General features: G+C 35.4%; 3 protein-coding genes and 1 pseudogene across 4 annotated transcripts in view; 3 read left to right on the top strand and 1 right to left on the bottom strand.

Moving 5' to 3' along the window:
- Nucleotides 1-431, top strand: part of PDE3A (phosphodiesterase 3A) — a 324368-nt gene extending 323937 nt beyond the window's left edge. Inside the window, 1 exon segment of the mRNA XM_049627129.1 lies at nucleotides 1-431. This exon segment is cut by the window's left edge and continues 222 nt beyond it. The gene's annotated coding sequence lies outside the window, so the exon portion shown is untranslated.
- A 4848-nt stretch (nucleotides 432-5279) lies between these two features.
- On the top strand, nucleotides 5280-77704 carry SLCO1C1 (solute carrier organic anion transporter family member 1C1). Its single transcript, XM_049627159.1, has 15 exons — nucleotides 5280-10274; nucleotides 14709-14878; nucleotides 16297-16438; nucleotides 27483-27615; nucleotides 45433-45554; nucleotides 49125-49271; nucleotides 50982-51080; nucleotides 53071-53316; nucleotides 54361-54525; nucleotides 62454-62649; nucleotides 66664-66829; nucleotides 69680-69864; nucleotides 71634-71698; nucleotides 75156-75273; nucleotides 76818-77704. Exons 2-15 carry the CDS (start codon nucleotides 14750-14752, stop codon nucleotides 77038-77040), a joined length of 2136 nt encoding a protein of 711 aa, XP_049483116.1. The 5' UTR covers nucleotides 5280-10274; nucleotides 14709-14749; the 3' UTR covers nucleotides 77041-77704.
- Nucleotides 77705-99492: 21788 nt separating this feature from the next.
- Nucleotides 99493-144179, top strand: part of SLCO1B3 (solute carrier organic anion transporter family member 1B3) — a 74154-nt gene continuing 29467 nt past the window's right edge. The window contains exons 1-10 of one of the 2 annotated variants that reach the window (XM_049627130.1): nucleotides 99493-99545; nucleotides 100311-100385; nucleotides 105258-105388; nucleotides 132656-132797; nucleotides 136344-136476; nucleotides 139669-139790; nucleotides 141142-141288; nucleotides 141450-141548; nucleotides 141816-142058; nucleotides 143105-143269. In XM_049627130.1, the coding sequence (XP_049483087.1) occupies nucleotides 105302-105388; nucleotides 132656-132797; nucleotides 136344-136476; nucleotides 139669-139790; nucleotides 141142-141288; nucleotides 141450-141548; nucleotides 141816-142058; nucleotides 143105-143269 (1138 nt within the window). In that variant the 5' untranslated portion in view covers nucleotides 99493-99545; nucleotides 100311-100385; nucleotides 105258-105301. Of the gene's footprint in view, nucleotides 99546-100216; nucleotides 100386-105257; nucleotides 105389-132655; nucleotides 132798-136343; nucleotides 136477-139668; nucleotides 139791-141141; nucleotides 141289-141449; nucleotides 141549-141815; nucleotides 142059-143104; nucleotides 143270-144179 lie in introns of those variants that run through there. The other variant, XM_049627131.1, reaches the window with a different exon arrangement.
- Nucleotides 133503-136253, bottom strand: LOC125918256 (prefoldin subunit 4-like; annotated as a pseudogene).

A 144179-nucleotide genomic window follows, 5' to 3' on the forward strand; every position in this document is an offset into this window, starting at 1 on the left:
ATTTGATATAGTTTTTGAAACAAAGCTGTTTAAATTTTTTTTTTGTTATTTAATTACAACGAAACTCACAAAATGACCTTTCATGGTAGAGAGACGCTAAATATATTGATAGAATTACAACTACTATTGTGTCATAAAAAACTGGAAAGAATATTTAATTATTTTTCTAATATCTCTCATGCCTCAGGGAGGAAATTGTTTCATAGCAGGTTCAAGAAGTACATGAAATAGATAAAAATAAACTTAGTACCAATAATTTAAGTAGATGAAACGCACAAATTATAGCCTGAGTTTTTCAGACTTGTCCAGAAAAAAAGGAATGTATTATCCAGCAATTTTTCATGGATTAGATTGTTTTAAAGTAAATGGTCTGTTCATGTAGATTATATTTTAGTAAATTGTAACACTGTTAAAACGCCAAATATGTTATCTTCATTACTAAAAATAATTAAATCTTATTAATCTTGACTTTCACAGATGAAGCACTGACCAGGCAATAAACTACACCCACTACTTCATCTACCAAGACTGATCAAATGGTAGGTCTGAATTTGAAATTCATTAACAGAAACATAAATTTTTAAAAATCATGTTAAAGCTTTACTGCTTTAACTAAAATTTCAGTGTCAGTAAAAGTACCTATTTCAAATGAAACAAATTCTAGCAGGGAATTCTTCCTTTCTTCTTAAAAAAAAAAAAAGTCAAACTCATAGGAGAAAAGTGTGACTTCTCTTCAGTTTTACTTCTCTAACTCAAAATAGTCAAGGAAAAGTGATCAGAAATTCTCCGCCATAATAAGGAATAAGAATGCCCTTCACCTAAGTTACAACTCTCCACACCCAGTTTCATTGTGCAGTCCATGGTACCAGAAAGCAGAAAAAAAAAAAAAAACAACCAAAAACTATGGATCAGGAGTGAACACAACATAAAATGTGAAGGATCATGCCAGCACACCCCTCCATCTTTGTGATAAACCAATTTAGTTATCAGTTACTCTTGAGTAAAGACACTTAATGGATCCATATTTCAGCCCTGACTTCCGTTATACAGTCAGCACGTACACATGCTTTGGAATGTGAATTAGCCCTTAGAACTTAGAAACTGCTGCTTGAGTACCTTTCGATGGGAAGGACTTTTTTTTTCTTTTAATTCTAGTAATTTTACTCCCTATATAATAGCAAAATATTTAGATGATTTAATGTAAAATTAAAAGTAGTTGTTTAAAGATGTTTTGTGTATATAACTTGTTGGTTAGAATTTTCCATCAACTTTCTTTCGAAAATTAACTGGTTATTTTTATGGCTCAAAAACTCCTATCACATATTATGTTTTAGCTAGTTATAAGCATAAACCAGTATGATAGTGTTGCTATCTTTAAATAATAATCCTAATCACCTATATATTACCTGTTAGTGGGGTTTATTGGCTTGACATTTAGTGTATATTTATTCATTAGTTTTTTTTATATAATCACTATTTTTTAATATTCTGTCAAATATCTGCATGGGATTTTTACCATACCGTGTTTGCTTAACTGGTGGTTTGCTTTTGTTTTTGTTTTCCATTTGAGTGTCAATTCATTTCTTGATATATTCTCACAGAAGTATGCATACCATTTTTTGCTCCAACAAGGACAGTTTGTTAGTTGATGAGCACTGGAAATAAATATCACTGAACCCACCCACCCCTTGATACTTCTTCCTAAAGATTTTGGTCATGCAAATCACAAAATGAAAAATCGGTGCTTTTAAAAATATTCAAAACTTTCAGTGCAAAATAATGAGTAAGAATTCTTCCTGGCTTTCTATCATGATATTTGTATATGCAACTGAAAGAACTTTAATTTGAATGTAGAATATTTTTGGTTCGGGCTGATTTGGTTAATTTGATTTGGTTTTTGGTATTGAAATGGATTTCTGATTCCCGATGGAATAGTTGTTCTGATCAGTCATTATTTCTTCCTTTTCCTAAGGAGAAAAAAACAAAAAAACAAACAAACAAAAACTGCCATTAGAAAGTTTATATTAGTAAGTCCCAAATATTTGACTTTGTAGGGTATTTGCAAACCAGAGAGTATTACATTAACTTAATTTAGTATTCCTGAAAAGCAATATTTTCAAATAAGTAGCAACCAAAGTAACAGTATAGGGAATGTTTTTTGCACATGACAATTTTTAACAAGGTAGTTCTTACCACTCTCAACTGAACGTGTTTATTAACAACTCTCCAAATTTATCAACTTTTAGAAACCCAAGAGTGAAGCATTGGACTTAAGGGATCATTTTGCAATTGAAGTAAATCTTGTCCTTACACCTGTATCTCACACTTAATACATGTAGCAATACTTCGTATCTTCCTATCAAAATTATTTGTTAAGTGATTTAGTTAATGGCTGATAAATATTTTGTAAAACATAAAATTGTACAGAAAAAAATATTAATTTGTATTTTTATTTTTTTTTTAGCATAGACACTATATTGATGCTCCTTTTTTGTTTGTTTTTTTCAGAGTTATTGGAACTGTCTTTTTTTTATATATATATATATATATATATATATATATATATATATATAAATATTACAGTAAACATATACTCAAAATTATTAGAATTGTGTCACAGATGATCAATGTGGATGTTACAATGTGAAAATAATGTATAATATAAATATAATTCTGTGGTATTATGTTTGATGTAGTTATTTGTACAATCCAAGCCCTCCATCCAGTTTTGAAGGCATCCTTCCCTCTCATATCCAAATGCAGTGGTTTGTGCCCAGCTATACATGCTATAGTGAGACATCTGCTGGACTCCTACAATTCCTAAGGACTCCTGGGGGCTTTTTCCCCCATGATCACATTTCCTTGCCTATTGCTGATGAATTCTTAGTTTCATCTCTCTGTAACTAAGCTGTGTTCTTTGTCTAATCAAATAGTTAACACCATAATCAACATACCTAGATTTCTGGCATTCAGCTGCAGAGTTCTATAAAATAGCTCTGCCATTGATCCTATAAATACTACAATTTGTCCTATACGGATTGTCTGTTGATGCCTAATACATGGGATATTTGGTTGTACAGACTCAGAATAATTCTTGTTCTGCATCTTTGAAAGCTTTTAAGAAAACTGAACGATTCAAAACATTCAGAGTGTTTTAACTAACTCAAACATACAGTCTTCAGACAAAAAAAAAAGCAAATGTGATTTTTATCCACAGTTTTCAAGGAATTAATTCTTTAAGCTACACATACAGATTTCCCTCATTCCCTGTTAGGCAAAATCCCTGCTCCTAAACTTGGTATATTTGTAGCTTTCTTCACTTTGGCCCCAAACTATCCCTCACCAAAGGAACTAACCATCTATCATTTGTATTTCTGTGTCTTAGGCAAGTTATTATCAGTGGAGTATTTACACACACTGTATACGTATATTTTCTTTCTTTTGTATACACATACATACTTCCAATCACAGACAGCACAAAAGGGCAGAAGATTGACAGTATCTTCTTGAGTTGTAAACTTTATCCCTCTCCCAAGGCTTTCCTTTTACAGTGATGTCCTCAGTGGGAAGGAAGCAATATCTGGAAATTCCAGTCCCAACCTTTATCTCCTTCCTGCAACTAGGTGCTATCAAAACTGTTTGTAGGTAAGCAAATGTTCATTTACATGGTTGGGTAAGAGAAGTGATGATAGGTATCTTCTAATGGCTCCTGAGATTCAGCCCAGGGCAAAGGGATGACCATAGCCACTGCCTTGGAGATCAGTTTAGTGTGTCCTGGGTCAGCTCTACAGATCACCCCTATGCCTGCTGAGCCACGTGAGGTGGAGCTCGGGATATGGGTACACCCCAACCAATGAAAAGAAAAATGAAATAAAATCAGTTCTTAAATAATTAGAAACTCTTCTGCTTATTAGGATTGATTTAAGCTTATTTAATCCTGAAGCTACTTCAGGTCCTGATCATTCTTTCTGACACCATTGCTGGCTTTATAAAGGAGCCCAAGGTCCACTTCTGGTGAAATTTGTCAGATTTGAAGAATTATCAGGCTGCCCATGCTGGCTGAGATCTTTTGGGCTATTGGGGCCAGTTAGAGCTGGATAGGCATGGGGAGAACATATTGGTTCATACTTTGTGCTTACTCTACTGTCAATTTGACTGCCTTTTCCTTATAAGATGCCAAAGGTGAATTCAGAGAAGTCCTGGTCTTCAGAGAGTGCAAAGTAGTTAACGATTATGTAATCATTTTCTATTTGTGCTATAATCAATTGCCACAAACTTGGTGACTTCAAACCAACAATCAATTACCACAACAATGGTGACTTATTGGGTCAGAGCTTGGCCAGTCAGAAGTCTAAAGGGACTTGGCAGGACTCTCTTTCTGGTCTCTCACAAGACTGAAATCAAGTGTTTGCAAAGTGTTTGCCAGCCCGGACTCCTCTCTGAAGTCTCTAGAATCCACTTCTAAACTCATTTAGGTGGTTGGCAGAATGCAGTTCCTTGTGGTATAGGACTGAGGTCCCCCATTCCTTGCCAGCTGATGTCTGAGAGCCTTTCTCAGGGTCTTCAGGCAACTTCCTTCCTGTAGGCATTGCTTCTCTCACCGCTCGTCATCTTCAAACTGGTGATGTCACCTGATTCCTTCTTACACTTTGAGACTTTCTGACTTCTGCTGCATCCTTCTGTCTCCAGCTAGGAAAGTTCTCTCCTTTTAAGGGCTCATGTTATGATATTGGGCCCAGATAATCCAAGATGATCTCCCTACTTTAAGATCTTTAATTACATTTGAAAAATCTCTTGCCATGTAACTTAGCATATTTATAATTTTCTGGGGATGATGGGGTGGACTTCTTTGGGGGCTATAATTATGTCTTCTACAAATCATGAATAGGATGAGGAACACAGTGAAAATAAAGAAGGCATATGAACCACATGGTTATTCCACATGATGGAAGCTCATGCCCACAGTGAAACTTCGGGGAAGGTACAGAGATTTCCCATATACCCCTGCCCCCTGTACACTCAGCCTTCCCCATTACCAGTCTCACTATCAGAGTGGCACAGTTGTTACCATTAATGAACTTACCATTTATGGACCATTTATGAACACATCATAAATCACCCAAAGTCCATTATTTACCTTAGGATTCACTTGGTGTTGTACATTATAAGGGCTTGGACAAATGTATAATTACATGTATCTGTCCTTATGGTATCATACAGAGTATTTTCACTGCCTTAAAAATCCTCTGTGTTCTGCCTGTTCATCGCCGCCAGCCCTAACCTCTGCCCATCACTGGTCTTTCACTATCTTCATACTTTTATCTTTTCCAGAATGTCATATAGTTGGAATCATACAGTATGTAGCCTTTTCAGGTTGGTTTCTCTCACTTAGAAATAAGCATTTAAAGTTCCTCCATGTCTTTTCATGGCTGGATAGCTCATTTCTTTTTAGTACTGAATTCTATTCCACTGTCTGGATGGACCACAGTTTGTTTATTTACTTACCTGCTGAAGGACAAAATGATTACTTGCAAGTTTTAGCCTTTATGAATAAAGCTGTTAAAAATATCTGTGTTGCAGGTTTTTGAGTGGATGTAAGTTTTCAACTCTTTGAGTAAATACCAATAAGTGTGGTTGCTGGATCTTATGGGAAGAATATGTTTAGTTTTGTAAGATTCCACTAAACTGTTTTCCAAAGTGTGTGTACCATCTTATATTCCCACCAGCAATGAGTGAGAGTCCCTGTTGCTTTAAGTCCTTACCAGCATTTGGTGTTGTCAGTGTTCTGGAATCTGGCCGTTCTAAATGGCGTGTATTGGTGTCCTACTGCCACTTTAACTTGCATTTCCCTGATGACTAATGATGTGGAACATCTTTTCATATACTAATTTACCATCTTTATATCCTCTTTGATGAGGTGTCTTTTAAGGTCTATGGTCCATTTATTAATTGGACCCATTGCCTTTCTTTCTTGCACTTTTGGTTGGGAAAAAAAAAATAGTTGTTTGTCTTAATGAGAGTCTCCATTTTGGGTTTTGCTGATTGCACCTTTATAGTTTCATTTAGCATGTTCTTCTCTTCCTTGCATTTCTTCTTTTTTTCCCCACACATTTATTGATTTTTGAGAGAGCGCAAGCAGGGGAGGGGTAGAGAGAGTGTGGGACAGAAGATCTGAAGTGAGCTGTGTGCTGACAGCAGAAAGCCGGATGCACGGCCCAAACTCATGAACCATGAGATCATGACTTGAGCCAAAGTCGGAGGCTTAACCAACTGAGCCACCCAGGCATTCACTCCTCTCTTCCCTGCATTTCTTAAGAACTGATATTTAGATCTAAACTGAGGTTTGGTAAGATTTTTTTTGGACTAGGGAAGAGTGCTGTTTCAGAGGTGATATTTCAAGTTTCTAGAGTCCATTGAGATATTTAAAATAGCTCCATCTTTTTTGTATTGTTATTGATCGTTGGTGACCATTACCTAGATGCATTAATTCATTAGGGGTTTGAAAATTATGGTATTCTAGTTCTTTCATCCTTTTTTTGTTCATTATTTGGAATATTTCTATAGAGAAAAAAATGTCTTCACATTTTAATGATTCTAATGACTAGGAAAGACAGGATAAATGTAATTTTTCTCCTAAGTACCAGTTTTAGATGTATTGAAGTGGTTCCTTAGAAGCATCCAGAGTTTAACATGTTCTTTTTTTGGAGTGCTATGAATTCATGAATTTAAACATTCTATATATTTCAACCATTACAGTTACTTTTCTTAATGATGAAAATTTCCTAAAGTTGGTTAGTGGGAGCTTGTTCAAATTCGCCCATGAGTTACTGGGGCACAATCTAGTCTTCAAGGCCTCCCTGCTTTTTTGTATGACAGATATTCTGGGCTCATCTTATATTCTCAGACCTGGTAGTAATCACATATTGAGAAGCCATAATTCCTTTTTTATAGCATTTATAGACCCAATTCAGTGCTGGTTGCACTTATTGCTACTGGTTGATCATTGGTTTTAGACCTTTTCAGTGCAGAGAGCTAAGATATATATCACTCAGACTGAAAACTCCTGGTTCAAATATAGGACTACCAAGTTTTTCTTAACCTGGTTCATCTTAAATTATAAATGACATTTTAAGCCATGAGCCTGGATGAGGTGATTTGGGAGTATATGTAGATAGGGCAAAGAAGATATTCTAAGGACTGAACTGTGGAGTGCTGTGGCAATGAATATTAACAGGAAATGACCACTTAGCCAGGAGGAAAACAAAGAGAGTGTGGAGTTATAAAAACCGGGTGAAGAGAATGGATTAAAGAGAAGGACACAATCAATGGTATGCAATTCTGCTAATAGCTCAATGAAGATGAAGCCCAGAAACTGCTGAATTTATTAATATGAAGGCCTTTGATGTTATTTATGAAAGTAGTTGTGGTAGAGTTGTGGAGGCAAAAAAAAAAAAAAAAACAGAGTTGGTGGGACAAGAATTGGAGAAGAGGAATTTTAGGTAAGGAGTACAGATGAAAGCTTGGTCTTAGAAACATGGACCATACAACCATAGGAATAGAAGAGGAAACAAATCAGATGAATACAAATGCAGATGGAGAGTGAAGGTGGTGGGGGAAGAGTACAATATTTCTCTCCTGATTTCATCAGTGAGTTCCCTAAGCAAGGTCATCAGCTGATAATGAAAGTTGGGAAAGAAATGTTGAGGGTTTGAGAGAAGTCATTTGGAAGAAAGGGAAAGGGATTAGGTTATTAAAAGTTATGCTTAACAATGCCTCTAAGACCCAGTGAGGTCAGTGGTCATAAATTTAAGATAAGCCCTTATGTCATGTTAATGAGTTTTTCTTCAACTATTTAAAACAGTGTGGGTGTAAATACAGAGTAGAGAGAAATTTGAATTTAACCCAACTGTGGTTTGTCAAGGAAGAACAAATTGACCAATGGACAAAGGAAGTGATGTGCTGTGCAAGTGAGTGATTAAAACAGTTATATGAAACAACTCAGGTAAGGAGGGAAATGACAATATGAATGATATGGGTTAAGTTGTGTCCTCCCCACTAAAAACATATGTTGAAATCCTAATGTCCTGTATCAGTGAATGTGACCTTATTTGGAAATAGGGTCTTTGCAGATGTGATCAAGTTAAGATGGGCACTGGAATGGGTCCTCATTCACTATGACTGTCCTTTTCAGAATAGGAGAAGACAGAGACACATAAGAGACAATGGTCATGAGACAACAGAGGCAGAGATTAAAGTAATGAATCTACGATTCCAACAATTGTCAACAAACATTGACGGTAGAAGAGAAGGAAGAATCCCTTCTTTAGGTTTCAGAGGGAGCATGGCTCTGCTGACACCTTAGTTTTGGACTTTTAGCTTCCAAAACTGAGATAATAAAGTTCTGCAGTTGTAAGCTCCCCAGTTTGTGGGGGCTTTGTTAATGCAGCCCTAGAAAACTCATTCATTTATGGTTAATTTCACACCACAGCAGCAGAGGTGAGTGGTTATGGTAAAGTTTATATGGCCTGCAAAACCTAAAACACTTACTATTTGACCCTTTGCAGGAAAAGTTTGCTGATCTAAAATATGGAAGTAGGATATAGTCCAATGAAAGACTACATATGAGAAGTGCTGAATATTGTGTAAAGTAAGTAGTATGTACATTCAAAACTGTAACTTTAACTGTGGACTGAAGAGGTCAGAAAAGGAATCATGTTAGAGAGTGAACTTGAGTAAGCTGAGGATAGACCAAATTACACTCTCGGGAAAATTCCATTTGTTGGTGAGGAAACGTAGGCTCTTTGCACTTTGGGATAGTAAACACTGCTTCCCTTTGAATGCACTAATGGCCACACTGTTAAACACATTGAAAATACAAGACCTATTGCAATGCTTGCTCACTAGCAAAAGCTAGTTTGATTGCTAAAATAAAATATTTGGTCTTTCAGAATCTGAATGTACCATTGCCTCATTGTAAGATTTATCACTTTATTTGTATCCTTTTTTTTTTTTTCATTTGTAGTGAAATGTGCTTATAACCTTTGATTTTTGGTTAATGATCCTTACCATTGTGTGAACTGAAATTGTATATGTAATGATGATACTTTCTAGTCATTTATAACATTTTGTTATTTGGAATATACTTCTGAATAGCTCATATAATTTAATCTTTAAGAGACCCCCATGAATCTATTTTATTTTGAATAAAAATTCTGCTTCACAGAGGAAGAAGCTGAAATTCAGTAAAGTTTAGTGACCAGGTCAGAGTCACAGCCATTTAAGAATATGATGGATCTTGGATGATACCCGATAGCAAATTCTATTTATTACCATAACCAAATGCAAGCTGATATGGCTCAGAATCCTCCTAAAATGGTACTCTTGGAAAAAGAATTTATTGTAATTTGAGAATTTTTCAGTGCAAGGAGTTCTCTCTCCTTAGAATTTAGATAGCATAAACAAGTGGATGCTGAAAAATCCAATGTTGTTTTGTTTTTTTCTTTTTCTATTGGGTCCTTATAAATTGTGGATGTGAGCAACTGATCCTGTGTCTGAGAATTAACTCTTTCTAGAAAGAACTCTGCAGAGCCTTGATCCTGACCTGGTATGTGTTCCCTAAGATTCTAGAATCCCAGTGGGAAAAGAAACCACACAGAGATTTAGCCTATGAGCCTTTTTTTTTTTTTTTTTAAACAGAAGTATCCCAATGATGTCTCAAGGAGCAGCTGGCTTAAAAACTTCTTGGAAGGAGAAGGAGGGATCTTTGTTACAGACTTCCGCCCCTCCTCCTGCTTCTGTTCCCTTCCCCTCTGCCCCCTGCAGAGTTTTGTTTCTGGGAATCAGCAAGTAAGATCACAAGTGGTCTTTTCTCTTTTCACTCTCTCCCATACAGAAAGCTTTATCACGTGTGGCCTTAAACTTGCAGCAAATTGCAAAGAAATGGCTCAAAAGCTTCAGCTCTCTCTGTGCCCTGGGAGCTGAGATGCACGTCAGTGGCTTTGCCAGCGTGGCCTGTTCTCTGCAGACTGCCAGAGAAAAGAGGCCAGGAGGAAAGAGGAAACAGTCGAAATTGCCCAGGGGTGAGACCATGCCCTTCATCTTTTCTTTCCCCTAATTTGCTCTGTCTGTGTCCATCCAGGCTCTCCCCACCTGGCAGAACTGCTCAGAGCTGCTGTAGAATTCACCCCAGTTTCCTCTTTCAGTCTGTGGAGTGGGGTCCAGCCTCTTGCTGAGCAAGTTGAGAGGAATTGGCTGTCTTTGATCTCCACCTCCAGGTAAGATTTAGTTCTCTGCTTTTGTATTTTGTGACTATCACACCAGATTCTCATAGGAGAGCAGCTAATAAACCCTTCAGTTCTGCACTACAAGTATCTTATCCATACACACCATTAAAATTGGGCCCTTGTCAGGTTAATAGAAATAGGAAAGGACACAGGTTAAAGTCAGATCAACTCAGATCTGGGTTCAAATTTTGACTCTGATGCTTATTGGTTGGGTAGTTCTTGACAAGTCACTTAACAGCTCTGAGTTGTATAATTTTCTATAAAATGGGAATTCTAATGCTAACCTTGCTGAGTTGTTTTAAGGATCAGCCAAAAGTATATAATTCACCTGGCATATAAATAGTACTTGTTAAATCTGAATCTGACACAAACAATTACTTGCATTAGGGGGCTTAGCTTTCTTAACAACTCACAGTTCGTATTAGCAAGTACCATGAGATTATTTGGTGTCCAGAAGACAAGCTAGTCCAGAGGGTTTCCTCATGAGAGTAAAAGAAGAGGGTGTTGGGGGTTGCTCTCTGACTTTCTCTCTGGCAGTCTTTGGAGTTTGACTGTGGATGGAATCTATGTCACAGGATTAGGGCACAGAGCTTCAGGGCTTCTATGTGATCCAATTACACCTTTTCAGGCCATCTATGCTCTTTCAAGACCAGAAGATTCATTTTCAAACTCATGAACAGAGAATTCTGTCGTGTTTTTTTTTTTTTAAGTGAAAAAAATGAAAAGCGATTGGCTTCTTTTTCTTTGGCCTCCAGAGTAAGATCTACTCCAACCCAGGATGTTGGATGAAAACTTTGCCATAACTCTTTTCCTGGAGGAATCTGTTCAAGTGGTGGAAGAACAATTAAGGATTTGCCAAATGCAAATCCTTCTAAATAGTTGTGTGCCTTTGCTCTACTGCTGCAACTGCAAATGAATAGAGAGAGGGAGAAAATCTGGAGGATCTTTCCATTCATGTCCTTGAGCTTTCCTTCTTCTTCTCACACAGGAATGAAGAGCTCAATACTCATAAACATGGTGTCCTTGAAACAGACTATTCTTGAGGTGATATGCAAATTAGCCATCAAGATGAAATGACATTTTCAGTGAAAATGTCCAGTGCCAGTGTTTTAAGCTGAATCCTATTTTGCCCTAACACAACATCAACTAAGATGACTATAGTTTTCTTATTTTTGTCATTACTTCTAGATTAGAGTGATTTTTGTGTCAACACTCCCAAATATAAGAAGACAGTGTGTTTTGGTGTCTCAAGATTTTAATATTGTTTGCAACATGATTGTTTTTCTCTTTAACATTAGTATTCTAGATGTAACCTTTAAATCTTTTAAAGATAGATTTATTATAAGTGATAGTATATTTAATTATTAAAGAATTTGTTCTGGTCCATTGGCTTTATTATAACTAGCCAGAAATAATATATTGAAGCTCTGAAACAGTAGGCCAATTTGAATTAAATTTAAATTTTTTCTGGTATATATTTCTTGCTTGGTGATATTTTTACATCTTTAATGTTTAAAATATTTTTGTATGTTCATTATAGAAACATTAGGAAATATGAAACACAAAACATTTTTAAAACATTGCCTACAGTGTCACCAACCAGAAATAATGTGTTAACTTTTTCTTTATATCTAGACTTCCTGAAACTTCGTTTCTATGCATATACACATGTGAAAATGTATGCTTCTGTTGTAAAATAGCGTATTATGTATATTGTTTTATACCATGAAGTTTTAAAATCAGCTCTATAATAAAAATATTCTATATAGCTGTATTTTCTTCTTTACACTAATTTCTAAAGGCTTCAAAAGATTTCCTTGCATAAATAGACCATAATTTGTTAGACATTTAGGTCATTTAGATGTTTTGACTTATTATTATTATTATTATTATTATTATTATTATTGGCAGTGTGTCTCCAGCAATTTAATGAAGGTACAGGTACTCAGTAGTCTTTTAGCAGAGAAACCTATGCAACATTGGATAACCCAATGTTTCTCAGACTCCTTTTTCATTGTTCTGACAAAACATTGTTCTGGAAACCTAGTTTCAGTGACTCAGTGGACATAAGAAGTTGGCCTTGGGTATCAGAACATGGTAAAGAAGAATCTCTATGTCCTTAGTTTCTTAGAAGTTGTGGTTTTTTTTTAAATCAGAAATGGATGTTAAATTTTATCACCTGGTGTTTGGCATCTACTGAAACTTTATTATTTTTTTATTTTTATTTTTTTCAGCTTTCTTGAGATGTGACTGACAAAAATTGTCTAAATTTATGATGTACAATGTGATGTTTTGATATTCATTATAACACGTAACATTATAAATGTATACATTCATTAATGTAATGATTTGGTAAATAAAATTCCTAATATGAATTGTTACATTTGTAAACTAGATCCTAATTACAGAATATAAATTAATTTGGATTTACTAGTGTTTTATTTAAAATTTTAGCATCTCTAAGTTTCACCTGAAGTGTTTTTTTTTTCCTTGTGCTATCTAAATGAGATTTTGCTCAATATAACTCTGACATTTTTAAATGAATAGAGATTTTTATCATCTGTTTTAATTACCTAATATTTTCTCTTTGAAGGGTATCCCTTACTAAAGTACTCCTTAATATTTTTGTTTAAGGGATCTGTCCTTAGTATTTTTGCTTAGAGGATAGTTTCAGGGTATTTTTGTTAATGGTTCCCTTGGCTATTTTTCTTTTCTCGGCTGTATCAGTACAGGTAATTAATATTTGCCAGAAAGGTATCTATTTGGTCAAGACTTTGAAGTTATTTCTATATATTGTGCATAATTTCTATGTTTTATACTTATAAACATCTATGTATAGAGCTCACTGATATTGTATTCTTGGGTCTTTGTCTTTTTTTTTTTTTAATCTTTATTTATTTTTGAGAGAGAGAGCATGAGCAGGGGAGGGGCAGAGAGACAGGGAGACACAGAATCTGAAGCAGGCTCCAGGCTCTGAGCTGTCAACACAGAGCCCAACATGGGGCTCGAATTCAAGAACTGCCATATCATGACCTGAGCTGAAGTGGGATGCTTAGCTTAACCACTGAGCCACCCAGGCACCCCAATGGGTCTTTGTCTTTTGATCTTGCTTAGTATTATCTGCTCTTTGTTTAGTTCTTTGGTTTTTAACTTTTTTCTGTTTCAATTTTCCTTGCCCATTTCTTAAAAGTTAAATTTACATATCAAATAATCTAAAAATCAAATAATCTAAAAATCTAATACTAAAAAAAAAAAAAGAAAGAAAGAAACAGGCCCTTGCTTTACCCTTCTCAACTCATATCTCACTCCCTAGAGGAATCCCCTCCAGTTTTAATTGTTCAGGTCTTACTTTTGATATTTAATTCCATATTTCAAAATAAATTCTTGATTTTTCAGTTTTGAGAAATTATCTATGAATTCAAACTGTGAAGGATGAGGTTTAGGAAACACAGAATAAGTATTACATAAAGTCAAGGTAATATATTCATAGGCAGAATAAGCCTAAATTTCTAAGTACATTAAATTTCACTCCTAATGTTATTCCTTTAATTAGTTTTATGAGAATATGCAAGATTTCTATTAACATACAAATGCATCATTAGGGTGATCCAGAAGTTATTTTGTTTTTTCAATCTCTTCACTTAATTTATTTTTTCAGGCAGGTATTAAGCCATGCAGAATCCTAAAAAAGTAAATACGGATATGAATAGGAGAAAATAGGTTCAGAGCATGTGAAACTGTCCAGGGCTTGGTAAGGACAGGAGGATGGAAAATTAAACATAGGAAGGGAGGCCATCTTTTTTTAAGGCACTAAAGTAACTTTTGCCTGAATTAAATGTAAGCCTGAGGCACAAATCATGCTGCTTCCTTGTGTGTCAAACTAAAATGATACATAAATTGGTCCTCTTCTCTTTTTTGCCATATTTTAAACCTTACTTTGGATGCTGCAGACCTATAGGAATAACAGTGTGCTATAGGGACCTATAAGGGGCATCAATCTTTTCTACCCGTTCTGTTAAGATAGATTAAAAGGCTTTAATGACTTAATTTTAATGAATCAATATTCAAATGGTTGAATTCCTCTTCCTTTCCTGCTTGCTTCTAGTTTAAGCTGCCAAGACCACAAAGTTTGCAAAATTCTGCCTCGTTATTTATTCCAAAGACAACATTTAAATTTATTCTTTGCCATAATGAGGCTTAAGCTGGAGGGATTGAGAAAGAATGTTGGCTACAGAGCCCTGATAGCTGGATTAGTTAATCAAATATACTGGTCAATTTTAATTGAAAAATTTTGCCAACTTACTGTGGTAAAATAAGGTAGCTTATATCAAACTATGTCTCCAGAATTGTGATCTGTGAAATAAAAACATTATTTAATAAACAGTGGATTTGAATTTTTGTTTTGTTTTGTTTTTTTACTGTCAGAAGCAACCTTGACAGGATCAGAGTCAAGGAATATTTTCATAATGGACACTTCATCCAAAGAAAATATCCAGTTATTCTGCAAAAGTTCAATGCAACCTGTCGGGCGACCTTCCTTAACAACAGAATATTCTTCCTCAAAGGAGAAACAACAGTGCTGTGGTGAACTGAAGGTAACAAGCAGTTCAACAGTAAACAACAAATAACCCTATGTAGTGAACTAAAGAGTAACAAAGAATTAGGCGGGGGGGGGGGGGGGTTGGGGGGAATTATTTGGTGGAGTCCATGTTTTTGACTCTCCATCCAGATGTTTGCTACACAATTTTATAATTCATGTTTCTAGCAATTACATATTTTCCATATGTAGTTAGAAGCAAGAATTTTTTTTTCCTTTTTAAAAAGCGATCTTAGATGCAACTTATTGAAACCACACTTTATCAGGCAGTGAAAGCAGTCTCTCTCTACCATGTACGTTGTTACTGCATATTACTTTCAGGCCCCATTTGAATGCCCCTCCTAAACTGAAATGAGAGAGAAGAAACTAATGTTTATTCAATTTCTACCATGTACCAGATATTATGCTAAGTACAGTGATAGCATTTAATCTATGAAATGTCCATCTATTCCTATTTTGTAAATGAAAATTTTGAACTTTCCTTGCTGCACAGTAAGGGGTAGCATTGCTTTTTTTTTTTTTTTTTTTTTAACGTTTTATTTATTTTTGAGACAGGGAGAGACAGAGCATGAACAGGGGAGGGTCAGAGAGAGGGAGACACAGAATCTGAAACAGGCTCCAGGCTCTGAGCTGTCAGCACAGAGCCCGACGTGGGGCTCGAACTCATGGACTGAGAGATCATGACCTGAGCTGAAGTCAGCCGCTTAACCGACTGAGCCACCCAGGCACCCCTAGCGTTGCTTTTTAAATGGTGCTCAGTGTGACTCCCAAGTTCCTGTTCTTTCTTTGTACCAAACATTCGCTTAGCAAATATATGTGTGTGTTTTCATACAAATGCTCATCTATTCTATGGATATTCCATCACAGACTCAGGTCTGGCAAAATACATAAGCCAGCTATTAAAAAAACATTCATTTGAGAATGAATTTAACTTGAATATGAACTCAAGCACAAGGATAGTAGTTGTACTTTTTTTGGTCTTCTATGTTCCTGCTATGACTGTGAAACAGTCATGAGTACTAGACTTGATAAGATGTTAAGTGTTTGATTTATATCCTTGTTTTATTTTCTTACCTATGTATGGTTCCTTCCACTCTTTGCTTCACCATACGGTGGATCTTTTTTCCAAAGCCAAGACTCCTTCAAGTATTCCTGAGGGGAAGGGGTGGAAAGAAGGGAAAAAGCAGAATTCAATATAAATTCTGAATGAAATATATTTCAGAATTTGTATTTTTAGGAATCTGCATGAGCTTGAGGCTGAAGAAAGCCTGTACCCATCCTTGAGAGAAATCTTCAGTGATAACAAGCTTGTTAGATTGTTCTTGGTTTGCATTCTTGTTTGTCTGTTTGTTTAGTAAGTTTCCACATGTATGTCAAGCTAGAGTCAGACTAAGTGTGACTTGTCATATTTTCCAGGTATTTTTGGGTGCCTTGTCTTTCGTTTACTTTGCCAAAGCATTGGCAGAAGGCTATCTGAAGAGCACCATCACTCAGATAGAGAGAAGGTTTGATATCCCCTCTTCACTGGTGGGAGTTATTGATGGTAGTTTTGAAATTGGTAGGTATTGCAGATACATGGCTTTACTTTTAAGTACAAGGTCTTCTAGGCGTTACTAAATGACATCCTCACTGCATTCTGTTGTTGCTAGGATCAGACTCTCTCTGTAAATTCATGTTTAGACAGAATTTACTAGGACCTGTTACAGTGGAGGCCAGGTGTTCACTATTATATGACACACAATTCAGTTTCCAATCAGAGTGAGAGACTTTCCTAGAGGAGAGGGTGAGATGCTATTGGGATTTTGAGTTAAAAATATTCAGGAACTGTCTTTACAGAAGAGTTCTATATCCTGAAAGCCCTGTGATTCAAAATTTGGAAGAATTCACATGGGTTGTACAAATCTTTATTGTAATGATTTAAGAAGTGAAACCATAAAAGAAGTTTTCTGCCCAGTGACCTAGAAAAAAATCCTATTAACGAGAACAGTAGAGCAAAGCAGGCAAGAAAACTTCTACTCTCATGTGTCTTTGGGTAGCATTTGACTATCGACTTCCTCTTGGCACTTGAAAAGACCAAATGATTTTAGTCACTGTGTTGGAAGTACTTTAAAGAGTATAATTCCACCTAGAGCTTCCTGAATTGATAAGGTACAAGGCTGTAATTCTTTGTTAAAATAAAGAATTAGGGTCCTTACTACCTTGGGACTCAGATATATACTTTATGTAGTAAAAGCTCTAATGGCTCCAGTTTCAGCTCATGTGAACGTATAGAAATGTGAGGAAATATTTTTCAACTCTTCAACAATGACTTTTTTAGTTCATCCTGTATATTTCTGTTCTTACTCTGAATATCACAAAACTAATTAAAAGAATGAAAAGGTAACCTTTTACCTTCAGGGTTTTCTTCCCAAATCCTTCTTTCATCATCCTACCAAAAAAATGGGAATGCTTAGGTCAGTACTAATCAAATGTTAACGTACATCCGAATAACTGGGCAACCTGGTGAAAATGCTGATGCTGAGTCTGTAGAAATTGGAATAAGACTCTGCCTTTCTAACAGGCTCCCATATCACATGAAGCTGTTATTCAATGGGCCATACTTTCTGTAGCCAGTGTTTGAAACATCTGATCATATCACTCCCTTGAGTAAATTCTGTAGATAGACCTAGATAGTTGATGTAGTACTTGATGCCTGTCCTGTCTATAGCCCTAAACTGAATGAAGGGCCATGGAGAGTCAAGATAAGGATGACACACATAATCACAGGAAGAAATGAGTATAAAGAGGCAACTAGTTCTAATTGAAAGAACAAATCACACAAAAAGAAGAAGGAATGAACAGATAGAAAATTATATATCAAGTGGTGCTTCTTGCTCACTCTAGATTATAGTATAAAAACATTTTAGAGCTGAAGAGACTTAGAATATGGTCCAAACTTTTTCTTAAGTCCCCAGGTCCTAATGCAACTTGAGAGAGCCTATATTTGATACAGACTACTAACGTTTCACAGGAAGTGACAAAGGACCCTGAGAATAAATTGATATTAATTCTTTCAGACTATTCTAAGGATAGAAGCTGTTTATTGAATTAGATACAGTAAAATGCTTTGAAATCCTCTCACTTCCATTGCAAACCTTTATTCCAAAACATCACTAGGTTTTCTCCAGTTGTTTGCAATCCACAGTTTTTCAGAAAAGTGGGTTTCCTGACCATAATCCTAATTTATTCCTCTTGCCTCTCTCCACATTCCTTCCTTCCAGGATTCTGGATGCACTATCACCGTTGTCTCTAGCTCCCATTTCTTCTTTTTTCCAGAACAATCTCATTTATCCTTTGACATCAGTTGGCATTATTATCTAATGTCCACACACCAGGCACTCAGTTTTTCCCAAGTAAAGTATTTTTTCAAACCAAAGTCTTTCTCCAGCAGTAGCAGAGTTGCCAAGAAAATAAAATGTTTTCTATATTATCACTTCCTAATATTTCCAGATACTCTTTCTTTCAAAAGTTTTCCCATATATTCTTATAAATATTTAAAAGTTTTGCTTTTCATATTTTAGTATTTAATCAACTTCATGTAGACATTATAAAAACTTTGTTTTTTAGAGTAGTTTTGGATTCACAGCAAAATTAAGTGGCAGGTACAGAGATTTCTCATATATACCCTACTCCTACCTATACAAAGCCTCCTCCATGAAGACATCCCCCACCAGAGTGGTATATATGTTACAACTGATGGACCTACCATAACATTATCGTTCAGAGACCATAGTTCATATTAAGGTTCACTCTTTGTGTTGTATATTCTAAGGGATTGAAAAAAAATATATATATATATATGTATAATGCTAGATATAGCATTATATATCTATCTATATCTATCTATCTATCTATATATATATATCTATATGTGTGTGTGTATATATGTATATGTATGTGTATATATATATATGTGTATATATGTGTGTGTGTGTGTGTGTATATATATGTATATATATAAAATGCTAGATATCCATGCAAACTACTTTCCCTGCCCTAAAGATCCCTGTGCTCTACCTGTTCTTTCATCATGTTCCCCTACCCTCTGGCAACCACTGATCATTTTACTGTCTCCATAGTTTTGCCTTTTCCAGATTGTCATATAGTTGGAGTCATATAGTATGTAGCCTTTTCAAATTGGCTTCTTTCACTTAGTAATATGCATTTGGGGTTCCACCAAGTATTTTCATAGCTGGATAGCTCATTTCTTTTTAGTGCTGGATAATAATCCATTTTCTGGATAGGCTTTAGTTTATTTATCCATTCATCCACTGAAGGACATCTTGATTGTTTCAAAGCATTGGCAACTATGAATAATGCTGCTATAAACATCCCTGGGCAGGTTTTTGTGTGCACATGTTTTCACCTTCTTTGGGTAAATACCAAAGAGCATAATTGCTGGATCATATGGGGAAAAATATGTTTAGTATTGTAAGAAACTGTCAATTGTTTTCCAAAGCTTCTGTGCCATTTTGCATTCTCACCAGCAATGAACAAGAGCTCCTTTTGCTCCATGCCCTCACCAGCATTTTATACTTTGGATTTTGGCCATTCTAATAAGTGCATAGTGTTATATCATTGGCACCTCAATTTGCAGTTCTCTTATATGACGTTCAAGTTCTTTTCATGTGTTTATTTGCTATCTGTAAATCTTTTTTGGTGACCTGTTATTTGGCCCATTTTTTAATCTCACTGTTTGTGCTTTATTATTGAGTTTTAAGTGTTCTTTGAATATTTTTGATAACAGTCCTTTATCTGATATGACTTTTGCAAATGTCTTCTGTCAGTCTGTGGCTTGTCCTTTTATCCTCTTTTCATTATCTGTCACAGAGCAGAAACTTTTAATTTTGATGAAGGCCAGCTTATCCATTTTTTTTGTCACAGATTATGCTTTTGATGTTGTATCTAAAAAGTCATCACTAAACCTAAGGTCATCTAGCTTTTCTCCTAAGTTATCTTCTAGAAGTTTTATAGTTTTGCATTTTACATTTAGGTCTGTCATATATTTAGACTTTATTTTTATGAAGAGTATAAGATTTGTGTCTAAATTCATTTTATTGCATGTGGATGTCCAGTTGTTCCAGCACCATTTGTTGGAAGGATTATTCTTGCTCTCTCATACTACATTTGCTCCTTTGTTAAGGATCAGTTAACTACATTTATGTAGGTCTGTTTCTGGTCTATGTATTCTGTTCCACCATCTATTTGTCTATCCGTTCACCACTGTTACACTGTCTTGTTTAATGTGGCTCTATACTATATATTGAAGTTTGGTAGTGTCAATCCTTTAACTTTGTTCTTTTTCAATATTGTGTTGGCTATTCTGGGTCTTTTGCCTCTCCAGGTTGTCAGTTTAGAAGTCAGTTTGTCAGTATCCACAAAATAATTTCCTGGGATTTTGACTGAGATTGAATCAATAGATCAAGTTGAGTAGAACTGGCATCTTGATAATACCAAGTCTTCCTATCCATGAACGTGGAATGCCTCTCTGTTTTCTTAGTTCTTTGATTTCTTTCATCAGAGTTTTTTAGTTTTTCTCACATATATCTCGTACATGTTTTAAGATTTATACCTAAACATTTCATTTTGGGGATGATAAGGTAAATGGTTTTTCAAGTTCATTTGTTCATTGCTGGCATGTAGAAAAGCAGTTGACTTTTGTGTATTAACCTTGTAGCTTGCAATCCTGCTATAATCATTTGTTACTTTCAGAAGTTCCTTTGTCAGTTCTTTTGGATTTTGTACATAGATGATCATATCTTCTGGGAATGAAAACACTTTTATTTTTTCCTTCCAAGTCTGTGTACCCTTGCTTCTTTTCCTTGTCCTGTTGTATTAAGTAGGACTCCAATACAGTAATGAAAAGTAATAGTGAGATGGGACATTCTTGCTTTGTACCTGATCTTAGTGGGAAGCTTTGAGTTTTTCATCATTAAGTATGATGTTAGCTATATATTTTTGTAGATATTCTTTGTCAAATTGAGGAAGTTTGTGTCTCTTCCATGTTTATTGAATTTTTATCACGAATGGTTGTTGGATTTTGGTCAAGTGCTTTTCTGCATCTACTGATACGAGCATGTGATTTTTCTTCTTTAGCCTTTTGATGTGATAGATTATATTAATATAATTTCTAATGTTTAACTAGTCTTACTTACCTGCGAAAAATCCCACTTGGTCATGGTATATAATTCTGTATATTGTTGGATGTGATTTGCTAATATTTGCTAATATTTTGTTGAGGAATTTTCTACCTGTGTTCATGAGAAATATTAGTATTAGGGCATTGCTGGCCTCCTGGAAATGACTTAGGAAATTTCCCCTCTGCTTATATCTTTTGAAAGAGATTATAGAAAATTGGTATACTTTCTTCATTACGTGCTGGGTAAAATCCACTAGTGAATCTTTTGGAGTCTGTGCTTTCTGTTTTAGAGGGTCATTAATTATTGGTTCAATTTCTTTAATAGATACGGGCCTGTTTATATTATCTATTTCTTCTTAGGGAAATTTGGCAGATTGTGTCCTTCAAGAAATAGGTCTATTTTATTTAGGTTATCAAATTTGTAGGCATAGAAATGTTCATAATACTCTTTTACTATCTTTAAAAAAAATTTTTTTAAGTTCATTATTTTTTGAAAGAGACAGAGTGTGAACAGTAGAGGGACAGAGAGAGAGGGAGACACAGAATCCAAAGCAGGTTTCAGGCTCCAAACTGTCACCACAGACCCCTTTGTGGGCCTCAAACTTACAAACCTGAGATCATGACCTGAGCTGAAGTCGGAAGCTAACCCACTGAGCCACCCAGGCGCCCCTCCTTTATTATTTAATGTCCATGAAGTTTGTAGTAGTGTCTTCCTTTTCATTTCTGGTATTAGTAATTAGAATCTACTCTCTTTTCTTCTTGGTGAGCATGGCTATAGGTTTATATTTTTATTTAAAAATACATTTTATTAAAAATTTTTTAATGTTTATTATTTTTTTTTTGAGAGAGAGAGAGAGAGAGAGCGAGCGCGAGCATGAGTGAGCACAAGTGGGGAGGGGCAGAGAGAGAGAGGGAGACACAAAATCCCAAGCAGGCTCTGAGCTGTCAGCACAGAGCCCAACATGGGGTTCAAACTCACAAACTGCAAGATCATGGCCCAAACTGAAGTTGGACACCCAAACAACTGAGCCACCCAGGAGCCCCATGAGGCTTATTGATTTCATTGATCTTTTCAAAGAATCATCTTTTGGTTTTGTTGATTTTTTCTTCTGAGTTTCTGTGCTCAATTTCATTTATTTCTGCTATAATTTTTATTATGTCTTTTCTTCTGCCTCATTTGGATTTAATTGGCTCTTTTTCTAATTTTCTAGGTGGAAACTTAGATTACTGGTTTTAAATTTTTCTTCTTTTCTAATATATGCATTCAGTGTTCTAAAGTTCCCTCTAATCATTGCTTTTACAACAATAGTCTTCTGTTACATTTTCTATTTAGCAATTCCTGGAATATTAGAACAATGTTAACATCTAATATAATATTTATGCAGAAACCTTGTTGAATTTATGTTAATTTTTTTAAAAAAAATTTATAGTTGACACACAATAGTACCTTAATTTCAGGTGTACAACTTAGTGATTTGGCATGTTTATACTTTATGTTGTGTTCACCACAAGTCTGGCTACCATCTCTTCCATTATATCACTACTGCAGTATTATTGACTGTATTCCTTGGGCTGTGCCTTTTATTCCCATGACTTACTCATTGCATAACAAGAAGACTGTGTCTCCCTCTTCCCTTCATCCATGTTGCCCAACCATCCTTCCCCTCTGGCAACCATCAGTTTGTATTTAAAGGTCTGATTCTGCTTTTTGTTCATTTTTTTAAGATTTCACTTATGAGTAGAATCATATGGTATTTTTCTTTCTCAGTCTGACTTATTTCACTTACCATTATACCTACTAGGTCCCTCCATATTGTCCTAAATGGCACAGTCTTGTCCTTTATATGACTGCATAATATTCCTGTGTGTGTGTGTGTGTGTGTGTGTGTACGTACGTGCACACCTCCTTTATCCATTCATTTATGAATGGACATCTGGTTGCTTCCATATCTGGGATATTGTAAATACTGCTACAATAAACATAAGGGTGCATACATCTTTTTTAATCAGGGTTTTCATTTTCTTTGGATAAATACACAACAGTAAAATTATTCTTGTGATATTTTTGTTTTTAATTTTTTGAGGAACCCCCATACTATTTTCCACCATGGCTGTACCAATTTTCCTTCCCACCAACAGTGCATGAGGTTTTCTTTTTCTCCACATCCTTGCCAACACTTGTTATTTTTTGTCATTTTGATAGTTACCATTCTAACTGGTCTAAGGGGATATCTCATTGTGGTTTTGATTTACATTTCCCTGATGATTACTGATGTTGAGTATCTTTTCATGTGTCTGTTGGCCATCTGTGTGTCTTCTTTGGAAAAATGTCTATTCAGGTCCTCTGCCCATATTTTAATCAGATTTTTTTTGGTGTTGAGTTATATAAATTCTTTATTTTGGATATTAACCCTTGTCAGATATATCATTTGCAAATATTTTCTCCCCTTCAGCAGGTTATCTTTTGTTTTGTTGATGGTTCCCTTTCCTGTGTAAATACTTTTTATTTTTATATAGTTCCAATAGTTTATTTTAGTTTTTGTTTCCTTTACATGAGGAGACAGATCTAGAAAAATCTTGCTACAGCCAATGTCAGAGAAATTACTACCTGTGTTCTCTTCTAGGACTTTTATTGTTTCAGATCTCAAATTTAGGTCTTTAATCCATTTTGAGTTTATTTGGATGTATGGTATTAAAAAGTGGTTCACTTCCATTCTTTTACATATGGCTGTCCAGTTTTTCCAACACCATTTATAGAAGAGACTGTCTTCCCCATTATATATTTCTGCTACCTTTGTTGTGAATTAATTGACCATTTAATTGTGTTTATTTCTGGGGTGTCTATTCTGTTCTTTTGATCTCTGTGTCTATTTTTTGTGCCAATACCATGCTGTTTTGATTGCTACAGTTTTGTAGTTATCTTGAAATCTACTTTGTGATACATCCAGTTTTGTACTTCTTTCTCAAGATCACTAGTCTTCTGTGGCTCCATACAAATTTTAGTATTATTTTCTCTTGTTTTGTGAAAAATGGTGCTGGTATTTTGACAAGGATTGCATTGAGTCTGTAGATTGCTTTGGGTAATATGAATATTTTAATGATATTAATTCTTCCCATCTATGAGCATGGAATATCTTTCCATTTGTTTTTGTCATCTTCAATTTGTTTTTTTTAAAGCAGTTTTAAATGTTTGTTTATTTTGAGAGAGAGCGTGCCCACAAGTGGGGGAGAGACAGAGAGAGAGGGAGACACACAATCCCAAGCAGGCTCTGCAATTGTCAGCACAGAGCCCGGCTTGGGGCTTGAACTCATGAACCATCAGATCATGACCTGAGCCAAAACTAAGGTCAGATACTTAATCTATTGAGCCACCCAGGTATCCTTGTCATCTTCAGTTTCTTTCATCAGTGTTTTATGGTTTTTGAAGTATACTTCTTTCACCTCTTTGGTTAAGTTTATTCTTACATATTTTATTCTTTTTAGTCCAGTTGTAAATGGTGTTGTTTTTAAAATTTCTCTTTTCTTCTCTTTTGTCATTATTGTATAGAAATGCTACCAATTTCTGGTTATTTATTTTGTTTCCTGTTACTTTACTGCATTTATTTATTATTTCTAGTAGTTGTTTTATGCAGTCTTTAGGATTTTCTTTTTTTTCCTTTTTTTAAAGTTTATTTATTTATTTTGAAAGAGAGCAACCAGTGAAAGGGGAGAGAGAGAGAGGGAGAGAGAGAACCCCAAGCAGGTTCTATGCTTAGCAGCACCGACTCACCAACTATGAGATCATAACCTGAGCTGAAACCAAGAGTCAGACACTTTAACCAACTTAACCACCCAGGTGCCCCAGGATTCTTTATAGTATAAATGTGTGTCATTTTAATTGTCTATAGATGTCTATAGTAGAGTTTTCTGAATGGACAATCATATTGTCTGAGACAGAAGTCAGTTTTATATTATTCTTTCCAATTCTTATATCTGTTGTTTGTTTTTGCCTTATTTCCTTGGCTTCAGTACTATCTTAAATAGAAGCAGTGACAATGGGCATTCTTTTCTCATATGTGACCTTAATGAAAATGCTTTTATAAATTCACCATTAAGTAATATGTGTGCAGTGTAATATGGTAGATACACTTTATTTAAAAAAAATGTTTAATCAATTAGCATGAGTGAAGGAGGGACAAAGAGAGAGAATTCCAAGCAGACTCCACGCTGTCAGTGCAGAGCCCTACATGGGGCTTGATCTCGCAAACCATGAGATCATGACCTGAGCTAAAATCAAGAGGTGAACACTTAAGCGACTTAGCTACCCAGGTGTGCCTGGTAGATATACTTTAAAAGTTAATATGCTCAAATATTTTTCTTATCATAAATGAGTGGTTAACTATATTGGATGCATTTACTACATCTGTTAGGATAACCATGGAATTTTTCTCCTTCTTTAATACAATGATTAAATTAACATATATATTTTTTTATCTTATTTGGTGGTACCCTTGCACTTCTGGAACAAATTGCATTTGGTCTTTTCTTTCATTGTCCTTGTCTAGTTTTGGTTTCAAGGGTATATAAGTCTTATGAGTTGGATGGCTTTCTTTTCTGTTATCTAAGTACTTTGTGTGTGTGTGTGTGTGTGTGTGTGTGTGTGTGTGTGTGTGTGTTGAGAGAAAGGAAGAAAGAGAAGGTGGGGAGAATCTGTTCCTTAAAAGCTTGGTAAAACCATTTTAAAACACTCTGGATCTGTTGTCTTTTTCAGAAGCTAGTGATAGTAAATGTGAAAGAATTTTGATATCCAATTTAGTTTTTTAGAGATTACTTATTGCCATTTATTTTCTATGTGTATCTTCTGAGAACTCAGAGGGACACAAAGTAAAGAAAGCAAAAACACTATAGATATCATAGATGCTAAAATGGTATTATGTAGTCTTTGGCATACTCACTAATGTAACACAGAAACAGTCTGTAAACATGGGTTCTTTATTGTGAAGTGTTGGTGGTGTGGGAGTTGGGGAGAATAGGTAATGTTGGTTGCAGGGATACATTACGTATAACTGAAGGTCAGCTTTTACTTTACTTTGGCTTATTCACTGTGACACATTAACAAAAGTATAGACATAATTATCAATGTAATATGATACAAAGTTTCTTCTACTAAATTCTTAAATACCGAATGAGAAATCTCATACTCAATATTTTTTCCCCTGTGAAAATTAAAACAAGTTTAATTCTTTTTGAAGCCATAAAACCTAGAGCCACTGTGCAAGCTAATTTTCTCACTGTCATTATTGTCCTCAAGTCTATAAAAATTGCTACTCTTTTTGCACTTGACTAAAGCTGGCAATGTGAACAAACAGTAGTAAATTAGATGATTGCTTACAGATGTAAGCAAACACAATCTTGCTCGAAAATTGGAAACATCCAAGAAAGCTTCAAAGCAGCACTATCCATCAGCCATCACAATCAATTGCTGGGGAATTGCTAAGTTCTTATTCTGTCTAGCACTGAAGATTTTAAAGACTATTCCAAATGCAAAGAACTGAAACTTTAAGCCTTTTGAAATCTAAGATTCTAAACAATGTTTATCAAACCGTATTTCAGGAACCATCTCCATCAGCACATATGAGCTAGTTTTAAAAATGCAGATTTCTTGACCTACCCCTAGATCCATAGAATCAGAATCTGTTGGGAGCTTCCAAGATACTGCATTTTTAAGGTTTCTGTTACTGTCACCACCACCTTTCAGCGTTTTTGTGTACAGCAAAATATGAGGATGTTTTCCCTAAAGCATATTTAATCACTCATCACCATCATCAACTAAAAGTAATTTATCATATGCTTCTCTAGAGACATTTTCAAAAAGCATGACTTCTACTTGCAGAAAAATTCTTTTTTGTACTAATATGAATTTCATAATTTGATTTCATAAAGTGAGGTACAGTTGTGTTTATCATACTTTTTTTAGAAGGAATATCTGCTGAAGCAAGAATTTGTAATGTATGTTTTAAGAGCAAATGGGAAACTGACAAGTTTTAATAAAAAATATTGATGAATGAAAAAACAGTAATAAGGTTCACTTCAAAATCATTGAGGAAAACTTAAGAGGACACCTAAAGGAACTCTTCTACAATTTGATTTACTGTTAAAACACTTTTAAAAGGACAAATAATCAGGGTAGATGACAATGAGGTAGTTGTGTTGATAATTAAAGTATTTTGATAAATGGATGAAATAATTGAAGTAATGAGCATGGAGACAATTTCAACAGTCATCTCAGATTAAAGAGAAGAGAAAAAGGATGGGAAGGATGGTGGGGAGACAGTTTAGTCAAAACAAAGAATTGCCAGAACCGCTATAGACATTCATGCATTTAATATGCTGATGACTTTTTCTAATTTATCTAACTGATGCACATTTTATTCTTTATCTGAAGGGAATCTCTTAGTTATAACATTTGTTAGCTACTTTGGAGCCAAACTTCACAGGCCAAAAATAATCGGAACAGGGTGCCTAATCATGGGAGTTGGAACACTGCTCATTGCAATGCCTCAGTTCTTCATGCAGCAGTAAGTCTAAAGCAATTATTTTTTTCTTGATTTAACCAACTGTATTGCTCACTTTTTATAATTACAATTGTTTAAGAAAATCACACATGGCTTAAAGCATGATGATTTATACCTTATTTTTGTTATATCCTCTGGGAAAAAATTCAGAATACTTACAAGTTTGCTTAAAATTTAATAATCTGTAAAAAAAATTGATATACAGCTATGTATCGATGTCAGCAAAAACTAAAAGGAAATTTCACTATATGTCTTCATTCAAATAATTTATCTGGGGAGACAAAATAAGTAAAAAATTAGTGTATTGTGGTAGATGTCAAATGGGTAATGAATGAATGCTTCTGACAATATGCTGGGTCACTTGACTGGCAGATCATTGACTAAGGGTATTTTATCAATTCAAATAGCTATTCAGTGTCCAAATACTATCTCATAGAACTTTTTCAGTAGGTATAGGTTGTCGGTATCCTTTAACCCTGAAGGCTGCTTTTGGTACTTTTGCTACTAAGTTTGTTAGTACTTGCATACAACTTTAGTAGTTCCAAAGATTTTCCACCATCTTTATATCATTTCACCTTTACCTGTGAAGTAGAAGAGCATAGTTTGTCTTTTTAGCTTAGGACTAATGATCATGACTTAGTCAACTTTTTCAAGGTTAGGTGTCCTGTAATTATAGAACTGGAATCCTAAAACAAGTATTCTGACTTCATGCATATCTATGTTGCCTTCCTTATCCATGGTTACCTATTGCCAACTGAGAGAAGTGACTACCTAGAGGTTTTGAAGCAAGATAATAGTTTTTTAAAATTATATATCAAATAATACTTTGATACTGTTCACTCTAGATCATTGTATTATGACATTTTAGAGCTATACAGACTTAGGTATGATATAGTACAAACGTTTTCTTGGATTCCCAAGTTACTATATAAATATAGTCAGATTTTTACCTCTGTGGTCAATCTATAAAGATAGTGCACAGAATCCTCTGAGTGGGATCTCTTGTACTTATTTGGATAGTTTCCCTGGCCCCTTCATTTTTACTTGGAGAGAGATTGGTGTTTTCAGAACTTCTGCCTACTCTTTGAACACCTATCCAGCCTCCTTTTCATGAGGCAGAAGTTTTCCTTGGATCACTGAGGTTCTACAAAGGTGCCATTTGGAGTCAATGGAAAAACAGCAAGCAAAGGAAAAGGCTGAGGAAATGGATCTTCACTCTGCCTAATCCCTGCTTGATCAATAGCTGTGACACTACTATCTGTTCTAGTCACTGAACCCCCATGCAACAGTTTGCCAGGTGGTGGGGGTGGGGGGAAGAATTCCATTACTTAAAAACATAAAATTAGAAAGTAGTTCCAGAGGATAAATAAATCTATGACTCTTGACATAACTCATTCTGCAGTGGGTCTTTTCTATATGACCTTGGACATGTTACTTAAGCTTTCCAGGCCTCAGTTTATGCATATTAAAAATAGGTATTATAAGTATTAAAAATAATAACTAGCTTATAATATTGCAAATATTAAATGAGATGACACAGGTAAAATGCTTGCTAAGTTTCCTCATATATCTAGTAACTGTGTCATTATTGTTATGCATTGTTATGAGACCTTCTTAGATCATTAAGCCACCTGGTTTTAACCAGAGGCAAGTAATGGGTTGTCTTCAGATTAATAATTTTGTCACTTCAAGTTAGTGACAAATATAAAACATTCTGTTTCCACTTAATCAAAAGCCAAAACCTCAAGATCACAAAAGTGGTAAAAAGCAACAAAGCATTTCCACAGGGATCTTAGTAATTTGAGTACAATCGTTTAGCAGTCAAGCAAAAGAGGGAGTTCACACATGACTGTCTAGGTTCTTACATAATTGAAAATTTTAGATGCCAAGTGAATGTTGACTTTACTAGTATTTGAAGTTTTCCAGTTAAAGAAGTAAAATTTTCTAGTAAAAGATTTTTCTTTTTTCTAGTAAAAGAAAATCAGAAAAAGACCAGCCAGGCAGCCAGGCTAGGGTTATCAAAGGTTGCCAAAGGGTCAAAGACAAATTATTAGGCACTACTTTTTTGTATGTTTGAAGTTATATTTGTTTATTTATTATTTAGTGTCTGCATTGGCCTGGTACTGTGCCATGTAATGGGGCTACTTCAGTGAGAAAAAAACAAAATGAAATTAAACAAAAATATATGTGCACAATTTTTACCCATGAAGTTTACTATTTACTAAGGCTTATTATAATAACTTCTTTTTAACTTTTCACAGTATTATTTGGACAATTGTCCAAATGTCATTTTTGATCTCCAAGAGACCACTATACTCTTCTGCCTAGCAGAGTACTTTTGATTTCCAGCAAAACATAACACTGATAATGGATATCAATTATTGAGGGGCTACCATGAACAGACTGTGTTTAGCTTTATGTGTGTGAGCTCACCTGAATCATGAATTTAAAAAATATATATTGGTGGTTTTTCTAGGTAATGCAGATAGAGTAGAGACAAAAAAATCTCTGTTCTCTTGGATCTTATGAGGAGGAGACAGATAATAAAGAAATAAATAATGATACAGTATTCCAGATAATGTTAAGTGCTATATAGGAAAATAACCTGCTGAAGACACATAAGGAGTATGTTGTGGGGAGGAAGGGTTGCAGTTTAAAGTAGGGTTATGAGGGGATGGCTCACCCATATGATGACCCTTGGGAAAGACTGAGAGATGAAGAAGACACCCATGCAGACACCTGGGGAAGAAAGATTCTGTGCTGATTGAATAATGAATATAAAGTTCCTGCAGCAGGAGGGAATCTGGCATGTGGGTAAACAGCAGGGAGGCCTGTGTGTCTGAAGTAGGACAAGCAAGGGGAAAATGTAAGGGGGAATAGCAGAGGCTGTCAGGGTTGTTTCTCAAACTTTGGTGGACATTTGTGTCACCTGAAGCTCTTGGTAGAATAAAGATTCTGATTTAGTAGTTCTTCGATAGGGTTTGAGATTCAGCTGATGCTGTTGGTCTGCAGACTTCACCTTGAATAGTAAGGTTGCACACAATTGCAACTTCAGCTTCTTCTTGGTATGAGATGGGAAGCTGGTGGAGAGCTTTGAGCAGAATGGCATGATCTCACTTACATTTTTTAAGGGCCATGCAGACTGCTGCTTGGAAAAATAACTCTGGTGAGGGAAATGTGGGAGTAGGAAGACTATTTAGATGGCTACTGTAGAACTTCATGTCTCTGAATCAAGATTGTTTCAGAGTCTGAATCCAGGTCAGGAACTAAAATCCGTGGTTTAAAAGCATTTAAACCACTGGTCACCTGTGAAATTACTTCTCTGCCTCCTTATCCAACAGAACCTAAATTGTACAGACTACATGGATACCCCTACTTTACCACCAAAAATATTGAAATTGGAAAAGGTTAATTGATTTTTCTAGAGTGTCATATCTAGTAATTAGTGGCAAAGGAGACACTTGCATAAATTACATTTATTCAAAATCTAAATAATTGTTATGCTAAACAGTTTCATTTTGATAGAATGAATTAGGAAAGCTCAAATAATTTAAATTTTTTTTATTTTTTTTAATATATGAAATTTATTGTCAAATTGGTTTCCATACAACACCCAGTGCTCATCCCAAAAGGTGCCCTCCTCAGTACCCATCACCCACCCTCCCCTCCCTCCCACCCCCCATCAACCCTCAGTTTGTTCTCAGTTTTTAAGTCTCTTATGCTTTGGCTCTCTCCCACTCTAACCTCTTTTTTTTTTTTTTCCTTCCCCTCCCCCATGTGTTTCTGTTAAGTTTCTCAGGATCCACATAAGAGTGAAACCATATGGTATCTGTCTTTCTCTGTATGGCTTATTTCACTTAGCATCACACTCTCCAGTTCCATCCACGTTGCTACAAATGGCCATATTTCATTCTTTCTCATTGCCACGTAGTATTCCATTGTGTATATAAACCACAATTTCTTTATCCATCCATCAGTTGATGGACATTTAGGCTCTTTCCATAATTTGGCTATTGTTGAGAGTGCTGCTATAAACATTGGGGTACAAGTGCCCCTATGCATCAGTACTCCTGTATCCCTTGGATAAATTCCTAGCAGTGCTATTGCTGGGTCATAGGGTAGGTCTATTTTTAATTTTCTGAGGAACCTCTACACTGCTTTCCAGAGCGGCTGCACCAATTTGCATTCCCACCAACAGTGCAAGAGGGTTCCCGTTTCTCCACATCCTCGCCAGCATCTATAGTCTCCTGATTTGTTCATTTTGGCCACTCCGACTGGCGTGAGGTAAAATCTGAGTGTGGTTTTGATTTGTATTTCCCTGATAAGGAGCGACGTTGAACATCTTTTCATGTGCCTGTTGGCCATCCGGATGTCTTCTTTAGAGAAGTGTCTATTCATGTGTTCTGCCCATTTCTTCACTGGGTTATTTGTTTTTTGGGTGTGGAGTTTGGTGAGCTCTTTATAGATTTTGGATACTAGCCCTTTGTCCAATATGTCATTTGCAAATATCTTTTCCCATTCCATTGGTTGCCTTTCAGTTTTGTTGGTTGTTTCCTTTGCTGTGCAGAAGCTTTTTATCTTCATAAGGTCCCAGTAATTCACTTTTGCTTTTAATTCCCTTGCCTTTGGGAATGTGTCGAGTAAGAGATTGCTATGGCTGAGGTCAGAGAGGTCTTTTCCTGCTTTCTCCTCTAAGCTTTTGATGGTTTCCTGTCTCACATTCAGGTCCTTTATCCATTTTGAGTTTATTTTTGTGAATGGTGTGAGAAAGTGGTCTAGTTTCAACCTTCTGCATGTTGCTGTCCATTTCTCCCAGCACCATTTGTTAAAGAGACTGTCTTTTTTCCATTGGATGTTCTTTCCTGCTTTGTCAAAGATGAGTTGGCCATACGTTTGTGGGTCTAGTTCTGGGGTTTCTATTCTATTCCATTGGTCTATGTGTCTGTTTTTGTGCCAATACCATGCTGTCTTGATGATGACAGCTTTGTAGTAGAGGCTAAAGTCTGGGATTGTGATGCCTCCTGCTTTGGTCTTCTCCTTCAAAATTACTTTGGCTATTCGGGGCCTTTTGTGGTTCCATATGAATTTTAGGATTGCTTGTTCTAGTTTCAAGAAGAATGCTGGTGCAATTTCGATTGGGATTGCATTGAATGTGTAGATAGCTTTGGGTAGTATTGACATTTTGACAATATTTATTCTTCCAATCCATGAGCAGGGAATGTCTTTCCATTTCTTTAAATCTTCTTCAATTACCTGCATAAGCTTTCTAAAGTTTTCAGCATACAGATCTTGTACATCTTTGGTTAGATTTATTCCTAGGTATTTTATGCTTCTTGGTTTAATTGTGAATGGGATCAGTTTCTTTATTTGTCTTTCTGTTGCTTCATTGTTAGTGTATAAGAATGCAACTGATTTCTGTACATTGATTTTGTATCCTGCAACTTTGCTGAATTCATGTATCAGTTCTAGCAGACTTTTGGTGGAGTCTGTCGGATTTTCCATGTATAATATCATGTCATCTGCAAAAAGCGAAAGCTTGACTTCATCTTTGCCAATTTTGTTGCCTTTGATTTCCTTTTGTTGTCTGATTGCTGATGCTAGAACTTCCAGCACTATGTTAAACAACAGCAGTGAGAGTGGGCATCCCTGTCGTGTTCCTGATCTCAGGGAAAAAGCTCTCAGTTTTTCCCCATTGAGGATGATGTTAGCTGTGGGCTTTTCATAAATGGCTTTTATGATGTTTAAGTATGTTCCTTCTATCCCGACTTTCTCAAGGGTTTTTATTAAGAAAGGGTGCTGGATTTTGTCAAAGGCCTTTTCTGCATCGATTGACAGGATCATATGGTTCTTCTCTTTTTTTTTTGTTAATGTGATGTATCACGTTGATCGATTTGCGAATGTTGAACCAGCCCTGCATCCCAGGAATGAATCCCACTTGATCATGGTGAATAATTCTTTTTATATGCCGTTGAATTCGATTTGCTAGTATCTTATTGAGAATTTTTGCATCCATATTCATCAGGGATATTGGCCTGTAGTTCTCTTTTTTTACTGGGTCTCTGTCTGGTTTAGGAATCAAAGTAATACTGGCTTCATAGAATGAGTCTGGAAGTTTTCCTTCCCTTTCTATTTCTTGGAATAGCTGGAGAAGTATAAGTATTATCTCTGCTTTAAACGTCTGGTAGAACTCCCCTGGGAAGCCATCTGGTCCTGGACTCTTATTTGTTGGGAGATTTTTGATAACCAATTCAATTTCTTCACTGGTTATGGGTCTGTTCAAGCTTTCTATTTCCTCCTGATTGAGTTTTGGAAGGTGTGGGTGTTTAGGAATTTGTCCATTTCTTCCAGGTTGTCCAATTTGTTGGCATATAATTTTTCATAGTATTCCCTGATAATTGCTTGTATCTCTGAGGGATTGGTTGTAATAATTCCATTTTCATTCATGATTTTATCTGTTTGGGTCATCTCCCTTTTCTTTTTGAGAAGCCTGGCTAGAGGTTTGTCAATTTTGTTTATTTTTTCAAAAAACCAACTCTTGGTTTCGTTGATCTGCTCTACAGTTTTTTTTAGATTCTATATTGTTTATTTCTGCTCTGATCTTTATTATTTCTCTACTTCTGCTGGGTTTAGGCTGCCTTTGCTGTTCTGCTTCTATTTCCTTTAGGTGTGCTATTAGATTTTGTATTTGGGATTTTTCTTGTTTCTTGAGATAGGCCTGGATTGCAATGTATTTTCCTCTCAGGACTGCCTTCGCTGTGTCCCAAAGCGTTTGGATTGTTGTATTTTCATTTTCGTTTGTTTCCATATATTTTTTAATTTCTTCTCTAATTGCCTGGTTGACCCACTCATTCGTTAGTAGGGTGTTCTTTAACCTCCATGCTTTTGGAGGTTTTCCAGACTTTTTCCTGTGGTTGATTTCAAGCTTCATAGCATTGTGGTCTGAAAGTATGCATGGTATAATGTCAATTCTTGTAAACTTATGAAGGGCTGTTTTGTGACCCAGTATATGATCCATCTTGGAGAATGTTCCATGTGCACTCGAGAAGAAAGTATATTCTGTTGCTTTGGGATGCAGAGTTCTAAATATATCTGTCAAGTCCATCTGATCCAATGTATCATTCAGGGCCCTTGTTTCTTTATTGACCGTGTGTCTAGATGATCTATCCATTTCTGTAAGTGGGGTGTTAAAGTCCCCTGCAATTACCACATTCTTATCAGTAAGATCGCTTATGTTTATGAGTAATTGTTTTATATATTTGGGGGCTCCGGTATTCGGCACATAGACATTTATAATTGTTAGCTCTTCCTGATGGATAGACCCTGTAATTATTATATAATGCCCTTGTTCATCTCTTGTTACAGCCTTTAACTTAAAGTCTAGTTTGTCTGATATAAGTATGGCTACTCCAGCTTTCTTTTGGCTTCCAGTAGCATGATAAATAGTTCTCCATCCCCTCACTCTCAATCTAAAGGTGTCCTCAGGTCTAAAATGAGTCTCTTGTAGACAGCAAATAGATGGGTCTTGTTTTTTATCCATTCTGATACCCTATGTCTTTTGGTTGGCGCATTTAATCCATTTACATTCAGTGTTATTATAGAAATATACAGGTTTAGAGTCATTGTGATGTCTGTATGTTTTATGCTTGTAGTGATGTTTCTGGTACTTTGTCTCACAGGATCCCCCTTAGGATCTCTTGTAGGGCTGGTTTCGTGGTGACAAATTCCTTCAGTTTTTGTTTGTTTGGGAAGACCTTTATCTCTCCTTCTATTCTAAATGACAGACTTGCTGGATAAAGGATTCTCGGCTGCATATTTTTTCTGTTTAGCACACTGAAGATCTCGTGCCAATCCTTTCTGGCCTGCCAAGTTTCAAAAGAGAGATCAGTCACGAGTCTTATAGGTCTCCCTTTATATGTGAGGGCACGTTTATCCCTTGCTGCTTTCAGAATTTTCTCTTTATCCTTGTATTTTGCCAGTTTCACTATGATATGTCGTGCAGAAGATCGATTCAAGTTACGTCTGAAGGGAGTTCTCTGTGCCTCTTGGATTTCAGTGCCTTTTTCCTTCCCCAGTTCAGGGAAGTTCTCAGCTATAATTTCTTCAAGTACCCCTTCAGCACCTTTCCCTCTCTCTTCCTCCTCTGGGATACCAATTATGTGTATATTATTTCTTTTTCGTGTATCACTTAGTTCTCTAATTTTCCCCTCATACTCCTGGATTTTTTTTATCTCTCTTTCTCTCAGCTTCTTCTTTTCCATAACTTTATCTTCTAGTTCACCTATTCTCTCCTCTGCCTCTTCAATCCGAGCTGTCGTCGTTTCCATTTTGTTTTGCATTTTGTTTAAAGCACTTTTCATCTCCTCGTGACTGTTCCTTAGTCCCTTGATCTCTGTGGCAAGAGATTCTCTGCTGTCCTGTATACTGTTTTCAAGCCCAGCGATTAATTTTATGACTATTATTCTAAATTCACTTTCTGTTATATTATTTAAATCCTTTTTGATCAGTTCATTAGCTGTTGTTATTTCCTGGAGATTCTTCTGAGGGGAATTCTTCCGTTTGGTCATTTTGGATAGTCCCTGGAGTGGTGAGGTCCTGCAGGGCACTTCTCCTGTGCTGTGGTGTATAACTGGAGTTGGTGGGCGGGGCCGCAGTCCGACCTGATGTCTGTCCCCAGCCCACTGCTGGGGCCACAGTCAGACTGGTGTGTGCCTTCTCTTCCCCTCTCCTAGGGGCGGGATTCACTGTGGCGTGGCGTGGCCCGTCTGGGCTACTTGCACACTGCCAGGCTTGTGGTGCTGGGGATCTGGCGTATTAGCTGGGGTGGGTAGGCAAGGTGCACGGGGGCAGGAGGGGCAGGCTTAGCTCGCTTCTCCTTAGGTGATCCACTTCAGGAGGGGCCCTGTGGCAGCGGGAGGGAGTCAGATCCGCTGCATGAGGTTTGGCTCCGCAGAAGCACAGAGTTGGGTGTTTGCGCGGAGCGAGCAAATTCCCTGGCAGGAACTGGTTCCCTTTGGGATTTTGGCTGGGGGATGGGCGGGGGAGATGGCGCTGGGGAGCGCCTTTGTTCCCCACCAAACTGAGCTCTGCCGTCCGGGGGCTCAGCAGCTCTCCCTCCCTTTGTCCTCCAGCCTTCCCGCTTTCGGAGCAGAGCTGTTAACTTATGACCTCCCAGACGCTAAGTCGCGCTTGCTGTCGGAACACAGTCTGTCCCGCCCCTCCGCTTTTGCCAGCCCGACTCGGGGGCTCTGCTTGGCCAGCGAGCCGCCCCTCCGCCCCGTCTCCCTCCCACCAGTCCGTGGAGCGCGCACTGCCTGGCCGCCCCTTCTACCCTCTTCCGTGGGCCTCTCATCTGCGCTTGGCTCCGGAGGCTCTGTTCTGCTAATCCTCTGGCGGTTTTCTGGGTTATTTAGGCAGGTGTAGGTGGAATCTAAGTGATCAGCAGGACGCGCGGTGAGCCCAGCGTCCTCCTATGCCACCATCTTCCCTCTCTCTCTAATTTAAAATTTTAAAAATTCTACATAATCATGATTGACATTAATTTTAAGAGCTCTAAGGCACTATAACAGCCCATGGTACCTCTGCAATTATTAAAGAAAGAAAATTATATTTATCATTATTTTAATGCTGAATGTTCTCTTGGGTAGCTGAGAATCGACAAATAGTTATCCTCATTAAGTGGTTTTTAAACTATTTTGCCCAGAGAACCATATGATAAAAGTAACAACTCTGAACTTCTTTCCTTAAATACTAACATACATACAAAAATGTTGTTACTTTTTCTGTAAGGTTCATGGACCTAGCGAGGTATAGATTATGCAAAACTGATATAAGGTGACCCATCTATCAGTCTATATATTTTAATACCTCAATACATGTTTTACTTACATGGCTGAGTAGGTTGTTATTACTAATATTATAAATACATTACTCTGATTCCTAGTCTTTAGTCATATGGTACCTGAACAAAAAGAGAACCATGATGATGTTGAGAAAAAGATAATGTTGTGATGTCCTTTTATCAGGTACCTCTTTTTGGAGAGTGCAGTGGACAGAGAAATTGTCTCATGAAGGATAATTTGAGAGGGAGCATGGCTGGGGAACTGAAGATAGAATTATCACAGTGTTTCCATTCAGCCTTGGCTCTTCAATCCAGCTGCCATTGTAACCATACATCAGAGGAAAGAATGGCATTAGAAATAACTTTGAGCCCTAACAATAAACTCTAGAGAAAAGTGATACCATCCAGATAAACAGTTCAAAATCCCCTTATATCAGGGGAGAGGAATATGGCAGCAAAATAGGCAGACCCTAGGCTCACCTCATCCCATGAACACAGCTACTATCAAATCCTCCTAAATACCCCAGAAACCAACTTGAAGACTGACAGAACAAACTCCACAGCTAACGGGAGAGAAGAGGCCACATCGAAGAAGGTAGGAAATGCAGATTTGGTATAGGGGAGAAATAGGTCACAGGTGCTGCAGAAGGGAGGGTGCTGTGGTCACAGAGAAGGGCACGAGAGAGAAGAGCACACAGGGGAATGCACAAGGAGAAAGTTTCTCTAAAGTTACTGACTTGGAAAACAAGAGAGGTTGAATTTCATGTGTTCTTGCAACCAGCGGGGCATAAAGTTTAGAGTTTAAAGGTCAGCAGACCTGGTGGATAGAGCCCAGAGGGCACTGTGCTGGTCCTAGAGATAAGGCAGACAAACAAGCCAGGGGCATACAGCATGGAGACAGCAATCTGAAGAGTACCTGAAGCACACAGGGGTGAGATTATTTGCTCTTCTTGGTCATCTTGAAGCATATTCCAACGAGACCGCATTCACAGAGATGCCTCTTGGAACAAAGGAGCTGGTACCATTCCCCTTCCCCACTGTTCCTCAGCATAAGCACAGAGCCATCTGCTGGAAGCAGCACAGCACCAACACTAACTTCCTAACTTGCTTATACCAAGCCCCACACCCCTGTGCTCTGGCAGGACTGCTCTTCTCTGTCAAGCTTCCATCAGTTCCAGTGCAGCAGGCTCCATCCTCTGAAGATGAACATAAACCTCTGCCCATACCATGTCTCCCAACCAGAGTTCTCCAGGGCCTTGGCTCTGGTGGAAGTGGTATCATGTCTCATTTCATGACCAAACCAAGCACATCTAATTAAAACTCACCACATTCAGGCCAGGGAGCAAACACTGCCCGCAGCAGACAACAAAAGCCTCTGAGGACAACCGGCCTGAAGGATAGATCAGCTAAAACAAAACAGCAAAGCGCATGCAGCACATACCTGAGACACCCCCTGAAGCACCAGGCCCTGGACACTTCATGACCTCTTCATAAAGTCATTACTTTCAGGCATAGGAGACATAGTTGGCTTTTCTAACACAGAGAAGAAGGCAGAGACTTAGGCAAAATGCAAAGATGGAGGAATTTATCCCAAATGAGAGCACAAGATAAGGCCATAGCCAGAGATCTAGGTGAAACAGTTTTAAGTAACACACCTGATAGAGAATGACAGTAGAAGAAATCAGTGAGACCCTTACTACAGAGATAACAGAGTTGAAAAAGAATCAAAAATGAAGAGTGCGATAAACAAGATTGGAAACAGGCTTGATGAAATAATCAGCATTCTGGAAGAAGCCGAGGAATGAATTAGTGACCTAGAAAGCAAAATAATGGAAAATAATGAGACTAAACAAAAGAGAGAAAGAATTATGGAACACGAGAATAGATATAGAAAACTCAGTATCTCTATCAAATGTAAAAACATTCATATTGTAGGAGTCCTAGAAGAAGAGAGAGAAAAGGGTGCAGAAAATTTGAGGAAAATAATAGCTGAAATCTAGGGAAAGAAACAGACATCCAGATCCAGGAGGCACAGAGAACTCCCAACAAAATCAACAAAAGCAGGCCAACAATCAGACATATTGTAATTAAATTTGCAAAATATAGTGATAAAGAAACTAAAAGCAGAAAGTCAAAATAAGTCCTTAACTTATACAGGAAGACCCTGTAAGGCTAGTTGCAAATTTCTCAACAGAAACTTGGCAAGCTAGAAGGGAGCAGCATGATATATTCAAAGTGCTGGAATGGGGAAGACTGCAAAAAAGAATACTCTGTTCAGCAAGGTTATCATTCAGAATAGAAGGAGAGATAAAGAGTTTCCCACACAAACGAAAACTAAAGGAGTTTGTGACCACTAAACCAGCCCTGCAAGAAATATTAAAGGGTACTCCTTGAATGCAAAGGAGAGACCAAATGTGACAAAGACAAGATCAGAAAAATCTGCAGAAACAATGACAAAACAAATAATAAAATGGCAGTAAATACATATCTATCAATAATTACTCTGAATATAAATGGACTAACCAATAAAAGACATAGGGTGTCAGAATGTATGTTAAAAAAAAAAAAAACAAAAAAAAACACAAGACCTATCTGTGTGCTGCCTACAAGAGACTCATTTTAGACCTAAAGACACCTGCAGATTGAAAGTGAGGGGATGGAGAAACATTTAACATGCAAATGGATTTGACATACAAGTCAAAAGCCAGAGTAGCAATACTTATATCCGACAAACTGGACTTTAAAACAAAGACTGTAACAAGACACAAAGAAGGGCACTGTCTCATAATAAAGGTGACAATCCAACAAGATCTAACAATTGTTAAGTATTTATGCAACCAACATTGGAGCACCCAAATATATAAAATAAATAATAACAAAAATAAAGGAACTAATTGATAATAATACAATAAGAGTAAGGAACTTTAACACCCCACTTACATCAATGGGCAGATCATCTAAGCAGAAAATCAACAAGGAAAAAATGGCTTTGAATGACACGCTGAACCAGATGGACTTAGATATATTCAGAACATCTCATCCTAAAAGAGCAGAATAGACATTATTTTCAAGTGCACTTGGTACATTCTCCAGAATAGATCTCATATTAGGTCACAAGTCAGATCTCAACAAGTACAAAGGATTAAAATCATACCATGCACCTTTTCTGACCATAACACTATGAAAGTAAAAGCCAACCACTAGAGAAAATTTGAAAAGACCACAAATAGATGAAGGTTAAATGGCATGCTAGTAAACAATGAATGAGTCAACCAGGAAACTAAAAAAGAAATAAAAATACATGGAAAAAAATGAAAATGAAAACATGACGGTCCAAAACGTTTGGATGCAGCAAAACATTTTTTTTTAATTTTTTAATGTTTGTTTATATTTGAGAGAGAAACAGAGTGCAAGTGGGGAAGGAGCAGAGAGTGAGGGAGACACAGAATCTGAAGCAGGCTCTAGGCTCTGAGCTGTCTGCACAGAACCCGAAGCTGGACTCAAACTCATGAACTGTGAGATCATGACATGTGAAATCATGCCATGAGCCAAAGTCAGATGCTTAACCGACTAAGCCACCCAGGCACCCCACAGCAAAAGCTATTCTAAGAGGGAAGTATATAGTGATACAGACCTACTTCAAGAAGCAAGAAAAATCTTGACAACCTAACCTTATACCTAAAGCTAGAAAAAAGAACAACAAATGAAATCTAAAGCCATCAGAAGGAGGGAAATAAATATTAGAGCAGAAATAAATGATACAGAAACTAAAGAAAAAAAAAAAGCAAAAAAAACAAAAAACAAAAAACAAAACAACAAACAATAGAACCAGATCAATTAAAACAGGAACTGTTTCTTTGAAAATATTAATAAAATTGATAAACCTTTAGCCAGACTTATCAAAAAGAAAAGAGAAAGATCCCAAATAAATAATCACAAATGCGAGAGGATAAATAACAAATAACACCATAGAAATATAAACAATTATAAGAGAATATTATAAAAACTATATGCCAACAAATTGGACAACCTAGAAGAAATGGATAAATTCCTAGAAACATATAAACTACCAAAACTGAAACCGGAAGAAATAGAAAACTTGAATAGACCTATAATCAGCAAAGATATTGAATCAGTAATCAAAAACCTCTCCCAAAACAAAAGTCCAGATGCCTTCACAGGGGAGTTCTACCAAACATTTAAAGAAGAGCTAATATCTATTCTTCTCAAACTATTCCAAAAAACAGAAAAGGAAGGGAAACTTCCAAATTCACTCTATGAGACCAACATTACCCTGATACCAAAACCAGATAAAGACTCCACTAATAAAGAGAACTATAGGCCAATACCTCATGTACATAGATACAAAAGTTCTCAAGAAAATACTAGCAAACCAAATCCAACAATACATTAAAAAAATCATTCACCACGATGAAGTAGGGTCAAAGGTGGTTCAATATTCATAAATCAATATTCATAAATCAATAAATGTGATATACCACATTAATAAAAGGAAGGATAAGAGCCATATGATTTTTACAATAGATGCAAAAAAAGCATTTGAAAAAGTACAAATCTATTCATAAAAATTTTTTTTCAACAAAGTAGATTTGGAGGGAACAAACCTCAACATAATAAAGGCCATATGTGAAAAACCTACAGCTAATATCCTCAATGGGAAAAAAACTGAGAGCTTTTCCTCTATGGTCAGGAACAAAACAGGAATGTCCTCTGTCACCAGTTTTATTCAATATGATACTGGAACTCCTAGCCACAGCAATCAGACAACAAAAAGAAAAGGTATCCAAATCAGCAGGGAAGAAGTCAAATTTTCACTATCTGCTGGTGACATGATACTCTATATAGAAAATCTGAAAGACTCCACCAAAAAAAAAAAAAAAAAAAAAAAAACCTGTGAGAACTGATAAATTCACCAAAGTCACAGGAGACAAAATCAATGTACAGAAATATTTTGCATTTCTATACACCAATGAAGAAGCAACGGAAAGAGAAATTAAGGAATCAGTCCCATTTACAACTACATCAAACCCAATAAGATACCTAGGAATAAACCTAAACAAAGAGATCTGTACTCTAAAAACTATAAAACTCAGGAAAGAAATTGAAGATGACACAAAGAAATAGACATTCCATGCTCATCGATTGGAATGTCTATATTACCCAAAACAATCTGCAGATTTAATGCAATCTTTATCAAAATACCAACAGCAGTTTTCACAGATCTAGAACAAAGAATCCTAAAATTTGTGTGGAACCACAAAAGACTCCAAATATTGAAAACCATCTTGAAAAAGCAAAGCAAAGCTGGAGGAATCACAGTTCTGGGCTTCATGTTATATTACAAAGCTGTAGCAATTATGACAGTATGGAACTAGCACAAAAACAGACACATAGGTCAATGAAGCAGAATAGAAAACCCATAAATGAACCCACAACTATATGGTCAACCAATCTTTGACAAAGAAGGAAAGAATATCCAATGGGAAAAAAAGTCTCTTCAATAAATGGTGTTGGGAAAACTGTACAGCAATATGCAAAAGAAAGAAACCAGACCACTTTCTCACACCATACCCAAAAGTCAAAATGGATTAAAAACCTAAATGTGAGACCTTAAACCAGAAAAATCCTAGAGGAGAACCCAAGCAGTAAACAATTTGGTATCAGAAGTACCAAGTTCTGGGACACCTGGGTGGCTCAGTCGGGTAAGCATCCGACTTTGGCTCAGGTCATTGTCTCACCTCTCCTGAGTTCAAGCCCTGAATCGGGGTCTGCGCTGACAGCTCAAAGCCTGTAGCCTGCTTCAGATTCTGTGACTCCTTCTCTCTATGCCCCTCCCCTGCTCTCTCTCTCTCTCTCAAAAATAAATAGACATTTTTTAAAAAGTACCAACTTGTTTCTAGATATGTCTCTTGAAGCAAGGGAAACAAAAGCAAAAATAAACTATTGATATTTCAGCAAAATAAAAAGCTTCTGCACAGTGAAGGAACCAATCAACAAAATTAAAAGGCAGCCTATAGGATGGAAAAAGATATTTGCAAATGGCATATCTGATAAAGGGTTAGTACCTAAAATCTCTAAAGAACCTATAAAACTCAACACTCCAAAATGAATAATCCAATTAAAAATTTAAAAATCCAATAAAAAAGACATGAAGAGACATTTTCCCAAAGAAGACATCCGGATGACCAATAGTCTTATGAAAAGATGCTTAATACCACTTATTATCAGGGAAATGCAAATCAAAACTACAGTGAGATATCACCTCACACCTGTCACAATGGCTAAAATCAACAACCCAAGAAACAACAGGTGTTGGCAAGGATGTGAAGAAAGGGGAACCCTCTTGCACTGTTGGTGGCAGTGCAAAGTAGTGCAGCCACTGTGGAAAACTGTATGAAGTTTCCTCAAAAAGTTAAAAAGAGAACTACCTTATGATCCAGCAGTTGCACCACTAGGTATTTACCCAAAGAATACAAAAATACTTATGTAAAAGGATACATGCACCCTGATGTTCATAACAACATTATCCATAATAGCCAAATTAAGGAAACAGCCCAAGTGTCTGTTGACAGATGGATAAGGAATAAGTGCCATATGTTATTATTATATAATATTATATAATATATATGACATATATTTTTGGTGGAATATTTTTCAGTCATAAAAAAAAGAATGAAATCTTGCCATTTACAATGACATGGATGGAGCTAGAGAGTATTATCCTAAGTGAAATAACTCAGAGAAAGAAATACCACATGCTTTCATTCACATGGAATTTAAAAAGCAAAACAGATGAGCAAAAGAGGAGAGAGAGAGAGAGGCCAAGAAACAGACTCTTAACTATTAAGAACAAACTGATAGATACCAGAAAGGAGGTGGGTAGGGGAATGAGTTAAATAGGTGATTGGGATTAAGGAGTGCACTTGTCATGATAAGCATCAGGTATTGTATGGAAGTGTTGAGTCACTATATTGTATACCTGTAACTAATATTACACTAGATGTTAACTAACTTGAATTTTAAAAGCTTTTTTAAATTTTTTTATGTTTATTCATTTTTTAAATTTTTTTTTCAACTTTTTTTTTTTTTTTTTTTTTTTTTTGAGACAGAGAGAGACAGAGCATGAACGGGGGAGGGGCAGAGAGAGAGGGAGACACAGAATCGGAAACAGGCTCCAGGCTCCGACCCATTGGCCCAGAGCCTGACGCGGGGCTCGAACTCACGGACCGCGAGATCGTGACCTGGCTGAAGTCGGAGGCTTAACCGACTGCGCCACCCAGGCGCCCCTGTTTATTCATTTTTGAAAGAGAGAGCACAAGCAGGGGTGGGGAAGATAGAGAGGGGGACACAGAATCTGAAGCACGCTCCAGGGTCTGAGCTGTGAGCACAGAGCCCGACGCAGGGCTTGAACTCATGAACCACGAGATCATGACCTGAGCCAAAGTTGGATGCTCAACCGACTGAACCACCCAGGCACCCCTGGAATTTAAAAAGTTAAAAAAAAAACCCACACATCATCATCGATTCTCTAGAATCAGCAATGCAGTTGTTCTACTAAATTTACAACTCTAAATATAGCATGCAATACCATAGTTTTTAAATTATTGCTTTTCCTCTGACTTGGAGATAGTCATGATTTTATCAAACATTGGATATTTTTTCACCAGGGGAATAGGTGATTTATAGTCATTATTTTTACATTAAAATGAACCCTTATGAATAATTCTTTTATTTTCTTTTACTACACTAACTGGTTGAGATATGGTGTAATACCTGTAAATGAGACTTTCTGGTTATCTCTTCAGGACATCTGCTGTTAAATGCTGGTTTGGTTTAGTGATTCAGACTCAAGGGTAGTTGCAAACTCAAACAGGTTCCATAATAAGTCATGTAGTGTACATTTAATATTTTTAGTATGATGTTAAATGAGTCTATAGTGAAGAAAACATTCTTTTTTACAGGTACAGATATGAAAAGTATTCTTTCTCTAATTCCACTCTGAGCATCTCTCCATGTCTCCTGGAGTCAGACAATCAACTACCTATCTCAATTATGGAAAAATCACAATCCAAAAGAAGTGATGGTAAGATGATTTTGTTTACTTGACTAAGATAGCTTTTTATAAAGACTTTATATTGCTTTAGTATGGACAAAAAATTTATGTGATGTTTTTCTCTTAAAAGCTTTACTACTTAAATTGAGATACTATAGTGCCATAAAAATTCCTAGAATATAAAGCAGTATATGATGAGATCTGAAGAAAATATGGAAAGAGCATTAATTGCTGGCGACTGGGAAAAGCTTCCCATGGTTCCAAATAAGGTGGGCCATGAATTAGGATAAAACTAGTTTAGCACATATTAATCTCAGTCCAGTGTTCAGATATGAAAGAAATATATTCTTCCCCAGATCTCAATTTAACTTCTGTGTTCAGCCCCTTTCCATCAGAATGGAAAAATTTAAATTTTTTTTAACGTTTTTATTTATTTTTGAGATAGAGAGAGACAGAGCGTGAACAGGGGAGGGGCAGAGAGAGAGGGAGACACAGAATCCGAAACAGGCTCCAGGCTCTGAGCAGTCAGCACAGAGCCCGACGCGGGGCTCGAACTCACGGACCGTGAGATCATGACCTGAGCCGAAGTCGGACGCTTAACCGACCAAGCCACCCAGGCGCCCCCAGAATGGGAAAAATTGAATCTCATTCAATTTGTCCCTAACCTTACCTTTTTCCCCAGGGGTTGCTTATATTCTAGGGAGCTTACATAATAGCAAAGGGGGAAGTTGTGGGAGGGGCCTCTTGGTGTTATTGGTCCCTTGTCAACTTAGGTATGTAAAATCCCTCTGGCCACAATATTTGGTCATACATGTCACTTTAGGGCCATCCCATGTCTACCTTTATGTCCTTTTTTAGCACAGAAGCTCTTCCTGATGCAGATGTGACAATCTTGGAAACTTGGGAATAATTGTTTTCCACACAACACAGGATGCAAGGAATTTTGTCAGGATGTCTAGAATTCCATATGGCTGATGCACATTGCATAGCAATGCTTTGTGTGAGCACCCTTGGGAACATGGAAATCATCTCTTAGAAAGCTTTTAAGGAGCCAAAAGCAGGACGCTTAGCCACACTGTTCTACATATGTAGCCATCTTGTCTTTTGGGTTTTGCTACCTCCCTGGCTCTACCATGGTGGCCCAGGTTCTTCTTGCTAGGGAATCCACAAATCTCCCCTCAGGTGTTTGCTATGTCTCCGAGATGAGCTCAAATGCCCTCTCTCCACTGCCCTTGAGCATTGACATGCTCGACGCTTCCTCCTCACCACTCCCACCCCACTCCCTGCTCCTAGCCTACAGATTGCTGTATAGGCAGTGTGGAAGCTCCTCTTTTCTATACCTGCTAGTCATGCAAATCTTTTATCTGTACCATAAAACCTTTTCTTTCCCCAAAATCGTCATCAGTGCTTTCTTTTGAGATGTGTTTTTTCCTGAGCAATGAACTCCAGAGGTCTGGATGAAGGGAAGGGCCAGAGGATTAATAGAAATATGAGGCAGGGAGGTAGGGAAGATGTGAACATGTAACAAGTGTACCCCATCCTGCTGTACGAAAAGAAGAAGAAAAGCCCCCTGGAAGAAGAGAAGAGTGTGAAAGGAGGGTTTGGACTTTCACTTCCACATAATGTGCAGTTATTGAAGATATTTTGTTTTTGACAGGAAAGATAGGATGTAGATGGCAATACAGCTAATCACGAAATATTTAAACCTTTAGTGTTAAGAAGAGAAACATAGCATCTAGAGGTGGGAATTAAAATTTTTTTTAATGTGGGGTGCCTGGGTACCTCAGTCAGTTAAGCATCCAACTCTTGATCTCCGTTCAGGTCATGATCTCATGGTCATGGGATTGAGCCCCAGGTTAGGCTTTGCAGTGATAGCATGGAGCCTGCTTGGGATCCTCCCTCTCCATCCCCTTTCTCTCTCTCTCTCTCTCTCTCTCTCTCTCTCTCTCAATAAATAAACTTTAAAAATGTTTTTAATGTAGAGACAGGTTTTAGACAGGTATACAGCATAAGACCCACAATCTTTTTCTTTGCTTTAAATGAGGTCCTGCTCCCTTAAAGTCATAGATCTGTATAAACGTCAGATATAGTGGACACAAAGTTTATCCTAAAAATTATAGTAGGGTGATAATAGGACTCTTGTCAAAAATGCTCCACCTACAACCCCCATTCCCACTACACTGGAGAGCTGAGATGTCCAAAAAAACTCTGCAACAGTGGAAATGTTCTATATCTATGCTGCCTAATGTAGCAGCCACTAGCACATGTGACTGTTGACTTCTGTAGTATAGCTAGTGTGACTGAGGACTGGATTTTTACTTTTATGTAACTTTAATTAATTTACTATTCAGTAGCCACATGTGTTGTGTAGTTACCCTATTGGAAAACACAGATCTAAGCTATCTTCACCTGTCTACAAGATTTCCCTACCCTTGTGTGATCTTGGGATCACACAAATGTCAGGGGTAGAATTGACATTAGAATCAATTTTTTGGAAAAGGAATTCCTGTTATATTTTGGGGAGTGAAATGGAAATCTAGAAAATATAAGTGAAAAATGCATGGTCACTTGGCTACATTTCTAGAAGAGGCAGAATTAGAAGGAACATGACTACACAATAGTCTTGTCTGTTACGCAGTCTGATTCATCTACCCAAAAGGATTCATCCCAGTTCCAAATAACCTATATTTTACCTTCAAATTTTACTTAAGGGCTACTAATAAGTATAAATAATTCCTACCTCATATGATTATTAGGAGGAAATAATTTAAAAATGCCTGCAAACCACTTAGCCCAGTGCCTGGCAGAAAGGGAGCACTCACAAGTGGTGATTGTCAGAGATAGATAACATTATCACTTTTATTAAAGTGATCAAACTCTTCAAAATATATTTCACTTGTGATGTGGGGGTAATTCTCCAGCTTTACATGATTATATCAAGACATGACTTCTAAGCATTTTAAAATAGTTAGCTTTGAATGTCTAAGAATACTGCCAAAAGGTTCTTTTTGTTGGAATAGTTATACTACTAAAGTATATAGAGTTTTAAATTTTTATGTGACTTTGTTTCCTAAACCTGATCCCTAAAAATGGTTATTCACTAACAAACGATTGTAATGCTGTCCAAAGTTGAAGTATCACCCATATAAAAATTTAAATTTCAGATAAAACTTGGTCAGCAATAAAATTACAAGGGATTTCTGTTGAAAAATAGAAAAGTTTAAAGATTAAGGCGAGAAATGCCTTTGTTCAAAATTTTGTGTTTTTTCCCAGACAGGATAGTGAATGTTATTGGAGCATAGGAATTCAAAGTACGCAGTATAAATATAAAATAAAAAGAGAAGAGAAAATAAGAAACAAGGCATCAGAAACAAGAAACAAAAGAGTCCTTTTATCAAAACCTCTGGGGGATTTATATTGCCTAAAATATTGAGGAGAAAATATTTTCCAGTCTTGCTTAGACTCCTATCAAATTAAGTCTGTTGAAAATTTCATTTTTACATCCTAATCCAATTTTAGGACAGCTTGTAGAAATGCAAAATAAGTATTTAACTTTGATACTGATCTAATTTCACTTCTCTTGTTTGCTTTCCTTTCAAGAATGTGAAATTGATGCCAGCTCTTCCATGTGGGTTTATGTTTTCCTGGGGAACCTTCTTCGTGGAATTGGGGAAACTCCTATTCAGCCTCTAGGCATTGCCTACCTTGATGATTTTGCCAGTGAAGACAATTCTGCTTTCTATATTGGTAATGCCTACGCCATTCATCTTCTTGGGAAGCAGCATATCTGGTTTTCTCAACTCTATTCCAAACTGAGTGGAATAGAGTGTGCAATAGAGTTTGATACTTCATATCCAGTTCCTATATTGAGGTTCACACATATCTGAGGTCCACACTGAGGATTTGGATGATAAAGAAACTTGCATTAGAAGGACCTGTCACATTAGGGAAAGAACATCAGATTAAAAGAAAATAACTATAAGATCAACTGCAATCATGTACGACTTTGTACAAGTATCTTCATGGACTTCAGATTTCATAGGTTCTTTTTATTGGGTTAACTGTGCCACTGAAGCATTTAGTTATCATATATATATGTGTGTGTGTGTGTGTGTGTGTGTGTGTGTGTGTGTGTGTGTGTATCAGTATATATATCAGTAGCAGGTATGAATGGATAAAGAAAAACACAGAAAGTATGAGAACAAGGCCTGACACGAACCCATGTCTGGAACAGGCCCCATTGGATAGACCAGCAGCTAAAATCACACACACACAAAACAAAATATAGCAAAAGCAAACTCCAAGTCCAGATACATCTAAGCAGTATTGACTGAGTGCCTCTTATGTCTTAGAAACTAATTTTTTTCTCTATTTCACACACCAGTCTTGGTTTTTTTTGGGTTCTGATCTTTGAGGGCCTGGCCTTCAAGGGACAGAAGGACGAGACTGAAATTCATTGGGAGGGGCTGTGGCTAGCTCCACAGTATAGTTCTTTGCTGGCTATGCACACAGAACTCCAGAGGGCTCTGATTACAGTCTGGCAGTCTGTAATTAAAAACAGGTTACCTGCTCTAATGGAAAACTCCAGCATAAATCAGAAACTAGAGTAGAAGTTGCTAGGCAATGACTCTGGAGACTAGAGGAAAGATTGCAAGCCAAGAGATGCAGGCATGTATCAAGGTGTCCCCTTCCTGCTCACTCTGTTCACCCTGTCTTCTCTTCTGAAAAGGATCTGTAACTGCCATTTACTCCTCCTATCAATTTAAATTAATTGTCAGGGATATGCGTGTATCAAGCTTTGTGGTAAAATGAAAGGCATATAGTAGATACTTTGCAAGGAAGAGTTATGTTTCTGGTAACCAGAAATGATGTCATTTATACAGTCTGCTCCACTTTCCTGTTACAGCTGCCTAGGCTGGTCATGGTTGCTCCAAAGAGCACCTTCCTGCCCTCCCAGGTCTAGCTCCACTTGCTGGCTGCATCCTGGGATATGCATAGTTACTACTCTCACACAGACTCTCTGAACACATGCACTTCTTCACTAAGGTGGAAGAAATCAAGTTTAATGTCAAAATGACTCTTATGCTTAACCAGCCACAAAAAAGTTTTGAAAGACTGTCAAAATAGTATAATTCTGATTTTTTATCAGTGGGGAAAATCTAATCCTAACGAATAAAGTTTGCTCCATTTGGGGGAAGTTAACTTCTTCAGAGTCTTGGTGTCACTTCTTTACTAAGAAGTAATTAATGCCTTCCAAGTGTTCGTTCTTCTTCCAAAGCTGAGAAGGACTTACTTCCTGATTCAATAAGGTTGAAAAATTGACAAATTAAGCACTCTTAAGTGAAGAGTTGATGAAATATTTTTAGCTACTCACTGGATTTCACTCATATTTCTTGTTTAAAAATGTATTAATCTACAAAAGCAGAGAAATGCCCCCCCCCCTTTTTTTTGGTGCAGGGTGTGTGCAGACGGTTGCAATTATAGGACCAATCTTTGGCTTCCTGCTAGGCTCATTATGTGCCAAACTGTATGTTGACATTGGCTTCGTAAACCTAGGTAAGGAAGTTTATTTTTGTTTATTTATTTATCTTAGTTACTGCAATTTTTTAAATGCAGATGGTGTAAAAAATATCGGAGTCCCTTTTTATAAAATGACAGGATTATAATCTTTCCTAGAATGAAAATAATCCACTGAAAATTTGTTGTTGATATAATCACCACATACATTAATAAATGAAATATGAAAAATAGGCAGTGATTAGAACTGGACGACCTATGGTTTGTTATTCAGATGTATCCTTTTTCACTTCTGGTTTGCCAGTTCAAACACATTCCAGCATAGTTAAGACTAAAAACTGTGGCTTCTCTTTGGCTCTTGTTGGTTCAGGTGTATAAACATGACAGTCACATCGATTGATCATGTATTTTGTAGACTTGCCAGGAAGACTGAGAATTGAAAGTCTTTCGGCAACCAAAATTCATTCTTTACAAATCATTTTCAGGTGGAAGCATATTAGAGTGGGACTCCCTTACCCCCTGGGAGAGTAGTTATAGAGGGAATAAATGTCAGAACTCATCTTTCCATAAGTATTAATTTGTTTCTTTCCTTAGGAGAGGTACCTCCTAGAAATGGGCATTACTTTTCTTTATTTTTTTTAAACTTTTTTAATGTTCATTTACTTGTGAGAGAGAGATTGAGACAGAGTACAAGTGGGGGAGGGGCAGAGAGAGAGGGAGACACAGAATCCGAAGCAGGCTCCAGGCTCTGAGTTGTCAGCACAGAGCCTGACATGGGGCTTGAACCCACGGACTGCAAGATCATGACCTGAGCCAAAGTCAGATGCTTACCTGATTGAGCCACCCAGGCACCCTTATTTTTCTTTCTTTTTAAAGAAGTTCAAGAAATCAGTTAAAAGCAAGAAAATAAGTTGCATTTTTAAAAATTCTGAAATTGCTTTTTGAAATCATTGTGTCTTAAAATTAAATGCAAAACTCTTGCACTAATTTTCCTTTTTTTATCAAATAAACTTCAAGATAAATTCCATAATTTTTATTTATTCATTCATTTACTCATTAACCTTATTAGTTTTATACCTATGTTAGGTGCTGTTCTACCACAAAATAGTGAACAAGATAGTAGATGAATTCCTTGAGTTCGTTAAAATCCTGTCATGGAAATTGGTACAGATAAGAAAGCATAGGTGTGATGAGTGGTACAGAGGGAAATTGTTCAGGGGAAGCAATGAAGATGCAGAGAACTAGTGTGAATGTTTTACCAAGTATGGCGTAGTGCCAATTGAGCCTAGTTGTCAAAGGACATGTGTTTATTTTGTTGTTCTCATAGGGCACAGTGGAGGTAGACCAGTTATATGCTTTATGGTTTCTTTATATAGAAAAGAAAAAACACTTGATTTCATTCATCAATACTTAGCTTCTAGTCAAATAAAAAATGGTGTCAAAAATAAAGTTTTTATAATGATTAAGATATTGACATTTTATTTACATATACAATTCTTGCTTCAGACCTTGAATAGCTCTGAAGTATTATTAACCATCATTTAATAAATAACATTCTGAGTGGTTTAGACCAGATTTTGACCAGAAGGTGTAGGATTTAGCTCTTTTTTTTAGTAAGAACTTAGACATTCAATTTGTGAGCCAGGTGAAAGTAGTGCTGATGTGGGGTGGCTGGCAGATTTTGAGCCCTCAGAATTCTCCCTCACATGTTTCTTTCCTCCTGCCATGGGCCCAAGCGTTCTTTTGCAGAACCTCAGGGCAGAGTAGAGACCACTCTTGCAGTATTTAGAATCTATATTTCAAATCTAAGGAACAAAAGAAGAAAAGCATCATGTCCCAGAAACACCTTGTTCCCTTCAAAAAGCAAGATGATGATAATGTTCAGACTAGAAAGTTATCCTGCATGAATTATTAGGTATTTTATGATGTGATAGAGATAACACTAGGATTTTGTTTTTTAAAAAAGAGGCTGATTTCAACACACCAGCTTTGCTGTACATGCTATTTAGCTATCCTCTCTCTCTTTCAGATCACATAACCATTACTCCCAAGGATCCTCAGTGGGTAGGTGCCTGGTGGCTGGGTTATCTAATAGCAGGAATTGTAAGTCTTCTTGCAGCTGTGCCTTTCTGGTGTTTACCAAAGAGTCTACCTAGACCCCGAAGTAGAGAGGATTCCAATTCTTCCTCTGAGAAATCCAAGTTTATTATGGATGATCGCACAGACTACCAAACACCCCATGGAGAAAAGTCAAAAATAATGGAAATGGCAAGAGGTGAGCCAGATTCTGCTTGATTTTGAAGCCCTTTCAGTTTTCCATTGACACTCTATACGGGATCTATATATAATATCCCTCTCTCCCCATCATTTGTTCAGAAAAATTGAGAAACTGTCCAGGAAGCAGAATTGAAGATTACAAAGTCAGCTTTATTACTGGAGAGTGGATTAAAGAACATGACCCAAAGTTTTGGTAATATTTCTTGTTGACATTCCCACCCTTATACTGCTTCAGGTTAAACCTTGCAGTTGCCCCCATCTGGGTTTGCTGCTTCACATCAGTCCGGGTGGACAGAAGAGAGTGAATCTTCAGAGCTTGTGGCTTTTTAACAGATGAGATTCAGCCATTTGACAAACATGTGTCAGTGCACGTTTCCCCCCAGTGATCAAGGGAATGAGTGTGGTGTGGGGCAAAAGGCTAGACATGTTAGAATGAATTCCTTCCACATGGAAAAGGGTGGCTGGCCATGAGGAAGATTGGTTCTTCTCAATTGGGCCCAGCAAGCAATATTTACATTTACAGAAAATCTTCACATTTCAAACTATGTGGCTGCATAATAGGAAGAAGGGGGAATGCCAAAGCTCATTTCTTACACTAAAGTTCATTGAATTAAGTGGAGGTAACTTGCATATTTCTTTCTCTGTGACCATGACCCAAGTTTGAAGAATAGAGACCACAAAACTGAAGTTCTTAATGTCCTGCCAATGACTTTCAGCTCTGGAGTGAGGGAGTATTCTCGTCCCTCTTTCCTTTTACCCATATCAGTTAGAGGAATCTATTCCTATCTGACTTATACCTCTAACTGTAATCTAAACTATATGCCTGTAGAAGCGAGTGTCTATGTCTCGATGTGAACCTGACAGATCTCAGTCTTGACTTGAGCCAGTGTTTAAAACCCATAGTGTGTGTGTGCCCCACACTGTACGTGTTCCTGATCGCTGTGACAGTGGGGCTCGGCCGTCTATGCCCTGTTGCCAAGGCTGTGTCTTCTGCCAGGTGTTACACTGACTTTAATTTCTCCATGTTACTTTTGTCTTACAGATTTTCTTCCATCACTAAAGAATATTTTTGGAAACCCACTGTACTTGTTATATTTGTGTGCAAGCACTGTTCAGTTCAACTCTTTATTTGGAATGGTAACCTATAAACCCAAGTACATTGAGCAACAGTATGGGCAGTCAGCCTCCAAGGCCAACTTCGTTATTGGTATGCTCACTTGTCCTTCATGCTTGCCAGTAGGTACTGTCAGCTGCATCTTTGTTAACTGTTAGCAATTTTAGAGAACACTATTCTCATATTTAGACTGAAAGTGATTTATGGCATTTTAGATACAAAGTTAAAAAGGTGAGTGAATAAAAATTTAGCAGAATGGAAAAAGATCCAGTGGGGAAAAAATATTTAGATAGTCTGTGGTATAACCTTTCAGCAAGAATTATTCACAACTGTAGATGAGTGACCTTGAGAATATTATATAAACCAAACATGCATTTTATTAGGAGGTTGTGATACTGGATATGTGTCTTTCAAGTATAGCCAAAACTTCATAACAGTGGCCACTTTACCTGAACAGTTTCTAGGACTTTAAAAAGTGAGTATTCAGACAGTTTAAAAGGTACTCATTGCAAAACAAAGTTTGTATTTGCTCAGAGTTAAAGGACTTTTCTGAGTCCTGGCATTCAGCTTATTTAAAAGGGCCATGTTTTTAGTACAGCAGGTCAGTCAAGAGTAAGAAAGCTATTCAGGGGCAAAGAAAAGCATGAAGAAATGAATGAAGAAGAAACAGAATCTACAAATACAAGAAGGTCCTGCTCCAAGTAATTGTGGATACTTTTAAAACCTAGATTAGCTCCTTTAGCCTATGAAGATGTTACTTAATGCTACTGTTTCAAGGCATAAATATATTTTATTCCATTGGATATATTCCTTTATGGTAGGAGACTCTAAAAATTTAAAAACATTTCTTCTTCATAAATATTTCAGGAATTGTTCTATGTATCTATCTCTGAAAGAGAGCTCTGAGCTCATTTCAGAATATGTAATTGTCCTGTAACCATCCTGGATAATTTAATCCAGATGCTAATTTAATTGACTCTGTTTAGACTATTCTGTTAAATTATAAATATTAAAGCTATGCCAGTGAACTTTTGCTTTCAACATGAATTGGTTTGAATTAAGTTAATCGTATTATTTAATTGTTGATCTGAGGAAACACTTTAGGTTTTTTTGCCCCCCTCCATGCCAATCAGTGCTTTATACTGACTTTAAAAAGAAGAGAAATGAAAGTTTAAGAGACATTCTTTTTATTTGATTTTTAAAATTTCCTTTATGTTTGTTGAGATATAACATACAAGCAACATTTAACACTGTAGCCCTAAATGGGTAGTGTAGCTGGATAAATGTTTATATGTAAATCTATATGGTAACCATAAACTAGAACATGTAGCCCATTTCAGAACCCCAGAGGCTCCCTCAAACCTCCTTTTACTGAGTACTCTTTCCTAAAGCTTATAAGTATTCTGAACTCTGCCATCCTAGATCAGTCTTACCTGTTTTTAAACTTTATTTAAACGTAATAGTATGTTATGCACTCTTTTGTATCTAGCTTATTTCGACTGAAATGAAATCTATGAGATTCATGTTGTGTATAGCAGTTTGATCTTTTTCATTGCTGTGTCATATCCTATCACATGAATATACTACAGTTTATTCATTTGATGGTTGGTGGGCATTTGGGTCATTTGTGTGTTTTTTTGCTGTTGACAATTAAAAATAACACTGCATGACTATCCTATATATATTTTGGTGGGTGTATACATACGTTTTTCTTGGTTGTATCTTGGAGCAGAATTGTTGGGTCATGTTTAGATCCAGTAAATATAACCAAAACGTTTCAGTAGGGTTGTGCAGATTTATCGTCATGCTAGTAGTGTAAGAGTGTTCCAGTCGCTCCATATCCGTATCACACTTAGTATTGTCAGTCTTTGTCATTGTAATCATTCTTATATGGTGTGGTGATATCTTATTGTAGTTTATTTGCATTTCACCAATAACTAATGATGTTGAGCACTTTTTCTGCAGGCTTTTTGGTCATTTCAACATTCTCTTTTGTTAAGTATGTTCAAATCGTCTATTTTTCTTGAGCTGTCAGTTTTTTCTTATAGACTTGTAGGGGTGGGTGCTTTTTTTCTGATATAGGTTCACAAATTGTGATACAAGTTATTGAATATATGTATTATAAATATTTTCTCACAGACTTCAGTTCTTTTTACTCTCCTAATGGTGAGCTTCTTAATTTTAGTTAAGTCTACTTTCCAGTCTTTTTCTTTCTCATTAGTGCTATATGTTTTCATGAAAATGCCTTGCTAATATTTCTACCAGCAGCCTGTTTTTTTTTTTGTTTTGTTTTTTTTTGTTTTGTTTTTTTTGTATAATGTGAAAAAGAAGGTCAAGGTTGATATATCAAATGGAAAATTTATCTTTCCCCCATGAGTTGTAATGAAGTGACATCTTTAAGTGTATGTTTGTTTATTATTATTCAGCATGTGCATAGCAGAGTTTGAGGGTATTTGATTTTGCTGTCAGTAGAATCATAAATACATTTTTATTTCAACTTAAAAACATTTCATAAGGGAAAATTAAGAGCATTTTTTTGGAGAAATGTGTTTATAATAGAAAACAAAATTATACATAATCTACTGGGTAGGTAATAAATACTTTTTGCTTATAAAATTATTTTTGTGAAAAACTAGCACAGATGAAAGAACTTGAAATTTTGAGAGATTCAATGGCCTGCCTAACTGCATACATACATTCTGATGTAGCCAGGAATAGAATTATTTCCCCTGAGTTTCTGAGTTATATTTCCTCTCTGGACATAATTATTTTTGGAAAACTGACCAAAAAAATCTAATAATTCTATTTTAAATTCTGGGTGACATTTCTTTTAACCATAACCCTTCTCTGTACACTCAGATCGTCTCTGAGATCCAAACTCATCATCAGAATGTTTTGATTCATCTATCAAAGTTTGCCTAAAATTCTGATTCCTCATAGTTTCTAGCACATCATGTCTTCAGCTAATTCAAGTACTTTTGTGAGAGATAAGTAATAGTGTCTAATGATTTCAATCATTGTAGCTAGGATTCTTTCCTGAGTGCATTTTGGTTTCACATTAGTTAAGGGTCAGTGTGTAAGTTAGTGGACATCCTTAACAACTACTTTGATTATCTGTAGAATGGTAAAAATAAAAGCATCATTAGTTTAAAATAGCAATGAAATAAGACATATAGAATACATTGTAAATGTACATAGCTGTCATTCAGTAAATATTGTTTTTTCACTTTCTCTTCTTCTATTTCTCTCTCTCTTTCATTTTTTGAGGGGGTGGGGAGGCTACAAGGAATGATCCTTTGTGTGATAAAGTAAGGGAGAAGCACAAAAAAAGCACATTTCCCCTCTCCTCTCAGAGTAGGCATTTGACATGACATGGAGGAAATAATAAGCAGAAATTTTCCTATGTGTTCAAAGGCCAGTTGTAACAATGACGATTTATTTTTGCTATACATGTTTTTACATATTGGCCATATTTCTAAAATTTAGAAATAATATTTTCTCAGGTTAACTACTTTAATTTTGCAAAGAAAATCAAAGAAAAATAGGCAACAAAAATGTTTCAAATTCAGAGACTAGGAAGTATATGACAGAATAATGTTGCTTTTTCAAATGTGTAACTTTTTTTTCCCATTGCTGTCTCCACTGGAAAAAGTTTAGATAGTGTAATTTTTCTCCTTTTATTTTTTTAAGCTTCTCCTATCACTGTTGAGTTATATTAAAATGATCTTATGTTTTGTTTTCCTTCTTATTACACAGATTGCAATTAGTCATTTTTCTTAATTTCTTAAAGTTTTTAATTACATCAGACAGTTTCTAGTGGACGTGATGCATTGACATTGACTATCATTTTTTTTTAATTTTTTTTTTAACATTTTATTTATTTTTGAGACAGGGAGAGACAGAGCATGAACAGGGGAGGGGCAGAGAGAGAGGGAGACACAGAATCGGAAGCAGGCTCCAGGCTCTGAGCCATCAGCCCAGAGCCGGACGCGGGGCTCGAACTCACGAACCTCAAGATTGTGACCTGAGCCGAAGTCGGACGCTTAACCGACTGAGCCACCTAGGCTCCCCGACATTGACTATCATTGATAACAGTGATTATCATTCTCAATTCTTGGAGATGTTACACAGACAAATATGAAAAAATTATAATTATTTGGGGAACGTTGCTTATACTAGAAAATATTAATTTATGTGCCTAAGTTAGCATAGCAAATTAAATATGTGTTAAGATGTGTTCTATATGTAGGTCAAGTTATTTTAAAAATCTGTGAGATAATGGAAAATAATCTTACTTTGTGAGGAAAAAATACTTTTATTATACTCAAGAAAGATGGCTAATTTTGCTTCTTTGTCTATACTAAATTGGCTATATGTGTGTGAAAAGTCCCGTAAATTTTTCCTTGTATTTCCCCCTGTAAAATTGAAATCTTAATATTTATATCTTCTAACATTAGAGTAATATAGTGAGGTCCATTACATATTACAGAATTTTACTTCACCAGAAGAGAAGCTCTAAAACATTCCAAAGTACTATTATTGTTATAGCCCATTACTATTCATCTTAATGGCTAAGCCTATCATATATTTGTATGAGAATCAGAGTTTCCAATTTATATTATAACTGTAGCTGACCATCTTAAAGCATTTTACACAACTCTAATAACTCTTGTTTGGGACAGTAACAAAGAACAAGGTCTTCAACGTGAATGAGTGTAGTGAAATAGCAGTAACAAATTTGCTCTTAAATTTCTCCTAGCTTTCCTGTTATTTGAGTAAATATATGAAATTCAAGATAAATGCATAAAAAATTGAAACAAATTGTGGATGCTAGTGTAAATTACAACTAATATTTCCACTTGGAATATTTAGATGGTAAACGTTTTAAGATCAACACATTTTATGGTGTGAATAGCGAAGAAAGTGTGTAATGAAGAAATCAGAGTGAAATTTCTACCTCATTAAATGACTTTAAAGTGCCTGAAATCAAAGTAAAGAAACTTTGAGAGGCAAGTAGCACATTTCATTTAATGTTCAGGAAATTTGCTGTACACTCAACTTGGCCCAGCATAGATAGCTTACAGATCCTACGGAATTTGAAAGGGAGAATCAAGCTGACAGTATATTTGAAATGTACTACTACTATTTAACAGAATGATGTTAAAATTCCATTATCTTAAAATAGAGTAAACTATCCAGGAGAAATGTTATACTTGAATAAACTTAACTAAAGTTTGTCATTTAGCACCTTTTTAAGGAAAATTACAAGAAGCACAGTATAGGATGGTGAGCACAGTTCTTGCCTTGAAGGTGAGATTGGAGGGGAAGGGGTGCAAACCAGGCAAGCTAACAGGTAATTGTGATAAGGATCAAGACTGCTGCCTATGAGACTCAGTAGAAGGGCCACAGGCAGAGGGAGGAAAGGAGATTCTGATGATCAACTTGAGTACCCTGATGCTAGATACGTCCCTGAAGGCACCATATGGCTGGCAGATGCTGTGATAAATCTCTAATGAGGAGAAGCCCAGAGTACTCTGGGAAAACAAACCTAATCTTGGAGTTAGAGAAAAATTCTCTAGCACAAGGTGCCAATACCTAAATCAAGAGCAAAAGGATAAGGAGGTGTTAAAAGACAAAAATATGGGAACTGGGGTGGAGTTTTGAAAGAACATTGTATCAGATGAAGCAGATATCTCTTTAAGAAAGGCCTAGAGGCAAGAGAACACATAAAACTTTCTGGAAGTTTTAAGAGAACACAAGCCTCTTAAAGGAGGTCAGTCAAGAGAGAATATCCCTGATATTTAACATTCTGTACTGTGGGAACAATGCAATTAGCATAATCCTATTTTGGTTCTCAGGCTCTTCCATGCCAGATCAGGGTAGGGAAAAGTCAGTGGAAACCAACAGAGCATGAAGCTACAAAACAAAGGGTGTCCTTTGTGCTGTGATGCCTTATGTCCCAGGTTTGATTGGTACCTTACAAAACAAATGAAATTCTAAGCACGTTCTCTGAAGGTCTCAATTTAGAGTCTATTTTTCAGATGATATTTTTAAAAAATGTTTATTTATTTACTTTTAGAGAGACAGAGCACATGCAAGTGGTGGGGTAGAGGCAGAGAGAGGAGAGACAATCCCAAGTAGGCTCTGCACTGGCAGGGGAAGCCCAACATGGGCTCAATCTCACTGTGAGATCATGACCTGAGCCAAAATCAAGTCGGATGGTTACCGGACTGAGCTACCCAGGCGTCTGCAGAAGATATATTTTTTTTTATAAACTACTTTTGGAGGGATAGAATTGAAAGAGAGAGTGGACTCTGCCCTTTTTCTGTAAGTCTTGGATCTATGAGAGGGTGATTCAAAGTCAAGAACTATGAATATGTGTGTGTAAAAATAGGGACTTAAATGATACACATCAAATCCATGGCAGTGCTTAGTTCTTAAGAAGGAAGATGGAATCTGGAACAGAGAAAGAATGTGTTTTATATATCTTCATATTTAAAAATCAGAAAAATTGGGAGAAAATATTAGCATTTAATTTGAGTCATGAGAACTCAAGTTTGTTATATTATCTCCCATTATCTTCTCTCTTTTTTAAAGTAAATAATAATCAGGTTCCTCTTAGTTGATGTTTGGCTCTTTAGGGGCCCATATACATTCATCTCTGCCACTTTTCATAGCCACAAACCTCAGTTTAGTTGAGAAAGCAAAAACTATCACCTCCTCTTTTTTTTATTTCACTAATTTTGTGATTATGCCCCCTTCGAGGTGTGTTGATTTCTAATGTGACCATATTAATGTTACCGTTCCAATTTAAAAATCCAACCAAGTCATCAAAGAGCCTCTTTCCCCACCTTTTCTAATACAGACATGTTCCAATCTACCCACCCATCCCATTATTTTCATCTTTGTGAATCTGATAGCTTGAAATGCTAATAATAACTTAATTGAATGATATTTTTGTGCCATATATTGTGCTAGGAAGTTTCAATGTTATTTAGTCACCTCAGCACTATTTGCTCCATATTATAGGTAAGGAGACAGATTTATAGAAATTCAGAGTATCACCTGCAGTTGCACAACTATTAAGATGTGTGGCTGAGATCCAAACCCAGGCAGTTAGGTCTTCAGAGTCCAAGCTCTCAACCACTTAGTTAGACCTCTTCCTGGTATTGTTTTAAAATTACATTTATTTGATTACTAGTGAGGCTGCACATTTGTTTATCAAAAATCCTGTCTCCCAAATGCTTAGAAGGAGAGACAGTATAACGTAGTGATTAAAAGCAGGGGATTTAACATTAGATTCTATCTTGTCAAATCTGGTTTTAACACTTACTAACCATGACCATAAGTAAATTGCTGTCTGAAGTGAAATTAACAATATAGCTACCTAGAGTTGTGGTAAAGGGTAAATGTGAGAGATATATCAGATGCTTACCTGAGTGGCTGGTACATCATAAGCAAATAATAAATATAAAAGTAGTCTATTAATACATTGTTATTGTTGTTTTTTGTGGTGGTTGTTAAGGATACCAAACTAAGCGGACAAGAGTGTAAATAAAAATAAATTTTGTTTGGGCCAGAAAAAAGAACGAACACTGTTTCTTTGTTCCCTAAATTCCACGTGCCTATTAGTCTTTTACACATAACCTTAAAGAACATTAACTTCACCCAGTTGCCCCTTGATTGAACATGTCAATCCTGGGATTAGACCAGAAAGACATTGACTCATTGACTAACTCATTGTTTATTGATTTTGGACTCTGTGCTAGACACTGTTTTAGGCAGACCTCTGAGACTCTGTTGGGCTATCCTTAATCTATAACCTAGACATTCATCAAAATCTCTTGATATGTCAATAGACAATAGTGAATGAATATTTCTATAACTTAAAATGACCAACTAGTCTAATAATTTGTCAGGAAGTATTATAATTTTGTATAATCCCTTAGAAAGTTTATGTCAGTGTACTCAGATTTCTTTTAGAGATTCACAAAATGACATATATATTTTTTATTCCTCAGGGCTCATCAATATACCTGCAGTGGCCCTTGGAATATTCTCTGGGGGAATAGTTATGAAAAAATTCAGAATCAGTCTGTATGGAGCCGCAAAACTCTACTTGGGATCATCTGTTCTTGGGTACCTCCTATTCCTTTCCCTGTTTGCACTGGGCTGTGAAAATTCTGATGTGGCAGGACTAACTATTTCCTACCAAGGGTATGTTCACTCATTAAGTTATCTGAGGACATTGGCTTGTTTAATCAAATTATTGATAGAATTTCAAAATAAGATAATTTGATTTTAAGCATCCTAACTATGAGAAGGAAATTATTGTTTTATTGTGAAATAGCTGACTGTACTTTGACATGGAAACTGTTATTGTCACCAAAATCTGTCATCTCCTTTGAATTTGGTTGTCTAAGAGAAATTATTAAAAATACTAAATCTACATCTTACTTTAGGGAAGCAACCTAATAGTGGAAAATACAGACCTTGAATTTTGCCTCTGCCCATTATTAGTGAAGTGACATTGTATAGATCATTTAATCTAATCAAGTCTCAAATTTTTAAATAAGAATTATAGCTACCTTATAAAATTTTGTAAGCCTTAAGCAAGATAATATACACGGAAGTGATTAGTACTTGCCTGGCACAAAATCAGTGCGCCATTTGTAAACAATTTTTTTTTCTTTGAACACTTGGATAACTGGAAAGGTCTCTGTGACACTTTTTGTTCTCTCTGTTATACTCAAATCATGTGAAGTTTCAGGAAAGAATGCTATTCCTCAGCCCAGTAACCCACACAACAGCTCTCTTTAGCTCTTTGCAGTTGGTCAAGGGAATATTTATTATGCTCTCAAACCTATGCCATCTTATGTAAGGTAGATGATTAATTTTCTTAGTTTCCAGGGTCTATCACTCCTAATACAAAGCTCGATCTTGAAGAAACTACTCTGTCTTTTCCTTTCAAGAGTCCTTGATATCACTCTACCTCTGAAAAAGAGTTCCCAGAGGTAGCTCTCTTCATTCTTCCACCTAACTATGCATTTTCTATTAAAAAAAAAGTTATTAGGCCGCTACTATGTGCCAAGCCTATCACTGTGACTGCACTGTCTGACTGCCTAAAACTCTGCTGATCTAATGTTCTGTCTTCTGCTAGTTCAGGTGCCTCTTATTTACTGCTTGCTCTCCAGCTTTCTTCCTATACCTCCTTCCAAGCTCACCTATCTGTCTTGTTTCCATATTCCAGTCTCCAGCACCTTCATTAACCTGGTTTCTCCTGCTGTTAAGTGAACATCAACTATACTTTTCACCATCTAAAATGTCCAGGAAAATTAGTGACTGCCAAGTTTATATAACATTGCTCCTGGGAGTTACCACAGTAATGTTAGACTTAACTGAGTGTAGCATTGACTTGGTAATAGTCAGCAATGTAGATTAAGGACATTAATTGTCAATAGGACTTGCAAGAACATTCTAAAGAGAGTAGAAGCTCTGTGTTATCTTTAACTGTCCCTATAATCCTAATGGTAGATGGACAGTGGTAAAGTACTTTGTATTTTGCAATTTACAAAACAGCATAACTTTCATTATCTCACTTGTATCCTCAGAGCATCTTTATGAGGTAAGTTTTGTTATCCTCGTTTAAAGGAAAATGTGTTTAGAAAGGTCAATTATCTCGTCAACATATAATATTCTGTCTACCACATCATGCTGTCTTGAAGCCAGAAGCAAACACATAGACAGTCACTAACTTTTGAAGTTCAAATTAAAAGTATACCCACAAAATAAATGATTAAATATTTTTAAACAAAGAAAAGATAATATAGTCATTGCATGAGTACTAGCCCTTGAAAGCAGTCACCTTGAAAGACAATAACTACATTGCAATAATGCTATCATTGTTAAAACATTCTAAAACTCCTCTTTTGCAATTTGCTTTCCATATATTTCAGAATATTCTCAGTAATGGCAAAGATTTAACTTTACAAGTAGCTTTGCTATTGGAAGCTGCCAAAAGCAGTGGCAGCATACCATGAAAAAGCTCTTCCATCCAGCATGACTATTTTGAAAGAAAAATCTCATTCGAGTATAAGCATTCTGACTTATTTGATTAAACTTATCTTAAAATTTAAATAACAACACTGTAAGCACATCCTTTGTAAAATATGCAACTAATTTCCACTACAAGATTGTCCTAGATGATAAATGTAACTTACGTTTAGTAGATAACATGATTGGCCTTATAAGATACAACATGCTCCCCAGGGATTATCCTCAGTTGCTTTGTTCCACAAGGCTGTTTTGATTCTGGACACTCAACAGGAACCTTGTAGACAGCTTTAGATGTGGTAATGGAAGAAACTTTTCTTCTGTAATATTGAGAGTAAGTTTGATGTTATACCAGAATTTGGAATCCAGAGGCTTGGAAGAGTTCTCATTCTGAAGTTTGTCACTAATAAACATTGTGAAATTGAGCCAATAATTTGCCCACTTTGGACCTGACTTTCCTGATCTACCAAATGAGAAGTTGACCTAGATCTCCCCCAAAACTCTTTCAGCACCAGACTTCTGAGACCTTATTCCTACAATATCCATAGTGGCCTCATTCTAAGCTTTCAAGGCATTTATTTATACTGTTAGATATTACCAACAGTCTCAATTAATTTAACGATTAGCGCCTTATGGAAGAGAATAGTTGAAATATTCCTACAAGATTTCTCAGGAAGCCTGCTTATACCCTTTTATTCTGTCCGAAGACATCTCAGAGGCTTTCGTTTTTATGTTTGAGGTAACCACATGCATAGGAGTTCTACCAGATGGAATATTCCATCAGTTACGAAATTATAATTGCAATCATTATATGAAATACCTCTTAGAAGGAGGGGCCAAAATGACTGATTTTTCCCCTCCAAAATAGAATAGCATTTTACTTCAACTTACCAGAAATCTCGTTTCCTAACAGAATATATCCCAAATTGTTCTTAGTACTGGAGATACAGGAGTTAATAGAAACAAACAGTTCCTGCCCCCACTCAGTATACATGATAGTGTATGTGGGGTTTTTGTTGTTGTTGTTTTGGTTTTAAGTCTCTCAAATATTTCAGGGAAAAAATGAGAGGAGAATAAGCAAATAAATTCAAAACAAGAGAGAAAAAGCAAAGAATGATGGAGTGCCAAGGGATGAAAAATAAGGTACAGGTAGAAGAGAAATACCATTGCATAAGTACCCCCTTAGAAGAATAAAGGAATATGAAAAGAGCAAGGAGAATAAGAGTAGAAGGGTTAGGTAATACATGTGAGAGGAAGAAATAGATATGAAAGAGAATGAATACTGGGAGAGTTAAAAGGGGAATGTAAGACAGAATGACAGGGAGAGAAAAGAGAGAAGACAATCAAAATTATGTAAAGGGAGCAATTAAAACAAAAAGCCAGCTCCTTAAGGGCATATATTCTCATTCATATTTGTAACTCTCTTCTCTCTTCCCCAAGCTAGCACTTAGAAGGCTTCCACAAAATTTTTGAACACATGAACAAATGAATGGGTAAGTCATTGAAAAAGCATTTGCAAGAGAGTTAGAAAGAATGCCTTAAGATATGGACAAGCTACGTAGTGTGGGAGATTATGAGAGAGAGAAAGAGAGAGAGAAAAGTTAGATGAACTGGCAACACATTTATTAGACAGGCAAATAGGATATGTAGCTCTCCAAACCAAGGTCTGTTGAAATAATGTTGACTGCTTGATTGTTTTTTTTTCTTTCACCACACCATCAGCAATGTCCATTCTACTGATGCCTAGACAACAATTCTGAAGGAAATTTACACACATGCACGCATGTACATGCATACACTACTTGCAGTGCATTTCAGTAATGTCATAAATCACTCTAAAAGTTTATTTCTTTTCTGCCTTGTTAGCCATCTTCCTACATCTTTGCATAGGAATATATTAGAAGGTCCTAGACACTGTCAATTTTAGTAAAAACCATAAACCCAGAACTGGATATTATGTGAAGTTGTAAACTTCTAAAGATAACTTTCAAGAGAAAGCTGCTTAAAAGTAGACTCACATCTAATCATCAGAAGCTGGCATTTCCGATGACAGTTGTGTTTCCAAAAGGCAAACTGTTGGCAGTGCCATTTATATCACTCAAGAACATTGATTTTTGAAAATATTAGGGTGCTGCCTGCTTAAGAGGTAATATTTTATACTGTTACATTTCTTTTCAGAACCAAACCTGTCTCTTATCATGAACGAGCTCTCTTTTCAGATTGCAACTCAAGATGCAAATGTTCAGAGACAAAATGGGAACCTGTGTGTGGCGACAATGGAATCACATATGCATCGGCATGTCTCGCTGGCTGTCAGACCTCCACCAGGAATGGACAAACTATGGTAAGAAAGCCCTAATGTGTGTGCCTGTGATGCCTGCGACAATACATAACCACACAGCTCTGCAGGGGCTCAGGGACAAACCCAGCAGCAGACTGCACTTATAGCAGGCCTGGCTCTTACTCTACCCTTGTTCTTTTGTATGGAAACAGGAAACATCACCATTGGTGGTGGACTAGAGTTGTTGAAAGAATTAGGATAAGAATTAGAATCATGAGACATGTTGGAAGAGCCTTGCAATGATGTAGGCTAGTTCTCTCATTTTGCTTATGAGGAATCTTAGCCTCAAATGAGAAAGTCTCGGTCATAAGATCATATGATAAGGTCTGCATTGGGATCCATGTTTCCTGACCTCAAAACCAGTGGTCCTTGGAGGTTTTAGGGAGAAGACAAATAGAGGTCAGTGTTAGAAAGTCTAGTCCAAGAGGTCTAAATCCAGGGATCACAAATTGAGGAGATTGATGATTCCAAACACTCTGCCTGAGAAATCAAGCTGATGTGTGTAATAATGAAGAGAGTAGGGGGCTCGAATGAAGGGGTTCTATAAGATGGATGAGGGAGTTGAGGTTGGAAATAAATATAAGAAATCAGTTGTGAAGGATATTAAGTACTTAAAGCATTAAGACTCTTTCTCCAATCACACCTTTATGTTTCTGCCCCAAACATAGACTCTTCCTTAGTACAAACATGTACTCTCTGTATATATGGCTAGGGGTCAGACTGCTGTCTACTTGTGCTGATGAAATCTGCCTGTATTTGACAGTCCTGGAGGGCTGAAAATTAACCCACATGTCTATTTGCATATGCTTATCAACTAGATAAGAATGCTTAGGCAAAGACATCTGTAGACACAGAGTAACATGTTGATTTTCTGTTTATTGTTATTTTGACATTTTATTCAGAACATGAAGGATTGGCCTCTAGCAACAGTAAATAGGACTACTTATCCATCTGAAATCTGAGCGGTTTTTTACTTCCTCTTCCCTTTCCTCTCTCCTTTCTCCCTCCCTCCCTTCCTCTCTCTCTCTCTTTCTCTCTCCCTCCCTCCCCCTTTCTCCCTTTTCTTCCTTTCTTTCATTCTTTCTTTCTTCTCTTTCTCTCTTTTCCATCCTCCTCCTCCTTCTTGTCTTTCAGCTACTACTTTTTTGTCCAAACTGCTTGGAAGTTTTCCTTGACTAGAACTTCCACTTATTGAAGGCATTCATGCCAGAAACTAAGAAAGGTGCTTTAAAAAATGGATTTAAATATCATGGTCTTCAAGTAATTGGGTATTACTTTACTTTTTTTTTCCATATGTGAGAACTGAGGCACTGAGATGCCTAAACTCGCATATCTTGTATGAAGCAGAGTCAAAGTTCAGAATCCTTTTACCTGGCATTAAAAAAAAAAAAAATTAAATGTTGCTACTCTTCCTTGAAAAGGAAAAGCCAACTTTATTTCATTGTCTATCTAAAAATTCACAAACTCTTTTGTTTTTTGTTTTTTAATTTTTAATGTTTATTTTTTGAGAGAGAGAGAGAGGGAGAGAGAGAGAGAATGATCAGGGGAGGGGCAGAGAGAGAGGGAGACACAGAATCCGAAGCAGGCTCCAGGCTCTGAGCTGTCAGCACAGAGCCCATCATGGGGCTCGAACCCACGAACTATGAGATCATGACCTGAGCTGAAGTTGGACGCTCAACCGACTGAGCCACCCAGGCTCCCCATCACAAACTCTTTTGTGATAAAAGTGACAACTCATAATATATACACCTTTATACATGAAATTTACAAAAATAAACTAATAGGGATTATAAAAATTGCCTCTATGTCCAAGATTTAGTTGAGGTTTATTTTTTCAGGTTTTTTTCCCCCTGGTAACCATTATAAAGTCCTGTCTTCAAATTGTGCCCATTTATTTAACAAAGTTTTATTGAGTGCCTGAGGACCCATTTTAGGTCCTCATGTACAGTGTACATGTACCATGATGAGAAAGCAGACAGTTTCTGCCAGAGGTTTCATTCTAGTGGGGGTATATGATTTAAAAATAAATGATTATATAATATTCTAATGGGTAGTGATAAGCACTATAAAGAAAAGATAGGATAAAGGATGGAGAGATGGGGATAGTCTTTTGAATGGGTAGTCATGGAAGCCCTCTCTAATGAGCAGAGACTTGAGGTATGTGTGCCAACCTTATAGCTATCTGGCAGAGCTTCCCAGCAGAGAAAACAGCAAGGCTATGAGACGTGGGTAAACTTGCCATGGTTGAGGGTTTGCAAGGACACAGTGGAAGCCCATTTGTGTGGCTGAAACAGAGGAAGAGGGGGAAGATCATTGAAGAGTGAGGTTAGAGCAGAATCCATGATAGTGTGTAAGCCACTATGATATTGGATTTTATACAAGTGTGATAAGAAGCTATTGGAAAGCTGAGAATAGTGACTGCCATTTTTAAAGGCTCACTTTGGTTACTATGTGGGTAACAGATGATAGCTGGATAAGAGTGGATGTAAGTTGAGTGTAAAGAGATCATTGCAATAACCAAGACAAGAAATAATGGTGGCCTAGACTTGGAAGTGGCAGAGAAAGAGATAAGGCATGATTGGATTTACTAGGACTTACTGAGAGATTGTTCTGTGATGTCACTAGTTTGAAGACCAACCACCTTCTGTTTGGATAAAAAAAAAAAAAAAAAGTTACCTATATAGATTTTACTTTGCTTGATATACGCTAACACCAAGAAGTAAAAGAATATTTACCTTATTGTTTATATAATACATATATATTATACTGTGAGGTCTTTTAAAATGAATACTTATCTTCAACTTTATTCAAATGTTAACTCAATAATTGGGAATCTTTTCTGTTGTGTTACAGATGTTTTATAACTGCACCTGTGTGGGAATTGCAGCCTCAAAGTCAGGAAATTCCTCAGGCGTGATGGGCAGATGTCAAAAAGATAATGGATGTCCCAAAATGTTTCTGTATTTCCTTGTAATTTCAGTCATCACATCCTATACTTTATCCCTAGGTGGCATACCTGGATACATATTGCTTCTAAGGTGAACACTGATTTCCCTGCCCCAATTTTAATATAATACTATAATCATCTAGAGGATTGATTTCAAATTCTGATCTATGGAATTATGATTCTTTATAGCTCTTTTAGGGAACTTGTCCCACATCCTTGTTCTAGTTTTATCCTTTTCCCACTTTGGGCTTTTATGTAAATATATGGTTGAAGTTTTTCTAGTTAAAATTTTTCAGATCAATTTTTCTGATCACAGCGATGTCAGTGCCTACATCACTGTAGCCACTTAAAAACAGTATGCTATTTCTAATGGTGGCAGTAATATTAACCAGTGTAGACTAAGTGTGTGTGTGTGTGTTTAAGATTTTATTTTTAAGTAATCTCTTTACCCAATTGTGGGGCTCGAACTTACAACCCTGAGATCAAGAGTTGCATGCTTTACCAACGAAGCCAACCAGGTGCCCCTAAACTAAACCTGTTTTAGATTAAACATGGTTTCACTGAATTATTGGTGATAAAATTTTAAAATACTTTAAAGATTCATTTAATACCACAGTGTTTCACATTTATTATTTTAATCTGTAAGGTTATTTTTCTTGTTCTGACTGGAATTATCTGTGTGTGTGTGGGGGGGGAGGCGTTCATGATTTTTTAATCAATTTTCTCTAATTCATGAATATATGTTAATGACCCCAAGGGTTTTTGCTTATAAAACACTAAAATAATTTTTTAAACTGTGCACCACTTTTGCACATTAAGTGGACATCTAAAAATTTATCATAAGTTTAATAGTAATTAAGCATTGATTTCCAGTATATTATAAATATTTACATTTACAAATATAATGATTTTATTTTATTTATTTTATCTTAAAGTATACTTATTTTGAGAGAGAACACTAGTGAGGGAGGGTCAGAGAGAGAGGGAGAGAATCCCAAGCAGGCTTCACGCTGTCAGCACAGAGCCCAATAAGGGTCTCCATCTCATGAACGATGAGATCATGACCTCTGCCCAAATCAGAAGTTAGACACTTAACCAACGGAGTCACCCATGCACCCCCAAAAATATGATGATTTCAATGTAGATCACTCTTTTAAATGTAATCAGCGAGAATCTAGAAAAAAGATTAGATAACTAATATCATCTAACTTTAAATTATACACAAAATCTTTTACAGTAAATATCTTACATATTTCTTCTCCTTGTGCTTATATCTTCATTCAACTTCCCTATAGGCTTCTCATCTGTTGTAATATAATTTATTTTTGAATATTTTTTATTGATTCTCCTATCATAGAGCTCTGTTAAAAAAGTGTATAAATTCAAACTTTAAAATATTAGTTTCGTAACTAGTATTGTCATTGATAAATTTTTATTATGAAATTAGCCTTGCAAATATTACTATTATACAATTAAAATAACCTAAAAATATTACAAATATTGATAAAATTATTAAACATAAAACATCAAATTTATTGGAAACCAATCTTATGAGATGGATTAGGTGATTTTTAAACTAAGTCATAATATTAAAGGATGAATATTGTATTATTCTAAAATTAAATGAATCAAAAGTATTATATACATCTTTAATTTCCCCAGTATATTATGGAAATTGATTAGGAAAGATAAAAAATAGAACCTGACATCCACAAATATGTTCTTCACAAAAGGGCTTAAGGAGAAGCTGAATAATTGTGTTTTCAAATGGGAGCATGATTTAGAAAGCATTGCACCAGAATTCTCAGACCAGAATTGTTCTTCACTATATTTTTTTTATAGTGCTTTTGTTGTTTTTAGGTGCATTAAGCCACAACTTAAGTCTTTTGCCCTGGGAATCTACACCTTGGCAATAAGAGTTCTTGGTAAGTATAATTTATGTTTTAATTATGATAGCCATGATAAATGTATTTTGAATACCTTTCTATGTATTTTTATAGAATTATCATGCATAACTACATAATATAGGTGGTTAGATGCATATCGTTTTTCCTTCCTTCCTTCCTTCCTTCCTTCCTTCCTTCCTTCCTTCCTTTCTTCCTTTATTCTCTCCCATCCTTTGTTCTGTAAATATTTCTTGAGAGCCAATGCTCTGCCCATGGTATAATAAAGGGATTTTGTGAAATTAGTGACATTTTTCGTTTAATAATCTTGTCTCCTCCAGCATTGGTCTATTGTCAAAAAGTTTATTCTCATTATAAAAAAGCCCTCTGAGAATAAAGGAAGATATTAATCAGTAAGAAAGGCTGAAGCTTTAATATAATTTTTTTTCAGTTATTAAAATTGAAGGAATTCTTTTGAGCTACTCTCAATGCTAGGATGTATCATTTGTTAGAAATATCAGTTCATTCATGCAATCAAAACAGTATGGCTTTGAGTTGACAATTTTCTAAATGTAATTGGAATGTTTTTTACTAGCTAGAAGATTTTTCAATATGCATTTAAGTTAAAGTCCATAGAAAATAGAGTTAATGAGTCAGATAAATTTTCTATCTGTACAAAGTTTATATTCTAAAGAAGAAAGTGAAACAATCATAAATATTCCTCTGTAATTTAACAGAAAAGAAATACTAGAGAGAAAAATAAACTCAGATCTTTAAAAAATCTGAAAATAAATAGATTTGATATGAAATGGGTATGTATGAAGATGCAGTATGGCTGCAATATGAAGATGCCATCATGGCTGGCTTTAATTCTGTGACATAAAAACAAAGATTATCTTGAAAAATGTCAGATTATCGAGCCTGAAGTAGGTCCCTAGCTGGAATTGGTTTCTATATCTACCTCCCTTTGGAAATGTAATGTAACCTACACTGTGCAAAAGATTTCTACTGGCTGGCTCAGTAGAGTATGTGGCTCTTGATCTCAGGGTCATGAGTTCAAACGCCATGTTGGGCATGGAGTCTACTTAAAAAATAAATAAATAAAAATAAAGTATGAAAAAAGAAATGATTCATAAAATTGACTTCATAAAAATATATCCAGTAAAACCTTGGTTTGAGAGCATAATTCGTTCCAGAAACATGCTTGTAATCCAAAGCATTTGTATATCAAAGCGAATTTCAAGAACCATTGGCTCAGTTGTGATCATGTGATGTTTGGCATCACATACTACTCAGATTGCAAGACATTGCTCATTTATCAAGTTAAAATTTATTACAAATGTTTGTTCATCTTGCAGAACACTCGCAGAACAAGTTGCTCTCAATCCAAGTTTTTACTGTACTTGAAAATGGCAAAAATATCATAAGCAAAGTCAAAAGGCAAATGATAAACTGGGAACAATTTTTTTTGCAATTTATGTAACAAAAAATTTATAAAATCTCTGTGATAAAGAGAGCCTCTAGGTGTTAAGAACAAAAGGACCAACACACAAGTTGAAAAATGGGTAGAAGATATGAATAGCCATTTCATAGAAAAAAATGTAAATGCCTCATATATAAAAAAATGTCAAACTCTCCCATAATAAGGAGAGTACAAATTGAAATTGCACTGATATAATATTTTTTGCTTATCAGATTTGCAAATTACCAAATGTTGTTTGCAATGTATGGGAAAATAGGTACACTTAAACATTACTTTTGAGCACATGGTACCATTTCTCAATGGTCTCAACACTCAATGGAGGGTTATGTGGCAATAACTAACAAAATTACATATAGATTTATCTTTTGACCTAGCAATCCCACTTGTAGGCATTGATGCCAAAAATGTGCTAGCAAAACTATGAAATAAGTCAAAGGTTATGAATGTCTCATTGTGGCATTATGTATAATAGCAAAACTGCAGTCTAGTTGTCCATCAATATGAGATATTTAAATAAAGTATAGTGAACCCATATGATGGAATCCTATGGAGCTGTGAGGAAGAATGGGGAAAAAATCTCTGTCTAATGTTAACAAGTAGATTAGTCAGTTCTAACTGCCATGACAGAATACCACAGACCGAAGGACTTAAACAACAGAAATTTATTTTCCTATGGTTCTGAAGGCTGGGAAGTCCAAAATGAAGGTGCCCACAGGCCTGGTCTTTGGTGAGATCTCTGAGACCTCTTTTCCTGGTTTATAGACAGCTGCCTTCTCACGGTGTCCTCACAAGCATCTTAGTCTGTGTACACATGGAAAGAGGGGGAGAGCTTTGGTATCTTTTCCTCTTCTGATTAGAACACCAGTCCTACTGAATTAAGTCCCTACTCTTATGGCTTCATTTAACCTTAATTATCTGCCTAATAACTCTATCCCCAAGTGCAGTCATATTAATGTTAGGGCTTCAACATCTGAATTTTGGAGGGACTTAATAGTCTATATACCAAAGGATACCCAGGATAGACTCTTAAGTGAAATGAAGTAAAATGTAGAACAATGTTCGTTGTATGATGCATTTGGTGTAAGAAGTATGGAAAAGTGGAAATATTATATGCATATGCAAATGTATTTGCTAATATTTAAAAAAAGAAACAAAGGAAGTATAAACTAAAAACATGATGATGATGGTGGTGGTGGTGACTGTAAGGGAAGAAAGGGAAAAAGAGAGGACAGGATGGAAAGTAGAGTTTGTAAATGTGACTCTTATTTATGTTTTAATTTGAAATTATGCAAAGGTTTTCTATAATTAAAAAACAATGGAAAGAAACTCAGACATTTTTCAAACAAACTGAAACTAGCTGTATATCATATAAGAGGGCATAACCATAAAGAAAAACATTTAGACTTAAAAGGACATGATCATTACCAAATCCACATAGCCTCACTACATTTTGCAGTCTTATCTTTAATATTAACATTGGTATTGTTATGTTGAACTATTACATATTTTTAGATAAAACAAATGAGATGTTAATATAATTAGAATCAGTATTTTCAGCCCAATAGAAAGGTGATAAAAGCATAAAATAGTACAACCCATTCTTAAGTAATGGGAAGATGACCAGGAAAAGTAAGGTACACAGGGGTTAGGTTTGTTATGGAGATTTAGCTGTGCGCCTTCTCCTTTGCTAAAAGCCTCTTGGAATTAAGAATCATCCTTCTCTCCTTGGTACAGAGAGGGGAACCCTCTTACAAATGGAGATTTCTCTTATAAATGTAAATTTCCCTTACAAAAGGAAACACGTTCTATCTTCAGGGCTTCTCCTGTGCCTTCTGTTTCTCAAAATAACCTTTATGCCAGAGGAAGATGATGATGTGGCATATCCCGGTCTCCTCTAGGTACCCTATTACCTCCAAAGCAGTATTATTTTTAGTTTGAAAGTAATTGGTTCCAGAGACTCATTCATTACAAAGATGTGTGTATATTTTTAGAAGCAATTATTTGTTTTCCACACAGCAGGAATCCCAGCTCCCGTGTATTTTGGAATTTTGATTGACACTTCATGCCTCAAATGGGGATTTAAAAGATGTGGAAGTAGAGGATCCTGCAGATTATATGATTCAAATGCTTTCAGGTACTGTATCATCCTCATTCCTGCATCTCACTGCTACAGCATCCCAGGTTTGCCCAATGAAATTGGCAGTAAACATTCCTTATGTAGTTTCACTGCAGAATGATAATGTAACTAAGAGGTGTGTTCTATTTTATAGAATAATTTTATTATTCACTTGGCTAGACCTGTGTTTGTCCCCATTCCTAATCTCGACTCCCATCTTAAATGAGTAATCATTTTTTTTAAAATGCACAAAAGATTCCAGAATACAATAGAATTTGGCAACTTTATGCGCACAAGTGGGTAATTCTCTGGAGCTCAGAAGCATTTAAATTTAGGTCACATTTTGGGTTCAATTCTATTCTTTTTTAAACTGAGCCAAACTGTCCCATTTACGTCAGATATAATCCCCCTGGGCAAGAGTTGGATTTGGCTCTAAATCCGTCTAGCTTTTATTGCCAAACTGATGTTCAATTATTCCAGTACTTGAGATGCATAAAAGTAAAAGGTTTTTTCTGTGTGTATGAGTGTGTATGGAGCTGAGGGGCATGGCTTTTTCACTATGGTGTCATTCAGTTCAGTTCATCCAACACTTAGTCCCCTTATTGCCTAAAGCAATGCTTCAATGGCTTAAAAGCAGGAAGGATTTTTTTTTTTTTTTTTGATTTACAATCTGAGCATTTTCTGGAGAAATAAACTTGGTACTGAACTGTGTAAGTTGGAAGCTGGATATGAATTGAGCCAACCATCTTAAATAAGTTTGTTTGATTTAATAGGCTTTGATGTTATGTGAGAAATTTATTTTGGTTTGAAAGGGACTTGATCTGTGAGTAGAATTTGTGCTTTGCTCACATTTGCTAAGGCTGCATTCACTTTAATGTAAAGACAATGTATTTCAGTCAGAGACTGAGTATGTGTACAAGGTGACCAGAATAAATCATTTAACCTGTCCTGTTTTATGATAGAATGAAGAACTAAAGTCTTCTTATTGAAGAAAGTGAATCAAACCTCATTCTGCTCTACTAAGAGCTCTGATTCTCCCTTAACATTGCTCCTTTTTTTTTTTTTTTTTTTTTTTTTTTTTTTTTTTTTTTTTTTTTTTTGTAGAAGTGCATCTGGGCAAGTTTCAAGGGTAGGGTAACCACATAATTTATTATTCAACCTGGACACTTTTGAGAGTGAAAGGGGCACTATTAAAAAGTACACTGGGATAACACCAGCATAAGCTAGGACTGTTCTGGACAAATAGGCATATGGTCACCTGGTTTAAGGGAATAATTTACAGAGAGGATGGAACTGATTATGTAATTAGTAGTAACTAAAATTATGGCATCACTAAGAGATGGCTTTATATTAGTACACTGTCTTCAGTAGTCTGCCCAATGTTCACAGAAAGCTCTTTTATAGCCACTGAATCTGCATTCTTAAAGAAAATCATCCTCATGATGGTTTCATTGGTAGATCGGTTTTATTGACATGATATTTATTGATTAACGTTGCCTTCCTTTCACACTTTGAAGTTGGATAGTTGCAATAATTGTGATTGAGCGTCTCTCTTCTTTTAGACACATATATCTGGGACTAACTGTGATGCTGGGCACAGTGTCTATTTTCCTAAGTATTGCAGTACTTTTCACTTTAAAGAAAAATTGTGTTTCAAAACATAGAAGCTTCAGAACCAAGAGAGAAGGAACAATGGTGTCTACAACAATCAGGAAGGAAAACTGTACTACAGGTGATCATTTGCTACAACCCAACTACTGGCCAGGCAAGGAAACACAGCTTTAGAAAGATTATGACTTGAAGCCATGTTTTCTAATTTCTGGAAATTCTGCAAATAGATTTCAATCTAAAGGGTTTTAAAGTGTAATTTTTTTTCTCCTTTCAAAAGATGTCTTGGATTTTGACCCTAGGTATTAGATGACGTATCTGATAACAAATATAATTAAACATATAACAGACAATGTAGATAATAAAGTTCATCTAAACCTTTTAATTCATTATATTATCTATATAAATTACTTATATTATTTACTCGTCCTGCTAAATTTTGCCTTGTGCCCATTGATATAGTAGCCGTATTCCTAGTAGAACAAGTGTCCTAATAGTCTAATGGCTGTGTGTAATTTCTAAACTGAGATGCTTGTCAAGGGGGAGAGAATACTGTTAAAAAATTAAATTATATCTTGGCCTCCTTTAAATATGACCTTAATGCAGATGTTAGGATAGAGTCAGAACATGTAGAGAAAGATATTTTTAAGCTCTTCCTTTTTTTTTTTTTTTGAATACAGTAATTGATACAGAAATGTATAGTGGCAAATAATCTTGGGGGATTAGAATTTTGGATTATTACCTATTCTACCATTCATTATATGCGCATTGTGTGTGATGCTTAAAGTGACCATGGTGGTAAAGTAATAAAATTAATATTAACATGCTTTATTGTCCTTCTATAAATTTAGTGGATTAAAAATATTGGTAACACAATACTGTCCCAATTTGAATGTAAGCTGTTCCACACGTATGCACGTGACGTTATCCTAAAACATATTTGAAAGTTGAATTTCTGAAAGTACAGTAGCCGTAGGTGTTATAACAGGAATGCAGACTTGAGGGGTTGAGTGATGGTGTGGTTCTTGGGTGCTCTAACTGGCACTCATCACAGGGCCTAATGGTTTCTGGGCAGGTTGCTGACACTGCTGTGGCCTGCCAGATAGCTCTCTGTTTCTGGACAACTGAATAAGTCAGGGCAGCCCTTTCCTCTTTGCGGGCTTCCTGGTGCTCCTCTGAGAAGATATAGTAGGCTCAGTGGTCCACCATCTTTAATCGTCAGCTCTATTATGTACTATATTTTTCTGTCTCCACAACAGCTGCATAAGAGGGGCTTGGGCCTCACAAGAAAAGCAGAATTAAGGTAGAGACCGCCCCAGTGGAATCTCGAAATTGTACTGCAATTATTAGCAGCCTATACAACAAACAGAATGTGCAATCAGGAAACTCCCAAAAATAAGTTTTTTGAGGAGTTTCTTGGAGCCTGTGTCCAACAAGAAGGTCTAGCTCAAAAAGGTAATAGTCTTCAACAATGGAAGGATAATATAGTACAAACAAAATAGTTTGCTGTCTTTTCATTTTTCCATTACATACCAATCCTGTAAGTATGAATAGAAAAAAAAAGAGATGGAAAGTTTAGGATGGAGAGAAGAGAAAATTTCCTTTAAGTGTATATTCATTTTGTCATTTTATTTGAATTAGTGATGCAAGATTTTCTCATATTTTACTATTTTTGAAAATGAAAATAGACGGTTTTTTGTTTGAAGCATGCCTACATCAGACCTGCTGCTGATGTGCTAATGTGAGAGCAGGAATTCTTTTTTGTCATCTCAGTATCAATCTTACCCACAATAAATATTTACCAAGTTGGTGAGGGAGTATACTTGTCAAGAATTTGCTCTGTAGAGATATAATTAAAGTTCAAGCTCTTCATCCTGTCTCCCACATCCTCTTTATTTTTTAAACATTTGTAGCAATATCATGAAAAATAATTTTTTTGCAAGTAAATCTGTAAACAGAATCTTATCCAATTTACTCTTGATAACTTGAAAAATGAATGTTGGCATGAAAGTTGATTGAATGATCTTTTTTTGTTAATGTACTGTCAGTGAAAAGGAACCATATTTTTATACATAGCCATTAATTCAACAAGTGGAATTCTGTATATGAAACTCAAAAATATGGCATATGATTTAGTATGATTTAGTGGGAATTGAATTTGCAAAGAGAAACCCTGATTATTTTAGATGAGTAAATTCATCTGACAGAAATAAGCAGGCTTTTTATGCCTCAAAAAGCACATGATTATTTTTTTTTTCTAACAAACCAAACTTCATTTCAGAGGTCAAATAAATTCCCTCAGTCCTAGGGCCAGACATTTGGAGGTCAAGCCTTGACTGACATGTGGGAATCTCACAGTTGCTCCATATTCAATGGGTCACTTTATTCTCTTATTCTCCAGCCTTTAGAAGTGGCCAGCACCTCAAATGAACATCTGATTCTCTATAATTTTCAGACAGGTCAATCTCCAGCTATGCCATTTTATAAATGGAGTGACTTAAATTGGATTAAATGACTTACCCAAGGTGGAGGGGGACAAATTAATCCCGGGTTCCTCCAATACATCATGATGCCTCTAAAGCAGGTAATAAAAATGTTCTGAAATTCTTAAAAACTAGAAGAATTTTTGTGACAATTAGCATTTAAGAAATCTCCACTTACATATTACATATTTATATGCTCATACCTAAAGGGAGGTTGAAAAAATACATTGACTACAGCATATAATCGAGAATAATTTTAAAAACAACTATTAAGTTACTTTATAACTATTAAGTATAATAATATTAAGCACTCTCCATATGTGTGCTGAGTGCTTTAGACACATTATCTCAATTTCAAATATCAAAATAACATTATGTGGTAGTTATAATTACTGATATTTTTAGAGGAAAAAACTGAGGTTTAGTGAGTTTTAGTGACTTATTTAAAATCATCAAGTCCTAGTAGTTGGTTGAGCCAAGATTGAAATTGAGTTTTAGCTGTTTTGAACAGTCATATTATGCCTGTATTAATCTATATCCTAAATTGTCATCTTCCACTAACTCTTTTAAAAATAAAATTCGTACATCTACACATTTACATTAGAAGAGTTTTAACATACCAAAACAGGCACATCATCTAAAAAAAATCAAATAATACAGAAGGATTTAAAATGAAGAGTAACAGTCCTCCACCCCAACTTCACTTTTGTTCCTCAAAGGCAATTACTTCTAATTAGTTTGGGTTGTTGGTTTTTCAAAATAGTCATTTCCACATCTTTAAATAATATGTTTGTACCACTTTCTTGACTTACCAACTTTGGGCAATGTCTATTGACTGTCTGATAGATTAGGAGTTATGTCTCTCATTCCTTGTAATTAGTACTAGTGAGGTCACTATTCTGAGTTCCTTGAATGTCACATCAATACCTCCATTTCTTGTTCAATAAACATAAATCATATCATGTTTCCCCACTTTGTGCATTGAAGACCTTGGAGCTTCCTCCCTTCCCTCGATGTCTCCAAACTCTCTTTATCTCCTTTCTGTTCCCTGTATTTTTATTTTAACTTGACAACATGTTTAATCAGCTCTGTAACCATTCCATCAGGAAAAGCCTGAATGGTTATGATTAAGCTCAATGCCATCTACTGTTGAAGACACAAAATCTCACAATTAGGAAAAAAGAGAGAAAAAGAATAACATATTTATTGAGGACCAACTATGATCAAGCATTAGAGGTACATTAACATATTTAAGTGTTAATAATGACGATGTAAGAAAATGTTATATGTTTGAAAAATTTTAGAATTTGCCGTTAATGATAATTCTCACACAAGTGCAGAAACTTTAAGATGTGATGATGTACATTGCTGATCTCTTCAAGAGGATGTGTAACTCAAACTCATTTGGTATTAAATTGACTTTTTGTTAACAAGTCTTGGGCCTAACTAGTTTTCTTCAATGCAATGTATTAAAAATACAATTTTATCCTCCTCCTTTTAATTTTTTTTTTTTTTTTTTTTTTTTTTGCTATCTTATATGTCGGCTTCTGGTATCAGGCTTATGCAGTTTTGTAAAGTTAACTGGTAAACTATTTAGTTTTTAAGGTTCTGGAACAGATTTTATAACATAGGAAATATCTGTTTCTTTTACATTTGAAAGAGTGCTTCTAGCTTTTTAAAGAAATAATATTTTTACATTTAAAATTTTTTAAATATTTAAAGAAAAATATTTTTAAAAGTTTTTGATTGGTTATTGTAGCTTTTTTTTTTGAAATCTGCTTCCTGATTCAACAAATTGTATGTTTTCCAGGAAATTCTAAATTTTTCTTAACTGCTTATTTATTTTTGAGACAGAGAAGATGCAGGGAAGCAACAGAGAGAGGGGGAGACTGAGGATCCAAGGCAGGCTCCATGCTGTCAGTGCAGAGTTGGATGTAGGGCTGGAGTGGGTGAGATCATGACCCAGCTGAAATCAAGAGTCGGTCGCTTAACTGACTGAGCCACCCAGGCACCCCCAGATTTTTTAATTTCATAAAATTAGAGCACATAACCTCAACTTGCTATTACACTCTTTTCTCATTCCTAATTTTATGACCGAGTTTGGCTTTTTTCTGAATTTTGCTTAACAGGGAATTATTTTCTTGAAATTTTCAAAGAAATGGCTTTTGGATTCTGTTTCTCTGCTACCTAATTGATTAATTTTTGTTTTTTACTTTACTTCTGCTTTCTTTAGTCATGCTTTAAAAAAATCTTTACCTAAATTCTTGATTTGTAAGCTTATATCATTTACCATAGTAAACAATATCTCTTACAGTAAAAATTTGCGTATAATTAAAAGGTTTGCCCTGATGTAGTACCAATGATGTTTTTGTAATTGTTTACAAATACATTCTTGATTTTCAATTTGATTTAAAATTCCTATTTGCTCTAAAAGGAGAATGATTTAAAATTTCTCTGTTTGGAAATTTTAATTTAAATTTGCCTTTTAGTTTTCAGATTAATCACATTTACAATTAGGGAATGTAGCCTATTCATTTTATCCTTTTGGAAATTTATAAAAGGTTTAAACCAAAGAAGTTAATTTATGAATATTAATAAGTTCAGGTTTTGAAAATAAAGGATGTTTATTAATGATAAAGGACAATAATAAATATATATGTACCATATCAAACCAATTAATTATGCACCTCCCATCTTTTTTTTTTTAATATATGAAATTTACTGTCAAATTGGTTTCCATACAACACCCAGTGCTCATCCCAAAAGCACCTCCCATCTTTTGATATTATTTTCTTTCCTGTTTTTTAAAGCTTGAGAGTAATCATATATTAAAATCTTTCAATATATTTGAAAAAGTTTTATGAATTAATTCCATTTTTTCAAAAATTTTTACTTGTAGAACTTAATGTGTTTTATAGCTATCATGTCTTTATGAAGTATAGATTTGATTTTCTAAAAAATATGTGTAATATATATTAATATGTTATATTAATATTTATAGTTAATTTTTTGAATTTTATTTTAATAAAAATATTGCTACTTCTGTCTTCATTGATTATGTTTACATGATGTATCGCTGTTCCTACCTTTATTTTTTTCAATTTTCTGTGTTCTGTTTAAGGTTAGAAATTTATTAACAGTATAAAATTGAATTTTCTAAAATTTTACCTTATCTAAAATTTTGTCTATTAGCAAATATATTTAATTGTCATACCTGATGTTTGGTTTTCCTCTTTTATATTATGTATTGCATTTGGTTTTACTTTTCCTGGTATCTTCCTTTATTCTTCCATATGTATATGTGCTATATTTTTGCTTTTAGTTTTTACTAACAGTATGGAAATCATAGCCACTTCTTTAACAATTTGAAAAATATTTTGCAATTGGTTGTCTAAAAATTATAAAAATATACATTAATACTATTTTTCTCTTCTGAAAAATGCAAAAGAATCAAATAATAAATGCTGTCTATTGACTCCCTTTGTGTAAGATTAAACATTTAAAATGTTAAATTTAAAAGACTTGAATGTAAGAACAAGCCATAAAACTCCTAGAAGAAAGCATAGGAGGTAAGCTCCTTGACATTAATACTGGCAGCGATTTTTTTGGATTTGACACCAAAAGCAAAAGCAACTAAAGCAAAAATAAACAAGTGGGATGACATCAAATTAAAAAAACAAACAAACAAACAAAAAACAAAAAACTTCTTCACAGCAAAGGAAACCCACAACAGAATGAAAAGGCAACCTACAAAATGAGTGAAAGTATTTGTAAATCACATAGCTGATAAAGGGTTAATAGTCAAACTATATAAAGAACTCCTACAACTCAATAGCAACAACTTAATCCAATTTAAAAATGGACAGAAGAACAAAGTAGACATTTTCCAGAGAAGACATGCAGATAGCCAACAAGTAAATGAAAAAAATGTTCAGTATCACTAATCATCATGGAAATGAAAATCAAAACCACAATAAGATATCACTTCACACTTGTTTAAATGGCTATTACCAAAAAGACAAGAGGTAATAGGTGGTTGACAGAAATGTGGAGAAAAGGAACCCCTTGTGAACTATTGGTGAGAATATAAATTTGTGCAGCCATGATAGAAAACAGTATGGAATTTCCCCAAAAATATAAAAGTAGAACTACCATATGATCCAGGAATTACACTTCTATCCAAAGGAAAAGAAAACAGGATATTGAAGAGACATATGCACTTCCATGTTCACTGCAGCATTATTCATACAGACAAGATTTGGAAACAATCCAAGTGTCCATCAGTGGATAAATGGGTAAAGAAGATGTGGTATATATATACAATGGAATGTAATTCAGCCATGAGAAAGAAGGAAATCCTGCCGTTTGTGACAACATGGATGGACTTTGAGGGCACTGTGCTAAGTGTAATAAGTCAGCTAGAGAAAGACAAATACTACATGGTATCACTTACCTGTGAAATCTATTTAAAAAAAGATTAAATTCTTAGAATCAGTAGAAGAACGGTTATCAGGGGCTAGAGGGTGGGAGAGATAGGGAGAGGTTGGTAAAAGTGTACTGACTTTCAGATATAAGAGGAATGAGATCTGTGGATCTACTATTAAACATGGTGATCATCATGTTTATGATGTTGTAGTTGATGACACTGTATTGTATAACTAAAATTGCTAAAAGAGTAGAACTTAAATGTTCTCACACACCAAAAAAGTGAGGTTATGGATGGGTTAATTGACTAGATGGGGGATTCTTTCACAACACATATGTATATCAAATCACAACTGTGTACACTTTAGATATCTTACAATTTTGTATGTCAATTTTACCTCAATAGAATTGCAGTTTAATTTTAAAAATTAAACTAAAAAATTGTTTTTATTTTCTATTTCCTCTTTTCACAATTCCAAGTTTGTTTTACTAATGTAATCAAAGATCTAAGATATAAATTATTAATAAATTATTTTTATGTGTCTTCTGTTTGGTATATAAACAAATCCACAAGGAAAATATCATGCATGCATCCTTTTGCTTTATATTTATTTCTTTAAAATACATTCCTAGAGATAGAATGTTTCAAATATACTAACCAGTGGCATTCCAAAAGGGAAAGACAATAGAACCTCACAAACAGCATTTGAAAGATTAGCTGTGCTCAAACTTCACCAATTTATCAAATTTACAAATTAAAAATGGCATTTCACTGTTTTGATTTTCATTTTTGCTAGTGTATTAAAACTTACATATCGGGGCGCCTGGGTGGCTCAGTCAGTTAAGCGTCCAACTTCGGGGCTCAGGTCATGGTCTTGTGGTTTGTGGGTTCAAGCCTTGCACTGGGCTCTGTGCTGACAGCTCAGCCTGGAGCCTGCTTTGGATTCTGTGTCTCCCTCCCACTCTGCCCCTCCCCAGCTTCCACTCTGTTTTTCTCTCTCTCTTTCAAAAATAAACATTAAAAAAATAAATTTTGTTTAATGTGAATTTTGACTTAAGTGTATTTTTAAATTCTATAATCATATACTCCTGTATAGAATCTAAATTTATAAATGTGCTTAAAATAATTTTCTTGCCTTATGATGATATGATTACCTGCATTTATCTGTGTTTTATTTATTTATTTTTTTTTTATAATGTTTTTTTTTTTAATTTTTTTTTTTTAACGTTTATTTATTTTTGAGACAGAGAGAGACAGAGCATGAACGGGGGAGGGTCAGAGAGAGGGAGACACAGAATCTGAAACAGGCTCCAGGCTCTGAGCTGTCAGCACAGAGCCCGACGCGGGGCTCGAACTCACGGACCGTGAGATCATGACCTAAGCTGAAGTCGGCCGCTTAACCGACTGAGCCACCCAGGCGCCCCTATCTGTGTTTTATGATTTAGTTCTAAAAATATTTAATGTATCTGGATTTATTTTGATATAGTAGTGTTTACAAAGGTTTTTTAAAGTACACCCAATATGGGGCTCAAACTCACAATCCTAAAATCAAGAGTTGCATACTCTACCAACTGAGCCATGCAGGTACCCCTTGATGTAGTATTTTGAGATAAGGAACCTAATTATTTCAACAAATTGTTAGCCACTTGCCCTAAATACTATGTGTTTAATAATCTATATTCGCTGCCTTTGCAAATTATTAAATTATGAGTGTCTGGGTTTTCTAATCTCATTATTATGCCTATTTCTGTCCAGGATCACACAATATAAGAATTATATATATAAAGTATAAAAATACATTTTAATTTCTGACAGCATATGCCTTTCTTCATATGATTCCCTCTCAAAGTCTCTTAGATATATTCATTTTTTTTCTTCTAGATACATTCATGATTGTTTTGTCAGCTTCTAAAACTATCTAGTTGAGACCTAAGAGACCATTTATTTATAATCTTTATACATATGGCACTTATACATAATGCATATTTCCTTGGAGTCCATAATGCATGTTAGTATATGCATTTTTTTACTCCACATAATCTTAAAGATCAATGTTTCTTTCCATTGTAGATTAAAAACTTGAGTCCATAAAAGGATTATGTAAATATACTTGACTTGCTAAGGTTGTAGTGTCAGGTTTTGACAGAGTAGAAGCTTAAACCCATATCTGCTGATGCCTAGTCTAGTGCTCTTGACACTCACTATATGTGGTTGATATTGTTTTAAAGCCCCCAACCAGCAGAGATAGTGATATGATACAGGGTACCATATATCCAGGATATTCAATTTTGATTTTGAAAGAATCAAGTTTTCAACTCTGTTCCACAATTTTTGCCTCTATCTAAACAATAAAATTAGTTTGCCTATGTTGTTGTTATTATTTTTCCTTTTTCTTTCTGGTATAGATTTCTAGGCTGGCTAAAGTGGTTGACTTGTAAAAAAAAAATATTTCTATATTTGGTAGCTCATACAACGCAAAGAACCTCACAATGATAGTAGGGCTGACTAATGAACACAGAGTACCTACCACCACAGTAATCAGTGTCAGCACTGGAGGTGAACTCAGAAGTCATTAGTCAACAGGCAGGAGAATCAGGACCACTGAAGTGAAAGTTCTCATAGACACAAAATCAAGTTACTTACTAGCAGTGTGTGGGTTGCTGTGCTAGCTGGGTGCCCTCTTACCACCAAGACCTGTCATTGACCAACCTGAGTTGAAAATCAAGGCCTTTGAAGTTCAAAGTAGACTAATCTGGATAAAAACTGGTTTGAGAAACCCTGATAACTTTATAAAGCACTCACACTGATACAACGTATAATTTTTGGCATCATATATGTATATTTAATGTTACCATGGCCTTCCCAGGCCTTACATGTTTTAAGCACAGTTACCTGTAACCTCTCATTTCCTATTCTCCTCTTCCCCGCCTCACTATGCTCCACTCAGGCCTTCCTCATGTTCCTCCAACATATCATGCAGCCTCTATATCAGGATCTTTGCATTTCCTAAGCCCTTTATCTGGAACATTTTGCCCCCTATGACTTGATCCTTCACTCTCTCTTTGTTCAAACATCAGCTTCTTGAAGGCCTTCCCTAAAAACCCCACCTTAAATAGTATGTGCTGTCCGTTTCTATTTCACTAATCTTACTTATTTCTCTTTATAGTACTTAACTATTCCTCCTTAATATATGTATCCCCTTGCTAATTTCTTTCTTGCCTGCAAGTCCCACAGTGTGTCAAGAAATAGTTTTTCCCCACTGTAATGGTCTTGGCATAGAAGTACCCAGTGAATTAATGAAGGAAACATCCTAAATTTGAGAGAAATAGAATAATGGAGTAAAAATTTGGAGGTGTAGAAGGTGTAGAAATCGCCCCTACAAAAATGTGTAAATAGACATCACATGATGGAAGCTTACAAACTTTCTACACAAAGTTTTATATGATGAATTTTTACCAAAAGGCTTTATTAAGGTATTATTTACAATTAATTGGACTTTATTACTGAGGTTATTCAGGTGCATCCACACATAAGATTCTTTAACAGATTTCATTTTCTAACATTCATCCTCCAACATCAGTAGAACTCAATCTTAGGTTATACAGTGCTTTTGGCCAAGTCTGGAGTGGATTAAATCCATATTTTAAAAATTCAGGCATTGATTTATTTCATGCCTAAGGCTCCATCCTTCATAAGCAAAATCCAAAGTAGTGAAATATTCCAATTCCAAGACAGAAAAGTATTCAGGAGTGCATCTGTTTTGCCTTATTCAGAAATGCATATATTTTTTTAAAACCCTGCCAGAACCCTGGCCATTTTGAAAGTATTTACTTTATTGCAATTCTGCTTGTGATGAGTGTTTATTGTGAATCTGTGAATTTGCCATTATAAATCTGAGTATGGATTTCCTGGGAGCTGGCAAAGTGCCATCACTGTACATGAATGTCACCTACTCTCCTGTCCACTTCACCGCACCTCAGGGAATCTAGTCACTCTCATGACAGGGGCTCCCTGATTCTTTGCCTCCACCAAAACATTCTATAGTCCCTAGGAATTTTTCATGTAGCCAGGGACATTAGTTCCCGCAAATGTGCCCCTGCTCCTGAATGGTTCCTCCTTCCTATTATCTCTGTGCCTCCTATTCCTCCAACTTGTAGGGGCAAGGTTGCTCAAGCACTTGATTTCTGTACACAGGATGCTTATTCAAGCTCTGGGTTCTGAAATAAAGTGCTGCTTCAGTTTCTAGCTTTTTTCTTATATTGTATTCCCACTAGATGGTAAGTTCTTCATCCAAGGAGATTGATCAAACTTTATCTCCAGAGTGAACAAGGATGAGCAGAATAGCAACTGGAGTCTGTGGGGAAATAGAATATCTATGGTTGAGTGAATGATATCATTATGATCAAGCTGGCATGCCCAGTATGGAGTGAGATCTCAATCTGAGGTAATAGCAAATGAAACATTCAGTTTCTTGGAAGAGGATCGGCTAAATGGAACTATGGTCAAAGGTCTAGACAACTAGGGTTTCTAGAGTGGAGCATGATAAAAGAAACTAGATTATGTTCAGAATATCAAATATATTTATTCTCCAAGGAGGAAATAACAAATTTCATGACCATTGGTCAGTTACGTTCATGCAGTTAGAAATATGTGAGGTGCATCCTCTTAGCCACCAAGACCATAAGAAAATATAGTAATTTACTATGATAATATAAGTGGAGAGAATTTAGAGTAGCTGCTAACAATAGAAATCCCATTGAATGGTACCTGGAACCCACCTATGAGCTGTGAATCCTGGATATAGTACAGCAACACTTATCACAAACCTCACCCACCAGAGATTTTTTATATACAACATTCAGTGACCGTTACTTGAACATTTCACTATTGACAGTTTCTGTAAGAGGTAGGTATATGGAGGACAGCAGAGGAAGTGAGAGGAGGGTTGACGAAGGCAGTCACCACCTATGTTATTTTCCTACTGGTACTATACAAGGTACCACAAACTTAGTGGCTTACCACAGCACAAATTTATTCTCTTCTGAGTCTTGAAGTCGTAAGTCTGAAATCAATCTCACTGGGTTAAAGTTGGGCATTGGCAAGGCTGACTCCTTTCAGAGACTCAGAGAAAAGAGTCTATTTTCTTGCTTTTCCCAGCTTGTAGTGCCTTTTTTGTATTCCTTAGCTTGTGGCCTCTTCCTCCCTGTTCAAAATGTGTAGCTCCAGTCTGCTTCTGTCACCACACCACATTCCCCTCTGAGTGTAGTCAAGCCTACCTCTACCTCCCTCTTAACACTTTCCATTACATTTAGGCCCAATCCAGATTATCCAGGATACTCTCCCCATGTTAAGTTCCTTAAACTTGATCATATTTGAAAAGTCCCTTTTGTCACATAAATGAGCATTCACAGGTTCAAGTGATGAGGACACGGATATGTTTGGGGGACATTATTCAGCCTCCCACATCATTTTCCACTACCTTTCAACTTTGTTTTATACATTACATAAATTTTACAAGTGACCTGCTGAGATAGCAAATCATATGGAGACACCATTTGAACTTCTGTTTAATCATTCACTGTTTTATTCAACAAATATTTGATGGATATCTACCAGGTGTCCAGAACTGTGTTAGCCTATGAAGCAAACATCACAGATATATCCTTTCACTCATGGAACTCACAGGCCACATTATTCCCTTTACTAAATTATGTATGCCCTTCCCCTTACTCCTTTTCTTCTGTGAATTTGCCCATCCTTGTCTAATCCTGCCTTCCTGATCTTAAACCAAGTAGCACTCTTTTTCTGAGAGGATGGACCAAGAACAGAATTCATTTAAACATGTAGCACGATTAGCTTCTTAGCATTGAAAGCCTCAGATGATATTTTGCTCTTTAGATGTTTACTTCACCTAACTTGAAATTAGGTGGAAAAAATGTCATATCCTAGGCATGGGTTAAATTAGTGAAAGGCCCTAATCTCCTTTGAATAGGGATTAGTGACTGCATAAATATTGCCCAAGAAAGAGCTGATCCCTGGAGAATGAAAGCTGCTTTTACTGCAAAGTGCTAAATGACTACTCAGATGTGTGAATTATTTATAGTATTCATCTTTACAGATAGGATTCTGCTTCCATCTACTGGCTGGCGAATTTTACAATCTTCAGTACCACACAGGTAATTTTTACTTGGATTATTGTATTTGTTTCTGATTTACAGGCACACTATCAGCTCTTGTCTACCTAGGCCTTCATTACTCCAAAATTAAACAGCTCTTTCTAGTCCTACCTTCTGGAGTGGTTGATTAAATTAACCAATGTGTTGTCTTATGAAAATTGTTAGGCAGCTACAGATAGCCAAGGTATCTAAGAGGACATCTGAAGCCATGAGGAAGTGCATGGTACACAAAACACACTTATAAAGGCCCGAGAATAAAGGAACAAGGCAATCCCAGGAGGTAAGGGCATGACTGAAATTTCTGAAGGCCTGGGGTTAGCAGTCATTGAGGAACAGGAGAATTCTGTTGCTCCAAAGACAATTTTGGGGATTGTGACTAGTCTTTGTTATGTTGTGTAAGAGAGAACAACTTGAGAATTCTCTAGGAAAGTTATAATTTCCAGAAAAAAAATAATATTTGTGCTCTGAGGTGTTAAGAATCTTTCAGAAAACAGGGTTAATTAGGATTTCTCTTTCAGAAAACCAAATGTTATACTGGTGCTATTCAAGAGGACACACATTTTTGCCATTTGAATAATATTTGAAAAATATTATTCTGAATTTGAGCCAAAGTGACCTAGAGAGAATTGAGGTAAAGAAGATTTGTAGCATATGAAATATAATAGAGGACTCTGTCATAAAGTCTTATGAATTAGCATTAATGTAGCCTGTAATCAAATAAATGCAAAAATGAAACAGTAAGATTTAATTTTGTAATTGTCTAAGATTGAACAAATATATGATTGAGGGATATAATCCATCAGAGGTGCAATATATTTGTAGGCATTGTTCTTGAGATATTCTTTTTTGGAAAGCAATTTGAAAAGTGAGTTTTGAAAAGCTTATACTCTGATTTGGTAATATTGATTCTAGGATATACACTATAGAAATAATCATAGATATATTTAAGTGTTTACATAAAAGGATATTCATTATAGCATTGTTTAAAATTAGAAAAACTCATAAAAGGTCTAGGGGAGCCTGGGTAGCTCAGTTGGCTGAGCGTCCCCCTTGATTTCAGCTCACATCCCCATGGTGGGCTCCATACTGAGCGTGGAGCCTGCTTAAGATTCTCTCTCTCCCTGTACCCCTCTCCCCAACTCACACACTCTAACAAAATAAAATTAGAAAGGCCTATTACAATAGCTACCACATAATGAGTGATTATAATGTTTCTGTGATTTGTGCTTGATCCTTGATCCTGAGATACAGCAGGAAAGTAAAGGGAGAGAAAAGAGAAGGAGAAAAAAGGAATAATATAAGAAAATAGAAATAATAGAGAATTACTTGTCCCCTATGTTTCCTAACAGCCTAATTATTTGGTATTTCAGCCCTTGAAAAGAATTAGATAAAAGGTAAAAGCCTTAGAAATGGTTTAAGTAAGATTTTGTGACACTTGTAGGAAAAGACCATTTTTCCTCTGCTCTACCTCAGTCGTGCTACAGACTGATAACCTGAAGTTATGTTGCCCAATAAGGTAGGCACTAGCTACTTAGATCTAAATTAAATAAAATAAATTCAGTTTCCTGGTCACACAAGCCACATTTGAAGTGTTCCCTTACCACACATAGTTAGTTGCTACTAGATTTGAGAGTGTACTTATAGAATATATCATCATCTGCTGCCCTGAAGACTCAACATAGATAACTGAGGAGAAATTCGACACCTTTCTGAGTATTGGAAAAATTTTAATCTATTTCACTTTTGTTACCCCATCTTGTAGCTACTTTCTGGTATTTATCATCACCTGGAACTGCTTCACAATAATACATTTAGATTTCCACTTTTCCCGCTCATCTCATTCCCTCAATTAGTCTCTTCCTAATTCATTGGACTTTCAATATATTGGCCCTTCTATTTTCTTCCTATTCATTATTACAATGATGTCCAATAAAAATACAATGAAGTATGATGATTATATAGGTATTCTGATAGACACTCTTCATTACTTTAAGGAAATTCTAATCACGGTTTGCTGAGTTTTATCATGAGTTAAAGAAGAGTTTTATCAAATGCCTTTTTTACATATTTTAAGATGATATAATTTTAGGGGTTTTTTTTTCCTCTTTATTCTATGGATGCAATGAATTACCTTGATTGACTTTAGACTTTTGAATTGACTTTTGATTGACCTTAGTGATTTAAGATTCTCAGATAACTAGAAATAAAAGAGAACCTCTTTAACCTGTAAGTACAAAAACCTACAGCTAGCATTATTCTTAATTGTGAAAGACTGAAAACTTTTCCTCTTAATATTGGGAACATGGCAGGGACCTGCTGTCACCATTTCTATTTTATAATATGATAGTCCAGAGAGAACACTGCAGGTCTTAGACAGTACAATAAGGCAGGGGGAAAGGCATCCAAATTGGAAAGGAAGAAGGGCAACTATTTTCATTTGCACACAGCATGGTAATTTACATTAAACATTTTAAGAAATATGTTTTTAAAAATCCAGTAAAACTACCAGCTGAGTTTAGTAAGATTGCAGGACATAAGTTCAATATACATATGTAAGTTTTTATACACTAGCATTAAACAATCAGAAATTGAAATTAATATAATTTATAATAGTATAAAAATAATAATGCTTAACAAACTTGACAAAATATGTGAAAGAATTGTCACTGAAAAATACAAAACTGTGCTATGAAAAATTAAAGAAAACTTAAGCAAGGGGGAGATACACCATGTTTATGGATTATATGACTTAATATTACCAAGATGCCAATTATTCCAAAATTGATCTATAGAGTCACTGCATTTTCTACCAAAATTCCACCAGAGTTTTATTCAGAAGTTAGCAAGTGTATTAAAAAATGTTTATGGGAATGTCAAGGACCTAGAATAGTCATAACATTCTTGAAAAAGAAGAACAAAGTAGGAAGACTTATATTATCTGATTTCAAGACTTGTTATGAAGCTATAACAATGAAGATAGTATGGTATTGACATAAAGATAGACATGTTGATCGATGAAAGAATAAACAGTCTAGAAATAGGCCCACACATTTATATTTAACTGATATTTTACAAAGATTCCAATCAAGTTCATAGGGAAATAATGTTTTAAACAAATGCTGCTAAATAAATTGGATAATGATGTGCAAAATAATAAGTCTTGAACCTTGCCTCATGTCCTATACCAAGAACAACTCAAAATGGAGTATAGACTTCAACATAATAGCTAACAGCTCTAGAACAAAACAAGAAAAATTTATTGACTTTGATTTTGGCAAAGATTTCTCAGAACACAAAAAGCACAAAAGGTAAAGAAAAATTGATAAATTAGAACTCATCAGGGGCACCTGGGTGGCTCAGATGGTTAAGCGTCTGACTTTGGCTCAGGTCATGATCTCAGGGTTCATGGGTTTGAGCCCTGAATTGGACTCTGTGCTGACAGCTCAGAGCCTGGAGCCTGGATTCCGTGTCTCCCTTTCCCTCTGTCCCTCCCCTGCTCTTACTAGCTCTCTCTCGCTTTCTCTGTCAGAAATAAATAAACATAAAAAAATTAAATTAGACTTCATCAAAATTTTAAGGTTCTGACTTGAAAACATTTGTAAACGTATACCCAACAAAGATCTTGTTTGTAGACATCTAAATAACTCTTACAACTTAGTAATAAGAGGACAAACATCCCAGTAAATGCTGAGTAAAAAAAAATTGAGCAGACATTTTACCAAAAGACAGAAAGAAAGAGAGAAGGATAGCAAATAAGCACATGACAAGATGCTCAACATCATTAGTCATTAGGTAAAAGCAAATTTGAAATCAGAATTACATACTACTACATATCTATTAGAAGGAATAAAATTTAAAGACTATTCATACCAACTATTAGGAGGGAGAGAAACAAAACTCTTATACATTGCTATTGGGAATGTAAAATAATACAACTATGTTAGAAATTTCCTAAAAACTTAAGTACACAACTCTCATATGACCCAGGCATTCCACCAGTAGGCATTTTTCAAGAGAATGAAAGCGTATGCCCACACAAAGGCTTATAAACAAATATTGATAACACTTAATTGTAATAGCCAACTGGAAACAACTCACATTTCTATAAACAGTTGAGTAGATAAAGAAATTGAAATAATTTGTATAATGTGAGCTAATCAGCATAGAAAGGAATGAACTGATATACACAACAATATGATTGAATTTCACAATAACGATGTTGAATGAAAGTAAGATAAAAGGTATCATTTGTGTGGGTGATAAAAGATGGTGATGGAGTGAGCTATGCAGATATCTAGAGAAGAATAGATTGGAAGAACAGCAAATACAAATACTCTGAATATGGGGTCTATATCTTAAAAGTCTTAAGGCCATTCTTTGGACTTTAAGCTGAATGGTAGGAAGCCATTGGAGGATTTGAGCAGATCAGTGTCATGATATGATCTGTTTTGACATGGTGGAATTCTGGCTGCTGTGGTGAAGTTTACATGGGAGAGTGCAGTTGGTGAATTTAAGGAGATAAGCTGAAACACGAATTGGAGAATGCCGCAATAATTCAGGACCAGAACGACAGCCATGGTGGTGGTGAGAAAGAGTCAGATTCTGGGTATATTTTGAAATTAGAACATATGTTTTGAGTAAAAGAAGAGTCAAGAATTATTCCAATAGTGTGTGTGCATGTGTGTGTACATGTGCGCATGTGTACACACAACTAAAAGGATAGAACTACAATTGACTGAGATGGGGAATATTATAGGAGTGGTTTGGGAAAGGAAGATGAGAGGAACAGCTTTAAAATTTTTTAGTATCAGAAGCCTTTATCTATGTAAAGGGAGATGGTGAGCAGGCAATGGAAAAATCTACCATAAAGTCTTGAGGAAAAATCTCAGGAATAAAGTCTTTACCAGAGGTAAAAATTTTAGAATTCTCAACATATAGAGAACATTAAAGATATGAGAATAGATGAGATCACCAAAATATAATGGTTGAATTCTGAGGCTGTCATGGAATAATTGGGAGTGACTTGTAAGACTGTCATGGAATAAGTGGGAATTGAATCCTGAGACATTCCCATTAAGAGGCCAAAGATATATAGAATATTTAGTACATGAAGTGGAAATGGAAGCCAATGAGTTAAGAGGAAAACCACAAAGGATAGTATCCTGAAAACTGTTTCCTGGAGAAGGGAATAGTCAGCTCTGAAAGATGGCTAATAGTTCAAGTCAGATAAAGACCATCACATTATAGCATTTAGGTAATTTATGACTTAGGGAAGAGTAGTTTGAGTGGAATTGGGGGTATAAACTTGATTGAGTGTACTCAGGAAAGAATGTGAGAAAAGGAATAGAAAGCAATATTATAGATAAGTCTTTTGAGAAGACTTTTTAACAGTACAAAAATAGTGCAATACCTGTAAAAGGTACAGAATCAAAAGAGGGCTTTATGAAGATGGGAGAGTGACAGGATGCTTATATGCTGATGGGAACATTTCTTTAGAGCAGGAAAATTGATATCCTTTGGAACACAAGGAGAGGAGACAATCTGGTGCACAAATGGAGAATGATCTTGGCTGCAGCATGGACAGTTCCTCAAGGCAAAATATGTGGCACTGATGCTATAGGTAGATAGATGTATTGGAAGGAGGTTTTGAGTTTTGTTCTTCATTTTTTGTCAGTGAAATAGTCACCAGCTGAAGGTAAAGATAGGAGAGGATGTTTTAGAGTTTTGAGGAGATAAATGAAGTTTAAAAAGAGTCAAAAACAAGCTGACACAAGTTAGGAAAATGCAGCATGATACCTACACAAAGGCTCATTTGAGTTTCTTAATCATAAACTTAAAGTCAACATGTTGAGGGTTTTTCTTCAACCTCATTCAGTAGCATGGATGAATTGACAGAGTAGTCTGAGAGTTGGGGTTAATCAAGGTTGTAGTTAAGCAATTAAGATGATGCAAAGGTCAATAATGACTTGAAGAGATATGGAAAAAAATTATTACCATGACCATTGAATCTAACCCAGAAATGCAGGAAAATGAGGACATGAAACCAGGAACAATGCAATCTCTGGTAGAATCAATCAGTGGTTTATAGATCCTGATTAGTGAAAGTGTTGTTGCATCTGACTATAACACAGTATATGCTGGAAAGATAGACAGTGGTAAACCAATCCTTGGAAATGATATTACGGGGGAAGTTCCAGTTTTTTGTGTAACAAGGTCTAGGATATATCCATTGGAGTAGATAGAAAAGCAAGATCATTGGAGAAGGAAAGGTTAAAAACCAAGAAGCCAGAAAATTAAAAGGATTATCTCCATGATCATTGAAATCACCAATAATTATGATAACAGTAACATTCTGAGAGATTGACTTTGAACCAGGAGCTTAAACTGTCACAGAATAAGTGGAAGTGACTGAAGGATTAGTAGATGATTCCAACAAGAAGAAGAATAAGTGATAGTGTCTTTTGATATGAAATTGAAAACTATGCCTTCTGAGAGAAGAGGGAATGAACACAGAAGGGAAGTAGCAAAGTAGAGCAAACTGAAAACCAGCCCATCTGGTATGGAGCAATATGGAGAATAGTGCAGCTCCCACTGATTACAGCAGCAGGAGAGGCAGTCTTCAGGAAAGCGCCAGGTTTAAGTTAGAGCAAGAGATGAACAACAGCAAGAAATTCAGAGAAGAGACTGAAGGTAAAGGGAATTCTATGTTTGATTAACCGTGAGTTCCAAAAGACTCAAGAAAAGGGTCTTAGTCAGACTTGGCAGAGCCATATGGGGATTAGAGAGGAGGTGATGAGACTGATCAGGAAATACCTTCCTTCTTATGGTGGTACCTATAATAACAAAGGTGATGGTCACAGTAAGAGTAATCATAATGACACAAGGGCTTTAGCATCAGTACATACAGAAATGTTGGGTTCTTTCCAGGAGTATACACCTACTGGAGCTGCCTCATGACCATTGCCAAGGGAAATGGGGTAGATAGGTGGCAGCATGTTTGCTTTGAGCTTGAAGCCTTTCTCTCAAAGCATGCCTGAGAACTCGGGCAATAAAAATTGCCAGAAGAAACTGCTAGGCACATGTCTTAGAGATGTTATTTTTACTAATTTTATGTGAATTAAGTGCTGTAAATATTTATAATACACAAACATCATACAATGAATCCTATTAGAAAGTAGATATTGAAGTATAATGTCAAGTACTGTGTAAAGCACTTTATACACATTATTTAATCCTTACTCCAAGTATTGTATTTTACAGATGAGGATATTGATGCTTAGAAATCTTAAATAACCTTAAGCTCATACTGCTAGCAAGTAGCAGAGACAAATTGGCATTGAAGTTTATCAGATTTCAAGGACTATGATATGCCATCAGAACTGTAATGATAATCTCTGAAACAAATATCACTAGAATATTTTTATAAAATTATACAATTCTCCTGACCCATGGATGTTAGCATTATATGGATCTTAAAGGAACTATTGTAACATCTTTCCTCTGACCACCTTGCTTCTCCACAAGTTGCACAAGCACGGTCTAATTAGTAATTAAACAGTCATACGGAAGGAAGAGCACAGAAGACGCTCTTTGACCTATGAAAACACTCCAGGATTTCACCAGAAGGCTTTAGTTTAGGGATTAGGACGGTTCTTAATTTGTACTATTTTACCTTCATTCCACCTTGGTAGAATGGAAATTTGAAGAGAGAATCACTACCGTAGAAGCCCCTAGACTTATTTCCACTCTGAATAATAGGGAAGTCCATAATATCCTGAAAGTATTCTCTAGGTCTGCTCTAGTGGTTCTCAAAATCTAGAGATACATAAATATTAAATGAAGTGCTTATTTAAAAAAAAAAAAAAAACTTTCGTAAATGGAATCAAAATTTCCTGTGGGGAGATTGTTGGGTGGAGGGGTGGGCCTGGACTACTATAGATTCTGACTCAACAGAGGGCTATCTGGAAAACCAGATCTTAATTTTCTTTGTCCCGTTTCTACATTTCTCAGTTCCCCTTACTTGGAAAATTGGGGGTCTCCCAACTCTTCTATCCCTCCACAATCTCTGGTTCCTCCTGTGATTCCAATGCTTCTAAAAATAAACATGGACAGAGCTAATGTATCAAATAACTGAGATACAGAATTTAAATACATATTGCTGCAGCTGTTCCAGTAATTGTCTTATAGAAGTGATTAAGGGGTAATGTTTTCATATATGCAGTCTCACATTGCTATATATGCATGTGTGTGTGTGCACGTATACACACAAGCATATATATACATATATATGTATATATACACATATACATATATATGTATATATACACATATATACATATATACACATATATATATGGTGTTCTCTAATAGCTATATATATATATATATGTGTGTGTGTGTGTGTGTGTGTGTGTATGTATGCAGTATTCATTGACACTGTATTAGAACTGTACCAAAGTATCAAGCAAAAGAGTATGTTTTATCTTAAATGCTAAAGGAACCAGTAGACACATTAAAAAACTGCCTTGAATTCTTTTCTAGTTCTAAATATCTTAGATAATCTATGTTTGTATTTTTAAAGAAAAAATATTATGCAACCAACTCAAGCAAATATAAGTTATTCTCAGAAATGAAGTTTAATAATTAAACTTTTACATAAAAATAATTTATAAATTCTGAGAAATTAATGTAATGTAGTGTAAAATCTGACATTTTTTTTCCTTTTCTGTAACACAAGTGCCTAGGTTAAGCTCTGATTGCCAAAGCATCCATTTCAAAGAGGCAGACACGTCAAAGAGGGCTATCTTAAATAAACAGCTGTCAGCCACAGAACAGATAAAGAGCCATCCCCCATCCTCCACCTTTGAGGCATCTTTGTTTTAGAGATCTTGGTTGATTTCAAAAACTGACCATTTAGGGTCACTTTTCTTTTACTTTTCCTGAGCTTTACATTTTCACTCTTATGTTTTAAATTCACCAATAAGAGTGATTTGGTAAAACCCTAGGCCTCAACCTTCACCCCCAGTAAAAGCAGAACCCCAGGCATTGCACTCTCTCTCTACCTATGACCTTGCTGTTTGCCCCCACGTGTGCTGTGTAAATCCCAGATCCTATAAGAAATAAACCTGTAGTTTTTCAAAGTTCCCTGATGCTTATTGCTGAGGAGCATCTTGAATAAAAGCAGAATCCCAGGCTTTGCGCTCTCTCCCTCTACCTATGACCTTGCTGTTTGCCCCCATGTGTGTTGTGTAAATCCCCAGTCCTATAAGAAATAAACCTGTATTTTTCCAAAGTTCCCTGATGGTTTATTGCTGAGAGGCATCTTGAAATCATAATAAAAACCACCCGAATGGGTCCAACCACAACATTGGAATTAATAGACTGAGATCACAAAATATATAACTTTTAAAATGTAGAAGTCTGGAGCAGGCTCTTAGAATAATTAATTTTCTTCTGTTTACTTAGGACAATGATCTAATAATATGGTTAATCATCACTGAACTGATAAAAAAAAAAGCCAACTCACTATTTAAAGAGAGATTTTAACAACAGATAAAGGGATGGACTCCTTGCTACTGGTGTAGGATCTAAGTCCAGGTAAGAACCTTTGAGAACCTCTAATTTCAGTGTTTCTTCTATGTGAGAAACTGCCACAGATTTCAAGGGAAAAAAATGTTTTGATGAACATGATAAATATTACATGTTTTATGCTTTGTCTTCAGCACACTTATATTTAAGCCTATAAAATTTATTAAATATGACTTCTGGAGATAGATGAGCCTCCGGTTTCTATGCTCTGAAAGTTAAAATGTAGAAAATAAGACATCATAATTTAAAAATAAATTTTGAAACCCTGTTACCATTACTTTCTAGATAAGTGAAACTTCAAGTTAAAAAAAATGGATCTCTGTTTACCTTCTCAAAATATACTACAAGGCATTTATTTTCACTGACTATATGGAATAATTAGATGTATTCCCTACTTTTTTTTATCCCATATTAACTGGATAATATAGGGTGGAGAGTTAGTTGGCAAACATAAAAAAAATGGGACATGTCTCAAAGTCACTTACCCACCTCTACGTTCCTATTTCAACTCATTTGACTCAAGGTGAGGACAAAGAAAGAAGTTTTCTAGATAATTTTGTCTCTGATCAAATGAGAAAAAAAATTTTCCCAGCATGGTTCCTGGCATAAACTAAGAATTCAATAAGTATTAGTTCCCTTCTCCAATTCAGGAAGGTGGCTACTCTTAATAGACCATTGTGACTGCAAAAGTGAGGTAGAAAATGAAGAAAATCCTTCATAAAAGGTCTAAAAAGTTAAATTTGTTTTCTCTTTTTTTCCTCCTTGGTTCCATAGGTACACAGTAGAGACTGGGTTACCTGGCTTGCACTGCTTTTTTATGATCTCTCTAACAGTAAAAGCTTGACGCAGGTAAGGAGAGGCTAGTGAGATTCTGCCCGCCACTCCAGCCCAATCAAACGAGGCAGAACTGGGCTGTTCTGTTGAAGAAAGAATGGCAGTGCTGTGTCTGAATGCCTGTGGTTCTGTCTTAGAAACATATTGTGTCCCCAAAGTGTATTTAAATGTCAATTGTTTGGGGCCCTGAGGGGAAAAAAAAAAGTGTCCAGAGAAAAGTAAGTTAAATTCTTCAATCAGGTTTAAAATGCCATGATGAAGTAAAAAGTGTGGTGGTAAGAGTCAAACCTAAATTGATACTCCAACTCCGTTATTACTTTGAGGTTACCTATTACAATTCAGTCTTTCTCAGACATGAGGGGGGAAGTCCTACATTTCCCACTTTTTTGCTATTTTTTCTTGGTATCTAGGAGAGAGGTATGGAATTGTAATCTATCTGAGAAAGTTGTAGAAATAACAGGGAAAAGTAATGACTGTGTTACAAGTTATAAGCAGCAGTGTGAGAAAGGTTTTTTTCAATTGGGAGTAACTGGGAAAATATCTAACAAGAGTGATTTGGGGCGGAATTACAATGAAAAGATGAGGAAGAACATTACAGGTTAAGAAGAAACATAGGGCAGAGCGTTCTAGGGACACTTGGTTCCATATGGCTGTAGGTGCTAATGGATGTGTTGGGAAATGAGACTAAAAACAAGGGCTGGGTTTAGTTTGTAAAGAATCTCAAATAGGAAGTGTGAATTTTATTCTGTATGATACAGGGGACCTCTGAAAGACTCTGAAGACAGATATGATAGAAATAAAATAAGAAATCATAATTTAATCAAATGCAATAAACAGGGCTAGACTGGTGATATAATGACCTTAAAGAATACTTGTTCACAGGGCTCCTGGGTGACTCAGTTGGTTAAGTGTCCAGCACTTGATTTTGGCTCAGGTCAGGATCTCAGGGTCATTGGGGAGTCTGCTTGAGATTCTCTCTGCCTCTCTTCCTCTCCCCTGCTCACTCGCTCTCTCTAAAAAAAAATTCAAGAAAAAGAAAAAAGAAAAAGAATACTTGTTCAGTAGCCAAAAAACAAAGCACAACAAACAGAACTAAAGCTATAGGGTGTATATACACCTCATAAATCATTCAAAGAGATTTTCAGTAATAGATTTAAGTGGAAAAAATGACTTCCTAACCATTTAAATTCTGGGGAAAGATACAGAAAAAGGTATTCATGAAAAATATAACAGGAAATTTATCAAAGGGCTGGTTATGACTTTGGGGTCCCTAACTACTGATTTCTTCCTCATTCTTCTCCACTTAGTAACTGAAAAGGTATAGGCATGTTGGGAGCACATGCAAAAAAAGTGGAATAACTAGGATTTACTTAGATGTACATAGACATGGGTTTTTGCATTGATGCATATGTTTACATACAGATGATAATATCTTCAGATATTTATCACTTCTACAGTTATACATTATCTATTAAATTGGCATTATATATATTCATTGTCTTTATAATATAAGGACTCAATAAATCCTGATTGAATAAATTAATAAAATACATAGTTGATCCTCATTATTCATGGATTCAGTATTTGTGAAATTGCCTTCTCACTAAAATTTATTTGTAACCCCAAAATCAATACTAATGTTCTTTATGGTCATTCATAAACTTGTCCAGAGTGGCAAAAAATCTGAGTTGTCCAAAACACATGGTCCCAGCTGAGGTCAGACAAATGTGGCTCTGCCTTCTTTTTTTAGCTATCATGTTCTAAATAAGTGTTCTTTTCACAGTTTATTTAGAGCCATAATTTTTCACTTTTGTGCATTTTTTTGATGATTTTGCTGTTTAAACAGCTCCCAAGTATAGTGCTGAAGTGTGGGCCAGTGTTCCTAAGTGCAAGAAGGATGTGATGCACATGATGGAAAGAATATATGAGTTACATAGGCATCCCTCAGGCATGAGCAAGACAGTGCTATTGGCCACAAACTTAAAATTAATGGATCAACAATATACATTAAATAAGATATCTTTATTTTTTTATATGAAATTTATTGTCAAATTGGTTTCCATACAACACCCAGTGCTCATCCCAAAAGGTGCCCTCCTCAATACCCATCACCCACCCTGCCCTCCCTCCCACCCCCCATCAACCCTCAGTTTGTTCTCAGTTTTTAACAGTCTCTTATGCTTTGGCTCTCTCCCACTCTAACCTCTTTTTTTATTTTTCTTCCCCTCCCCCATGGGTTTCTGTTACGTTTCTCAGGATCCACATAAGAGTGAAACCATATGGTATCTGTCTTTCTCTATATGGCTTATTTCACTTAGCATCACACTCTCCAATTCCATCCATGTTGCTACAAAAGGCCATATTTCATTCTTTCTCATTGCCACGTAGTATTCCATTGTGTATATAAACCACAATTTCTTTATCCATTCATCAGTTGATGGACATTTAGGCTCTTTCCATAATTTGGCTATTGAGAGTGCTGCTATAAACATTGGGGTACAAGTGCCCCTATGCATCAGTACTCCTGTATCCCTTGGATAAATTCCTAGCAGTGCTACTTCTGGGTCATAGGGTAGGTCTATTTTTAATTTTCTGAGGAAGCTCCACACTGCTTTCCAGAGCGGCTGCACCAATTTGCATTCCCATCAATAGTGCAAGAGGGTTCCCGTTTCTCCACATCCTTGCCAGCATCTATAGTCTCCTGATTTGTTCATTTTGGCCACTCGGACTGGCGTGAGGTGATATCTGAGTGTGGTTTTGATTTGTATTTCCCTGATAAGGAGCGATGTTGAACATAAATAAGATATCTTTAAACAGAAGCACACATGAAACAGGGTTATAAATTGGTTGATGAAAATGATGTGGCCAGAGATACACGGACATCTAACCCTCTGTTAGGAACAATGTTCAGGTCTTGCTGTTTGCGTCAACTTTATAGAACACAAGTACTGCAAATAATAAGAATCAACTGCACATATGACATATTTTAAATATGTTGTATAATTATAGCCCTATTAATTATCATATATCTATGCTTATGTGTGTTTCTATATATAAATATCTTAGATACATAAGTATGTATTATGCAGATATGTATAAACAAGAATACATTTTCACGAAGAATACAAGAATACATTACAGCGAAGAACTCACTGTTCCATATAAAAGAGCAAATCTAAGGAACAAGTTGACTCATTTTACTAGTCTTTAAAGTAGAGGCTTAATAAAATAAGTCAATCAGAGAAAGATACATACCATATGATTTTACTTATATGGAGAATTTAAGAAACAAAGCAAATGAGCAAAGAGAGAGAGAGAGAGAAACCCGGAAACAGATTTTTTAACTATAGAGAACAAACTGATGGTTACCAGAGGGGAGATAGGTGGGGGGAAATGGGTTAAATAGGTGATGGGGATTAAGAAGTATACTTATGACGAGCAGTGGGTGTTGTATGGAATTATTAAATCACTATGTATTACACCTGAAACTAATTATTACACTGTGCTGACTGGAATTTAAATAAAAACTCAAAAAATTAAAATTAAAATTAAAATAGAGGCTTAACAATTTACAAAATTATAATTTATCTTGCATTTTGACCTCAAAACTCATAAGAATTTATCTTACACATAAATAAAATGACATATTAAAAAAATTTTCTAGGGGCGCCTGGGTGGCTCAGTCGGTTGAGCGTCCGACTTCAGCTCAGGTCATGATCTCACGGTCTATGAGTTCGAGCCCCGTGTGGGGCTCTGTGCTGACAGCTCAGAGCCTGGAGCCTGTTTCAGATTCTGTGTGTGTGTCTCTCTCTCTGACCCTCCCCCGTTCATGCTCTATCTCTCGCTGTCTCACAAATTAATCAACGTTAAAAAAATTTTTTTTAAATTTCTAGTATGAAATATTTAGACACTAAATGTTTATCAACATGTAACTAGATATATGATGGACAATAGGATAACTACAACCATAAAGAAACTGAAAAAAGTCATTTATTAATATAAAATAGCATAAAAAGGTAGAGAGCAGTGTTGACGGTATGCCACCATTTGTGTTAAAAAAGGAAGCTATTATGTATTTAATTAAAAATGCATATCACATTTCTGGATAATATTCACTGAGAACTGGTTAAATTAGTCCTCAGAATAAGAGACTGGATGTTGGGTAGACAAGGGCTACAGAAAGATTCTTTAATGTACGTCTTTTTGATGTTTTGTACTTTCAAATACATATATTTTACATACATGCAACTGCATACATTTTACCTTCAAAAGTAAATGAACAAAATAAAAATAAAGTAGGGTTGTGATAGTGGTAAGGTCAAGCATGGCCAGAGTTTCTCTGAGAGGTACTCTTTAACAAGTCCAAACTCGACCTGCATTTCATACCTGGTTCCTGAGGTATCTCTTCCATGAAACCTTCTTAGGTCACTCTAATTACAATTCCTTACATTATTTTTCTGTCTACCCATTTTGACTGTCTATGTACAAGGCACGGTTTGACCCTTTGTAAAACTATAAAGATGAATTAAATATATATTTGCCTACCTAAATTTTATAATGGAGATATGTGAAACATTTAAATTTTTCTTTCAGTACTTTAAATTTTTGATCTCATCTAGTATATGATCTATACTATTCATTTGTTGTTTCAAATTATTTTCAGAAATTTATCTTCCCAATCAAATTATAATCCCTGGAAATTAGGACTCTGTGTGTGCATGTGTTTCCCCCTTCCTTTGGTGTTTAGCATTTGCCTAGTGCTCTGGACATTGAAGACCCTGAATGAGTATTAGTTGGTTTATCTATTGATTAATGTTAGCCTTACAGCATATTTCTGAATTATATATTGTCGAAGTGAAATAAGTTATCCTTTTTCTCCCTGAATAGGTGGTCGTTTCAAACCAAGCATCAACCACAATTGAAAACACTCAATGATGGACCCAAATCAACTTTTGAAAAAGACAGCAGAGACAACACCATCAGAGAAAAGGGAAACTAGATGCTGCAATGGATTCAAGGTAGAAAGAATTTCATGTTTCCAAATTAAAACAAGTGAAGGGGGAATTCTAAAAAAAAACAAACACAGCCAGTTTTTGAAAAGAATATTTCATTTCATTTAGCATTTTTAATGAAAGCATACACTAAAATATTAATAGAATGATCTATATCATGATTTAAATGAGTCTTTAAATCTGAAAAAAAGGAATTTCTTAGTGATACTACCACTGGCTAAGAGTTTGTTAATGTTAAAAATTTAGAAGTCTTTTGATTTAGAAATCTTCTCTGGTACTTGATGGACCAAAAGATATTTATAGATGTCATTAAAATAAGTCACTATATAATGAATAATATATAAATATATTCTTAGAATTGACTTATAAGCAATGGATTATTTAGTCTTGTGAATCACTTTGTGGTCTTGACCTATTAATTTTTTTTTTCTTTTAGAGAAAGGCATTTTTCATTCTAATAATTTAAATAACAGAGTATGGTGGAAAAGAGATTTGTAGTAATAATCGAAAGACGTCCAAACACCTAGTTACTAACTACTAACTTAGGACAGCCATTTAATTTTTTCACATGCAAGTTAGTGAAAATAATAATCTTGTGTTTTGATTTTGTCTTGAAACTATGAGACATTAAATGGTAGACTGTATTGGGATTTTCATAGAATAAAGTACTCCCTGAGCACAGTGTTGAAGAAACAAAGATTGAGGAAAATTGAGAAGTTTGCCTAAATTCATCTAGCTTTTAAATCAAAAACCTTTAAACCCACGTCAAAGCCTTTAAACTCCTGTAGAGAAGTTTTGAAGAAATAAAAAAAAGATAATAATAATCATGGCTGCCTTTTATCAATATTTTGAATTTTTTTTTGTTTTTTGTTTTTTTGTTTTTTTTTTACTCACAGATGTAGTCTTAATTGCTGAATAAGGACTACAGAAGTCAGACTCAATTGCAATAATGTTATGTAAGGCCCCTTTTAAATTTGTCCAGAGAACATGTTTTGTTTGTTTTCAGATATCACTGATAAAGTCTGTTCTGATGAAATATTTGAACAGCAGTCACAGGTAAAAGGTAGTGGTAAATGTAAGTCTAAGGGTAATATGGTGTGCTGGGCTGTTTCTGCTTCTTTTTATTTATTTTTATTTTTATTTTTTAATATGAAATTTATTGTCAAATTGGTTTCCATACACCACCAGTGCTCATCCCAACAGGTGCCCTCCTCAATACCCATTACCCACCCTACTCTCCCTCCCACCCCCCATCAACCCTCGGTTTGTTCTTAGTATTTAAGAGTCTCTTATGGTTTGGCTCCCCCTTCTCTAACCTTTTTTTTGTTTGTTTGTTTTTCCCCTCCCCGATGATCTCCTGTTAAGTTTCTCAGTATCCACATAAGAGTGAAGACATATGGTATCTCTCTTTCTTTGTATGTCTTATTTCACTGAGCATAACACTCTCCAGTTCTATCCACATTGCTACAAAAGGCCATATTTCATTCTTTCTCATTGCCACATAGTACTCCATTGTGTATATAACCACAATTTCTTTATCAATTCATCAGTTGATGGACATTTAGTCTCTTTCTGTAATTTGTCTATTGTTGAAAGTGCTGCCATAAACATTGGGGTACAAGTGCCCCTATGCATCAGCACTCCTGTATCCCTTGGGTAAATTCCTAGCAGTGCTACTGCTGGGTCATAGGGTAGTTCTATTTTTAATTTTTTGAGGAACCTCCACACTGTTTTCCAGGGCGGCTGCACCAGTTTGAATTCCCACAAACAGCGCAAGAGAGTTCCCATTTCTCCACATCCTCTCCACCATCTATAGTCTCCTGATTTGTTCATTTTAGCCACTCTGACTGGTGTGAGGTGGTATCTGAGTGTGGTTTTGATTTGTATTTCCCTGATGAGAAGCTATGTTGAGCATCTTTTCATGTGCCTGTTGGCCATCCGGATGTCTTCTTTAGAACTGTCTATTCATGTTTTCTGCCCATTTCTTCACTAGATTATTTGTTTTTTGGGTGTGGAGTTTGGTGAGCTCTTTATAGATTTTGGATACTAGCCCTTTGTCCGATATGTCATTTGCAAAATCTTTTCCCATTCCGTTGGTTGCCTTTTAGTTTTGTTGATTATTTCCTTTGCAGTGCAGAAGCTTTTTATCTTGATGAGGTCCCAATAGTTCATTTTTGCTTTTAATTCCCTTGCCTTTGGGAATGTGTCAAGTAAGAAATTGCTACGGCTGAGGTCAGAGAGGTGTTTTCCTGCTTTCTCCTCTAGGGTTGATGGTTTCCTGTCTCACATTCAGGTCTTTTATCCATTTTGAGTTTATTTTTGTGAATGGTGTGAGAAAGTGGTCTAGTTTCATTCTTCTGCATGTTGCTGTCCAGTTCTCCCAGCACCATTTGTTAAAGTATGTTGAAAACTATAGAAAGCTTATGAAGGAAATTGAAGAAGATATAAAGAAATGGAAAAACATTCTATGCTCATGGATTGGAAGAATAAATATTGTTAAAATGTCAATACTACCCAAAGCTATCTATACATGCAATGCAATCCCAATCAAAATTGCACCAGCATTCTTCTCGAAGCTAGAACAAGCAATCCTAAAATTTGTATGGAACCACAAAAGACACCAAATAGCCAAAGTAATTTTGAAGAAGAAGACCAAAGCAGGAGGCATCACAATCCCAGGCTTTAGCCTCTTCTACAAAGCTGTAATCATCAAGAGAGCATGGTATTGGCACAAAAACAGACACATAGACCAATGGAATAGAATAGAGACTTCAGAATTAGACCCAGAAAAGTATGGCCAACTAATCTTTGACAAAGCAGGAAAGGATATCCAATGGAAAAAAAAAAAACAAAAACAATCTCTCTGCTTCTTTTTAACATTAAGGGTTACAGTAATTTCATTTGCATATGCATAGTAAAGTGACAACAATCTGGCTGAAACAATTAAAATTGCTAGAACAGTCCCTTGCAGCATATTTGGAGAGAAGCTAGAAGTTAGAAAGTTTGTGTGTATAATGTATATTAATTGCAGTCTAATAATCTAGACCAGAGAGCAATAACAATAGAAGTTAACATTTATTGAGCACATATTATATGCCAGACACTGTTCTAGTGTTATATTTCTTTTAGTAGGTTTATTCCTTACCAAAATTCCATCAGCCAGATGCTATTATCTCTCTTTTACAGATGAAAAAACTTAGATTCAGAGAGGGCAAATGAATACTTCTCAGTCCCAAAGCGGGTAAGTGGTGGAGCCACTGTCTGAACTTAGGCAGTCTGATTCCAAATCCCATGCTCCCAATTCTATTCCACATTTCTGAAGTAACTATAGCTTTCCATAATATTAGACCCCTTACGATGTTCTGGTAGGTAGGGATTTATAAGTAGGCTATTTAATCATCTTCCTCATTTTATATTTTCAAATAGTCACTTTCAGACCAACTATTTTCAGTATCAGGCAACCATAGGATTCTTACACTTGTTTATGTGCATGGGCACACACATTTACACATGTTATTATTGGCATGTATATACAAACTCAGAGATGTATAAAAGTGCAAATAGATAATAGGTTTTTAAAAATAAAAACAACATAATTTGATTCTTTCATCCCCCTTTTCCTCAATTTTTGGACTAAACCAACCACATCATGTATATTTTCATCATATATATATATATATATATATATATATATATATATATTATTCATCTTTACACTTGATATTTCTGTGTTTCAGATTTCTTATACTTTTATGTTACAATAAAATTTCAAGACAAGAAAATAGTAATGTATCATCACCAAAACCCATATATAATAGGACAAAAGTAAAGGTCCCCCCTCTTTGCCTTCATTCCTACTCACCCTCCAAAAATAACCAGAATAACCATCCCTTATGTAATCATCAGTGGCATTCATATCCTGTGTTTCCTCTGACTCACTTTTCACATTAGCCTTTAGCCTTATTAGCCTTTTTGCTATTTATCAAAAATGCTGAGCAAACTTCTGACTTGGAGAAGTTTGCACTTGTTTTCCCATCTGAACGTTCTATTTCCAGATACCTTGCTCCTTCATTTTATTCACATTTCTGTTTAAACATTACCTCATCCTTGACCATCCTGTATAAAATACCCTTAGTTATTCATGATACTTTGATAAGATTTATTTTTTTCAAAGCATTATCACCACCTGACACTGACACACAAACACACACATGTATATGTGTGTGTGCATACATATGTCCTTAATGGCTCAAAAAATAAATGTGTTAGAGTTCTCTCATAATCTTAAAGTCCTGACGTTCAGAAGTCTGAAATGAGTCACAATGTACTAAAATCAAGGTGTTAGCAGGGCTGTGTTCCTTTCTGGAGTCTCTAGGGGGAAAAGCCATTTCCTTGCCTTTTCCAGCTTCTAGACGCTGCCCAAAGTTTGTGGCTAGGCTCTCTTTCATTTGGAAAGCTCATGGCCAGTCAAGTAATTCTCACACTGCATCACGTGAACACTGACTGTTAGGCCTCCCTCTTCCACATTTAAAAGACCCTTGTGATCCCATTGGGTTAACCAGGATAATTTAGGTTAATCTCTTTAAGGTCATCTGATTAACAAGTTTAATTACATTTGCAACCTTAATACCATGTTACATAATATATTCATAGATAGGCAGAATAACAGCCCTCAAAGAAAGATGTCTAGGTTCTAATCTCCAAAACTTGTGAAAAAAAATATATAGTTTGTGTATGTACTTATATATTTATATTTATATGTGTGTGTGTGTGTGTGTGTGTGTGTGTGTATGCACTGTTTGTATATTATATATGTTTAATATACTTATATATTTAATATATTTATATATTTAGCTTTGGTACATTGTATGTTTCTAGTAATTTATTCATATCCTTTAAGTTACCCAGTTTGTTGGTGTATACGTTTTCATATTAGTTTCTAATGATCCTTTTTATTTCTATGGCATCAATTATAATGGATTTTTTTATCATTTCTGATTTTAATTATTTGAGTGTGCTTTTTTCCTTAATCTAAGGGTTTGTCAATTTTTTACTCTTTTAAAATAACCAACTTACTGATTTTTCCTATGGTTTTCTTATTTATTATTTCTGTTCTACCTTTTGTTATTTCCATCCTTCTGCTAACTTTGGTCTTAGTTTGTTCTTTTTCTAGCTCATTGACATGTGAAGTTAGATGGTTTATTTGAGGTCTTTCCTCCTTCTTTTAACTTGGGTGCTTATCACTATGAACGTCTCTCAATACTACTTTTGCTGCATTCCATAATTTTTGGTACATTGTGTTTTCATTTTTGTTTGTTTTGAGGTATTTTCAATTTTTTGTTTGAATTCTTCTTTGACCCATTTTTATTTGAGAACGTGTTGTTGAATTTCACATATTTGTGAATTTTCCAATTTCCTTTCTGCTGTCGATTTCTAGCTTTATTCTATTGTGGGGGGAAAAGATACTCTATATGTTTTCAATCTTTAATTTGTTAAGGATTTTTATGACCTAACATGTGATATATCTTGGAAAAAGATATGTGTACACTTAACACAAATGTATATTTTGTTGTTGTTAGGTAGAATGTCCTATATATGTTGTTCAGGTTCATTTGGTTTATGGTATCATTCAAGTTCTCCATTTCTTTACTGATCTTCTATCCAGATGTTCTATCCATTATCTAAAATGAGGTATTAAAGGCTCCTACTATTACTGTATTGCCATATATTTTCCTGCTGTATTGTACATATTTCTGTTCTGTTTTGTCAATGTTTGCTTTATATATTTAGGCATTCTGATGTTGGAGATATATATATATGTGTGTGTGTGTGTGTGTGTGTGTGTATTATATATAATAATAATATATATATATATATATATATATATATAATATGTCTTCCTGGTCATTTGACACCTTTATCATTATATAATGTCTTTTTGTGCTTCTTGTGACATTTTTATTTAAATTCTATTTTGCCTGACATCAATGCAACCATTCCTGTTCTCCTTTGGTTACCAATTGTGTGAAATCGCTTCTTCCATCACTTCACTTTCAGCCTATATGTGTCCTTAAATCTAAAGTGAGTTTCTTGTAAACAGGGCAGAGTGGAGTCTTGTTTCTCTTTTTTATACACTCAGCCACTTTATGTCTTTTGTTTGGGGAGTTTAATCCATTTACATTTAAAGTAATTATTGATAGAAATGATTTACTATTGCTAAAGTATTGTTTTCTGTTAGTCTTATACAAGTATACGTCAGAGATATTTAGGCTTTGGTTCCAGACCACCCCAATAAAGCAACAATCACAGTAAAGGGAGCCAAGTGATTTTTTTGGTTTCTTAGTGCACACAATTTAGGTTTACACTACAATGTAGTTTAAGTGTGCAATAGCGTTATGTCAAAAAAACACAACAATAATGTACATACCTTAACTAAAAAAATACTTTATTGCTAAAAAATGTTAACCAGAAATTTATAATCTTTTTGCTGGTGGAGGGTCTTGCCCCAAAGTTCATGGCTGTTGAAAGATCAGGGTGGTAGTTACTAAAGGTTGGGACAGCTATGGCAATTCCTTTTTTAAAAATGCTCATTTATTTATTTTGGGAGAGAGAGAGAGAGAAAGTGACTGAGAGAGAATGAGCAGGGGGAGGGGCAGGGAAAGAGGGGCGGTGGGGAGAGAGAATCCCAACCAGGCTCTGTGCTGACAGCCCCAGTAGGGTTCGAACTCACGAACTGTGGGATCATGACCTGAGCTGAAATCAAGAGTCAGATGCTTAACTGAGTGAGCCACCCAGGTGCCCCGTGCTGTGGCAACTTCTTAAAATAAGACACAGCAAAGTTTGCTACATTGATTGACTCTTCCTTTTGCAATTTCTCTGCAGCATGAAATGTTGTTTGATAGCATTTCACCCACAGTAGAACTTATTTTAGAATCGGAGTTAATCCTCTCAAACCCTATTCCTGCTTTATCAGCTAAGTTGATGTAATATTCTAAATTGTTCATTGTCATTTCAACAATCTTCATAGCATCTTCACCAGGAGTAGATTCCATCTAAAGAAACTAACTTTCTTTGTTTATCCACAAGAAGCAACTCCTCTTCCATTAAAGTTTGATCAGGAGATTACAACAATTCAGTCAAACCTTCAGGCTCCACTTCCAAGTCCAGTTCTCTTGCTATTTCTACTACATCTGCAATTACTTTCTCCTGAAGTCTTAAACCCTCAAAGTCATCCAAGATGGTTGAAATCAACTTTATCTATACTCCTGTTAATATTGATATTTTGACTCCTTCCCATGAATCATGAGTATTTCTAATGGCATCAGAATGGTGAATCCTTTCCAGAGGTTTTCAATTAACTTTGCCTAGATCCATCAAAAGAATGACTATCTATAGCTGCTCTAGCCTTATGAAATGTATTTGGTAAATAGTAAGACTTGAAAGTAGAAATTACTCCTTGATCCATGGGCTGCAGAATGGATGCTGTGTTAACAGGCTTGAAACAACGTTACAATAATAATATCAAAGGTCACTGATCACAGATCACCTTATTAAATATAATAATAATGAAAAAAAGTTTGAAATATTGCAAGAATTATCCAAATGTGACACAGAAACATGAAGTGAGAAAATGCTGATGGAAAAATGATGCTAATAAACTTGCTTGCCACAAACCTTCCATTTGTAAAATGCACAACACCTGCAAAGCACAATGAAGTGAAAGCTCAATATAATGAGGTATGCCTATAGTTCTTTTATCTGTTTTTTTTCAGTCTTGTCTTTCCTTGTGTTTTGTTATTTTTTAAAATTGATATGCTTTGATTCCTTTCTCTCTCTCTCTTTTTTAAAAGTTCATTTGTTTTGAGAGCATGCACAAGTGGGGGAGGGTCAAAGAGAAAGGGAAAGAGGGAGAATCTTCCACACTAGCAGTGCAGAACCCAACATGGGTCTCAAACCCAAGAACCGTGAGATCGTGACCTGAGCTGAAATCGGGAGTAGGACACTTAATTGACTGAGCCACCCAGGTGCCCCTCTCTTTTTCTTTTGTGTAAATTCTATAGGAAGTGTGTGTGTGTGTGTGTGTGTGTGTGTGTGTGTGGTTAAATTGGTGTTTACATAAAATAGTTATACCATTATGTTAAACTGATAACAACTTATGTTTAATAGCACACAAAAACTCAACATTTTAACTCCCTCACCTACTTTATGCTATTGTTGTCACATTTTGCATCTATTTATATTGTGTACCTTTTAAATATTTTAGTTACAGTTATTTAAAAATATTTTTGTCTCTTAACTTCTATATTAGAATTATCAGTGAATTTATTCACCACTATTATAGTAATACGGTGTTCTGTATTTGTTAATGTACATACCTTATTGACAGTTTCATATTTTCTTATGCTATCCTGTTGCTACTTCGCATAATTTAATTTCAACTAAAAGAATTCTCTTGAGCATTTCTTGTAAGGGAGGTCTAGTCTTGATAAACTCCTTCAGTTTTTGTCTGGGAAAGTCTTTATCTCTCCTGCACTTTTGAAGGACAGTTTTGCCAGGTATAGTATTCTTAGTTGGCAGGGTTGTTTTTTTTTTCTTTCTGCACTTTAAACATTTTGTCCCATTCCCGCTGGCCTTCAAGGTCCTCATAAAATCTGGTATTCATCTTTTTGGGGTTCCCTTGTATGTAACAAGTTGCTTTTCTCTTGATTCTTTAAAAATTCTCTCTTTACTTTTGACTTTTGACAACTTGATTATCATGTGTCTTGGTGTGAATTTCTTTGAAATTAACTTATTTGTGTTTTTTGGCCTTCCTAAATCTGGATGTTATGTCCTTCCCCAGTTTGGGAAGTTTTTTATTATTTCTTTGAATAAGCTTTCTGGTCTTTTTTCTCTCTCTTCTCCTTCTGAGGCTTTCATACATGTATATTGTTCTGCTTGATGGTGCCCTCTAAGTCTCTTAAGCTTTCTTTGCTCCTTTTCATTCTTTTCTATTTTTATTTTTCGGACTGAATTGCTTCCAAAGACCTATCTTCAAGTTTGCTGATCCTTTCTTCTGCTTGATCTAGTCTTATACTGAATCCTTGTCATGAATATTTTAGTTTGGTTAGTGTATTCTTCAGCTTTATGATTTCTGTTTGACATTTTATTATAGTTTCTATCTCCAAGAATGTTGAAATTCTCACTTTGCTCATACATTGTTTTCTTGACCTCAGTGAGCATCTTCATGAGTCATTTGCATTCACTGTCATTAAATGATCAAACTCTATTTCATTTTGGTCAGTTTCTGGAGATTTATCTTACTCCTTTGTTTGGAACATTTTTGCTGGATTCTTCATTTTCATTGATTCTCTGTGTTGACTGTATATTAGACAAAGCAGTCATATCTCCTAGTCTTCACATACTGGCTTCACAAAGATAAGACCCCCACTAATAAGCTCAGCCAGTTTCTGGGGTCCTCTACCAATTTTACCTTTGAGAAGCTGAGAACTGGGGATTTGTTCTTACATGCTTACACTGTGCTGAGCAGGGAAGAGGATCTATTGTGTCTACCAGTCCTTACTGCTATCTCTGTTCTCCCCCACAGTGGCTAGACTATTCTGGATCTATCAGAGCTCTAAGACTGGTAACACAGAAGCCAGTCCTCTAGAAAAAAAAAAAAAACCCTTGGAAAAAAATGGAATGCTGAATGTATAAGTCAACTTTCTTCCTCCCCTGGGAGAGGCTCGGGGCTAGGGATCTCATCCTGATCATATGGTGCTATGTCAGTGCAGGGACTCTGGTGAGAAGGTATCCTAAATTTCCCAACCAGCTTCTGTGAATCTGGTTTCACATTCTCCATGTGTGCAGAAGCTGTTCAATTTGTTTCTGGATTTCTCACAAAGGGAATTTTTCTGTGAAAATCTACTTCACTATCTTGCTGATGTACCCCCTTATTGATTTTTGTTTATATGTTTGGGAGCTATGAAGTACATTATTTTTTAACTGTTTCTCCTCCTCACTCCTCCTTCTCCTTCTTTTCCTCCTTCTCCTCCTCCTCCTCCTCATCATCATTCTTTTTTCTATTTAGAGAGAGCATAAGCAAGGGAGAGGGGCAGAGAGAGAGAGAGAGAGAGAGAGAGAGAGGATCTTAAGCAGGTATTATGCTCAGCATGGAGCCCAACAGGGGGCTTGATCCCATGACCTTGGGATCATGACCTGAGCTCAAACCAAGAGTCAGATGCTCAACTGACTGAGCCAGCCAGGCACCCCTTAACTGTTTTATCTTCTAAGTAGATATATACCTATATCAATATATAGAAACCTCCTCTATCCCTGATAATGTTTCTTTAAGTCTACTTTGGCTAATATTATTATGGCTAAGAGAGTTTTTATTTAGTAACTGTGCCTTCTCTCTCTTTACTATGATCGGAATTTCCTCATGATTTAGGGGCATCTTTTATAAAAAGGGTACAGTTGGATATTGTTTTTAAAAAGCAAAACTAAAATATTTGTGTCCATTTACATGTATTGTATATGTTGATATATTTGGAATGTTTATATTAGCTTATTATACCAATTTATCCTAATTTATATGCTCCTTTTAATGTTTTCTTATACTTTTTAATTGATATATTATCTTTTTCCATAACAATGCAAACCCAAAGGTATGTTCCCTATCCTTTGATGTGTCTTCTTATCCTCTATCATACTGATACTCTTTGGATCTTAAATCTAAAATTTTAATTTTTAGATATCATAACTATTTTTCCTCCTTTCCTATTTTTGGTCTTATTTTTCTAAATACAATAACAAAATTTACCATGTAAATTTATCCACCTTATTTTACAAATTCATGCATCATCTCCTGGTTCTGGTTCTCCTTTTATTTAAGGAAATCTTCCCAAATTTTTTTCTTTTTTATAATGTTTATTTATTTTTGAAAGAGAGACAGAGTGAATGGGGGAGGGAGAGAGAGAGAGAGGCATAGAATCGGAAGCAGGCTTCAAGCTCTGAGCTGTCAGCACAGAACCTGATGTGGGGCTCAAACTCATGAACTCTGAGATCATGACCTGAGTTGAAGTTGATGCTTAACTAACCAACCCACCCAGGCACCTCTTTCCATACTGTTTCCAATGTGGGTCTGTATGTGCCAAATGTTTTGAAAACTTATATGCTTAAGAACATATATCTTTATAGTTGATTGGCCATTTGGACAAATGTAAAATTCTAGGTTCAGTGTTCTTTTATTCCAGTACTTAAAAAGTATTATTCTTTGCATCTGTTTTGTGGTTTTGGGTTTTTTTATTTGTTTATTTGTTTTTGTACCCACTCTTGCTATTTAAAAGCGATGTGCTATCTCTCCTGGAAGACGTCAAATTTTTCTTTACTGTTAATATTCTTAAATTTCAATCCACTGTGCCTAGTTTTCTCATATACATGCATGGGTTCTTCCTTATCACCCTTTTTGGATATTCTATTGTCCCTTTCAACCTAAAGTTTTTCATCTTTGCTGAATATTGGTAAAGTTAAATTGTTTCTTTAAATATTCCTCCTCTCCTCTGTATTCCTTTTCCCTTTTAAGGCATTTATTATTTAGTTAAGTTCTTTATGAATGAGATCCTCAATTTGGTTTTCCAAATCATCCTTTCTTATTTTTATCTCAAATATTATTTTTAAAGTATTATACTTTCCATATATCATCTTTTCCACTTATTCTTTTTGTTATTTTATTTTGCCTTCATTTTGCTAATATTTTTCCTCATCCATTTTGTGTATTTATTATGCTTGCTTTAAACTCCTTTGACGTATCTTCTAAAAACATCTACTACTTATGTCTACATCCCAGGTATTTTTTTTTCTTTTCTTACTTTTGAAGAGCTTTATCTTCCTTACATTCTCACTATTTTGTCCTAAGGTCATATGTCTCTGGTTTTGATGGTTACCCTTTTTAAATTATTTTTTTCTTTTAATTTTATAATGTTCATTTATTCATTTTGAGAGAGAGAGAGACAGCATGAGCAGGAGAGGGGCAGAAAGAAGGGGGGTGGCAAAGAGAGAGGGAGAGAGAACATATCAAGCAGGCTCCTTGCTGTCAGCACAGAGTCCAATATGGGGCTTGATCTTACAAACAGCGAGATGATGACCTGAGCCAAAATCAAGAGTCGATTGCTTAACCAAATGAGCCACCCAAGGGTCCTGGTGATTACCTCTTTTTGATAATGCAACAGCAGGGAGACTAAACAACAGACCCTTGCTGATGTCAACCCCAACAGCTCAAGAAGAAGGGAGGGAGATAAACCTTAGGGTGAAGAACAGTAGTCACTAGTAAACACATGTTACTTTACTTTTCCAAATTCCTCTGACAATGCTCTTTCAGTCTTCTAAGAAGAAACCGGTCTAGGAATTTTGAGGGAGATATCCACGGAAGAAAATACCTGAGATTAGTCAGGCTTACCTCCTTTGCTTAGCTCCTCTGTTGGTCAGGACTTTTGAGAGACCCTGATTTTACTGTGGGGGGCACTTACTACTGAGGTATGGTCAATAATTACCATTCCCTGCATTGAGGTGGAAGACATTGACTTCCAAGGCTGCCCTGGGTCATACAACTATATTGAATGCAGCCAAAAAAAATGTAATCGCTGTGTATTATATAATAGGTTGAGTAATTGCTGAGCAGGGAAACTAAGATCAAGACCAAGTCCAAAGTACAAAAGTGAAGTTGAAGATAAACTTGCAAAGATTTCAGAGCAGAGGCCTTTAGTTGCTAGGAGGTTTCTCTTAATTCTTTTTAAAGGGAAGTGCCAGTAAATGATTAAGGAATTATGTCAAAGTCTGCCATTTTGAAACTCTAGTACATATTAAAACACTAAAACATTAAAGACATAATTTATGACACTTTTTTTGAAGTTCACCTTTTAATAAAGCATTTTAAAATTTGTAAGCAATTAAAGGTAATCACATAATCAATGCCAAGATAGCACAAAAACTAGGGATTATGACAGTGAATACATAAAACTGACTGAAATGAATTGAGTAAGAAAGATGGAAATGCACGGAAATAAAAATGACAATCTGTAAGGCACCTGGGTGGCTCAGCTGGTTAAGCATCCGATTCTTGATTTCAGCTCAGGTTATGATCTCATGGTTTCTAGGATTGAGCCCCGAGTTAGGCTCTGCACTGACAGCACAGAGCCAGCTTGGAATTCTCTCTCACCCTTTTGCTCTGCTTTTCTCTCACTTACATGCTTTCTCTCTCTCAAAATAAATAAATGAACTTAAAAAATATTTTAGGGGCACCTGAGTAGCTCAGTCAGTTAAGTGGCTGACTCTTGATTTTGGCTCAGGTCATCTACTCATGGTTTGTGAGATTGAGCCCCACACTGGGCTCTGAGATGACAGCACGGAACCTGCTTGGTATTCTCTCTTTCCCCCTCTCTCTGCCTCTTCCCCACTCACATGCTCTCCCTCCCTCTCTCGCTCTCTCCCTCTCTCTCTCTCTTCCTCTCTCTCTCAAAATAAATAAATAAATTTAAAAAGTTTTTTTAAATGACAAACTGTAAAAACTGCAAGTGGAATTAACTGTAAGATGTTTATTTAGCCAAAGTGACTGCTAATGAGAATATAGTTGCTCACAACTAGTTAGTAATAGACAAAAAGGAAATTTCAAAAAATTAAAAAGTCTCAGTATGTTAAAATTATATAAAGCAATATTAAATAAAAGAAATGTAGATTTAAAAAGACAAAGACCAGGGCACCTGGGTGGCTCTCAGTCGGTTAAGCATCCAACTTCGGCTCAGGTCATGATCTAATGGTCTGTGAGTTCGAGCCCCGCATCGGGCTCTGTGCTGACAGCTCAGAGCCTGCAGCCAGCTTCAGATCCTGTGTCTCCCTCTCTCTCTGACCCTCCCTCATTCATGCTCTGTCTCTCTCTGTCTCAAAAATAAATAAACATGAAAAAAATAAAAAAAAAATAAGACACAGACCTTTTTTTTTTTTTTAAAGCATAAGGTTGATACTTAATACTGCTTAAATCTTTAGGTATGGGATGCACTGCCCAATTTATGCATCAGACAAGTGCTTTATACTTTTTTGGTCTATAATATACATCTTTCTAACTCAGTTATAGTATATCTTATAGAGCTTGTAGGCAGGGTCTTGACAGTCAACACTATTCCTATTCTTCTCCCACTGCCAAGAACAATTAATATAAACAGAGAGTGTGAATGGAGCGAAGTTTCAGAAACAGGTCTTATATTCATAAATAGAGAAAAAGGATAAATCAATAAAGGGCTTCCAAATTTCATACATGTTTGGTGTACTGACAAACGTTCACAAACATTTCCATGAATTCAGGAACATAATTTCCTTTCAAACTGAGAGTACTTCTATGAAATAAGTTAAAAGTTATATATTATTCTTGTATGTATGAGGCAACTGAAGTTCAGTGTAACATTTCCATCTTTGTTAGGTTATTAAGTGGGAAAAGGGGCATCTGGATCTAGACTTTGTCATTGCAAAGTAGATTTTGTTTTCTTGCATCACATGCACACCAAGTCCATGGATAGTTTTCTTCTTTTGCCAATAAGAAAACAATGCAAAGAGAAAGAGGTATAAGGAAAAAGAAGGGGGAAAATATGAGATATAGAATCCAGATATGAAATAAAATGAGGTGAAGAGAGAAAGAATGTATCTGAAGCCTAATTTTTCTGAAACACATCAGTATATTGTCCTCGAATCCTAATTGGAAATAGTGTATTAAATTTATAATATTTACATTCAATTCTAAATTAAATTAAAACTTATGGAAGTTGAGAGCTAACAACAAAGACGTTCACAAAGCATTCTAACTAGAAATTCTTTTGCACAGCATGAAGATGAGAGAAAAATAAATTTATTTCACTAAAGCAAATAGCATAATAATTTTACATTATAAATATTTTTGAATTAAGATTAATTTAAAAGCTGTATACCTTGACCTTAAAAGGCAGGAAAAACATTAGATGTAGTTTTCAAGAGATAACTAAAAACAAAAAAAATCAAATAATAATTTGTAGATTTCAACCATGAAAATTTTGGTTTTCAGTAAAACATGCTAAGAGTGCCTTATATCACCGTATTAACATGGAAAATAAACAAGTTTTGAAACATAAGAAATCTAAGAATAAAAATGAAAACATTGAAGGATTAAATTTCAACAAAGATTTAATGAGTGTATACAATCACCCTATTTTCCAATTTTCCACCCCTCCCCCCACCATCCCACCACCTACCTTCTCTGGATCTCTTTATAAGAATCTCCCCCTAACTTTTAGGTGACTGTGGTTAAACTAAACTCTTCTTTCTCATTCTTCAGATTAAAAGGACTATAGGTTTTCAAAAAGAGTTTTAGCTTTGAGGTACTGTGACCTCACCTCAAAGCCATAAGAATGAGAAACTAACCTTAACCATTTTCTTCTTCTAAGTATCATCTCCCATCCAGAATCTGACTGCTTTTGTTTGCCCTCCCCTGTGTTCCTCCAGGTGATTTTGTTTTCCCCTTTGACTTTATAATTGTTATTTGTTGGAGGATTAGGTTAGTGGGAATTTACTGAGGTCTTTTAGAAATGGAAATGGTTATACATATTTAAAAATCACCCTGGCTGCAGTGTGAAAAGAATAACAATGAGGAATGAGAAATACTGCTTAGAAAAGGTGGTAATCTGGGTGAAAGATGATGGTCATTTAAGTAGAAATATAAAGTGAAGTATGTTGAAAAGAGATATTTATAAGGTTACGTTTTTAGCTTTGGGATATTGATTGGAGGTAATCAATAAGAGAGTAGCTCTGGCCTGGGCAGCAGGTTGAATGTGGTGATCCAGGAAAAGGAGGTGAAAAATGAGGAAGAAGACAGTGAGATCTGTGCATAACAATGAAGAGCCTGAATGGAGTTCAAATGTAGGCACTTTGGAAAAGCAATCTAAAACTCAGCAAAAGCAATCTTGGCTCAAGATATAGATTTGGTAATCATCAGCATCTAGGTGGTAACAAAAACAATGGCAATTGTGGAGCTTTCCTAGAAAGAGTATGTGGAGTTAAAAAAAAAAGAGAGAGCCTGAAACAAAACCCTGAAAAAACAAATTGAAAAGTGAGAATAATATAGCCTGCTAAGGATACTTGAGAAGTGATGCAAAAAATAAGATTTGATTTATGCAAATGTAAACAACTCTCACTTTGTAGTGGAAAGGACAGGAATATTTTTAAAAAGGGTATGAGATTTTTTAATGGAATTGATGAAGTTTTGGGGTGATGGTGGGTGGGGTGGTCTGGAGCCCAGAGACAAGAAAGAATTCTTGAAGACACCTTTGGTGCAAAAAGGTCATTTTATTAAAACACGGGAAAAGGCCCTGTGGGCAAGAAGAACTGCGCTGGGGTAGTGACAGGTAACTCATTATATACCCTCAGTTTGGGAGGGGGTTAGGGGTAAAGTAAGTCTCTAAGATATTTTGGAAGCAAGGTTTCCAGGACCTTGAGGGGCTAGGTGTTGCTAGGAAAATGCCATTTATTACCTTTTAATAAAACGTCAATCATGAGACCCTTCAGATGTATATCAAGGGGTCGTAAGTTTGGAGTATGATTGCCAGCACATACCTTGGGACAGTAGAGATACAGGAAGTAGACTTACAAGATACTCAAGGTTGGGATAATGTTAAACTAAGATTCTCTTTTGCCCCTACCAAAGTGTCATCCTTGAAGCAGCTGAGATCCTAGAGGGAGGTCATTCTGAGGGTTTCAAGGACTTGTCATTGGGTTATAGGCAGTAAGGGAATTTAATCTTTTCATTTTTCTTAGTTTTCCACATTACTATGGCAAGCACTTAAACCCCTTTCCTTTGTTTTTGGGTAGCCAGAAGTGTCCGAGGAATATCACACACATTCCACCTGGGGGAGGGTGGTAATGTTAGCCTATGTTTTGCCCTCAGCTTGCCGCAGCGTCCCTCATCAGAATAAACTTGAAAATGGATTATATAGCTATTCCCTAGTAAATCTGCAAAGGACCTCCAGACAAAACTCTCTCTTGAGCCCCAAACCTGCCAGATGTGTCTACTTGATGTATGTTTATTTTTAGGAATCTCAAACTTGATTTGTGACTTCATTGTTTTTAACCCCAAAACCTCTCTTTTTCTCATTCCAAATAGCAATAATAGTTATTTGCTCATAACTATTGCTCATAACATACAGTTATCCAAACTAGAAACCTAGAAAACAAGATCAGAAAACTCATTTTCTATTATTCCCACATCTTATTGATTCTCCTCTTAAACTCCAAAGTGTCTGTGATTTTTTGTTTCCTTCTTTCCAACTCATCTTTATTTTCTGAAATCAGCTTTCAAATAAATTTGTCGTAAGTACATATTCCACAGGGATATCAGAATTGGCCCTCTAAAATTTGATCTCCTTATGTTACATTTAAAAATACAATTTCATCTCCCAGTGTCTGTGTATTTCTATTTTTATGTTCCACCTAACCGATATTCTTTTTGTTTTTCAAATGATCTGTGTTCTTCCACTGCTCAGATTTTTCATGTGTTTCCTTTTTTGTTTTAAATGTGTTTCTTCTTCAATTTATAAGTTACTATTATCTCTTTTTTAAAAAATTAATGTTTGTTTATTTTTGAGAAAGAGAGAGAGCATGAGCAGGGGAGGGGCAGAAAGAGAGGGAGACACAGAATCTGAAGCAGACTCCAGACTCTGAGCTGTCAGCACAGAGCTCAATGCGGGGCTTATACCCATGAACTGCGAGATCATCACCTGAGCTGAAGTCCTACATTTAACTGACTGAACGACCCAGGCACCCCAGTTTCTATTATCTCTTAAAGACTTAGTTCACATGTCACCACACCTATAGAAACTTTAACCATTATAGACAGAATTAATCATCTTTTCTATGTATTCATAACATTATAAATTTATAGTACTCATTACATTATTATGCTGGAATTATTTATTGTTTTTGTCCCAGGAAATTACTACTTCATTTGGGACATTGATTTCATCTAGTTTTTTCTGCCCTTCTTACTCTGCACCTGTCTCAACTCCAAGATGTAGCAGAGTAATTGCTGTATTGGAGTTGCTCAATAAATGCTAAGTAAATGAATTGAGGTTCAGATGAGTTAGCAGAGTTAATCTTGGCTGTACTTGTAACCAATTGGAAACTTGGAACTGTCTTCATACTTCAGTTCCAGAACTCTTGCCAAAAAGCTAAAGGACTGACTTGCCATGATTGCAGGTAAATATCAACTTGATCTCTTATCTGCATGCCAGTTGTCTCTTTTTATCTGTGATACTTTAAATTCTATTTGATAATTGTGAACATTTATATCTCTATTTTGAAATCTTTCAATCTTAAATTCTCTACCTAATGGCACAGGTGTTTATATGTTTTTCACTCAAGATTTCAGCTTTCTTATTCCTTTTGATTTTTTTTTTAAGTTCTAAGAAAATCATCGTGTCATTCTTTCTCTGAACCTCAGTTCTGTGTTAGGAATAGGGTTAAAAATGCCCATCTTATAGGGTTATAGATTAAAAGAAAACCCAATTTGGGGCAACTGGGTGGCTCAGTTAAATGTCCAATTTTGGCTCAGGTCATCATCTCACCATTCATGAATTCAAGCCCTGTATCAAGCTCTGTGCAAACAGCTCAAAGCCTGGAGCCTACTTCGGATTTTGTGTCTCCCTGTCTCTCTGCCCCTCCCCTGTTTATGCTCTCTCGCTCGCTCTCGCTCTCACTCTGTCGAAAATAAATAAACATTAAAAAAATTTTAAAGCTCATTTATAAATCTATCTATATTAATTCATTTCATATCCTTCTAAAATCCCAGCTCGTTGGAGAGATTCTATGATGGCTATGTGTTTCCATCTATTACCTTTTTCTTATTTGTAAAAGGAATTTAGAATTATACTGTGAGATTTTTACTTTTTTAGGTCCCTCTCTTATCTTGAGCTAATTTTCCTTTTAAGATTGGAGACATGGACTATATAAAAGTTTTCTCTGAACTTTTAGAAATTCCTTCTTCTACAGGACAGAGTTTGTATTTAGTTATACTTACATATGCTTTAATGATATGTTCCATTACTTTTCTGAAATTTTCTTCTCTGATTTCACAAATGAGAGCTTGATGGTCAGCATTTAAATGAGAGTTCACTTTTGTATTTCTTAAATAATCAATAAATCATATTGTCAATATGCTCATTATTGATTCTGCAGTGCCTATAATAGTGTATGGCATGAAACTGTATTTAGCTAAATGATCATAAATCCTGTTTTGGTCTAAATGAACTTAAACCTAAAAACTGGTTGATGGTAGTTTGCAATGGTAATAAAAACACACTTGTGAGTGCTTTCTGTGTGGCTAGCACTTTCTGCAAGTCAAAAATTTTATGTATGTCTTTTCAATTAATCCTCATTGTTTATTATAATAAACATGTTGTAATAATTGCCATCTAAGAACTGAGGAAACCAAGAAATGAGAGGTTTCACTACATGTTGACCATGTACCAGATTTATAATCTGAATTGGAGGAATAATAATTTTTTCAACAACCCAAAAACATTTATTGAGTATTTGCTCATTATGTGTCAGGCATCTGAGTTTGATGGAGAGCCTGATGACATTTTTTCTATTTATTCATTAGAAGAGAGCTCTAACTTGAAGCTTTCCAGTTCTTCATAGCAGGCTAAGAATAATAAGGCAGAAGCCACCTCTTCCTCCCTCCAATTTTAATAAATAGTCTAAAAGGTATTAAAAGCAACTCATAACTGTGTTAGAAAACAAGAGATATATTCTGTAAATCAGAAACCATGAGGGTTTTCTGAAAGATAATTAGTAAAAAGAATTAGAAAAAAATCCTAGTCTAAGACTTGTGCAGGAGAAGAAAACTGAAAAGCATGGAAGTGGCTCCAAGGGTGCTTCAAGCCACAACACACTGGTGAGAGGTCCCAGGGAAAACTCACAGGTGGTTAGTTAGGGTATCCCACTCAATACATGAAAACATACATCTTTCCTTGTTTAACGTGCCTCTCTTTATCATCAACATACCCCCACTTAGTAGGTTACACATTTTAACTTTGGGTAATACGGACCTTTTAACAGTATCACATCTTGCAGTCTGCTAGCACAGATGTCCCATTTATTTGATCTTTGATTTCTTTAGCAATGTTTTGTAGTTGTCAGTGTACAAGGCTTTCACCATCTTTGTTAAGTGTATTCTTAAATATTTTATTACTTTGATGCTATCATAAATGGTATTCTTTTCTCAATTTTCTCTTCAGATTGATTATTTTCAGTGTATAGAAACACAACTGATTTTTGAGTGTTAATTTTTTATCCTGTATCTTTGTTGTACTTGCTTATTAGTGCTAATAGTTTTTTGTGTGTAGAATCTTTATAGATTCTTACATATAAGATCATGTCATCTGTGAGCAAATAGTAGTAACAGTATAAATTATATAAATTATAAATAAGTAGGAAGTATAATTATAAATAAATAATATAGTAAAAATATGATTTTACTTCTCCAGTTTATATGCCTTTAATTTTTTTTTTCTTGTCTGATTGGTCTGGCTAGACTTTCCAGTATGGCATTGAATAGTAGTGGCTAGAGTTGGCATTTTTGCCTTGTACCTAATCTCAGAGGAAAAGTTTTCAATATTTCCCCATTGAGTCTGTTAGATATGGGCTTTTTATATACAGCCTTCATTCTGTTGAGTTAGTTTGCTTCTATTCCTAGTTTGTTGAGTGCTTTTATCATAAGAGTGTTGAATTTTGTGAAATGCTTTTTCTGTATCTATTGAGATGATTGTGGTTTTATTCTTCATTTTGTTAATGTGATGTATTACATTGATTGATTTTCATATGTTGAGTCAGACTTGCATTCTAATTGTAAATTCCACTTGTTTATGATGTACGATCCTCTTAATGTGCTATTGGACACTGTTTACTAGTATTTTGTTGAGAATTTTTATATCAATATTCTTCAGGGATATTGGTCTGTAGTTTTCTTTCCTTGTGATGTCTTTGTCTGACATTGATATCAGGTAATGTGGCCTCATTTAATGAATTTGTGCCCTCTTCAATTCTTTGGAAGAATCTGAGAAGGATTAGCATTAATTCTTTAAATGTTTGGTAGAATTCTCCAGTGAAACTGTCCTGGGCTTTCTATGTTGGGAGGTTTTTAATTACAGCTTCAGTCTCATCACTAGATATAGGTCTGTTAAAGATTTTTTTTATTTATTCATTATTCAATCCTGGTAAATTGTTTCTCCAATAACTTATCCATTTCTTCTAGGCTACCCAATTTGTTGGCATATAACTGTTCATAGCAGTGTCTTATAATTTATTTTATTCCTGTGATACTATTTGTAATGTCTTCTCTTTTATTTCTAATTTTAGTTATTTGAGCCTCCTCTTTTTTTTTCAGTTAATCTAAGAGTTTGTCAATTTTGGTGATTTCTTCAGAATCCAACTCGTAGTTCCATTGATTTTTTTCTATTGTTTTTCTATTCCTTTTTTCATTTATCTTTCCTCTAATCCTGATTATTTACTTATTTTTGATAACTTTGGGCTTATTTCTTTTTCTAGACCGTTGAGGTATAAGTATAGGTTGTTGATTTGAGATCTTTCTGTTTTTTTAATGTTATCATTTATCACTATACACTTATATTTTAGCAGTGCTTTTACTACATCCCATATGTTTTGGTATGTTGTGTTTTCATTTTCATTTGTCTCCAGATTTTTTCTAAATTCTCTAGTGATTTCTTCTTTGATCTGTTGGTGATGTTGTTTAATTTCTACATATTTATGGATTTTCCTGGTTTCCTTCTGCTGTTATTTTTTAATGTCACTCCATGCAGTCAGTGAGAATACATTGTATGATTTCAATTTTATTAAATTTGTTAAGACTGCTTCATTAGCTAACATATGGTCTGTCTTGAAAAATGTTTCATGTACACTTGAGGAGAATGTATATTCTGACAGATGGAGTGTTCTATAAATGTCTGGGTGCAATTGAGTCTAATTGGCTTATGGTGTTGTTCAAGTCTTCTGTTTCCCTGTTGGTTTTTGTCTGGTTGTACTATTGAAAGTGGGGTATTGAATCTCTTATTCTTAATATGTTTCTGTTTCTACTATTAGTTCTGTCAGCGTTTATGTATTTGAGTGCCCTAATGTTAGACACATATTTATAATTGTTATATCTTCCTGATGATTGACCCTTTTCTCATTATATTGTCCTTCTTTGTCTCTTGCAATACTTTTTGGCTTAAAGACTATTTTGTCAGCTAAAAGTATGGTCATCCCTGTTTTCTTTAGGTTTTATTTGCATAAAATATTGTTTCTCACCTGTGGGGTAACTATAACCAAAAAATCATAGACTGGGTGGCTTAAATAATAATAACTTATTTCTCCTAGTTTTGGAGGTTGGGAAATCCGAGTCTGAGGTATTAGCAGATTAGGTTACTGGAGATGGCTTTTTCCTGATTCACAGATGGCTGTTTTCTCATTGTGTCTTCATATCATGGAAAAAGGGCATGAGAGTCCCCCTGGGGTCTCTTTTTTTAAGGACAGTAATCCTATTCATGGGGGCTCTGCCCTTATGACATAATAACCTCCCAAAGGCCACACTTCTTTATACCATCACTTTGGAGATTAGATTTTCAATATGAATTTTCAAGGGACAGAAACATCCAGGTTATTACAGACCCTTTCATTTTTAGCCTTTTGGTATCCTGGATTGAAAGTGAATCTCTTATAGACAGTATATGGTTGAATCTTATTTTTTAAATAAGTTCAGACATCCTATGTCTTTTAATTGATGCACTTAATCAAGTTACATTTAAAGTAATTGTGGATAGAAAAGAACTATTGCCATTTTGTCAATTGTTTTTCTTCCTTTCTTAAATTTTTTGTTCTCATTTCCTCTCTTGCTGATTTTCTTTCTTTCTCTTTCTTTCTTTCTTTCTTTCTTTCTTTCTTTTTTTGTAATGGCATGTTTTGATTCTCTTCTCATTTCCCTTTATGTATATTCTATAGACATGTTCTTTGTGGGTACCATTGCAACTACATAAAACAAGTTAAAGTTATAACCATCTATTTTATTTTTTTAAAATTCTTTTTTACATTTACTTATTTTTGAGAGACAGTGAGGCAGAGCGTGAGCAGAGGAGGGACAGAGAGGGAAGAAGACACAGAATCTGAAGCAGGCTCCAGGCTCTGAGCAATCATTCAGGACAGAGTCCAATATGGGCTCGAGCCATGAGATCGTGACCTGAGCCAAAGTCAGACACTTAACCAACTGAGCCACCCAGGCACCCCATTTTTAAATTTTTTTTTTTAATGTTTATTCATTTTCGAGAGACAGAGACAGAGCATGAATGGGGCAAGGGCAGGGAGAGAGGGAGACAGAATCCAAAGCAGGCTCCAGGCTCTGAGCTATCAGCGCAGAGCCTGATGCAGGGCTCAAACTTGCAGATGGCAAGATCATGACCTGAGCTGAAGTTGGTCGCTTAACCGACTGAGTCACCCAGTTCTCTATTTTAAACTGAGAACAACTGAACTTCAACTGCATATGAAAATTACACTTTTATGTATTTGCCTCCATCCCACTTTGTTGTTAATGACACAATTATCCTTTTTATATTGTATGTCCATTAACATAAATTTACAATGACTCTTTATGCTTTTAAAAATCTAAATTAGATTTATAAGTGATTTACTCACCTACATTACAATAATACGGGAATTTATATTTCCTTTACTAGGGAATTTTTCATTTGATATCGTTTTGTGTTGCTATTCATCACCCATTCACTTCAACTTGTAGAACCTTCAGTGTTTCTTGTAGGGCAGATCCAGTGTGATGAATTCCCTCAGCTTTGACTTATCTGGGTAAGTCTTGATTTCTCCTTGCTCTTAAAGGACAATTTCGCCAGATACAGTATTCTTGGTTGGCAGTCTTTTACTTTCAATATTTTGAATATTATATTATATTCTTTTCTAGACTGAAAGGTTGTTTTGCTGAAAAATCTGACAATAATCTAATGGAAATTGCCTTGTGTGTGATGAGTTACTTTTCTCCTATTCCTTTCAAGATTTTCTTTTTGTCTGTGACTTTTGACAATTTGATTGTGATGTGTCTTGGTGTAGGTCTCATTATATTTTATCCTAGATGAACTTCTTTAAATTCCTAAAATTTCTTCACTGAGATTAGGAAAATTTGGGTCCATTGTCGTCAAATAATTTTCTGCCTCTTTCTCTTTCTTCTTCTGGCATTCTCATAATGCATATACTGTTCTGCTTCATGATGGTGTACCATAGGTCTTTTATATTCTTCATTTTTATTAATTTTTTTCCCCTTGGGTCAGTCTTTGAATTTGTTGATTCTTTTCTGTTTAATTTTGAATCTCTCTAGTGAAGTTTCCATTCAGGCAATATCTTCTTCAGTTCCAGAACTTCTCTTAGGTTCTTCTTTCTAGTTTCTATTTCTTCATTAATAATTTCACTTTGCTTACGCATTGTTTTTCTGATTTCATTTAGAGGTATATTTATTCTGTATTTTAATCCATTGAATATCCCTTTGATGGTAAATTTGAATTCATTTTCTGGCAATTCATATATCTCCATTTCTTTAGGAACAATTTCTGGAGATTTAATTTCTTCTTTTAAATGTGTTGTGGTCCCCTGTTTCTTTATATGTCTTATTATTTCTTGTTGGAATTTTGGCATTTGAAGAATCAGCCAATTCTGTGTGGTTTTGTACAGGGATAAGTTTCACTACTTAGCCAGACTAGAGATTCTCTAGACCTCTCAACTTTTTTCTGGGTGTGTTTCCTCCCTGGGCTATTTGAAGAAGTTTGCTGGTGTCTACTTAGAAGTTCTTCCTGGTGTCTGAGATACTGCAGCCTCCCTGTGTTAGTAAACTACAGTACTGGTTCTCCACCTAGTGTCTATCCATGGTACTGCATGATTCTGGTGCATGGTTTATTGTCTTTGTTCCCAGAGCCTCAAATCTGGCCATCTACTCTTGTCAGTACTTGGATACAAACTGGTCCCTCATGCAGCCCCCTTACAAGTCAGAACATTGGATATAAGTTCTGCTTTAAGTCCCCATAGAGAAGATAGGAGTTGGGGGTTTTGTCCCAATTAGCAAGAAAGTTGACAGTGTCAGATTTTCCTACTGGGCTTGCATGGTTGGCTTTACACTCTCTAGGATGCAAAAATGCTTTAAGTGGGTTCTGGATTTCTCATAGAGATATTTGTTCAGTTGTTGTTGTTAAATCTATGTATCCATGGGGGAAGGTGGGTTGGGGGCTCCTCTGTCATCTTGCTGACATCATTCCCATCTACATTTCTTAATTTCTGATGTCAGTAACATGATTATTTTTGGGAAATGATTAGAACCTGAAAATTTTAATTTCTCTTTTATAATGTAAAGACAGTAAATAATTCTACAAGAATTCCTAATTGGCGTTCCTTGAAGAAAATATTCATACAATTTTTTTCTAATCCTGCTCGACAAATTTAATATCTTTGTCCTGTGAGTCTTGTTGTTCCCTTCACCAATTTAGTAAAATTGATTTTGATATCATTCCACCTTTTGTGTTTCACTCTTGGATGACTTCCTATATCTTATATAAGAACGCTTAATTATTTCTAATAAGTGGTAACATTTACAACTTTTCTCAAGTCTTTTCAACTTCATCAAAATTCCATATGCAGAATGAAAGTACACACATCTTTCCAGCCATGGAACGGCTGTATTGGGCCTTTTATCTCTTTTTCCAAGCATGACCTCATGCAAGACACATACTAGGTTGTAGTTAGACAAAAGATCAACACAGTTTCATTGAGCAAAACCCTCAAGGATGTGAGGTAGTGAGTGATAGGGACATAACTATGGGGAAGAGTTTTCCTTGTAGGAATAAAAGCAAGAACAAATAACCTGAGGCAAAATAATAAGCCTGGGATGCTCAAGGTACAAGAAGAAGACTAGTGTGGATGGAGAGGAATGAGTAAGAAGTAGAGTAACGGAAGATGAGATCAGAAGAGTAAGAGGGAATACTTGTGGGGAACAGATAGTTGGGGTGGGGAGGACAGATCATTTAGGGTCTTGTAGGCCATTGGAAAAACTAGATATTACTAAGAGTGAGATGGGAAAACAGGGAGTAATGGCATGATCCAATTTTTATTTTGAAAGAATTTTTGTAGTTACCGTGTTGAGAGGGAGGATGAGAGCAGAAGCAGAAAGATCTAATAGGCTGAACATGATGGTGGCTACCCGCAGTGGTGTAGAAGGCAATGAGAAAGACCTGTCTGAATCAGCTTGGGTTACTATAAAGAATATACCACAGACAAGGTGGCTTAAAGAACAGAAATTATTTCTCATAGTTCTGGGGGCTGAAAGTCTTAAGATCTGGATACCAGCATTGTTGGGTTCTGCTGGGACACTCTTCCTCATTTTCAGATAGTACCTTCTTGTGTCCTCACAGAGCAGAAAGAGAAAGTAAGCTCTTATAAGGACACTAATCTTATCATGAGGGCTCTACCTTTATGACTTAATTCCTAAAGAACCCATCTCCAAATATTATCACATTAGGGATTAGGATTTTAGCATTTGAATTTGGTGGTGACACAAACATCCAGTCAATAACAAAATAATATTTTAATGCTAGATTTAAAAGGAATTTGCTTATGGGTAAATCAACAAATTTTGTTAAAATTAATTTGAAAATAAAACACCTATAACCACTAGAGTTAAAGTATTTTTTTAGAACATTGAATACTTTGTTGTTTTCATTTTAATTTGTTCTCCAATAATAGTGATGATTTATAAATTAAAAAAAAAGTTCCATTTCTAGCTGAATTCCTGGAAATGCCACCTTTGAGAATGTCTAGCCACTTCCCTCTCAGTTAGTCTATACTGTTCATGAAGGAATAAAGAATAGCTTATCACCATGCCATCTCAGACATCATCTAGAAATCTTTAATAATATTAAATAAAAAATAACAGCCTTGACTGTCCTGCTCTAATTACCTGATGTTGTAACCAAATTAGAAAATGATGTTTATCACTGTAGCGATGGTAATGTTAAAGGACTAGGTAATGTTAAAGTACCAATTGGTATAGAGGAAAGGTGGGTATGCTTTTTATGATAAAAATAATGTTTTTAAGTAAATAAGATAAGCCATTTTTAATTCTATGCATACATAAGCATTATAGTCTTTTTATTAATCATTTTAACTTTTCTTTCTGCTTTTTCATAGATGTTCTTAGTAGCCCTGTCACTCAGCTTTATGTGTAAGGCACTCGGTGGAGTTGTTATGAAAAGTTCCATCACTCAGATAGAAAAGAGATTTGACATATCATCTTCTGTTTCTGGCTTAATTGATGGAGGCTTTGAAATTGGTAATTTTCATTTCTATTTTTATTATTACTTAGTAACCAGATTTGTTGAGGTAAAACTGTTCATAAAAGCTCTACACCATTGATTCTTAGGAGTAAATTCTATCCCGCCCCGGGGGCAATTTGATGATACCTGATGTCACTTTTGGTTGTCATAACTGGGGGGAGGGAGATTGTTATAGACATCTAGGAGTAGAGGGTAAGAGTGCCACTAAAAATCCTACAATGCACAGGACAATCCCCACAAAAAAGAATTAATCTAACTTAGAATGTCAATAATGTAGAGGTTGAGAAATGCTGATTTATACAAACTCATTGCTTGCAGCTAATACTTTTTAGGGCTGTACCTCTCTCAAGGTGCCCTAGTGAAAAAAAAAAATTTTTTTTTTTTAAGTTGGGAGAGAGGATTATGATTCTGATGATTTGAGGAAGGAGGAACAGCTTTGGAGCAACCTCTGTTCTACTGTTTTACTGGGTATAAAATTTGGGGTGAAAGGTTTTTTTTATAGAACATTGAATGTATTGCTTTGTTTTCTTTAATTCAGATATCTCTAATAACAGTGAGGTTTTATATTATTACTGGACAATATTTTCTCTTACTTTGTGAATTCATAGCTTATTACCTTTGCCTTCCTCCCTTCAGAATTTTTTTCATTTTAAATAATATCCAAGTTTATTGAGCAAATATTAAAAAGTATTATAAAATGTTTAACTTTCATCAGCTTCAAGGTTTATGTTGCTCTCGAATTTTGCATGTAATTGAATCTGCTAACACCCACTGAATTAATTCCATTCTGGATTTTAAGGCATTAGTTTACTTTTGCAAATTTTTCTTTGCTTCTCCTAACATGTCCTGTGTTTCTTCTTGAGGATGACTGGTGAAAATATCACCGATTTGATAAGATATGATTAAGTGGTCATCACCTTATAAGCGTGATGTCCTCACAACAACTTGTAAATTTTACAGTTGTATCTTTTTCACATCTTATTTCTTCCTTCAGCTCTGTGGTTCTACTTGCATTCTGTGCATGTTTGCTCATCTTTTTATTGGTCTTCAAAAGTAACATTGACATCTTCTGCATCCCCCTTCTTCGTGGTGGCCACCGTTTTGGTCCCTTTTTAGACTTCTTAATGATTTGAGGGGACTCAAAAATTATGTATGCTTTATTAATTACAAATATTTTCTATAAGTTTGCTGTTTATCTTTTAAGTTAATTTAAAGTGTATTTAGCTATTGAATAAAGCTATTGTATAAAGAAAGACCCATCTATATTTTTATTATGAATTCCGCTTTTTCATGATTAAGAGGTTATCGACACCTTGCATCCTTCACTCTTCACCTCTGAGATTTAATGAAACCATCTAGAATTTTAGTTTTGGATTATTATTAACTTTAAATTGTAATTTTCTGTGTGTCTCTTTTTATTGAGGAATGGATTCTTAATATTTTTGTTAAACTTTGTAGCTATTCGACAGCAATTATGTGGGCATGGTTTTAGATTTTCCTGGTTTCTTTGCTTACCACTGTTACTTGAATCTTATGACTTCAAATCTCATCTTTAGTTTTTCTGGAGTAGATCTTTAAGTTGTTATTTTTTCCCAGAAATAATTGAACACATAACATATTTCCCAAGCTCTTGCTTGTTGGAAAATGTATTTACCATTGTATTCAAGTAATAATTTGAGTATGGAATTTAAATTTCAAAATCTTTTCCTTGGTACATTTAAAATATTTACCTACTGCCTTTTAACACCCAATATTACATATAAGACATCATTATAAATATCATTGTCATGCACTGATGAGTACCTCCTCTTTATCTCTGAATTTCAGAAATTTTACTAACATATATCAGGGCTGGTTTTTTTTTTTTTTTATTACTTCTGGAGAAATGTATCTGAGGGGTTAACTTTAACTGAAGGTCTCCCTTTAACTCAGGGAATTTATTTTCTATTTTTAGATGTGTATCTTTCTCTCTATTATTTATTTTCTTCTGGAACATATATAAGACAGATATTAAATTTCCTCACAGTTTGGTTCCTTTAACTTTTTCTGTCTAAAATTATCTTTGTTTGGAACACCTGGGTGGCTCATTCAGTTAAGCGACCGACTTTAGCATAGGTCATGATATCGCATTCATAGGTTGGAGCCCCCATGCCAGGGTCTGCATTGAGAGCTCAGAGCCTGGAGCCTGCTTTGGTTTCTGTCTCTCTCTCTGTTCATCCCCCACTTGCTTGTGCGCTCTCTCTCTCTCTCTCTCTCTCTCTCTCTCAAAAATAAATAAGCATTAAAATTCTACTTGTATTGACTTTATTTTCCATCAATCTCTGATGCTGTCTTCTATCTTATTAGGTCCCAATATGTACATTTCTCTATACTATTTAAAATTTTTTTAATGTTTATTTTTTTGAGGGGGGAGGAGCAGAGAGAGAGAGAGAGAGAGAGAGAGAGAGAGAGAGAGAATCTGAAGCAGGCTCTAGGCTCTGAGATGTCAGCACAGAGCCCGACTTGGGGCTCAGACTCACTAGCCGTGAGATCATTACCTGAGCTGAAGTTGGACACTTAACCAATGTAGTTACCCAGACATCCCTTACTATTTTTGATTTACAAAAATTCTTATTATTCTCTATTTTTAGTCTGCCAGTTCTTATTTTATGGATGCACCATACCATAGTACCTCTAGAGATACTAACTGGATTTTTTCAGTTCCTCCTCTTTTTAGTTTCCTTATTTAACTGTTTCTCCATAAGTTACTTTATCTACCAGTTCATTTTGGCACTTTTATTTAATTTTTTTCCCTATCAACTGCTTTAGCAATTCTTGATTTGTGTCTATTTGCTGTTATACATGTAGCTCCAGATGGATTAGGCTGGTCATGACTTCCTCTACTTGGAATACTCTTCTTCCCCTTTTTTAATCTAAATAATTTATACTAGACATTAAATCTCAAATGGCCTCACCTCCAGGAAACTTTCTTGTAACCCCTACTTAATTTAAGCTCTTCTTTTCTGTGATCTAATACCACCTCTGTTCATCTATTTATTTTTATCACTGGTATATATGTTCCTGGAGGACAAATACTATCGTTTATTCCTTTTTTTTTTTTTAATTTCTAGCTCTTAACACTATGGCAGGTACTTAATAGGAATTTAAAAAATTATAGGAGTGAATCAATAAATCCCTGAATGAACACCTTTCTCTCAGGTCAGGAAGATTTTCTGCATTTTTTTCCAGCCAAAAACAATTCAAACCAATCTAAATTCTTCAGTAAAATTTTATGTCACTAATATTACCTGGTCATTCAAGTGATTTCTTTCCTATCTAAAACTCATTCTTCTTCTTATTAATAACATATAATTTTACAGTGAGTGATTTAATATAAGTGGGTTTCATCTTCTCAATTGAATTACATGACCTTTGGGGGAAGGTACTATGTCTTATGATTTACTTGTATTCATTCTGGGGCTTTCCATTCTACTGGACACACAATTGGACTGTCAGTGTTTGCTATGATTAATCATGTCAAAATAATTTTATTCTCTTTCTAGGAAATTTGTTTGTGATTGTATTTGTGAGTTATTTTGGATCCAAACTACACAGACCAAAGATAATTGGAATTGGTTGCTTCATTATGGGAACTGGAAGTATTTTTACTGCTTTACCACATTTTTTTATGGGCTAGTAAGTGTTAAACAGTTCTGTCCTTAATTATCATTTAACTATAAATTAATGGTAGAATTTCATCTTTTTTCCTTTTAAACAAGCAGTCATCTTTTAAGAGGAATACCCAGTAAGCATGTGTAGAAATGAAGTATATTTTGTATAAGTAACTTATTGCTTTATCAGCCATGGCTTTCATTGACTTTCAGATATGAATAGCACTAAAGAAGGTATACATTTTCATAGGAAGTAAATGAACTTTTTATGGCCTTTTGATACGACATACACTGCATGTATTTGCTTACAAGTTTTTTTTTAATGCTCAATAAGAGTTTATCACCTAACCTACTACCATATCCATTGAGAGTATTCTTCTTAAGGTCATTGTATCATTATGATTAGAGTCAAATACTAATGACAGCAAACCTAAAATAGTGATGGCTTAAATAAGATAGAAACTTATTTTCCACATAAAAAATTAATGTAGCCAGACTAGGCATAATAGATTCATGCTTCTTTTTTATCATATTGCTCTGCCTTTTTTAAAAAAAATGTTTATTTATTTTGAGAGAGGGAGAAAGACAGCATGAGTGCGTGGGGGCAGAGAGAGAGGGAAAGAGAGAATCCAAAGCAGACTCCGTGCTGTCAGCATAGAGCCTGATGCAGGACTTGATCCCATGAACCCTGAGATCTGACCTGAGCCAAAATCAAGAGTCAGACACTTAACCAACTGAGGCACCCAGGTGCCCCAATATTTCTCTGCCTTGCATGGTGTTAACCTCATGCTCCAAATTGGCAATGTTGTTCCAGGCAACAAGATGAAAGAAGGGAAGAAGAACCAGAAGAAACAGTGCATGCTGGCTGGGGCTTAAGAAATATTTTCAGAAGTATAACACTTCTCCTAACTTCACATTGGGCAGAACTTTGTTACATTTCACATCCAGATATAAAGACATTGGAAAAAGTAGACTTTATTCCAGGCTACCATGCTCCTAGCTAAAAATCCCACTTACTATTACAATGGAAAGAGAGAAGAATAGATATTGAGAGTTAATGAACAATTTCTGCTAAAGATATTACTTATTCATTGTCAACACAAACAGTCATGTCTTTTGGCATACTAATTCCTTTCCCCACCTTTATTTGACTGTCATAAGAATTTTCTTCTTCCTGGTGCTGCTGCTTCTTATTTTCATTATATTTCTGTTTCTTGATTTATTTTCTATATATGTGGTTTCTTCATCATGCCCATACTTTTATTCTCTTGCTGACACCATAATGTCAGTATCCCCTAACCTCCCTTTTCAGTCTTCTTCATTTTTCATTCTGGATTTTTTGTATGAAGTGTGTGCATTATACGTATCAATCACATATATACATTAATTTTTTCTTACACTTAGTCTCTATATAGTCAACCACTTCATGGGTATCTCCAGCCTAACATCCAATAAGAATTTCCCATTCATATATTCAAAACTAAATTCATCCTTGTGTCAAAACCAGTTCAGATTTTTCACATTCACTCTCTCAATAATGATTAATTTAACCACAGTGGAACTCAAACCAAAGTCAAGGGGCTCATTCTAGATTCTCTATTTTGACACAGATGACAAGTGGCCACCAAATCTTCCTTATTCTACTTCCAATGTGTCAGATTGTCTCCTTCTTTCATCCCTATTTTTCCTAACCTAACTTAAGCTTCCCACATCTCGGGCCTAGAGTTTTTGCCTTCAGTCTCAACTCCATTATAACTCATATTCCATACTATTCATTTTCAAACACAAATCTAATTATTTTATTCCTGCTTAAAATTCCCAATTTCCTACAGCAGTGTTTTTCAAGCTTCAGATTCTGACCCACTAGGGGACCAATTCAGATTATCGAAACCAACAACTTTTGAGAGGATTGGATAGAATAAAATAGAAGAATATACAGTATGAAAACAAATATTCTTCTATGAAACTTTTATTTTGATTGTATATATATATATATTTGTGTGTATGTGTGTGCACGCACGCATATGTATATGTTGTTGTGATGCAAAATGTGTTTCTTACTGTTGGTCATAGGTGAAAATGTTGAATGCCTCTTGCCTATGGATTAATATCCAAACTCATTTATATATAACCTGACTATCTTTCTAGCTTCATCTTACACTGCTCCCCAGAGTGGAGAATCATACTCAAGGCTTGTGGTGTTCCCCCATGTGTCATGCATGATAATGTTATATCTTTGTGCATGGTGTTTCTATAGCCTTGCATAATCTTCCTTCTTTGTCTAACTGTTGAGCCCCTATCCTTTTTTAAGGTTTATCTTGCATGTCCTCTTCATTGTGAATTCTTCTTTAGTTTACCACCTTCCCCAATTCAGAGGAAAGATGATCATCCCCTTTTCCTTTATGACAACTCAGGACCTATTATATTAAAATTATCATGTCTTTTATTGTATATGTTTATCTTATAGAGAATAAAATGCCCTCGGTACAAAAGCTGTGTGTTTTATTTCTAGTTCCCTGGAGCTGAGCATAAAGCCCGGCCTGCAGTAGGCTGCCCTTGGAGCTCACAGGACACCTCAGTATTTTGGGATCAACACTGTCCCTATACTAGCTCCATCTCTGTTGTTCTTATTAAGTTTTTCCTCACTCAATTGAAATAGACTAGAATTTTTTTAAACTAAGTTTTGTAGTCAGACATTTGAGTGTGTGGGGGGGAGATGGGGGTACGAATATCTGTGACAGAAGATCAGACAGGTATTGATAAAATATATAGATGAACTGGTATGCATTATAGATTGACTTATAAAACACTAAAGTTTATTAAATGTTATCAGAAAGTTTACCAGGAGGTTTAGATTGGGGCCACTTGAGGATAATTCAAATGGGTGGATAGGTATAGTTAGCAGGGGATTTTTTTGTTTCGTTTTTTAACAAAGCATGAAAGCAAGATATTGTACCTCTTGAACAGAATACAAGCACTCCTAGAATGATAATCCTCCTTTCCTGGGGAGTATTGAATAATAATTCTTAGTGGGCATTCCCATTCATTTGTACCCATTTCTTCTCCTAAAATACAAGCTGGGAAATTCACAAAAGGGATTCTGATAACTTAGAGAAAAAAACTGTGCAAATAAAGTGGGAAAATTTATCTGTATTTCTGGGAAAGTGAAACTATTCAGTAGATAAGCAAAGCTTTAAATCTGGTGATATTCTTACAGTTACAGGTATTCTACAGAAAGTCTTGTCAATCCATCAGAAAATTTAACAACAAGCTTTTCAACCTGTTCAATTAGTGAAAATTTGTTACTCAATAGTACATCACCTAAGATAGTAGAAAAAGGTAAGAATTGATAATGTCACTAATTCTATAACTGGTCAATTTAATTATATCTGTGAAAATTATTATGAGATTTATTAGCAAAAGTGGTTAAAAATAGGAAAAGTATTTGCATTATTATGTATATATGACAAAACCATGCTAATATATGTTATATATAAGAAGCTTTTAGAAGTAATAAGAAAAGAAGAATATTTTGGGGCACGTGGGTGACAGTCAGTTGGGCCTCTGACTTCGGCTCAGGTCATGATCTTGCAGTCTGTGAGTTCGAGCCCCACGTCGGGCTCTGTGCTGACAGCTCAGAGCCTGGAGCCTGCTTCGGATTCTGTGTCTCCTTCTCTTTCTGCCCCTCTGCCTCTCATGCTCTGTCTCTGTCTCTTTCTCTCACTCAAAAATAAATAAACATTAAAAATTTTTAAAAAAAGAATATTTCAGTAGGAAATTGGCAAAGAATATATACATTTAAATTAGGAAAGTGGTATAAATATGTTAAAAATGCGACTTTACTCCTTAGGAAAAACACAATTATTACACCAATTAAAGATTATTTTTACCTATTAAGACACAAATTGTAAATTATAGTTATATATTTTTTTTGCCTGTTGGGTGTTTCTACTTATTAGGAAAACATTTCAAAAAAGATTTTTCTACCTGTTTTTATTAAAAATAAAAAGAAATGATATGGAGGGAGAAACATTTATGTATTGCTGGGAGTATATAAATTTCTAGATTTTTGAAAGTTAATTTTCAATATAGTAAAGAGCATACATGCTTAAATCAGCAATTCTACTTTTACTGACTTATCTTAAAGAAATAATCAGGAATGTGACCAGATTTATTTACAGTTCTAGCTACGGCATACCTGTTTAACAGAATGAAAACTTCAAAATATTTTGTGAGTAAAAAGTAAGGGATTAATTAATTACAAAACGTATTCAGCACACCACCATGCAGTCATTAAAACCCTGATATAAAAGAAATCTGAAAAACATGGGGAAATTGACATAACATGGTATTAAGTGTAAAAGGAGATTATAATATGATCTGGACATTTAAAAATATAATGTACATAAATATTATGCATATTTTTATGTGAACTGAAAATGTGGAAGATACATACAAACATGAGAAGTAGCTCTCTGCATGTGGTGGGATTATAGATAACTTAGTTTTTACTTGTTTACTTTTTGCTTTCCTATATTGTCAAATTTTGTAAAGTAACTATGAATCAGTCTTATAATTCGAAAAAATAAAAAAAAAATCTTAAATGGAATAATTAAGGGGTTAAAGCAGTTGAGTTTCTTATATAAATGCTAAAATTAATATTTAAAATAAAACACTCTCGTCTTCATAGGTTGTGAAAAGGAATCTGGATCATATCTATGGATATATGTACTACTGGGTAATATGCTCCGTGGAATTGGGGAAACCCCCATAGTACCCTTGGGGATTTCTTATATTGATGATTTTGCTGAAACAGGACATTCTTCTTTTTATTTAGGTAATGTACAGAAAATATTAGATTTTATGATTACTTTCCCTGGGTCCACCCTTGAAATAATAGTGTTCCTAAATTCATTTTTTTACTTACTAAAAAATTCTTTGGAGACTTGTATAATGTTGTTATTGGCATCTGATAAAATTGTTTTATAATATTTTTAGGTACTTTGCATGCAATATCAATGATTGGTCCAATCATTGGCTTTATACAGGGATCTCTGTTTGCTAAAATGTACGTGGATATTGGATATGTAGATCTCAGTAAGTATAATAAGAACAAGGTAACATAATAATACTTTTCAAGTACAGGACATCATCCTTCCAAATACTGAATCCACTTTTTCAGTAGTTCTTTACTGACTATATGTGTGATGAAGTGTGAACAAAATTAAAAAAATAGTGTCTCAGAATTGATGTAATAGAGTTTAATTTCTGTATCTACGAAGGGTAGCAGTCATTATTATTGCTCAGAATTTATTGCATTTCAAAATGATTTTTTGACTGGCTACTTATAATTCTTTATTCTAGGCAGTATCAGAATTACTCCTAAGGACTCTCGTTGGGTTGGTGCTTGGTGGCTTGGTTTCCTTGTGGCTGGACTATTATCCATTATGTCCTCCATTCCATTCTTTTTCCTGCCCCAAAATCTGGATAAACCACAGAAAGAAAGTAAAGATTTAGTATCTTCACATCTCCCCAAAAGAAATGAGGAAAGGAGTCAAATAGCTAATGTGACCAACCGTGGGCAAAATATTAGTGAAAATATGACTGGTAAGTATTTCACATTTATAGTCAATTTGGAATTATTAATTTCAAATGAAAGTAGACGAAACTATTTCTTAGTTGCCACTGGGGAGAAAGCATAGTTCTGACTCTGTTTGATAGAAACTTTTAGAGACCTATAGAGCGAGATGTTTCAAGGTCCACGTCATCCATCTCTAAATAACCATACCTGGTCCTGTCTTGCTAGACTCTAACACTTACTACAATTATTTCTAAGAAAGTCCTTCCTCTTTTAACATCCGTTATAATTAGTCACCCCTCTAATTATAGACCCAGACCACAAAATTCATGCCATGCACCGAAGTTATGAATTTTTCACACACCTGTTTGTAGGCACAGATTGTTCTACTATTGTTGTAATAATGTCACCTGAGACACAACATCATTATTCTCTTCTTCTCCTTGTACCACAAGAAAGGTGATTTATAATACTATATAGTATTTTAAAGCAGAAAAGTTGCATACCAAGAAACAGATCTGAGTCCTGCATTAAATAGAACTTTATAATTTTTTAACTTTGGTCTTCTCATTTCTGTGAACTTTCTACTTAAAGGTAAAATTCTACTTAATAATTGTATTATTAACATAAAAATTAATACTAAGTGCTAACAAATAAGAGACATTGCATTTCTATTCACTTTTGTTTCTTGAGCACCTAGCATATTGCCTGGGACCCAGTTGAAAACCAAATATTTGTTAAATGAATGAATAAATGAATTAATGATACATGCAGTTGTATGGTAGTGTGCTAAGAATAACCAAATATGAAGTGAACTGAGCAAGTTGCAAAACAGCATGTATGTATGATTTCACTTTGGGGTAAAATAAACTAATTGAATAGATATTAATGAACATATGGAAAAATGAAGGAAAATATAAAAACTGTTGACAGTAGAATTGCAGGGTACTCTGATTTTCTATGTTATATATTTAAGTAATTTTCAATCTTATTTAACTTTTATTATATTTACGAAATTAAGATATTAATGTATACTTAAGCTGCATTGTAATATCTTATCTTTATAATTTTATAGATTTTTTCCAGTCCTTGAAAACCATCCTTACCAATCCCCTATATGTTATATTACTGTTTTCATCATTGCTACTGGCCAGCAGCCATATTGGTGCTATTACTTATGTCTTCAAATACATAGAGCAACAGTATGGTCAGTCAGCATCTGAGGCTAACGTTTTTCTTGGTAAGACACGTTATTTATGTTTGTTTGATAAGCTATATACTACCAAGTAATTGAGTTTCAAGTGACATTTCGTTGTGAAGGCAATTTTATATTTTAGTAAGTATAATTTCTAATTATTTTTTTGCAAATCTTGTTGAATTTGTCTGTCTCATGGTGTCATCATTGTTCTGCATTTGAAGTCACATATCATGCTATTTTTGAGAAGATGAATTCCTAGAAGAAAAGTTGCATGTGAATGAACTATTTAGATATAGTATCTGCATAATTGAATTTTATAGTTTAGTGTTGAGATCCTGAGACAAATCCTTTTGTAATGTAATCATAATTTCATAATTCATTGACTTTAAATCAGAACTCAGCTACCTACAAAAAATAGGAAAGAGAAAACAAACACATCATTGATGTCTACATAATTCAAACAAGTATCATATTTTATGAGTTATTTTGCTATATCTGTTTCCAGTGACATATTGAGACTTGCTTTTGAAGAAAAGGTTTTCTTGTATAATTCTTCCCTCACCACCAGTATAAAATGAGATTACTATTATTTTATTTATTTTTGGAAAGAGAGAGAGAGAGCAGAGTTAGGGAGAGGAGCAGAGAGAGAGAGAGAAAGAGAATCTTAAGCAGTCTTCATGCTCAGTGCAGAGCCCAACACAGGGCTCAATCCCTCGACCTTGGGGTCATGACCTGAGCTGAAATCAAGAGTCAGACCTCAACTGACTGAACCACCCACGTGCCCCAATATGAGATTTTTAAGAGCAGTACATTACCTAGTACAGTACTCAGCACATTGTAGAAACTCAGTAAATATTTGATAAATTAAACTGAACGTCTCAAGTGGCATGTGAGTGGTCATAAATAAACAAGAAAATGATAATTCTGTTCAATACTTTTATTGAACTTAAGG

This window comes from Panthera uncia, chromosome B4, assembly GCF_023721935.1.
Source record: "Panthera uncia isolate 11264 chromosome B4, Puncia_PCG_1.0, whole genome shotgun sequence".
In the NCBI taxonomy this organism is placed as follows: Eukaryota; Metazoa; Chordata; class Mammalia; order Carnivora; family Felidae; genus Panthera; species Panthera uncia.

Coding starts and splice junctions, on each gene's coding strand:
- SLCO1C1 (XM_049627159.1), top strand. CDS start 14,750: ATGGACACTTCATCCAAAGAAAATATCCAGTTATTCTGCAAAAGTTCA. Junction 45,555..49,124: donor ACAATCCAAAAGAAGTGATG/GTAAGATGATTT, acceptor TTTCCTTTCAAG/AATGTGAAATTGATGCCAGC. Junction 75,274..76,817: donor TATGATTCAAATGCTTTCAG/GTACTGTATCAT, acceptor CTCTTCTTTTAG/ACACATATATCTGGGACTAA.